This window comes from Apus apus, chromosome 7, assembly GCF_020740795.1.
Source record: "Apus apus isolate bApuApu2 chromosome 7, bApuApu2.pri.cur, whole genome shotgun sequence".
Taxonomy (NCBI): Eukaryota; Metazoa; Chordata; class Aves; order Apodiformes; family Apodidae; genus Apus; species Apus apus.
Window position 1 is genome coordinate 10,891,482 of NC_067288.1, and position 144,179 is coordinate 11,035,660.

Consider the following 144,179-nt stretch of genomic DNA (forward strand, 5'->3'; position numbering starts at 1 on the left):
GAACGTTATCAAATTTTGAACATATAAAATAAAATGTCATTGTGCATTATCCCCAGTTTTTCATTTTTGGTAAAATATTTCCGTAGAGTCTATGATATCAAAGCAGACATCCGTGAACTTTTGTGGGTTTGTCTTTGTAGATATGTTAACAGCTTCTTCCAGTTACTCCATTTGGATCATCAGATGAATGCAGCTATAGGAGAAAAAAGGAGAGGTAGTATTTGGGTAAATATCAATGAAGAAAAGGGACAGGAAGAATTACATCTGAATTTCTAATCAGAATGTTATTTTGAAGCTGATCTTAAAATAACATAAATCCAAAATGTAAAGACATTACTAGTATTAACAGTAAAATGTTGCCAGTGTTGATGGTGCCATGGTAGTTTTGTACAAACTGAGAAGGAACTTATTTCTGTTTTTTAAGGGAATGTAATTTGAACAGGAACTTATTTTTGCTTACTGCCTGAATTAAAATTTATGTGGGATATAAAATCAGTTGGTTACCATTGAGGATTTTTAAGCTTATAACTAAATAAACCCTCTTTGGACTGTTCTATTTCAGTAACTGTATATCAGCTACTTCTCTGAAACAAACTCCATGGTTTTAAAGAAAAGGCTGGGGAAATGCATGTCAATACTCTAAAGAACGGTGGCTGTTTTTCTTCTTTCTGATCTCTTTTTATCTTCTATCCCCTCACTTTTGTTTTCTTTTTCCTCTCAGGCTACAGATACAGTGCAGAATAGCGATGAGGCAAAATTCAGCATAAATTAAGGCAGTAATTTGCGGATAGCTGCTTTGGTCTCTAATCAGCCAGAGAGAGTTTATTTTCAGTAGATTAAATTGATTCTGTTTCATTTTCTCTAGATTCCGTATGGGCCAGTATCTGTTCTTCCCCTTCCCCTTTCCTTTTCGCATGTCTTGGTGTTACCTTGTTGCCCAGCACTAGAGAGAACCAGTATAGCTTCTCTTGTTTCTAGCTTTCTGCCTTTTCTGTTAACTATGTTTAGTGCCAGTTTAAGGAATCGGGACAGCTACTAAAACTGCAAAGATCATGCCTAAGCTTTACATTTGCCTTCAATCCACGTTTTGCAGATATAAAATAGTTCAGATTATGAAGTGGAGCTCTGCTTTCATCTGTTACGGAATACAGGCCAGTTTTGAAGTCTAGTTTTAGCACCAAATATTTGAATCAAGTTAACTGCAGAAACAGATCTTTATGGTAATGAGATTTCTTTTCCCCTAGTGTACTGGCAAAAACCTTAATAGGATTCAAACAGAAGTGGATTGAAAGCCCATTAGTAGCCGCTTGTCCTGAAATCAGTAAGAAAACCCATTCAACTAGTTTCATCAATCCATCCTGACAAATTTCATGGCCTGCATTTGTTGTGATGAGTTTCTCCTATATTATCCCTCATGTGTAGTCAATTTGACCAGGCCAGGTTATGTTGACTTTACTGTGCAAATGCAGATGGGTTGCATGCTCTAAGTGATGTGTTGGATTTGCTGTACACAAATAGCAGATCTGATGAGGACATTGGACTTACCATCAGACTTGCTAGTGTGTAAGGCTTACATTTTAAAATTAATTTCTTTATCATAAGAACCCAGACCAAATTAAAGGAAAACTAGCTTCTGCTAAAGGGTAATATGGCTCACACTTGAGGGCATTGTGACTGGAAGCAGCAGGAGGAGTAAAGGGGAAATTAGGAAAAGGAACAAAAATAACTAGGTATTTTTCTTTGTATCTCAGACCTGCTGAATCTTGCTTTACTGTCAGGAAAATACCCTGGCTGGTCTGGTTTTCTACCTGCCTAGAGGCCTTTGCTTTCCCTTGATTTTCCCTTCTTTTTTTATATATATATATGTACAGAATGAGGATTGAAGATAATTTCTCTGTGATATAACTCATCTTCTCTGTGCATTTCTACAGTGTCAAGCACAGCAGAGTTCCTATCTCAGTTGAGGCCTCTGTGTGTTACTGTCATCTACAAGTTTTAAATCATCCTTTAAGTGACTCCCTAAAAAAACATCCTGTCCTCTAGTGCAGATAAAAATATTGATAATATTTTGATGTATTAGCATAATTTTTTCCTCTTCCTGATCTGTATTTTAGTGTAAGTGCTGTGAAAAAGTATAAACTTGCAGATTTCATCCTATATCCTGAGTTATGTTCAATAAAAAAACCCATACAAACAATTGGATGTTCTTTCATGAGATAACTCAATCTGTCACCACAAGAGAAAAATATGAATTGTAATCTAGTGCTCTAAATCTGTGATGAACAGCAGGACAGACATAGTTAACTACAGTTGACATATACTCAATTATTAAAGTAGTTTGAATGCTTTTGTGGTGTACACTAACAGGTTTACAGTTACTTGATGAGATAAATAAAAACAGCAGTTTTAGCAGTCAAGATTTCATGCTACAGGATTTATAAGCTTTACAGGTAATGACTACATCTACTTGTCAGCGATGGTGAGAGAGACCCTTAGTTCTTGTAGCCAGGATGAAGGCAATTTTCCTTTTACTGTTGGTTTTGGTTTTTTTTTTCCTTCAGTAAGCTTTCTTCTAACTAGTAGCAGAGTGTTCCAGCTAGGAATGATAACAAATGGTGGAATGTTTTTGTAACTGCTGGGTCTTCGAGGTCACACCTTTACTCTGCCGGCCCAGATACTACAGGGAGATCTGTGAACCCCCCGTAGGAGGCTGAGTTAGACAGACAGCAAAATTGCCCAGAGATATTCCATTCCATAGATCTACATAAGCCCAGAGGAAGGTCAGAGATCACAGAAGACAACTTCCTTCCTGCTTCTTCTTCCCTTCTCTTCCATCCATCACTGTCGACCCCCAGGCTCGAGCTCTCCTGACCCTCATCATTCTCCACTTTCTCTGGCAGCAGTCTGGAATTTTTTGGGACTGTTCACAGCTGAGAGTGCAGTGGGAGTTGTATATATAATTGTATGTATTTTATATTTCTTATATCATTAGTCTTTAATTAAAGTTGTGTAGTTTAGTTTTCAATCCAGTAAAGTCTCTCTCTTTTTCTCTGTCTCCTTCCCTACCTGGATGGGAGGGAAAGGGGATCGAGAGCATTGTTGTCAAACCTGAGTCAAACGGTGACACTGCCTGTTAAGTACTGGAAAACTGTGATGTGTTCCCCCCTAAGCCTTCTTTTCTCCAGGGTGAAAAGATATAACTCTTTAGTGTTTCCTCACATAACAGATTCTGCAGCCCTCTTTCAGTTTTATGGCCTTTGGACCCTATCCAGTGTTTTTTTGAATTGTGGGGACCAGAAATGGACATAGTACTCAAGGTGCAGGCTGATAAGAGCTTAGTAGAGAGCTCAGCTGGCTATATTTTCATTGTTGACCTGCTGTGTTGTTGTCATGTGCCTATGATGAGACGTGAGTGAGAAATATGCTTACAATTATCGTTATGAGAAAAAAGTTTATTACCTTAGTTCTCAATGTGACTCTATCTACCTTGCTTTCCAAAACCCGGACTATTTTCATTTATGAAACACATATTAATTCTGCACTATAAGTGGGTCATACATGCATGTGAGAGGGAAATAATGTGGTAAGTGTAAAAATAAATGTATATCACCTAGTTTGTGTGGTGACTGCTGCTCCATAAATATCTCAACAAAAGTTAGTGTATTTCTGGTGTAAGTAGAAATATATCTGAAAATGAAGGAAGGTAACAGAATAAAAGTGAAGGAGCCTACTTAATCAGAAAATACTGGAGAGGGTAGAAGCTGCATGCGTTCACAAGCCCATGTCCCAGCGCAGTTAGGAAAGTAAATAAAAGAGGAGTTATCACAATGGTCTACATTGATCTTTGTTGTAAGACCCATTTCTAGTGCCATGGAGTGGTCTTGTATTCTAGCAGCACTGGGGCAATCCACCAGCATTACTGATAGATCAGGCAGCAAGGTTAGTTTCCTTTGTGATGGTCTGTTTGCACCTATAGGCAAAAATGTTACAAACTTTTTCTTCTGCAAAATCATACTTTATTGCTAAATCAAGCATTTGAGTTTGAATTTCTTAGTTGAGTAGAATTACTTGAACCCCTTCAATATTTCACTCTGGAAGAATGTGAAACATTGTAAGATATAAACAATGGGTTTCTGATACTTAAGGATGATTTTATAAGCTCATAAGCAAATGAAATTGCCAAAAAAATAGCTGTCTAGGCTGGCACCCATTAAGACTTCGTTGATATTTAGCACCAAAGCAATAATAGAGAAAAGGAACACTGACAAGAAAAGAGATAAAATGAGAGTTGTGAGAATTTTTTTTTTTTTTTAATGGGAAAAAGAGAAAACTTTCAGAATTTAGTTTAGGAGAATAAAATTTAGAGATCATTTTAAGAACCTAAGTTTTGCCACCATGTATTATTCCTTAACAGGATGCAGGATTAACATTATGTGGCACTTTGGATTGTATCGTCTGAGTTTTTATTTTAATGTGCATGCAAAAAGAATCCTACAATGAATCCACAGCTTTTCATTTTTAAGTAGTAAATGACAGGTCAAATATGAGACATGCTTGTTTATGAGCTTGGTTTGTTTTTTTTTTTTTTCCTTGAATTGGAAAGATTACATTTGTGTCTGACTCATACAATATTAATATTATTATTAATGCTACTGCATGTGTGTATTGGGCACCACCTCAGTGGCCTAAGTGTGTGTGTGTATGTGTATATATATATAGGATATTTTTCTAGGAGATTTTGCTTCTCTCTTGGATAAATTTTCTCTTTCTTTTCAGATAGACCTAATACTCTAGGTAGCAAATATAACTCATTTGCTGTTTGATAAAGTTGCCTGTTTCGTATATTCAGTACTGTTTAGCTAGTCAGTGAGTTGAAATCTTTCTCCTTTATTCCTCCTCAAAACAAATAATCTGCTGACAGAAGCTTAGTAATTGATCTGAAGTTAGATGGACAGACTCATCCATACCCAAATGCTACATGTTTAGTTCCTGTCAGCTTTTGATTTTCATGTAATCGATATACCAGTATACAGGATGAAGTAGTCATGACTGCACTGGCCAGTCTACAACAGTTCCATATAAGGAATTTTTTTAATTGAGAATTTATTTTTGTGCCAGTGTGGAATATTTAAAATAAATTATTTAAAAGGTTGAGCTGCACTGTCACTAAATCACTGTCTGATTTAGATACTATTATCCATATTCAGACCAGGTTTTTTTTCCTCCCAGATTCTAGTGGGGAAGTTAAACACAAGGACAGCTTTAACTTTAGAGAATGCTCAAGACAGTGGTGTGAAGAGATGTTTTTGTTGTCTTTGTTTCAAGAGTATATTTCATATGACTGAAAGTATCCTACCTGAGTCCAACAATGATTTTTAATTTTTAGCATCAGGAGAAGTATTAAATATTTGAAAAATGTATTGCTTTCTAATGTATTAGTCCAGACATACAAGTGAAAAGAAAGTCACAGAATGTCAGGAATTTTCTGTGACCCTCCCTTTTTAAAATTCTATCTAAATATTTTATTTTACAAAGTTATAGTTGCAAAGTCAGCTCAAAGAACAAACTTATTTGCAATAGTTTTTTTAATTGTAAAAATGCCTAGAATAAGCTGCTGGTTTTTATTTGTTTTTATATTGTTTAATGCATGTTTTGTCTTCAAATACTTGGTAAAATATTTAAATGTAACTAAAAACTTTCCCAATTAACTAATACAAAATTCTGCTTTTCACATGCAAATTTTATGTTTGTTCAGTAACTTTGTATCCATCAGGAAATGGAAAAAACAAACTAAATGGTCCCAAAGCATCTTGCACTCCCAAGCTGAATCTGAGAACATCAGAAGTACTCATTCGGAGTGCAGGGCTCAGTTAAGCTCTTGTGTTTCTTGAGTTCCAAGATTTGTCCTCAGGGATTCAATTGTATAGTTTCAGTTAAACCATATGAAGAAGGTGCTAAAATAGGTGCTGGTTTTGTCCAGGAGACTGAGTGCTGCTTTATTTCTAGTCTAATGGACAGATCACGTCTGAAATATTGTTTCTATTTAAAAGAATTATTTAAAGCTTTAAAAGAATGAATAATGATCCATGTACATAGAAGAACAGTGTTAATCTTTTAAACAGGAAATTATAAAGTTGGCAATGTAGCCTTTTATTCCCCCCAAGCATAAAATAATTTTTTAATTGTATCCTACTAATGCTGCCCTTAATATAGAACTACAAAAACACGTGAGCCAGGAGTTTGAAGTTTGTATTTTGCTTTTGGGTTTTTTAGAGGGGTTCTGGATTATTTTCTTGTTGTTGTTGTTGTTGGCTTTGTTTGGTTGGGTTTGTTTGGGGTTTTTTGTTGTTGTGTTGTTTTGTTTTTTATGTGAGCAACTAAAGGTCACTGTAGCAATGAGGTTTGTTCCTATGGAACAATTAAAACAGCTGCTTCCTTGCCTCCCTCCTTTCGTTCTGTATGGTCTGCAGTGTTTCAGCACAGCCTGGAGTCAAACAAAAATGGTCACTACTTGGGTTACTTGTGCTTTAGTGCACCATGCAGTAGGTCTGCCTGCTGAATTACATTGTCTAAGTTAGTCTTTCTATTGACAAGTATATTGATTTCCTGATTAATGTACCTCTGTTTTATTGGCGTTTACTACAGGAGACATAATTTTAATGTTTGTATGATCAATAGCTCCATCAACACCAAGAATTCCTACTGTTAGCCTGCACAGCTCTAACTATGTGGAGTTGAATATTTCTTGATAAATACTACAGTGAAGTTGTAAACATTAGAAAAGCAAAGAAAATTGATGTTTTCTGTAGATTCCTATTGTATTTTACCTCTAGAAGAGAATGGAAAGACTTTCAAGTAATTCTCTTATTAGAGAGGCAACCAGCAGGTACCAGCTCTCTGGGCTGGAATATAAATGTATGGGAAGTAATTACTTTTAGAATTCCCACTGTGTAGTCACTTCATCTCAAATGTGTAAATATCCATAAGAGAAATTATGGCTTTTATTCAGTTCTAGATTAAGAAATAAGATTTTAAATACTCTTAATTAATGAATGGAATTGTGTGGCTGTCATAGATAATTCTAGACTTTCAGCTGTCCATAAATTACACAAGGTACCTGAAGGCATCTACTTAAAATGTAGCTGAAGTAGTTTTTGTTCTTGGAATTATAATGGGCTTTACATTTCCTGCTTTTAGCCAATTAGTTATTACAGAGACAGGAAGATGACGGCGATTTCTCAGGTGATTTATGCATTATGTAGCTTACGTAACTTTCTCTCAATCAGGGATAAGAACAAAGGCTATGTATCTTGAGAGACCAAGTACTTGCCATTAGTTAAGAAAAACAAATGACGAAGTAAAAGCAATTGCAAATTCCCCATCTGTTGAAAAGCAGGTACTGTTCCCTAAACTTTTTTGTGAATAAGGAATAGAATTGTACTAAAAACATCCAAGAGTTTGCAAGCATACAAGTGGTTTTGGTACAAATTCCAGACACTGGAGTGCTTATGACCTATTGCCAACATTGACATATCCCAATGGATGAACCTCTAAAGAGAAAATAATTCTAGTGGTATGATTAAATCCACTAACATTAGAGCTAAGATGATCAAACATAAGGTGCTGGTCATAGGTAGCTAAATCCTCTGGTATACAGAACTAGATAGTAAGGAAGGTTTAGTTACTCATATTTGTCCATGGAACTGTTGCAAATATGCCCATACTCCTGAAATTATTTGCCAAAGTGATGTCATAAAAATATAGAGGTATTTGTGGCTCTGAAAGTTCATGTAGTAGTAGTGAATGTTTGGCTAAAACAGTAATAGAATATTATAAGTAAATGCTGGGTCTGATAGCTGTCTTTATGGTTGGTTTCAATAACGTGTTAATTATTGCACTTGCAGCAAGCCAGCTAGTTTGAGTCATAGCTTTCAAGTGATTGTTTTAACTGTTGGAAATTCTGTAAAGCCACAAGGTTCCCTGAGGGGATGCTGATGCTGCCTTTTATGTCAGTGACTTAGGGTCTTAACTGGCTGTTCTCAGTTTTTACTAATGTAGTTTGAATGTTGTGGGTACTTTCAGTTCTTCTCAAGAGGCCATCAGAGGGTTGAAGCCATCTACCTTCTGGGCCATAGCAGGACAAATGGAGTTAGAGAGGGATATGTCTGTTGATGAAGTATTATCTAGGTAAGCTCTGCACTATCCTCCAGCTTCAGCTGTTTACGTTGACTGAGGGAAACACCTGTGTGACAACTTAAGCTTTAAACTAAAGGATTGTAAGGCTTTAAATGCTGGCTTTGATTAAGTATTTAGTATTAATTGTGTGCTTACTCTAGAAATTGCATGAGTGTATTCACTACCCAATAAACTGAAATACACATATTTGTGTACATCCACTTTTTTGGTAAGTAAAGGATTTATATATAAAAATCTTAATCTGAAACTGTAATGCGAAGTGATTGAAGTCAGGTTTCAGGAAGCAATGACCCTTTTTTGCCTTAGCCTTCATATTTATCTTCCTTATGATTTGTATTAATTTTGTGGGGGGTTTTCCCATTTGGTCCTGGAAGAGGAAACCTGGGTGGGAAAGTACCAAATTAATTTTATAGACTCTTTTTCTCTGATTCACCTTGCCCCTTGTTTATGATCCCCTCCAACAGAGGTACCAATCAGAAAGATTTAATAGAAGAAACGAGCTGCTGTTTTTTGTTTGGTTTGTGGGGGTTTTTTTTGTGTTGTTTTTTGGGTTTTTTTTTTGTGGGGTTTTTGTGTTTTTTGTTTTGTTTTTCTTTAAGTAATGGAGAGTATAGTCCCTTACAAACAGTTCTAGCTGAATTCAGGAAAAATGGTACTTAAGCTTCATTCTCAGGATTGGTCATTTATCCATCTTTTAGCCTCAGGGTTCTCCACAATTCAGCATTCACTTTTTCTCTTTTTTAAGCAATCACTATAGCAACCAAGTGTTATCTGATGAGCAGTGCACACAGAGGACAGAGACCCATACATGCAGCTAAGATTAAGAACAAAAAAAGCAAACACCCAGAGAACCAGGCAAAGCAGTGAGGCAGTATATTAGCCTGTCACACAGAAGATACAAGCCCAAGCTGCAGTTCATCAGTAGGGACAAATTTTGAGATCTTATCCACCTTAGCAGAGATTTCAACTTGAATGGTGGTTTCTCCCATAAGCAAGTATCTGGCTGAAATAGCAGTGTAGCTAGTGGATTCTGTGGCACTGAGTTGTATTAAAAATTGACCAGGTTTTAAACACTGTTTGTTTTCTTTTATTTGTGAGTAATCCAGTGACACAGGTATCATAGGGGTAAAATTCTGTATCTCTTGGCAGCTGTGCTTAGCCAAGGAAAGATGTGTGGGGACAATATGAAAAGAGGAAGGGTAGGCTTCAGATAAGTTTTAGGTAAAGGCCTGGATTTGAAATTAACTAAAAAGCTCCACAGGCTCTGACAGACTGTGTCAACCTTTGAAACTTGCAGTACCCTAATACATGAATTTCAGTGACTCAGTTTTTCAGTATCTGTTCCTCTTGATTAGTTGTTGACTAATATTAACAAAAAGACTGTATTGGAATGGAGTAACATCCAAAGAGCAAAGCAGTGCTGTACTTCTCAGCCCCAGATCTGCAGAATTAATGAAGACATAACAGGGTGTTGTATGAATGAATCACTTCAACAAAAGGTGCATCTAATTCACCCACTAGGTACTCCTTTGTTATCATGTCTGCTCAGGAGGAATGTAGTGAGTGTTTTAATCACTTACTTTTCTCCTTACTTAATCCTCCTGCTGGACAATAGAGAACCTACCTGAATGTCCCAGGTTTGTTCTTACAACTCTGTACTGATCAGCCTACTTTTTATATGGTTTGTGCCAGTAGGAGCAACACAAAGAGCAGAGAAAGGTCAGCACTCAGCTAGTCAGCACTTCAATGCATATTTTGTTATAGTTAAGGATTTTGGTTTCTCATGTCATACTAGTTGTAAAAGAAACACCTGAAAACTTCTAGATAATATGTGAAAAGAAAGAGGATTGTTAATGTGCTGTCTCTGCTGTTCTGGACTAGTACAGACCCCCTGTCACTGTGGTGCCAATTTTCTGTGTCATAGGAAAAGTGTGAAGAACATATTTTTCACTTCTTATGGTGCAAGAGGAGACATGTTTTAAATAGTACTTTTCAAGAAATGCCTTTTACTTGCTTTCATGATGTGTGCCAGAACTCTGCCTGTAAAGCATGCCCCAATTGCAAACTAAGGTTAATTGCACTTCATCCTTTGCCTTCTGAATAGATCTTATTTAACATTGAATTATACTGGTATTTTTACTGATGTAGATCATTGTATTCTTCAGCTCATCAGGTGTCAATTTACTTTTTCTATCCACACTCTAGGCTCTTAAAGGGTTAGGCAACTTAATGGACTTCCAGTTTTCTGGAGTGGCAATGATGCATCTACTATTGGGCCTCATTATCAGGGTAATGTCTGAGTTGGATACTTGCCTTATGGTTCATCAGGTGGATGTGTGCATCCAAGTTGGGCCATACAGATGATCTGGAGGAGAGGATCTCCTTCCTTTTGGAGGATGTGAGGCCCTGCTAGGTGCTTTCCCTACAGTACACAAATGTGATGGCTCCCACTCCAAGTGTGCAGCATGGGTGACTGGCACATGGATCAGGAAGAAAAGCTGGTAGGTATTTCACTATTAATGCTTTAGCAAGTGGCAGGGTGGAGGAAACAAATGAGTGAGACTTGAAAGGTCGATTATTGACAAATTTGGACACTGTTGTTATTCTTACCTTAGCTGTGTGTTCTCCTGCCATGTGTCTCAGCTCTCAAGACTCATGACGTGCTTAAACCCTGAGCTTTTTTCCCCAGTTTTGTCATGTAGACCTCTAAGGAGAGAAGTTGATCCCTGAGCTCTGGTGACAAAAATTGTAGAGTAAGAAGCAACTTTGGAAAAGCATTTGCAGGGTGGAGATATTAGGAATGCCTTTGTTGTACCAGAGGGGTTGGGGGAGAGAGGGGGCGGGTGGGAAAAGTGTTATGTACCCAAAAAATCCTTGTATTTCACAAAAGGGGGAAGTCATGGTGGACGGATCAAAAAATGTAGGGAATTGGCATGACTGTATCAGCTCCTGTTTTACATGGACATAAACAGCTAATTGAAAACAGACATCAATTTACATTAATATGAAGAAGCTGCGTTCACAGCTGTAGCTACTAGAAGTTTTGTAGTATGCAGAATTTAAAAGAGGACAGTCTCACCCAATTTTGTAGGAAGTAGAAAATGAAGCTACAAATTTGGCCATTGCAAAATAAATTCTATCTTTATCTTTAAAACTGTTTAAACCTTACGTAAGAATGGGAAGGTTATAAAAATAAAAAATTTCTCTTCCAATTCTAAGGAAATTCGTAAGACTTTAATTTCTTTTAATGCTTCTTTATCCTAAATCACAGGGGGATTTTGAACTGCTGGGAATAGCCTGTTGTATTTGAAAGTATTTTTGTACTTCTCGATTTAAAAACAATGTAACAAGCTCCTGGGTCTCTGCTTTCAACACAGTTATTGTATACTTTTAGCTGAATATATGAAATCCATATCAATTTAGCAGAGATCCAAGGATCTATAACCTAAACAGTAGGTGTCTGATGTGAGCAGTAGGCATTTGATGAATAACCTTTTAAGGGTAGGTACCCAAAGTTCAAATGTTTTTAAAACAGAATGCAACAAGCTATCAATGCTCCTGAGAAAGGTGGAGAGAGAAAGGGGTGCTGATTCAGTGGCTGGGTCTGCTTAGATTGCTTTTTCTGCTGAACTTTGGTCCCCAGTCTTTCACCCTTGCAACTGTAATTGCTATGGAAATTTATAAGGACAAACAATGTTGAAACTTTCAAGCATGATTTAGTGTTTCCAAGGTAACAGATTGTAATTAATTTTAAGCACCAGCTGGCTTGTGATGAGCCTTAAGCCTGACAAAGACTCTTGAGTTTCCCATTTCTTAGTAATAAGAATATGAGAAATTTCTTTAAACAAAGCATCTGCAACCAAAAAAATCAAGTCACATTGGTCGGTTAAAAAGGAATCATTTCCATATGTATATACTAGCAGAAATGTGCAGCAAAAGATCGGGAATTGGGAACTTGATAGGCCAGTGAGATTGACCTTATTATTTTTTTTTTCCTTTCATGCCGTAGCACTAGAAAAGTTTTCTTTCATTGCTAACTTTTTGTGACTCAATGCTATGATTATTGCATAACTCCTGGACTGCATCATCTAACATTTTGGACAATCATAGTGAATAACCAAAAACTTAGCAACATAAATAAATTCTCTTCAAAATAATAAAGCATAAAAAAGAATAAGAGCATGCCCAAATATTTATAAACTGAGCTAAGTTACTGACATGACTTGATCATTTTGCTTTCTGAATGTCAGCTTTTGTTTGGAGAGCTGGAGTTATTCTCTGTGGTGGGGTAATACAATGTGAAAGCAATCTCAAGTGGAGTGTTTTTTTCTTCATTTTTAAAAGGTAAGGTATTCTAAACCAAAAGGTTGCCAATACTTTATTTGAAAATAAATATCCTATCTTAAATTAAGAAGTTATTGTACTCAAGTAAGTAAAAAAGCACTCATTTTTTCATTTGGTTTTGATGCTGATCTCCTTAATCACAACTGAAAGCTTAAGATTAGTGAAAGCTAAAACATTACTTTTGCTCAAAAGAAATGTCTTTTAAAAACAAATTAATTTCCCAATCCTACAAATGCAAGTAGTGTTGTACTGGGTATAAATATCCAAGTCAAAATTCAGAGTTTCAAGTAAGTCATAGTGAATAAGCATCATTACTACTTCAGACTTGTACAAGATACATTATAATCTGTTTAGGATGACTGTGATTCTAAACTCATTTATGCTGGACTATATCCACAGGAAACTAATTAATGATATTAATACTATGGAAGTCAGTGAAATTATGGCTAAATTATTCCTGAATAAATGAGATAAAAATCTGTCCCATGTATAGTTTCACTTGGCACAATATGTCCCTAATAAGCCACATCTCTCCTGTCTTTAGTTTTGTTTGGGAGTTCTTTGATAGTGGAAAGTTAATTTACACAAAAATATTATGTTCTTAAAGAGGCAATTGCAAACATTCCACAGGCAAGGACACAGCCAGAAGAATAAGTAGGACTAGAGGCAGCTGGTTACTGCTTATCAGCTGATTCAGAGCATTCTCTGAGACATCAAGTGCTATGGACATCCAGTGGCTCACATTCAGGGCCAGAATTGGATGTCTCCGGCAGGTTCTAGATGGTGTCAGGCTGTTCTGCACAAGCCTGTCCTTTAACTGTTGTCTCTGGCCACTTACATGCCTGTCTTCTTTCATGTGTTTCTTCTCATTATTGTGAGAAGGGGATGCTCCTTATTTAAAACATTTTATCCTCACAGAATATTTATATCTATATGTCAGTTGTCCTATGCTCTTGGTAGTTTTTCAGAGCAGCAGCATGGAACTCATAATTCTTAAGGGTTTTACTTCCACAGAGGGTTCTGAAAGGCAGTAGTAAAATGGATCCATCTTGCTGATTTCATTTTGCTATTTTATAGAAATGTAAAAGCAACACCAGAACACTTATTATTAATCTTCAGTATTACAGATCCTTCTCCAAACCTGCATGACAAATAGTATTCTGGTTTTAAATTCACTGAAGTTTGGGAATTTTCTGTTGGTGCAGGTCACAAGAAGAAGTCCACACTAAGGGCATGACAACACGTAACTCAGAAACAGAATGCACAATACAAAGAAAAGCTGCAGCCTTTTTATTTGCTTGTTTCATTTTGCCTGTAAGGGTTTTTTTGTGTGTGTGTGTGTGTTTTTTTGTTGGTGGTTGGGGTTTATTTTATTTTATTTTTTGGTCCAGCTATAAATCAAGCCCGCTTTCAAAACATGTTTCTAAATCTAAGTCTGTAGTGTCTGTTAGCAAATTATGCTTTCAGAGCATGAAAATTTTGAAAATAAATATTTAGTTTGAAAAGTGTTGTTCTCAACAGTAGTTGATCTGTCTTCTAATTAATTCATTTTGCAGTTCTCACATGTTTTTGCTGTGAATTGAGAGATATCTGAAATGTTCTATCCAAAATAGAATAATGCATGTACGGGCAGATAACTGTTGCCAGAATACAGGTGACTTCTGTTTTGCCCTTAATACCCAATAGTTCTTATATTCAAAAGTATCTCTTCCCTGCCTTTCTTGAAACTTGTGTTATTTTTCTTATTCATCTCTAGTCATTTAAGGGAAAATGCAGAAAATCCAGTGGAACTCTGCTTTTTAATTTATTTGTCCACAATTACAAGGAGAAATGGGATAATTCAATGTTGAATTTATTTTTTTTTTTAAGTCAATCAAGTGATGTTTATGCACTCATTGAGAAACTGGCCTACAATGCCCATTGGCAAAATGAACACCTCTAGTTTAACCATGAAATACAGTCAGCATGATACAGGTAATTTTTGTAGTGAATTATTTATGGCAGATGGATTTTTAATTATTATCAGTGCTGGGTTGTGTGAAATTTGTGTGTGAGACTACATGTGATAGCTAAACAAAGAATCGAGAAACTTCTAAAAACTTTGAAGGATAATGTTTGAGGACTGAGAGCATTTGCAGCCTCAGGCTGTGCCATGAAGCAGCCACAGCATTACTTAGCCTCAAAATCCATAGCAGTTCTAAAGAATCATTGTGGGAGTATTCAAGGGAGCAGGAGGGAAGGCTTAGACATGTTTGACTTCTAGTATTTCTGCATATACATAGGATAAAGAGCATTAGATTATTACCATATGCAAGCCAGTTTCATTTTTCTGTTAAAAGTCTCTTTGGATTTTAGTAGAAGAAACAGGATTGAAAATACTGAGACTGGGATGGTGGGTAGAAAGAACCTTCCAGTTTTCATATTAAATATCATAAGAGCAGGATTGTTTAGTAATGGTTTTTAAGTTTAGTAGCATGTCCACATGTAGTAATGAAGTCTCTAATAGGTTACTAAGAAGCTTAATGACATATTGTAAATAAAATCACACACGCATAAATTGGAATATTAAGTTTCATTATCCAGATTTTTATTTCTGTATTTCTAATTGATGCAGCTGAGTTGCATTTTCTCCACATTTGTTTCTGTTCACTTTTAAACTGAATCCTGGCAACACAGTCTCTGTCACCAATGAGGCTTACTCTGAATGATTTGTTTCTCAATAGCCCTCACGTTGAAATTGTTTACTGCCAGCAGTTGAAATTAAGGGCAGTGCCTGGCAGCCAAAGAGACACAAAATTTCCAAATTAGAGTCTCATCACTTTTCATTTCTCAGGGAGTCTTTATATCAAATGCCCTCAGAAAGCCAATAGAAGGCATCTTAGGAATTTCAATCTTGGTAAATGATTTTAAGTTATTTGTTTACTAAATCAGGTTTAATAGTAAAATACTGCTTAAAATCAGTTAGGATTTTGATGTGTATCTGGAACAGAAGCATGAATGAGAGAAGATGCTGGGCAAAGATGCCTAGGTGGATTTTCTGCTTCTTTGCTCTACCCTACAGTGCCACTGTTATTCCTGTCCACTGCTGTTTCTGAAAGAAGAGGTCCCTCTATTTGTGTACTAGTTGAGGCTAGGAACAAATTCTCGCTCGCTATGTTAGAAAACAAGTTGCTCTGATGTTTGCAGTTTTTCTAGCCCTTCGCCTACATTCAAATTGTTTTCCTTAGGCTGTGGTTTCATGATGTGTGTAATCCCCCCACATTCATCTCCAGCAGGTTCTTCCTGGTCTTGCAACCTTTTCCTTTGTTTCGGATCAAATGACAAGGTGACTGTGTGGAACTGGATCAGCTGGACTGAAGTTTGAATAGGTCAGGTGGCCCAGCATCTAGTGTAGTTTAACAGTTCTAGGGGTGTTTGGTACTCTCTGACTGAGATCAGGGAAGCCATGGCCATCTAACTCGATTGTGAGAATTCTTTTTAGGAAATAGAGTCTGCTCTCCTCATAAAAGGAGACAGCAACATTGATTTCAAGGACACAGAATCTTGCTTATTCTACTAGGGGAAAAGATGTGTGGATTAACTTTGTAGTATGTGAGAGATGTTAGAAAACCTGTGGGTCCAAGAGAAGTGGGAACTGAGTACTAGAGAAAAGGATATGAAAACATTTTTCTGCCTCCCTTTCACTCCTCTGAAATGTGTACTTAGCATGGAAGAAGTGTGTCTTGTGTTTGTAGGCTATTTACAAAGAAACAAAGGTGATGGTGTTTCTTTGCCCTCTGCAAGGTACATTGTTTCCATCTGGTGAACTCAGTGCACAGTGTTCTGTGTTAAAGAGCTGCATTTTTGATCTCTAAATACCTGTTTTTCCTTGTTAAAGGGATGTATTGTGCACTGTGTTGATAATGTAACTGACAGAAATTAATCAGGAGAGATGAATAAGAGAAGTTCTTAATGCTTCTAAAAAATGACAGACCCTTCATTGACCACATCTTTATTGTCTGATATTTTCTTGCCACTTTCTAGCTGTTTTGCTCTGAAGGACAGAGGAGCTAGGATTCCTTGGCACAATTCCAATAAACCTTCTTGTAGTAGGCTGATTCTTCTTGTATTGAATATGACTGTTGCTGGCTTTATATTTCCTGGCTGTTGGTTTGGGGTGGGGGATTGGGGTTGGGTTTTTTGTAGTGTTGGGGTTTTTTGTTGTTATTTTGTTTATATGTCTTAATAAGGTGTCACACAGATTTTTATGAACTTCTAAAATCCAAGTCCCTTGTGAGTCACAGAATGCTACACTGCATGTATTTATCATCCCAGAGGAAAAAACCTAAGCTCCTTCCCAGCACAAAACTCGAGTTTCTTGAACTGGTGACTCAAACTAGGGGAATTTTACAATGTGAAGCTGCTTTAGAAGTGAGAGAGTAACTGGACTTTAGAAAGATACTGTTTTCTTTTCATGCTTAACAAAGTAATGCACCTTGAGATTTATTTCTCATCTCTAATGCAGTTTTGACAGAATAACAGTACAGAATGTACCCGCTCTTTTGCTTTTATCAGTTTCTTTGGAGCAAAGCACAAGAACAGTCTGAAACAAATACAAGTGGTGGAACAACCCTCAGAATTTTAATTTTTTTCCTTCTATATAAAGCAGACCTTACCAGCCACACACACTTTAAAAGTATTTATTGTAGAGGGGAATTCTTTTAAGTACCTTAGAAGAGTTGGAAGGCAAAGATCTGTGGTAACACTTCAGAATAGGTGACCTGGGTAAATGGCGTGGCTTTGCGATTTGATCCAGAACAGAGTGGGAGAGGCAAAATCCCTGCCTTTTTTTCACTCTTTTACATCCTGGAAATAATTCAAAGGTAAGGCCATGAAAGTGGCCTTATTATTAAGTGTGGACTTTCTCAAATTCTGACACTCTTCCCATCCTGTCTCAATCAGGATTAATGACTGTGCGGATCATTATGGGTTTGGTGACAGTCTCTACCTCTGTGTTTGTAAAGAAAACTGTTCATAGGTGTAAGCATCACGATGTTCATGTCTGGGCTTTCTGACAAAGATTTCTGTTGGCTTGGAAATCTTTATGGTCCCCTTATGTCACTGTGGCTTGGAGCTCTGTGATGGTGAGGGAAGGTGGTGGGCCTTCCTGTAAGGTTTTTTTAAAATTCTGGTGTAAACTGTTCTACTGTGGAGAGCTGCAAGGTCCACATTCATCACAGAATCAAGAAGAGGGCAAGTTAATAGTGACTGAAGCGATACAAATGTGTGTGTGTATGTGATAGCAGTAGAAATAACACTACACTGGGTTTAGACAAACCCCTGTTGAGGGAAATGAGCTTTCAGGGGTGAGACAGGGCATTTAAAATGTCCCATAATACGTGCTTAAAAATAGAGTAGAATGAGCACTGAAAACAGAGGAAGTGTAAATATCGCAAGAAGAGGCGGCTGAGTTAAATACAGAAATAGTGGTAGGAAACAGGGATGGGAGAAAAGAAAATTTCTTTTTAGTATGTATTTTTCCCTGAAATAAATGGGTGGTGTATCTGTTAAAAACAAATTCATTTATACTCCAGGGATTGCTGCTAAGTGATACCATCTACACACAATGTTGCTAATCTATCTCCAACATCTTCCTTTTGTAGAGCAAGAACTGTAATTCATTTTTTTTACTGTATTTACTTGACACTTTGGAGTATATTTTAGATAATGAGTTGTAAACAAAGATTGCTCAGTATGTTAAAGACTATGAAGTTTTAGGTCAGCCACTCATCAGAAAAAGTTTTATTTTGCATTTGCCATGACTATTTCTTGCCATAAACAGGTGCTACAAGATGTCTACAAATAGTCTCAAAATAATGAGAAACTGGTAATATGCAGTTGAATGAAAATCTTTGTGTGTGGACAGTGTGTTTTCCATGTGTCATGACAAGTTTTTCTCCTAAGGTCACTATTTTGGAGAGAATGATTGACCTCTACTGCTGATGGCAGGTTTTAAATGTAAGTCAGTTGTATATGCTACTTTTTCTGTACCAATTCTAGTTGAAATAATTCTTTCTTGAAGACAATTGATGAGCGTGATATTTATCAATCCAGAGAACATTTTATACATTTATATAATTTTTTATTGGTTGGTGCATCCTGAGGTCATATTAGATTATCTCGCAGCTGTATCGCATTAACAGGTCATAATCTTTTTATGAACAGTTTGTCTTTCCTCTACATCCTTTCTTCAGATGCTTTCTATGCATGAATTCCAAGTTATCCAAGACTTTCTTTATATGCTATTGAATTTTGGTGCTTCTACGGCAGTCCTCAAGATTTCCATGTCTGATAACTTCATCTTTGTCTTTATTAATGTCACTTGCTCACTCTTATTCGTGTCAATGCCATTGATGAGCGTACTAAATCAAATACTACAGGAGAATAATCCTTGAGAAATTCAAAATGACCTGTTACCAGGTGCATTTCCTTTCACTGTTGCCATTTTACTGTCCTCTTCAACTCCTTTATTCCTTGCATGTTTTAAATACTGCTGCTAATCTTCACTTTCTGACTTTACTACTAGCTCTCATGTGACACTATCTTTAATGCTTTCCTGAAATCCTGTTAGATAAGATTTTCTTTGTACCTCACATTGTATTGAAGAAAAGCTGTCAGGTTAGCCTACTGTGATCCATAGCTGGCAAAATCACACTGTGGTACTCTTGTTTTCCAGGTTCAAATAGGTTTTTAATATTTTTTTCCATGCATAATTGGTTCCAGGCTTTTGCCTGCTCTTGAATATAGTCTGTTGCAAAGGGGATCGTGTGTGTGTGTGCATGTGGGGTTTTTATCTCTCTTTGAGTGTGTACTTTCAAAGGGGCAGTAGCATTAATGAGAGTTAGCTCCAAGAATAAAAGCAATGCAGACTGCAAGGCTCCTGAGTACTAAAGTTAATTGGTGTTCAAAATTAGTTTTTAGACTACTAATAACAATACTAAACTGCTTAAGTATATCTAAATAAACTTGAGATTTACTCATATTAAATAATACTGGACCAGAGTTTTTTCCTGTGTGTAGTACTAGTGACTCAAATGAAATTAGACAGATATAACTGAAAAGGCAAAATTTTATCTGCTTAATTTTCTTCTGAGCCGTAGGACACTACAAGGAGAGCACTCTGGAGAATTCAAAATTTTGCTGAAGGTCAAGGAGCTTTTGGCATCCCTAGAACACTTCTACTCTATGTAGTGAAAGTCATACTAGTAACATTAAGAAAATCTGAAAGTCACACTTTTTGTTTCAAAATCCATGCAGTTGAAGGGTGATGTTGAAATTTTTAGTGGAATTTTGCTTCTTGCCAACTTCCTAGCATCCTTTAGGGTTTTTTTCAGCTGTAAGTAGTTAGAATCTCTTCCTTTTTAGTTGTCTGACACTGTTACTATTCTGATGTAGCATTGTTTCATACGCAAGATCTGAATTTTTCTTCAAATAGCCACTAAGTCATTGATATATTAAAATGTTTCATTTACCTCTAAATGCATTAGTTGATAGTGTCTCATGAGGAGTCACGTAATTTTGTTATGTTTGAAATAAAAAGGCCATAAAAAAGTGATACTGTTTTATACTCTATTGTTAGAGATCATTAAATGTACATCTGTGGTGAGAATATTGTAGTGTGATTTTAAGTGTTGCTTCTGAGTCACATGCATGAGATAGACTGATTTTAAGCCTCTACTGAACCTTGTGGCTGCTTTGTTACACTTCGTTTTTTTTAGAAGGCACTGAGTAGGATTAACTTTGCATGTGTGGTTTCACCTGTTTCTGAAGGAGACTTGGGAGGTTAAATCGTGTTGCTCTTTTAATTCCTTGCTAGTGATTTCTAAACCTATTTAACAGGTCCATCCGATGTCAAAGGATGAACTAAAATCCTAGACACATGAAATGGCTACATTTTTAACAAAAAAAATGTAGTTTATTGATTTGGGGTTTGTTTTTGTTTTGTGGTTTTTTTGCCTCCTACATCTAGCAGGTAGTCTCTATTGTGGTGTGTATAGCATTTGCATTTCTTAGATTTTCAGTGGTTGTTGAAGCACAGTTTTCTAAAACTATATGTTTTTCATTATTTCATGTGTCAGTTTTGCTCTTTGCTGCTGCACAGGCAGAGTTGTGAAACTGGAAAGCAGAACATGCACTAGAAAGCTTTGATTTTTAAAATTGCTCTCATGCTTCACCTTTTGATACCATGTGAGCTGTCTTTGCTGTTATTTGCTATGGTATCTAGATGATTTAAGAAATGTGGAGTGACGAACATCAACACATTTTTTTCTATAGTAAAAGGAAGAAACTTGTACTTTCTGTTGATCATGCACGCACAAAAAAATCAACTGTGAATTAAATTTATTGTAAGTGGATATGATTTGCATTTTCTACTATGTATCTTTGAAAGACTGTTCTTGTGAAATAGTGCATGTAACTCTGCAGGGATGAATATGTCTATTGTAAAAGCATAAGGTGTAGCAGCATTTCCTAATGAAGCTGAGCTATAAGGATTGCTTCTGTGTAGGTTGGCAATGGTGAGCATTGAGACTGTAGACTTGCAAGACTGATATCCCAGAGTACTGATTGGTATCCAGTGAATGGCAATGAAGGTTAAATAATGGTAGGTCACTGCTATGTCCTTTCTGTTTTGGGAAAGCTGATTTTAAAAGGTCATTCTGTCCTGCTTTGTGTGACAAGATGGAGGGCTTACCTTTTGTAATGGCTATGACATCTAGCTTAGCCAGAAATATCAAGAATTGAAATGTTTCTCATGAGCTCTTGTAGGCTTTGAATTTGCATTCTGGTGATGTGCTTAAACAATTTGGTAACAGCTGAAGACTTCAGTTTTAGTGTCTTTTGGTGAAATGCCATTTCAGGTTGTAAAACTTGGAGAAGTTTTTATGATAAAGTCAAATTTATCTACCAAATATCCTGCCTTCTTTCATTTTGATTCAGAAACATAATAAAATACAATTAATTTTTATGTAGGAAAAGAATATTTTTCTGTAGTCTTTTTTTTTCTAATATATTTCAATGAAATATCTTTATAAATTAGGATTGTTGGATACCTTCACTGTAGTAAATAATTTGTTAAAGATCATGTTTGCAGCACTTATGCAAAAAATTTGGAATAAATATCATAATAAATACAAATGGGGTTTAGAAGCCTCTTTTGTTGTAAGACAGTACATTTTCACCTTAGATTGCAATTCCAGATTATTTAGTGGAACTCAGTTTTCTCTCCATATAAAAGTTATTGTAAACTGAAACTTTCTGTACCTTTCAGACTTTTATAGCTCCTTGATACAAATTTGTTCTTTTCCTGCTGCATCACGAGGATGCATAACCAAAGGAAGCTGTCTGGATTCTTGAGGAACTATTCTTGACCTAACTTTGCCATACTTAGAAACTTTTGACAGGATGTTCCTTTACTGTTTTCCCCCTTTGTCTTTCCAAAGAAAAACTGTCAAATATTCCTAAAAAGAAAAAAAAAATAGAAAGACAACATCCATGACACCTCTTTCTCTAAAAATACCTTTTTAAATCTGGATCTGTGTGAAGTTATGTGTCTTTTTGAGAATTTTCTTTCAGAAGTTCAGTATGCAGTAGGAAGGACACTGTATTTGCAGGTATGTAGTCTTTAAAGAAATGCTAAAAATGTGACAGAAATGAGGAGTTGCATGAGAGAGAAATCTCCATCAGGGTATTCAGGTCCTTGCTGAAAATCATTGGATACTGTACCTATAGAAGAATCAAGGAGAAAAATAGGAAAGATAGTAACTAGAAAATCATATACTACAATCATGCTCTGCACTTGAGTTCAAAGGGACCACTCTAAATGAGATTGCCAACAGTCACAACCTTCTACAGAGAAACACCACTACTTCTTGATATACCTTTTATGTGTAAAAGTCTCCATTTTCTTATGTATACTTGTACTTTTTTATATATGATTCAATGGTAGTTACTGATGAATAAAAAGTGTTATCTAGACTTAACAGAAAGTTAAGGGCTAGCCTTTGACTTGAAGCAAGCAGCTTGGATCTGGGCTTTTTGTTTAGGAACTTTAGGAGAAAACTCTTCCTATTTTTCCCCTACACTTCTTTCAGCTATGCCTCCCGGAAGTTAAATGATTTGACATTCTAGTTTTAGCTCATATCTGTGTGACTGAAGCAGTACTAGTTTCTTCATTAAGTAGCTATGCTCCAACATGGCTACTGTTACGGAACTTGAAATGTACGCAGGTTGAACGTTGCCTGTTCTTTTCTGACAATTTTTGAAGTATAAAAATTTTGTAGGGACACAATCGATAGGGTCTGGGGAAAAAAAAAAACAACAAAAAACCAAAAAAACCCCCACAAAAAAACCAACCAAACAACAGAATGAAGAAAATAATATTTTGAGGATCTCTGTATTTTCAGACACTGTTTCCAAAATTGATACATTCATTTCTGGAGTCCAGGCAACTATAGAGCAAGTCTGTACTGGAGAAGTGCCACTCAAAGCAAGGTAGTAATCTAATAGAGGAACCAACTTGCTAGAGAGACACAGAGGCAGATGTTGAGCGGCTTGTTGTCATCTTCTTTTTCCCTAGTGTTGTGCTAATAGGGTGATACTTTGCGTATGTGCAAGATGGATTCCTGTTTCCTGCTGACTTCAGAAGTCAGCAGGGCTCAAACATTTGCCAGTGGCTCCCGGGGAGTTGCAATTGGCACATTTAACCTCCAGCTGCAGCATTTCCCAAGTTTCTTGATTGCCTGCTGCATTAATTTTCAACGTTCTTTTGACAAGTAGTTTATTTCATGTGGAGTTGCACTGTTAAAATAATAAGTCAATTCACTAACTTCAGCTCCCCAGGTGATGGCCAAGAAGGACAAAATATGATCTGGCTCCTGTGAGAGCACACTTTTTCTAAGGAAGCATGTTTTTGTTGTTAATTTTGGGAAAGAGGAGAGGGAAGATCCAAGGAACAGACAGACCACAGTTAGCAGTCCTGCTTAAAAATAGAAAGTAAAACCAGCAAGAAAAACCTATTTTTGTCTCCTTTCTGTTCCAAATGTTATTTGTCCCAGTGCATTTTCACCACAGATAATGGACATTTATTGGTGGAGGCAATGTTGTCAGCATGAATGCTACTAATGGATTTTCTTCCCAGACCTGTTTGATACCAGTATTAGTACATCAGGATATCAAGAGCATGAAGGGTTCCACCTGTTGCCAGAGCACTTACAAATTATCTTGTGACCAGTGGGTTGGGAAGGTTTTGGACTTAGGTACAGCTCAATCACAGCTGGTTTTCTTGAATCTACAGTCTTGTTAGATGGACCACATGTGTGAATAGATTTGATAGCTAAAGCAGTGTGAAAATTGGATCATGGCAATATTGGTTGAAACCAATTTAAAAATCCAGCTCAACTCTTGATGGAAATCTGGTTTTGATTCACGTGGTTGAGAGGCTACTAGTGTTTTAAGTTGTTGTATGCAAGTGCTTGTGGCAGTAATTCTGAGAAGACTGATGGTAGGAACACAAACTTTTCATGTGACTTCATCATCAGTAGTAACAAAATGATATTTTCCTGTTCATCCCCAGAATTCCTGTAAGTGTTGACTATGTTAGATGCTCAGTTTTGTCTTTCTGTGCATGCATGTTGGTATATACCTATGCACACCTGTGGTAAGAGTGCACAGGTATGCATGCATACTTTACATGTACATTCCAGTACCCAAGGGAATTAAGTAATCATAATTGTGAAGAATTTCATGGCTATTAACCATCCAACAAGCAGAAAGCAGAGCTCAGTCAGCAGAGACTGGAACTGGACAAATATGAACTGCAGTGAAACTTGAACAAAACCTCTGCAAATCGCTATGCCAGGATGTGCATAACTTGAGCTTGAGCCAGGGCACAAACCTGGATTTCAGACTGTAAAAGTGCTAAGCCATTGTTGATGATTCGTATTATTTGTCTTTCAGATGTCAAATGTTTCTACTGTGGATGGGTTCAAGCTAATGTCCGTGCTGCTTTGTGCTCTCCTATGCAGAGTGTAGCTGAACAGCTCCTGAATAAGGTCTGTAAAAATATCCAGCCTAGGGCCAATAATTTGGTGATAATGTTTCTACCTGAACAATCTTATGCCTTTTTTTTTTCCTCAGGCTTAGGAAAGGTAATACTCACTGTCTTCTATACCTACTGAAATGTAGGTCTAAAGTTGAAAAGTGTAGGGATGTGCATGAGGTGTAATCATTACATGTGTGCGTGTGCACCTTATTGTAATGGCATGCAATGAGCATTTACCATTGGACTGGATTAACTACTAGTAAAAGGTAGCCATCTCAACATCTACTAAGATTTGGTGCAAGATTTTCTTCTCTTTCAAACTAATTTCCAAAATAAGCAACTCATATTCTTTTTTTGGTCAGTCTTTTTTGAGGTTTTTGTTTACTGTATGAGAGATTAAATTGTGCAAAGGGGAACCTGTAAAGAAATTTTACACTAATTACCATCTGGATGCAGCTATAATTATGACTCAGTATTTCTCACATGCTGAACACGGCAGAGTATGGTCCTCTTTCCAATAATTTATCTTCTTTGATACTAAAATTACTCCCGAAGATAGTCAGGAACTGTTTTCATAGATACCTTTGGCAGAGATATTTTCAGTTTTGATTATCTTTGCTGAGTGGAAAGTTAATGCTGAAAGAACCCTTTCAGTCTTAAAAAGGTTGCTCTCTAGTAGTTGTATTATTTGTGGTTTTATATGTGCTGAGTATATTGACTTGTTGATGTGGTGGAGCTTTAAAAGAGGAGTTTTAAGCTGATAGAGAGGTATGTGATTTTTTTTCTCGTATGGGAATGATAATGTTTTGTTTCCTGCAAGAACAAATGGTAGATGAGGACGGTAAACCTGCAGTATATAATCCAGCCACTGCTGAAAGAGAGTCAATAGTGGATGAACACCCTGCTGAGACCTGAAATAATACATATTTGAAAAGGAAATTATGTTAAACTCTGTATTTTCTGTATTCTTATGTGCTGTAAATGACAATAATAAAAATAAGGCTTTGTATCAAGTTACATACAGCTCAAATAGGCAAGCAAGGTTTAATGGGAAAATTGTAATGGCTTGGGAATATGCTTGGTACTTTTTTCAGCTTGTCTACAATTTAAGAAATGTGTACAGAATCTGCTTTGAAAAGTTAAAGCAGCATTCCCTAAGAACACAAACAGTCATCTCTGAACATCCTGGGATATTCCAAGTCATTCCATTTATCTGCAGTACATGGCTCATAGTTTTCAGTTACATAAAAATAAATAAATATATCAGTATTACTGTAGAAGATTCGTTTAGTTCAGATTTCTGCTTTATTTAGATTTTTTTGTGGAGATAATATTGCAGGGTGGGGATGCAATTCAAACACTGAAACTGCTGAAATCTCAAATTTAGTATAGTTTGATTATTCTGTGTTTACTTAAAACAGCTTGATCTTTCCATTTGACTTGCTCTTGTAGAATTCTCTCCATCTGTTGTCTGTGACCTGTTCCTGTCGCTAAATTTCACTATTCTCTTTACCTTGGAGCTTCTGAAAAGTTTTTGCTGAGTATGTTCAACATACCACTCCTCTTTTACATCTTCACTCCTCAGGGCTGCAGTTCTGTTCTGAACTCTCTTTCCATATTAATATTTGATTTGTATAATTGGCTTTACACCACTGTTGCTAACTGTTGCAGAAATCTCAGTATATGGGGTTATTCTAAAATAATTCCAGCAGTTTTCACAGAAAAGAAAATAAAACAAACAACAAAACAAAATAAAAAAGCAAGCCAAAACCCAAGCAAGCTAAAGCAGTACTTCACCGTGATGCATTCAGAAGGTCACAAGATTCAACTGAAACAGGTAACAGAGGAAGCTCTTTAATTTATTTTTCCTGGGCTTACAGCATGCATGAGGAAAATCCTAGCTTCCATTTACCAAGCTTGCTTTTTCTCTGTAAACTTTGCTGAGTAGAATTGCATGGCTTTGAACTCAAAACTTCTCGGATAATAGGGAAAGGGGGAAAATCCTGCAAATTTCTTCCTGAAGTTCTAACAAAATTTCAGGTTGGACTGAAACTGGACATTCAGCTTGTTTTGGTTTGGATTGTTTTCTTTTCTTTCTCTGCTACGAGGGTCAGCTATATGATCAGTCTAGCCCAGCCTGTGCCAATGGTAACAGGTGATGCTGTTTTGGGAAGACATGCCAGCTGGGCTCCTTTTGTTGTCTCATCTACTTCTAATCAGCTCCCTACCTCCTGCTGTAATGATCATATTGGGGGACACAGTGGAGACAAAACAGTAGAAATTACAGATTCAGCTGTCTAATGTTCATTCAAAAAACATAAGATTAGATGTTATGTGCTATTTCTAATGCTCTAGTAATATTAAACAAAGTTATCTCTATTGAAACATGACTGAAATGTGTCCAAATGCCATTACTAAGGTGTTACTGAAATTAGCAGATACTAGTGTCTCTCAGTCAATAAGGATAATTTCTTCACAGAGCATGTGTTTTCAGAGAACACTTTTGGATCCTTATGCAAAACTAGGTATCTGCAGCCAAACTAGGTCTTACAGTTACTCTTGGTTAAGTAATAACAAGTCTTTGCTAGCAGTTCTTTAATGCTTCAGTTACTCTGATTCAATTACATTTTCATTTCTAATGCTGATTATGTACTAAAAAGGGATCCAGGATTTATCATAGAATTATCCTTGTTGGGAGGGACCTTGAAGATCATCAAGTGAAACCATAGCCTAAATCCCCTGACCATAACCTGATTCACCTGTTCAGTGCTTAAATCATGTCCCTAAGCACTATATCTACATTTCTTTTAAACACTTCCAGGGATGGTGACTCCACCACCTCCCTGGGCAGCCTGTTTCAGTGTCCAAACACTCTTTCAGTCAAGAAATCCTTTCTAATATCTAGTCTAAACCTCCTGTGGTGCAACTTCAGGCCAATTCGTCTCTCATCCTGTCATTATTCACTTGAGAGAAGAGGCCAACTCCCACCTCCCTACAAACTCCTTTCAGGTAGTTGTAGGCAGCAATGAGGTCTCCCCTCAGCCTCCTCTTGTTCAAACTAAACAATCTCAGTTTCCTCAGCCTCTCCTCATAGGATTTGTTCTCCAGACCTTTCACCAGCTTGGTAGCTTTCTGTCACTTTCTCATTGCTAGGTAGAAATCAGCTGTGTCCCTCTGACAAGGACTGTGAGAGGCTGATGGAAGAACTGGAAGCAGAATATCTGCTGCTTGTGTTTCTCTTTTTTAATAAATAATTATCAAGTTTACAAAAAAATTTAAGCCCATATTTCAAGTCTTTTCCACTTGGCCCTTAATATGCTTCTTAAGTCCCAGTAATGTGAGTGTGAATGGAGGAAACCATGTTATTCTCTTCAATTCTCATCTTGTGTACATGCTTAGTAATAAATTTAGTTGAAATCTGAAACTCATAGGTCCTATTCAGTTATCTCATTTGATAAGATTTTTAGCAAACTCTGTCTTCTGGTGGCTACTCTCTAGCAGTTTTCTGAAGGAAAAAACATGCAACAGATAGGTTTCAACTTCAGGTCCTGCACTAGTATCTTCAATAGGTCTGTAAAAACAGACTGGTGAATAATGTCAAGGGAGTTGGCAAGGAGTCGCACAGTACTGTTCACAACCATCAGGCAGAATGTTTTCTCATAAATCTCAGCCAAGAGAGAAAGGGCTGCTATTTTAATGCCATAGAAACATTTTTAATGGGATGGCATTTTATAAATCTTTTTTTCTTACCATAATATACTGATACTTATTAGGGAAACAATTTTGCTTACAAATATTCTGAAATACTGCAGTCTAGAACTTTTTTTGTTTAAATGTTATCTTCTCAATGACTTTGAGATTTTTCATCCTCCACATTTTATCTTAAATGGGATCTGTAACTGATACCTAATTTGCTTCTCACACAAAGTTCAGACTGAACTAGTTCTGTAAAAAGTCTTGTGTCTTTGAACTTTGTTGGTAAACTTCCCACAAGTTGTTACATTACCTGATGTGCAAGCATTGCAAAAATGGTGTGGTAATTTCAGAAGGTGCTTATTATGTGGAATAAAGAATAAAATAATTTTAGATGTTAGAGCCCTTTTTCTGGGCAATTTACTGTTGTCTATGTTCTTCTTATGCAGGCTAAGAATTTATTATTTTAAAAAAAACAAAAAAAACCCCACAACAAACCACAACCAAAAAACCCAACAACAAACAAACAAACCCACAACAACAAACAAAACCCAACAAAACTTCCGGGTTTTTTTGGAAATAACAGGAAACATCTGTTGTAGTGGAAATAATCTGCCTGGCTTTTCGAGCAGTGCTATTTATCTGTGTCTTACAACATGTCACCAGCATAGGTTTGCACACTGAAGGAGATGCTGTCTAGTTTTATGCTCCCTTACACAAGATAGTTTTGTAGTTGCATGTGTGTACTGTACCCTCATGGTATCTGTGATTCTACTTAGCATATGTCATTGCAAGTTTTCTGGAAGACTCTCTTCTGCATCTTCAAGTAGTAATATAAGAAGGAGAATTTTCCTCCTAAAGTAAATACTATGTTTAGTCAGTGAGCTTTCCTCTGTGTTTCCTTCAGTATTGCCTTCCAAACTAACGGGGAAGTGTACCTCTCCTGTCAGCTGCTCTAAACCTGCATTTAATCACATGGATATTTAAGCTCCAGCACTCTAAATTGTACCTGTGAGATGGACATAAACAGAACCTTCATGTTATCTCTTTAGGGAGCCTGCATAAAGATCAGCTGTTCTGAAGGCCCATGGTATCAGAGAATCAACTATATCTCTAGAATATATTTCACTCCAAAAAAAGGCAAAGGGAAGACAAATCTTCCCTTTCTGAAAGAAAGGACTGGTGTGCCTTTTTCAGTGTCTTTGTTTTGGAGTCTGTCATCTTACATAGACATGGGTGAATTTCTTGTTTGTTTTTTGGGGCTTTTTGTGGGTTTGTTTTGTTTTTGTTTGTTTTTAATGTATTGCATTTAAAGCAAGTTGGACATGTAATTTTTCTTCTTGAAGAGTTGTCTTGCAGGAGTGAATGCGTTGTATCTTCTTGGAATTAGCAGCTACTGCTTTGGAGTTCATCCAAAGCTGGTGTTCGTTTTGTTTTTGTTTTGTTTTGTTTTTTGTCTTCTGCAATGTGTATTCTGTGATGCCAGGCTGGTGGAAAGTTTAATCTTCTTGATGAAATGTTTTTTTTAGACAAGATGGAGCTTTGCATTATGACTGAGACAGTAGTCAGTGGCTAGAGGATTGCAAAGAGGGTTTATTTATTTATCGCTGTTCTCTAGAATTTCCCTGTTTTTTCAATCAAACAGATGAGTAAAACAGAGATGCATGGAATATAGATGATGAATATCTATTTTGTTCTGACCAATAATGTAATGGAAGACTGTCATGCATAATTTTGGTAAGCTTACAGCTGACTCTATTTACAACTGCTTGCAATTGAGACAGAAAATAATTGCCCAATTAGATTAAAAAAAAAAAAAAAAGAATTTTAATTAATTATTCAGTGCTATGTTGTGGAATGGGAATCTATTCATCTCATGGGTACCTGGAAGTGCTCCCCACTAACACATGATACCAAGAGATCTTGTCACTGAATTCAGCACAGTTGCATCCAAGGAAAATGTGGGATATATCCATTCGCCTCTAAAAAGTGTATTATAACAGCCTACTGTTGTCTGTGTTCTTCCTGTGCACTGGACTGAGTTTTTTTTCATTTCATGCATCATCATTCACAGCTTGCCAGAGTAATTCCATAGTCAGTACATATTCTTAGTACACACAAAAAGAAGAGGGAACAATATATTTTGACTGTTGTTCTTTAAAGTTGGACACACTTGCATAGAGTTAATTTTCCTTTTCACCTCTTGGTGAAGTCTGTTGAAGGGGGGCGGGGGGGAACACTCCCTCTTGTTCTTTTAGAATACTTGTAAGCTTGGAGTCCATTATTGTTACAGTGTTTGGTTTTATGTATTGTTCTTATCACTTCAGTTAATATGGAAAAGAAATCAGACAGAGGGAGAGAGGTATTTTGTAGTCACTGAAATCACTTTGATAGTGTTTCACCTGTTAGAGTTAAGGCATTTACATAATCACTTGTGGTGTAAATGTCCTCTTGACTTTGATCAGATGTGCAGATGGACTTAGTGATTCATATTCTGCTCTGTAACCTTGTCTTAATGCATCACTAGGAGTAAGAATCTGGTTCATTGCTCTTAAGAGTTTTATAGTGTTGGAGTCCCCAGCTGGTAAGGAGTGACTGAATGTCAGGGATGTGAGAAACCCCTGCTCTGAGCGCTTGATCTTGCTAGGCCTTTTACTACCTTGTGGAGTTGAAAACATCAAAAGTACCCTAAACTACGAGCCAATATCAAATCAACTTTTTAAATCTTCATGATGGGAAGTATAATGTCTTGCTCCTGTAGTCAAGCTATGCTGCATGCTGCTCATATGCCAGGCTGTAGGTGGAAACCTTAGGCAGTTTATGTCAAACTAAGGATATCCCACTGATGATTTTCCTTTCTGTCCCTTCCCCAGTCTCTGGCTTTTGTATCTTTGTGATATCCCCTCAGTTGCGCTGCCATGCAGAGAACAGGGCACGAATGAAGAAGCAGCATGCCATGGCAGGGGTGGCAAACAGAAAAAAATTATTCCTTGAGCTGCCTGTATTGCTACCTGTTTCTGAAAACTCAGTATCACTGATTGGAAGATTTGAAAATAAAATGACCAGGGTATCATCAGGAGTAGAGAGGGACATGTTGGTCATGTTATATGTATGCAAGGATATGCATCCACTTCTGTAAAAGGTAGGTGAAAACTAAGAGTTTTGTCCACAATAGTAAGTGCCAGGTTTGAACTAAAGCTGAACTGTATGATCTGAAGACTGAAAATAAACATGTGATTTAGGCACTGATTAAATATTCATGTGTTTGTGAGGGAAAACTATAGGCAGTTCTGAAAGGTAGATAGAGTAATGGGGAATTAACAGCATCAGGATCATGTTTCAAAACAAGATGGAAAAGAAAGTTGCTGGTTTTGAGGCTCATTGATGACTTTAAGAGGCACAGTGTTAGAAGAAGCCTGCTGTTTGGAGTTTCCCTTTCTCTGAGGAAAAATGACCTGATACATTCTCTGTGAATAAAGACAGCTACATCAAAATTACGGTGTGAGATTGGTCTTTCTGATTGTGCATGTGAAAAAAAAAAACAAAAACACTTTTGTTTGGATTTTGGTTTTGTTTTCTTATCTGCTCCCAAAAGTTGGATGTTGTGGGGTTTTTTATAAGCAGTATTTCATACTTCAAGCTTTCCAGGCTCAACTTGATTCACCAGTTAATACTGCTCACTTAGGATAGACAGGATTACTTGTGGAAACTGAGCCCTAGTTTCTATTTCTATAAGTGTGACAATAAGTCATATTTTTTCTGTAGTTTTTTGTTTGTTTTTTTTTTAGAAAATTACTGCTCTGTGGCTTTGAAACAGCATCCAAAACCATAACATATGATCTAAAGTAAGCTTTCACATTAATATTTCTGTAGATTTCTAGGGAATTATTAATAAGCATATGTGTTTGCAGCACCTGGAGTATCTCCCAGCTTGGGCAAATATTCGCTGCATATGCATCCAAGGGATGCATACATCCCTGGATGGTAACGTTTGTTAAAGGTCATGTGGCAGTTCACAGTGGTACGAACTGCAACAAGAAAAGTTCCTTACCCAAAACTGAATTCTGCATCAGATTATGTGGCAAGTTCTGGCAGTAATAGGAATGACTATTTGAGTAAGCTTCAGACACTGTGTCCTGTGCAGAGTGTCCAAGGTGATGTGTGGGTGATGGTCACCATAGTACCTGTGCAGGTGAGACTTGGCATGACCTTTGTCACATCCCATGAAAAGTGATAATTTTAAGTCAAGGCACCTTATGTGTACTTTGAGCTTTTGGAAATAATATGTATGTAGCTGTATTGGTATCCTGACAGAAAAGCGAATTTGCTTGTTTTTAACTGAGTGATTTTAATCTCAGCCTTTTTTCTAAGATCAGTTCAAGTATAAAGGAAAATGTGAGTATATAATATTTTTGCCATTTCTGACTGGGTCTATATTGTATATTAACATTCTGAGCTGTCCACAAATATTTTTCTAAGAGAAGAAATTAAACCCTTGTTTTCTAGTTTCAGCAATATTGCTTGACTAACATGCCATGTACAATTTGGACTCTGCTCACTTCAGCAATCCAGCATTGCAAGAAATGATCATGTACTGGTTTGGGTACTTTGTAGGAAGCTCAGTGTTGCATTAAGTAGAATAGTCTGAGAAAGTTTTGCAGGGATCCAAGAGCAGGGACCAAAAATATACCATAAATTGCAAGCGTAGCCTTTCTTCAGCACTAACAATTCCTTCACTAGGTCCCCAGCTAAAAATAAACTATCTGGCCTGCTGTGGCAGGTTAGTGCCAGTGACGGTGATTGGTGCAGAGCAAGGTGCTCTATGCTGAGGCAGTGTCATGAGAAGAGTGAGTAGTATGTGGCCATTGAACCAACCAATATATCTTTAAGAAAGATAGAGCTTGAAGGTGGTGGATCACGTAATTTTTCAACATCTGCTAGTTTGTGTATGTGACCAATACTAAAAAATTTAACCTTAGGTATTGGTCCTTCTTTTCTTTTTTATCTTTTGTAAGATTGTTTGAACTATACTGTGGACAGAGTTTTGAGAGCGAGTGAGGATGTGGGACATGGTATCTTGCTAGGGAAACAGCCACTCTATGCCCTTGAGCAGCCTCCCAGACTGTCACTTTCCAGTCGTGGGCAGTACCAGGATCCTGATTCCCAAGACATACTCAGTAGGTTAAATTGAAACAAACTGAATATCTGACTGGGAAGTACTAATGACTTTGTTTCCTAAAGGTTGCAAATGGATAGGAGATATTGCTTATACTATATTTTTATTTAAGCTACCATAGTCGAGGTCAGGAGTACCTGCCCTAGACTTGCAACATTGTGAAATGAGACATGCCTTGACTCTGCCTCCTCAGAAGATGAGCTTTTTCCACAAAAATCCCAGCCCATAACTGGAAACTGTATTTGAAGTTATCCTATATCAGAAAGATCTTTTTCTTAGTGATAGTAGATAGCTTATAAAATGACAGTAATAAAATATTATTTTTTAAAAGTAAGTATTGCATTTCACAAGTTCAAAGTTGAACATGCTAAAATTAGTTCTATAACATGAAATCCTAGGTAGCTAGAACTTTATTTTGTTAACTAAGCTTCAATTCACTTAACAATATGACACTATGTGATTTTTAGTTTCCATGGGAAAAAAAAAATAATGAAATATTTGTGATACATTTTTAAACATCAAAAATATCTCATTACTTTACTTTAAAGGATGATCAGTTTGTGTTAGTAGGCATAGGATCAGGCTCAAGGAAGTGAAACCAAGTACTATCGTTAAATTGCAGTGAGAAATTACCCCTCTAAATGTTGCTTCTCTTTTTTTGGACATACAGTATTTCTCAAGTGTGAACATGAATAAAATATACAATAATAATTTAATACTTTCAGAGGAATGCAACAGTAAAATTCTGTAACAAAACTCAAAGAATTTCAATCACTACTGTGTAATAGAAATAATTTAATAACAGCTTATGCTCAGTTATATTGAGACATGATCACAAAACAAAGTCCAAATCCAGACCTTAACTAACACCACCATAAATCTACAGTAAATTCACTGAACACCGGCATCACTGAAAATAGAACAGAGTGTCAGTGTAAATCAAAATACTGTGCTCTTCTCACTCATTTAACACTGTTCCATTGATTTAATAATGTAAAGCTAATTGTCCAACCCTAAGTTAACACATTATCTTGGTCTGTAGCTCTTAATTAACAGAGCTGAGCTTTTGAGTCATTTGGAAATACACAAGGAATTTAGGATGTATTAGATAAGAGATAACACCACACATCAGTTATTATGACAACTTAATTCCGTATTCCTTAATACTTGGTTTGGCAGCACAATTCACCATTGCCTAGTACATAAACAGCTCTCATGTGTCAGGTGATACCTGCAAACCTTCTCCTCCCTGGCTATAAGGGCAGCTCCTTAAAGAAGTGCTTGGAGGGTGGCTGGGCAGTTGCCAGCTGACCTACTCTGGATTAAAATAAGAAACTAATCTCCTCTGTCCTACCTCCCCCAAAGGTGACTGGCACTCCCACATTAAAATCTGACAAATCATTGGAGTGTCAAAACAAGCAGCATAAATTTAGAGTAATTATGTCACATTTGTAAAATTCAGTTGCTGTATTTTATGGGTAAAAGCAATTTAAGATTAACTGTCTTTGCAGTCATAACAGTGCAGCTGTCAAAAGCCTGATAAGACAGTATTATTTCAATGAAAATTAATTGTTGTAATCCTTTCCTACAGTGTTACCAGAGCATTTCAACACTCAGTAGTAATAAGGCACCATGTTATCATAATGGCACAATGATACAAATGCTATTGTGTTCAGCATATGAGATTAATTTTATTGCCATATCTTCTGAAAAATAAGTCATTTATATCATTTTAACATATTAGGATGCCAGGTATGCCATAATTCTTTTAATATGGTAAGCTAATAACAGTCTACAGATACAGAAACTTCTATGTCAGATGTGTCTTAGCATCTGGTACAGTGATGAGAAGACATTAGGTCCACATACCTTGCATTGAAAGGGTGAGGTCCTCTTGCAAAATCAGAACACCACTAGCTCTGGTCAATCTTTTTGTGATTTTGGACAGCATCTCTTTCAAGCCAGTATAGTGTTGTGTTACAGAAGCATTTTAAAAACACTTGGAATTTTGAGGTTGCCCTAGTTGATTGTTAAGATGGCACACTCCACCAGTGACATCTCTGCGTAACTTAGGGCACTTAAGACTCTGTTTTTCTCTGCAATAACTTTTCAATATAAAACAAGTTGAAGTGCAAAGGTATACTGTAGATTTTCCCCTCACTTTTCCTTATGCTTCATGTTCTTTGAACAGAAAATAAGAGTCTGAATACAGACCAGACATGTAAACTGAAACTCACTTATTTTCCTTTCTTTTCCCAGGAAGCATGGGAAAATCAAGCAAAAAATTTCTTACCTTGCTTTCTTTGGTTTCCCAATGCAAGAATCTACATCTCCAAAGTGATGTATTCTTTTAAAAATGTATAATGTGCATTAGGGAGGGTGGAGGTCCTTTTTAAGTCTTGGCTATGTGTCTTTATCAATTTCTTATCACCCTTTGCCTTTCCCATGGAAAGCAGCCTGGCAGCTTGCCCATGTGCCTGCCTCAGCTGACACCAGGCTGTGGGTTGTAACATCTCTGTCCCACCCTGTAGTCAACAGACAAAAAGCAATGTGTTTGTACTACAGAGGATATATACATCAGATGATGTTAAGTATTGAGATAATTTGATTCAAAACACAATTACAGAGGAAGATGGGTATTTCTTAGAAATAATGATCTTAGACTGATCTTGTGGCAGCACAGTTGGAACTAACAATATTGATTTAGAAAAGGTATGTTGGTGTTCAGCATGAAGTCCAGTTCTGACTGAGGAAGATAAGAAAATTATGCTGGAACTTGTGATGGATATGAAGAGGCATGGTGTTTTCTGATTGAAATAATTCTGAAGGAATTCAGTCTTGCAGTGTTAGGTTGGCATTTGGTATGCTAGAGCTGTAACAGCATGCCTAGAAAAGTTAATGTAAATTCAGTGTGACGGTCCTTAAGGTGGCACTAAATAGAAATTAGCAATTTGTAAAAGTTCTTTCCAGAGTTTTATCAAAGGAGTAGAAGATACATGGGACAAAAAGTTAAGTTTCAGGAAATGTGCTCCAATTAGACTTTAGAAATATGGTTGTTTTGATTCAGGCAGGAATTACAAATAAGAGCTACCATAGCATGAGACTTGATAAAAATCTCAAACTGAAGTAGCACTGTTCTCTCCAAGTATTCAGCACACTAAATTTTTTTTACAATAGTTTCATATTGTAACTTTTCAAATCCATTTTTTAAAATGTGCTTTCTTGCCCTTACATAAAAATGTAATTAAAGAATTATTAAAGATCTGTACAGAAGTTTTAAAGTGTCAATTATTTTTCTTTTTTATTGGAAAGATAGGTGTTTAAAAATCAAAGTCTAGTCATATCTCTGAAACCCAAATGGTATAATTTTGCTCTGTGAGTTGTATATTAAAATTCCTTGATGTTATTGGTAAATTGAATATAAATCAAAAAGAATCTAGTGAGATGCTAAGTTTTCAGCTTCTTCAGTTACTGTTTCTCTTTGCTACTTCTTGTGTGCTAATGCTTGTGTTCCCTCTTGAGGGTTTTTTTAGTTAAGTTTTATTTAAACTCAGCCTTTTTTGGATGCAGATCAATGAAGGTTAACTATATTTTATATCTATCTGTAAACTGAAGGAGAAGAAAAAGGATGCTGGTGCTTGTCTTTGTAATTTCTCTTATTAATTTTGTAATAATTCTTAGTCAACCTACAGTCTTGAGATGATCAGTGTAAAAAAATTGTGCATAGTGAGATTGTACTTTGGGAAAAAAAAACAAGCAGTTGTGTTTCAAGTCAACTCAAGTGGGAGTTGCAGATGGTAGTCTTAAAGTATTTTCTGCTCTGATTCACCAGTCCTTGTAGCTTCTCAATTTCATTAATATAAAAATTAATGGAGAAAAAAAAAAGCTACAAACTCTGCTTCTTTCTAGGAGTTACTAATAAGGCTCATGAACTTCCTTTCCTACCTGATAAATTTGGTATATTATTGCTTACATTACATGTGAGAAAAGGCTGCTTGGGATCTGCCTATTTAAAGTAGAATTCATGACGGAAAATTTCAGCTGTTCAGTGACCCCAAATAATAAAAAGGGATAAAGCTTTTAGATTGTGTGTAAAAAAAAAAACAAACCAAAAAAACAAACTAACAAACAAAAAACCCCACCAACACAACTCTCCCTCCCCCCAGCAAAACCAACCAAAAAAAAAGCAAAACAAGAAAACAATCAAACAACCCACAAACCCTTCAAAAAAATAAACCCTTTTTGAGGCTTTCAGTTACTTTCAATCACATACTTTTGGAAGTTGTTTTTATCAGTACAAGAGCTAGTTCTGCTGTATTGAATTACCATCCTAATTTGATAGAAGGAAGCAGTAAGAAAAAGATGGATAAGTGCAGAGATTGTGTTCCCGTTATTTCAAAGAAAGGTTTTAATCGAAGTTATGAAGGTTCTTCTGATTAAAGGTTGTATCAGCTCATCATGATTTGCTTGTACTTTAAAAAGATGCACATTGGTAAGGGAATTTGCTAGTGAAGTACTTTTAGTTCTTAACTTCTAATATCTGTGAGCAGGATGACCTTGATTCTTACCCTTTCCAAATGAAATGTATGGTTCTTTTACTGATATTTCTTTCAGTAAAAAGTGTGATCTTAAAGTAGTTCAATGTTTTTGCTGAATGATAATCTCCTTGAAAACAGTGGGGAGCTGAGTGAAAAATCAGTCCTCAAGTGTCATACCTATGTGTAAGAAGTGAGTGTCCCAAGCTGAATTTCTACTTTTCATGTTTTGGCTTTACACTTACACTTACAACCATCCTCAAATGAGCTACAGTTTGTTTTTTAAATAGGAGTAATTACTGTACTTATAAATAAACTTATGGTTTCTCACTATTACTTAAGGTCTAACATTTTAAATTACATTAAATTAATTACATTAATATATATGTCAAGTAATTACAGTATTTAATGTAACTTTCTGGTTTGGATGATATCAAGTGACTGCAAAGCCAACTAATTACTTTTTATATGATTTTTATTATGTTTTTAGTTCACTTTTCTACTCAGAATTCAGCTTTAAACGGAAAACATGTTTAAAAATATTTCATAGACCAATTGAAAAACCTAAAATCTTACTTGCTCCTCAAGACATAGTAGTCCTATCCCACTCTCAGCTCTTGATTACTGTAAATTTATTTCATTTTTTTGTTACAATTTGGGACATCAGTGTAGATAAAGACCAATTTTCCTAATGCATTATTGCTTATCAGCAATTAATTGAGTTATTGCATAGAAGACTTAAGCCCCAGTAGATCACATAAAAGCAATCCTCATTGAATTTCATTGAAAAATCCACAGAACTAGCAAATTCAAGTTGATACTGTTCTTGGTACATGAAATACAAGGTAGATTTTGATGATGTTGCATCTTAGTAGTTTTTACATATAAAGGATGGTGGATAGCAGAGTGGTTAGTGAATGTTTTGAATTCCTGAGCTTTTCTCTTAGCACATGTATACAGAGGAACAGAGCCGTTACTTCTGTGTTTAACTTGGGCTAAGTAATGCCATATTCTATCATTCTGTGCAGGTGGTTCATTTTTTCAGTATGGGCTTCTTGAGAACTAAGCATGCCAGAAATTAGTGTTTTAAGCATGATGATTTTTTTTAGCCACGGGATTTTTAAATTTTATTTTATTTTTAATTTGTCATCAGAAGAATAACTTGAGGGGGTAGGAGGAGATGTGTCCTGCTGAAAACCTTTCCAGCCTTGCTGAATATATAAGATGCAAGTTAAATGTTACATGCTTGCTAGCTGCAATATCAAGAGCAAATATTAACATGAAGATAATAATACTGAATTTTATCTGTAAGTGGATTATGCAGCCAACCAAAGTAGCAGAAATCCTGAATTAAAATTCCTTAAACACAATAAATTGTCAAGTTTCCTATGAAAAGAAATCTACTGACATAGAACTATGAACATGCAGACAAAAAAAACCTATATGCTGAGCCAGGGCTGCATGTTTTTATTGCTGTCCTTTGGATAACAGCAACCACTGCTTCACCAGCTCGGAGCACCATACAGACGAGATTATTACTTTGGGAGCACTGCACTTTCATACTCAAGGGCATAAAAATTCATTGTAAATTTTTAGGAGCATCAAGAGAGAAACTGAGAATTGAGAGCTTTAATTAAGGGGCTGGAGGCCAGGGTGACATAGCCTTTAAAAGGAAAGCAAGCATGTGACTGTAGGTATTCAGGGCTATGGCATCACTGGAATTACAGAACCAAAATATCTCGCGTGTCTGAGCACTCTGTTAAACGACTTCAGAACACTTTTAAGAAGGACAGGAAAGATGAGAAAGGGGCTTGTGCTGTAACATATGGAAGGTAGCAGGTGATAGGCTTGTTGAGAGCTTATGAGTCAAGGTGAGATTTGTAACAAAGTATTTCTTCAAATAAAAGCACAATTGGGTGTTTTCAGGTAATGGTGTCCTTTGTACTGACTTGCTTCTGAATAAAGTGGAGGCTGTTGTGTATTATCGTCTAGTGGGAGTAGAATCTCCAGGTGCTGTACCATCTGCTTGGGAAATATTGCCCTGTACCTGACTTTTAATTTTGCAAATTAAGACTAATGCTCTGTATTTGGGGATTGATTAGAAGAGGAAACATGTTTTTAAATACCAATTAATATCTCTCCTCTCTGGAAAGAAGCCTTTTTTATTTTGTTTAAATAAAAAATTGTGCTAGAAGGTCAAATATTTTCAGTTGTCTTCTCCAAGAGCAGATGAAGAGAAGCCTAGATGTTTCCTGTACATGTAAATCAAGGAAACTATAACCATGAGTTCTTTAGTTAAATTAGTATGAAACTCTGTTCTGTACTTGGGCTGGACACTGGAGTTAATTAGAAATGGTAGTACTTTGTTTATGCAGGGTGGTTAGGAATTGCTGGTGTAGGTTTTTATCTTGTATCTTCTATACTTTGCATTTCTTCTCCCCCGAGCCTATTATTTTTCTGTGTTACAGGAGTACGTGCAGCCTCTCAGTAGAGATTAGAACTTTGTCCTACTGAGTACTGCACATGCATACAGTAAGAGATTATCCTACTCCCATCTTAAAGGGCAAGACAGATAAATCTGGTATTTCAGGTGATGGTTCTATCCTCATTTGAGTTAGGAACAGAGTTGCTCTTTTCTGCATTTTCATCTCTAGAAGTCTTTTACTTAAGGCTCAAGTTGAGTTACATTAGGGGTGAGGTAACATTTTAATGGGACATTGACAAAATTAACAGATAATTTTGGGATTACAGGGGAGGTTTGTGGCCAAGCTCAGCAATGAATCCTAAATTACTCCAATTTTGTCTAGAAATTTGAATTCTATTGTCATCTTTCCTTTGTATAGGAGTCTGTGTGCTGCACTGTTCTTTAAGACAATAAGATGCCAGGTTATTCTGTTAGAGTAGCTCTGTACCTATGTGTCCTAGCATGTTTCTCTCCATCTGCTTGTGGTTCTATAGGTAACTAAAAGTGGGAGACACCAGAGATGTAATGAATGAGTGGGTTTTTTTCTTCAGCTAGAATTTTCTTCAGTCATTTCTGGGAGTAGCTGCAGAAGCTGAAATAGACTTCTTCGCTAGGTAAGATGCTACTGATAGTTCTTATTAATATATGCAACTTAAATAATTTCAATGCAATTATGGGTCACTATGTAGTATGGAGTGAGCCATCTGATACAGACAGTCAATTCTTTGGATCTGCTATTTACGTCTTCCATTTTAATATGCTTTTTCATGCCAAAGCTAATACAAGACTAAAGTCGTAAGGCAGTGTTCTTTAGTGGTTCAGCTACTCTCAGACCTCAATGCAAGTTGAGTCAGGTCTAATGCAACTGCTAAACTCATTTCAGAAACAATACCAAAGAACATCTTACTGTGATCACATTGCCATCAAGCACTTTTCTGCTCCAAGACTTCTAAAAATACTTAAAAGGCAGTACAGTATACAGGACTGTAAAAATATCTGAATGGAAATGCATTTAAACAACATCTTTGTAGCATTAAGTCATTGCTACCATCATATCTCTCACTGATAAATATGCTAACCTTAATGGTTTGTCTAAATTATTTACATTTTTACAATCTGAGAGGGACTATAGGCTAGACTAATCTTTAATTTCTTCATAATGCATATTTCAGTAATGCTAGTTTAAATTTTGTCCAAATTAAAGCTGAATAAAAGTCTGAAGCCGTATTTTACACAGAATAGAAAAGAATGAGGCCACATGATGAACATATACTTCTCAATGTGTTTAGATTTAGTTAAATGCATTTTTGGTCTTGACCTTGGTTCATTTGCAAATTAAATTGTGTTTAGAACTCCAGTGGAACCAGAATTCAGCTCGGCAAACAACAGTTTGTTGTTGCTGACAGTTTTTAAAAGATCTTTTTAATTGTGTAAACAGTTCAATGACAATGCAGGTTATTAATTGTAAAAAATATGTTCTGTTTTTACAGTACTTTTTCTTCAGTGCCACCGAGAACAAGGGTAGTGATTTTTCTCTGCGTTATAGGAACATAATATATGGACCTTATTATAAACAAGTACAATCTAATGAACACTGAACTGCTTATAAATGCATTTTTATAAGAGTATTAAAATTCTCTCCAAGTTTTAAAAACTGATGAGGAGTTGGAAGCACAGAAAAAACTTGTAGAGTCTCAGTGTGAAAACCTAAATGTCTTTTTTCTAAAAGTATAGCCTTTATTTCTAGTTTGTTAGATTTATACTACACAAGAGCACTGGAACTATTAACGCCAGACATGATTGGTTTCCAGCTTTTTCCACCTAGATGTATGATGACATGTTTCATTTCCTTTAATTATAGCACAATTATTTGCTACTCACACTATTTCTATTATAAACTGAGTTACCCTCTTGGCCTTTTTTGTTACTAATCTGTCTTTTGCCTCTCAAAGTGTGCTTTCCAAAGTCTGAAATACCTAGAATTTAACAGCACTATTATCTTAGTAAATCTGCAAAATGAAATATGATATGGGAATACCATCAGCAACATTAGACTTTTAGCCAAATCCTTTTAACCAGTCCAAGCTTATGATAAAATCTTGAGATAAGTGCTATATTTCATTAGACAACACAAATGGAATAGATGGGTGCAGTAAGCCATTTACAACATCGTGCAGAGATACTTTTAGACACTGCAGCTGTGATTCATCCAAGTGTGTCTATCATCATCTTCCTCTTCCTGTTTAAATCACTGACCCGTACATTGCTGTGGTATCAAACCCCCGTAGATTGACAATTATATTTACACTTGAACAATTCAGATAAAATCATAACTAATAGAGATGTTTCATTGTAAATACAAATGCAGCTCTAAACTTCTGGCTTGCCATGAAGGACCACTTGAAGTTTAACCTTTCAAAGTACTTTTGTTTTATCTTCCATTGCAGGCAAAAGTATAATGGACTAATTAAAAATTAATAGAACACTTGGCACAATAAAGGGGTTTGCTTCCATGTCAGACTGCTTTAAATAATATCAAGAATCTTAGTGCTGATTTTCGAGAGGCCAAAAACTACAGTATCAGATTATTTTTACATCTCCTTGGAGGGATTGTGAAGAGTATACTGCACCAGAAAGGCTTTTAATGAGATGAGTCCCTGAAGGGAACAAGTAAATAAGCAAAATTATTTCACTTTTTGTTGCAGAATTCAGTGATTTGAGCACAACATTAAGAAAAAAGACCCATTTAAATCAAATGGGAAGACAGCTGAATATCATTTTACATTAAATGGTGTATACATAACCAAGGTTTTATTTTGTCGCTAGTGCATGAGCTGATGCACAAAGAATGGAAATAAAAGGACGTGATCTAATATCCAAGGTGCAGAGCTTTCCTGAAATGGTGTAGGCTTCCTATTATTCATGATTTGCAGCAGTCCTCTGAGAACATTAGTAACAACCTTTCAGAACTACTGATTGCAGAGGGAGATGTTGTGCATATTAACAGCTGTTCTTTACCCAAGAGAATCTGCAACCCGACTGACAAAAGCAAAAAAATAGAAGCAAGCCAAGGATAAAAAGTAAGGCAACTGGGTTAGAGCAAAATGATAAAGATGCACTTTAATTAAAACAAGTTAGGTAGATAACATTGCAATGGAAGAAGAGAACAAGTAGAGTAATTTAAAGCACCTCTCATCTAAGAGATTACTTTAATAACCTTGCAAACAGTAAAAGTGGGAAGTTAGTAGGTTATGTTGTGTAGGGGTATGCACACTAAAAGACATTCGAATTTTATTTCATTTCAAGGAGCATGCATGAGATTTGTCCTCTGCTTGTTTGCTCTCTTCTAGTTCAGCTTCTTTCAAGTCAATGGAGTTCTATGTATTTACACCACAAAAAATAGGTAAAAACACCTACCAACTTAGATTGCTTCAACAATAAGTAAGACTACGTTTCTTATTTGGAAATTAATGCAAATATTTCTGTAGTTCTGATTTTAAAACTTTTTTTTTTTTTTTTTCCCAGTGAGAAGGTAGCCAGCAATGTGCATTTTGAAAGGTTCATAAATTTATCATTTTACTTAAAGGAATGGCATTGTATTACAGTGTCTGAACTGATTTGGGATGAAATAAAATCTAGGATTTCCTAATAAAAGCATTTTATCATTTTTCTCACAAGTAAAAATACTAAGAGACAGTTTTAAAACAGTGTTTGAAAACGATGGCAGTAAGTTACAGTGCTGGAACTACTTTAATTGGGCATTTAGTTAACTATATGTTTAGTTTATAAATCTGTCTGCTGCAAGAAGATTATGAATATCAATCATTATGAGCAGGTTTATGCAAAAAGACATCTGAAACATATTTTATATGTAAACCTGGGAGAGTGTTACAGCAGTGGCTTTTCATGCTGGTAGAAGTACTTTCTGTTTATTTCTGCAGATTGTTAATCTTTTTGAATTGCAGCTGAAAGCATTTTATTAAGCATAGTTCTGCTTATTATTCTTTCAGATCTTGTTAGTGCCAGCTTAAATAATTATTAACTAAGAGAAAGCAGACAGTTGTTTAAATTTTTGAATGATCAGTTCCAGGTGACATTAATTATTCTGAAAAGCATTTAACAGCTTAATAAGACAAGGGTTTGACCATAAATGTCATTTTCATTTTTTTGTTATTCAAGACTGTTGTAATCGGCTGCTTAATGGTCTGTGTCATGCAGGTGTATTATTAGCTGTCATTGACACATTTTACTCAGTTGTCATTAATGGCACAGAGTGGCTTTCCCATCATTTTCATTTCTCAGAATCCCAGATAGAAAGCAAGATTTGTGTCAGTTTTATCAGCGAGTTAAATTAAGCTGCTCTTTGCCACTCATGAATCAATGTATTTTCATCTCAGACATGTCCCTACTCTGTATATGTCGGTGCGACTCTACTGTCTCACTTGCCAAATTAATAACAGAGTTCTCATGAAATTAATGCTGTGAGGTTTTGCACTGGATTACCTGCAATATCTTCATTTTGCTCTTTTGATTTTATTGAAAAATGGTTTTCAAGTACCAAAGAATAAATAATGACAGTTAAATAAGAACTAAAGAAAATAAAATGGTATTTGAGTTATAAAATCAGTCATGGTTCTTGACTGAAAACTCAGCAGTAATGGGGAGGTTAGAGGCAGTGAAGCGTGTTATTTCAGCTTTGAGACCTACAGTGTGGTCACTTGTCATTTTCTTGGTACTAAGTAAAACAGTAGGGAGAGGGGAAGAAAGCAACAGCTGCTGATTTCCTCTCTTCTTGGACAGGTCGGCACCTGACAGGTTTATAGTAGGAAAAATCAAGGTATATCTTATGTATCTACTAGCTTTAAGTGAATTAATTTTAATTTGCTGACTAAAGAAAGGCAAAGCACCTAAATATTTTTTGCAGTCAATTAGCATTACCAATGAACAAAGAAATCGTTAGAAGATAAGTGAAGGAAGGTGAGCTTGTAAAAAGTGTATGTTATGACATGAAAGTGGGTGAGTTAGAAGGATAAGTGGGAGAGATGGCTCTGAAAAGACTAAAGGCTTTTGAAATCAGGTGATTTCCTGAATTGCAAATTATTTTTTATGCAAAGGAGCAACAGGACCAATAAGATTGCAAAAAACAGGATTCTAGAGTTATTGTGGGTTTAGGCTTTGTTTAAATTAATTAACTAAATTAATAGTACTAACATCTACAGCGTAGAGAGTATCTTTTGTGTGGGGAAGCTGGTGCCTTGAAAGTTAAGGATCTGATCTAGAATTGCTAAAAGGAGCAGGATCAAGAGCATATTCTCTCTCTGGGTGATTTCAGCATTCCTCAGGACTTATTCACAAGTATGTGACTAGTTATTATGCTTTGCTATTCTGATCAAGATTGACATATCTTTTCCTTGTTGTACACATTGTAGTTTATTGAAGAACCTACTATTTCAAAAATAAAATTAAATCAAACTCAAATGAAACCACTCCCAAAGAAAATGTGGAAAGCAGTGATTAGTTTCAGGCAATTCAAAAGAAATAAGAATTGTAGATATTTTCTCATTTGGAGAAAATGAAGGACCATGCTTCAAATTCCTTCCTTTAATTTTAAGGACTACTAATATTTTTATGCAAGGGTCTGCTAAGGGAAGGAGATGAGGCCATTTTCTTACCCTTCTCTGCAGCAACCAGCAAATATATCTCCTTTCTCTTACAGATGTTTTACTCTGCAGGACATGAGAGTCCTGCTGTCCTTCCCAGTGTAATACGCATCATTGTCAGCTTTCTGCACTCCCCCTTTTATAGGGAGTTGTAGCACAGTCCCAGCTCTTCAGTTGCCTTATGCTTTCTGAATTGGGCAGGAGAATGCACTGAGGGAAAGCAGGTTCTGAGAGAGCCCAGAGTATAAAGACTGATTTTGTGGATAGTGGGCATGTGGAAGGAATGTTTCAAGTTGTGTGCTGACCATACTCTTGTGAACATTATCTCATAGTAGACTTGTACGTGTTACTAGGTTACCATCAGAAAAATTGTTTGCATTATCCTGCTGAACTTTCAATCAAACGTTCAATCAAAATAAAGGTGGGAGACTTTGTTTATCTTTCCAAATAGTCAGTTGTCCATTTCCTGTGTCTCTTCCCAGTGTCAGTCAAACCATTAAATTAACTGATTTCTATGCACTATAATATCTGACATTTGCAACAAGTAAATGGCAAGGTAAAGATCAATATAGGAAACTGCAATAACAGCATATTGAAATTAAGTTCATAAAGCTATTTTTTTAATGTGAATTTAATACTTCAGTTTTTCACATGTATGATTTCACAATTGGCTTTTATCAGTGTCTTTTTCAGGCTGTTTTGGGTTTTTTTGTGGGATTTTTTTGTGGTGGTGTTTTTTTTTCTGTAGTGCTAGAAAATTGTAAAATGCATAGTTAAAAATAAAGGAAAATCATTGAAATTAGAATTCTTCTTTGTATGAGGCAACATTCCAATTAGCTCATACACTGTAACAGGTTGCCCAGAGGTAATGTGATATCTCCATCCTTGTAGATTTAAAACACTTGCCTGAGTAAGGCTATGAGCAACCCCTATCACGCTTTGAAGATACTTTGAACAGGCCTTCAGATGTGCCTTCTAATTTAAACTTTTATACTTATTTGAAGCATAAAATATGGCTTCAAAATTTTGAACAGGACTTCCTTTCAGTGTTGCTGATATGCTGGAATCTTTGTAGAAGCATCTCAGAAATGGGGTTGTTACGTTAAAGCTATCATTGCACAGGTCTCAGTTAAACAGATAAATGACAAGTTGTATCATCAAAGGAACACTTGTTTTTGTGTATATTAATGGGCACTAAAAAAGTATGAAAAAGCTTTATTACAAGCCTGTACTACATATTTAACAATACTATTTTTTTTCTGCAGGACATATATTGGCATGATTTACATGTGTAAAGAAGCAATATAAACTTATTATTTGCTTTCTATCATAAAATATTTCTTCCTTATCTTTCTTAAGATACATCTTGCTGTTCACAGTTTGATGCAGACTAAAATGCAAGGGTGAATTTTTCCCTGTTTTCATTTAAAAAGTGGTAGCCTTCCTAGAAGGCAATATAGAAAAGTAATAAATCTGTTTTGTCATTGAGATGGAAATTTGTTCCTCATTTTATTCAATCCTAATTGGCTTCCAATTTAAAATAATAATATAAACATTTAAATTATATATTTTTAAACATGTTGGCATACCCAGTGTTAGCTCTGAAGTTTTCTATGGCATGTCAAGAATGCTGATAGGTGAGTTACTTTTTGGAATATCTTTCTGGAGACTTCATATCATTAATTTGTAACTGTATTGTGTCACATCAGCCTTCATGTTAAAAATAATATTCATATTGGTTAACAGAACAAGGAATGACCCTTGAGATATTTATTTTGCTATAAATTTTCTTGGTCAGTATTAATATGCTGACATTTCTGCTGAGAGAACTTGTTGAAATCTTGTGAATTTGACGTATCCTTGAGAATCACTCCTGGGAAAAGTACATACCACTGCAGAAAATATTGGAGTTCTGGTGTGATGATGTCATGCTAACTTCATTAGAAGTACACAGAAATTGAAAGTTTGTTACAAAGAATTCTATTTTCCAATTATTTTCCTTTATTTATTTATATATAGAGAGACAGTAAATTATCCATGAGCCAGCAGTGTGCCCTTGCTGCCAAGAAGGCCAATGGAATCCTAGGTTGCATAAAGAAGAGTGTGGCCAGTAGGTTGAAGAAGGTCGTTCTCCCCCTTTACTCTGCCCTGGTGAGGCCATAGCTGGAATACTGCATCTAGTTCTGGGCTCCACAGTTTAAGAGATACAGGGAGCTACTGGAGAGAGTCTAGAGGGCAATGAAGCCAATAGAGGAATTGGAGCATCTCTCTTACGAGGAAGGACTGAAAGAGCTGGGACTCTATAACCTGGAGATGAGAAGGCTGAGGGGAGTTATCAATGTATATAAGTATCTAAGGGGTGAGTGCAAGGAAGATGGAGCCAGGCTCTTCTTAGTAGTTCCCAGTGTCAGAACAAGGAGCAATGGGTGCAAGTTGGAACACAGGAAGTTCCATTTAAATATGAGGAAAAACTCATTTTCAGTGAAGGTGTTGGAGCACTGGAACAGGCTGCCCAGGGAGGTTGTGGAGTCTCCATTTCTGGAAGTATTCAAAACCCATCTGGATACAGTCCTGGGTAAAGTGTTCTCGGTTATCCTACTTCAGTGGGAGAGTTGGACTAGATGATGTCTAGAGGTCCCTTCCAACTCCAGTGATTCTGTGATTTATTACTACATATTTTACAATATTCTAGCACTACTGAGAAAAGATGCTTGATAAGAGGATGAAGTATGAACCTCTGTGCTAGAGAGGAGAGAGATGAGTAGAAGGGGAAGTGAAAAAGTATTTGTTCTTGACTGTTTTCTGCCCTCCTTGGGCTTATGCTGTCAGTACAGATAGAGAAGACCAGTGAGTCATCTTTATTTCTGTTCCTCATTTTGGAACAATCTGAATCCTCTTCAGTTTCTACCAAGTATTTTATTATGATTTAACTTCACAGTATTTGTTGTTAGTTTTTCACTTGGTTTTCAATTTTAATAATCCCAACAATAAAAAGGAGAGCTACAGAGTTTCTAGAAATAAAATTATTTGTTCAAACTGTACCTTAATGGTCCCTCTGTACATGAGTGCTGTATTCCCAAAATCTCAGGTGTCTTTAGGTGAGCAAGTAGGACCCATCTGTCTAAGCAAAGACATCTGTGCATCAGTTTTAATCTCCTATGCAGATTATTCCTCCTACCAAAATTAGAGGTTTAACACAGGTCAACTGTTTCTCTCAGTTAGGTATTAGGGAATGATAAGCATGAATAATAGCTCTCAGAAGTTAGGCAAGGTAGGTTCTTTTCCTGCCCTTTACAGGTGGGAAACTAAGGTAATGCTCATCTGAAGAACTCATCAGGATAAGCAGAAACCTGAAGCTAAGTTAAGCAAAAGTGGTTTTTAAATGTTGGCTTGAGGTCAAAACTTCATTCCAAGATACAACAAAAGGGTTCACAGATTCAGACTCAGTTGTGAGAGCCCTGAGCCCTTGTAGGACTCTGTTCCTGGCCTCCTTATTTAAATAGTCCTGTGATACAAGCTATGCCTCAGTGTCCCAGCCACCAAACTGTTTTTCATTACAGAATGTTCTAGCATTAAGCCTAGCATTTTCTAAACCACTGATAGCATTTCAGATTGTCTTTTTAAAGGGGAAATAATGAAAGATAGAGAGCTCTCTTTCAGTGACATGGCTACATCCAGAACCTTTGTTGAAACTTGCTGGAAGTCTGAGCCAGACAAGATGCCATCACCTTTTCAGGGCTCTGACACCTGGCAGATACATTGTAAAATGTACAGAATATGCTCTCAGTTGTAAGTCCTATGTGAAAAAGATTGTTGTTACTTTATTATTTTTATTTTATTTTAAGAATTTTTATTACCAACAATAAAGTAATACAATTTCAGAGTATACTATGGAAAAGCATTAAGGTTTTTTTAACAAGACTAAAAACTGTTTTAATTATTAGTTACTAAATTACTTGTCATTGTTGGTTTTGTTGTTGTTTTTTTTTCTTTAGCGTTTCCAGGATTTATTTATTCCTTTGTTTTTTTCATGTTTTATACCTGTTCCCTGTTTTTGGTTTGCTTATTTTTTCAATATTAGATTACACTTTATATTAGTCTGTTTTCAACAAAAAGAAGAAAAGAGGAAAAGAGAAAAAGAAAGGCGGCTCAAACAGTGCCTCTTTGCAGTGAGACAAAAGAAAAGCAAAAACTAAGACTAAGTCATCCCTCCCAACTGTGTTTATCAGTCTCTGTAAATGTTAATCTTTGCTAAAACTGTGTAATTTTGACATCTACCTAATGTAGACCCATTGGAGGAGTCAGAAGTTTCATAAAGATTTAATGAAACTAAGGTAAAAGTGAGAGAAATGAGCTGGCTAACTGTGGCCTTCTGTGTTTTGTTTTTTTCTTCTGTGCAGCTACTTGGGTTCAAGCAGCATACAAACAAAATACTTCATAATTGTGTGTCAGAGGCATAGGCTCAGATATTAGAATGCTTCTTCCAGTAACCTTCTTATAGAAGCTGTGAACTGAAATGAAAGAAGAGGTTAAACATGTTTCTTTGTTGCTTTTTTTTTTAGCTGGGCACACTGCAAAATCAAAAATTTCCAGTAAAAGTTCAAGGTGCCATTGGGGAAGAGATACTTAAGAGTTTAATTGTTTTTTATTCTTGATGAAAAACCTACAACAAGGTTTGAAATTATTTTAAAAGAAAAAAGAAAAAAAAAATACTGTTGAGTTTTGAAGCCTGCAATAATGTGTTAGTTACCCTTTCTGAGACCTGATCTATTGTGCCTTGGGTATCTCCAAGGAGATTTAGACATGGTTCTACGTTTCTTCTTTTTCCTTTGTAAAGTGATGTATTTAATAGCTCTCAAGTGTAAATTATTAACAGTGGCCTGTCCTTTTTGAAGACTTGTAATACTTAACTTTTTCAAATGTAAGACAGAAGAAGTATCTAGTGAGGCACCCAAGATTGCTGAAATCTTTTAAGGAAGGCAACAATTCTACCATTGTGAATACTGCTTTTTAAAAATGCAGCTGTTAAACTGTTTGCTACAGTACATTTCATGCTGTATTACTGAGAGGCCTCCTTTTTCATTCCATTTTTTATTTCAGAAATAACCACTATCTGAAATTCATTTCATGACTACTATTTGTCATAAATATATTTAATTCCCTATGATTGCTACAATTCATTTATAGGGTATTTTAATTTATTTGTTATTGAAAATTGCTCTTGACGTTGAAGTACTTGAGATTTTTCAGTTCCATTCAGTGCATCATAGTTTTTCTCTGAGTCTTTATTCCACTGAGGAGAACACACTAAATTCTAGGCAGAGTAGCAGTAAATGATAAAGGGAATAAAGCACTTTCTGTTGAAAAAACAAAACAAAACAACAAAAAACAACACACACTTTTTGATACTGGAACAAACAGTGCAGTGAGTTTACTGCCGTGATACCAGCACAGTATTTGGTGCTGAGAGACTGGGTACATCTGTTGAAAATGCTAAAAAATTACAGTCTGAGTCTTCCTTCAAACAATAAGCAGGAAACTTCATTGCAATGAAAAACCTTGCACATTGAATATTTGGTCTCCTCCCCCAGAAACTGCAACTTGAGGAGAATGAACTTGTTTTACTTCTAGTATCTTGTTCTGATGTTTGTATGTGCTTTAGAGAAGAGAATAGTTCAGTTTGGATAAATAAGGATCCTTAATATCCTGTCAATATCCAGCGTCCAAAAGTTGCCCAGTTGAACTTCAATTGCTTCTGGGCCTCAGGTGCCAGTTACCTGGGCTCATGTGCTAGTTCTCTTATGGGGGGCACTGCATTGTACTCTCAGTTCTCAGTAAATACTGTCCATGGTGCTGTGTGTCAGAGCAGAAGTGGTAAGGTAATGAAGGTGGCACTTGGACTGAAGGAAGGGCCACTGACACTTTTTCAGAAAAGATAAAAAAATGCCCCTAAGTGAATTATACGTGACTTCCTCTATATTATGCAATATGAAGAAATGCAATTTTTAATTTTTTTTCTCCCCTCCTCCCCCCCAGAATATATCACTGAACAGATCAACCAAGCATCACATCCATTTAAAAAATGTGCTACAATCAAATAAAGTTGCCTTCTTGGGGAGGAGTTGAATCTTGGCCATCTATAAAACAAAACATTACAGAGGTCAGAAAGGTTATATGTAGGGGTATTTCAAGTGGTCTCACATAAATATGAAACAATATAAACACTGTGCATTCAAAAATGGAACTCTGAATCTGCATGCTGTCTCAGGGAGAATAGACTATAATTAACCTTTTGTTACTGTACAATGAATTTGTAAAATAAAACAAAAGCATCTCTCTGCTGATTGTAGTATACTTAAATTGTAGAGAACGTATTTGTGAAAAATATTTATTTGGGTTTTTCAAGAGGGAGTCAAATGATTCGTTTTTTTCAGTTCAGTTCTGATTCAGATTCAACTATACTAGAAATTATTAAGGTTCAGCACCAGTCCAGGCCATTTCCAGTTTTATCTGGACACTTTCAAGTTGCTGCTGTGTAATCAGTCTGCATTAGAAAATATAACATCTGAGATGGACAAAGCTGTGAAGCTGCAGATTTAGTCCCTACTTCCAAATTTGTCACTGGAGTCTAGTCAGCACTGTCAGTTCATCTCTCTGTAACCTTGTCTGGTAAGATAATGGATTTGGAGACAAGTTGCAAAATCATACTTTACCTGAAACAAATGGTATTATATAATGGTAAGAAAAAGGGAGATGGTACCATTTGGGGTGACAGTAAAGAAATGGGTTGTTTGGGATACTTCACCACCACAAACTGCTGTGTATATACAGATGTATAGAAATATGCATATACATACACAAGCACATGTCCAGTCGCTAAAGTATACAAATGACAGAAGGGAATGAGAGGACACCAAAAGGCAGTACTGGCTGCAGGCTCCACTAAAGTTGGCTGTTACTTGGCTTAGCAAAATGGTCACAGCCTCACTTGCCAGAAATCTGTAAAGTGAGTGTGCAGAATAGCGCCTGCTGTGGCAAGAGGCAGTTTTTCTTGTCAGCATTGCTCACGCTAGTGTAAGCCAGAGCAACAAATCCAGGTGTTCGAGGATCTCCCTGGCCTGCTTTCCCCCCTTCATGGGAGAAGCAGCAAAATCCAAGCTGGAACACAGGCTTTTTCAATATTTGATTCAGCTTAGACAAAGAATGACTTGATTTGGTTCTATTGCATTTGGGTTGGTTTTGATTCTTTAATTTTAGTGTGCATATTCATGTTGTGTCTTAAAGCATTTATGATATGTAGAGAAGAAGAAAAGACATTATGAGGAAACATCTCCCTGTATGTCTAATTATTCCTAATTGGACGAACAGTCTCCTTCTGAACTGTGGGCTGTTGACTGCTGCCATTTTGCTACCTGGAATGTTGGCCTGATAAGTTAGCTACATAGGTGCATTTCTGCGTAAATCCAAATGTTAGTCCCATTAATATCAACTTCTATGTGAAAATCTATATGCAGATAATATTTTGTCATCTGTGAGACTCTTGGAACCTCTAATTTAGTTCCATTGTTGCAAGAGGACATATTAATGCATATGATCAAATATGTTACAAACTTGGCTGAGCCAAGTCAGACAGATAAACCTATTGGCCACTGTTCATTAGACCAAACTTTCAACAGTACTTTTGGCAGTTTGTTATACACAAAGCTTTTGATTATGCAGCTCCTATCTTCTTTTAAGCTGTTTAGAACATTCCCAAATGATTACAATTACATACAGTCAAGCTTTTTGTCATTGAAGATAACTGGAATTATGCTTTTGATGGCGAACTTTTTTCTCCTTAGCTGAGAATATCTAAGGAAGAACTTCTTATGAAGTTTGTTGAGATTAGGAATTACCAAAAATAAAAGATAGTTTCTTCAAAGAAGAACTCAATTTCGTCTAATCTTTGTGTTTTTCCTGTTGTTCATGGTGTGAAACTTAGTGCCAGGGTATGTCAATCTTTTTCGGAGGTTTTTTTGGGAACTGAATTTGACACACAGTTTTATTTAGAGAAGGTGCTGTGAGATGGCATTTGATGTACTTGTGCATGTTGATATAATTTTTATGAAAAAGTTAATAGTCATTAGCTGGAGAAATATTTTACTCAAACATAGAATGTCTATTATCCTTTCTTAGCACAGGCATGGTCTGATAATGTTGAAGGTTTTAAAGGTTTGAAATTGGGTGTTGAGATACTGTGATGGGATGTAAGCATACATATTATGCTTCTATAACTCCTCAGACTTCTGGCCTACACGTTTTTTTGCTTAGCCTTTTTCAGAGCTGAGATTTTTACTTCTGAGAGTTTGAGAAAAATATTTCATCCTTTTAAATTATGCTGGAAAATAAGGGTTTCCTGATTTAATGCAGCTGCTTGTGTGGATATTAGTGTGGAACCAACCTCAGGACTAAAATCTTAGTCTGAGTAAAATAGGAGAAGATTTAAGTAAGGTATGATTCTTAACATTACATAAGACTAAGTGAAAGCTGCAGTTCAGAAACCCATTGGACTGATTTTAAGATTATTATAGTTTCTACTGTAGTACCATATAAATGACACAAAAGTCATTCTTTTTCTAGGTATAGAAATAGCAGACTTTGCTCCATTTTATTTGCCTCAGGAAGTTTCCAGAGACCAGGTCTTCTGAGGGATCTTTTTTCTGTTGATGAGATAATGTTATATGTAAACAATCCAGACTGGAAAAAAGGCCAGTCCTATCTTACTAAAGACACCTCAGCATGCACTGCATCATTTCTACACAACTGCATCCCTCTCCGTTACCACCAAGATGAGTTAAAATGCACTCTAGTCTTTTTCTCCTGTGTTTTCTGCTGGAGAAATAGTAATACCAGTCAAGTCTTGTTTCCTTACTGGTTGTGTCATCATTATGTCTGATAACTATCAACAAGAGAATAAATAATTTGTTTTGTATATTGTAGGCTGTTAACATCCTTTGCTTGTCAAATTCTATAATACTGCAGACAGGGCTGTCACTCTGTGTTATTAATTTGTCCCTTAGCAAAACAAAGGTACATGGTGTATGAAGTGTGAAGCTGAAGTGACAGTGTCCTTTATGTGACTAAAATAAATACATAGCTGTCATTTTGAAAACAGCAGAGTTCTCTGGCATTATTTTACAGGTGCTAGTGAAGGTTAAAAGAGGAAGTGAGAGTGAGCAAGCTCATTGACTTTCCTTGCATATGTATGTTTCTATACTGGTTATAACCTTGCCCATAAAAGGTCAAGCATAAAATTATTTCCTCAGAGCAGCTGTCTTCAGAGGTTTGAATTAAAATAGATGGAGAGTGCCATAGGAAAAAAAAGTTCATTTTACCCTAATTGGATTAAGATAAGTCTCACACATAGTGCAAGGGTGAGGTTTCACTAGACTGCAAACTGCTGGGTTGACAGAAAGGGATTAATTTATGTGCCTCTTGTCAGGTTGTTGACTAATAACATATTGATCGTATCTGGAAGATATGCAGGGTGTCTGTCAGAAAGAAAGGCACTCTGGAATTGAAAATTGCTAGTATATTTGACATGATCAAAGCTAGATTAATACTATTAAGCAACAATCAGTAGGCTGCAGCATATATCAGATGCAGAATTTTTTGTCAAATGTCTCAAAGCAGACATCATAACCAGGCATAAACCCAACCTCAGCAATGACTGACAAATGTCTGTAGTTGCTGAAATTTTTTTCCTGCTTTTTTTAATGTGTTCCTGAAGACATATTGAACTACTACCATGGTTTAATCCCGGAGGAACCTGCAGGTGGTATTGTCCTTGCTTTGAGGAGTTATTAAACTCTTAAGGTCACCATAAAAAAAGGTTCCCTTAAATTGAGTTAATAAAAACATTGGGCAAAGGTTTGCTAAGAGTGCAGGTGTCAAAGCATTGGGACTTGGACTGTCTCTTATAATGTTGAGCTAAAATAATATTTTAAAACACATAACAATATGAAGATGCTATGAATACTGCTTCTGTGAAGTTTGGTAGACTTGTGCTTTGAGACACTTGTGTTTTGCTGAAGGAAATGTCCTCTTGAATATTCATATATTTTCAGAAGAGATGGGCTCTAGCAATTTCAGTGATGAAAGCTTTAAACTTTCTACCAATACTGACTCTTTCTTCTGTTGTTGTCTTCACATCTGCATGCATAGAGAGACACAAAGATAAATAGGTGTACATAAAAATGTAGATTAGCTATATAGATCCATGGGTGATCTGTTGTTAACCCCTGGTTTGTACTTAACAAGGGCAACTGAGCCTCCTGTTTTTCGAATAATACTACGATATGCTGAATAGTTTTTACCCAGTGAAGTTCCTGCAGAACAGGTTATAAAACCATTTAAAGCCAATTTCTTTAACGGACTCTGGGATGAGGCCTCTGATGAGAAAAAGAACCATAATTTGGATTTTTTTTTAATAAGTTATGACTGATGGCTTTAAAAAAAATAACATGAGATTCCAGCTGCACTGACATAAATTTACTTCAGTACAACACAGATTTCAACACAAAAACATTCATGTAGTTTTGCTGAAATATTTCATTGTGGCTTTAAAATGAATAGCTGATGTTATTTTCAACTCCAAAATATTATTATAAGATTAATTAAAAACTGTTTGTTGCTTTTATTGGGCAGGAAATGAAGTTTTCCTTTTTTTTTTTTTTGTAATGACTTTTTTTTGTAATGACATTTTTTGTTTTTAAGCTGAAGTATTTAAGCACGTATTATATGTGGGAATCTTTTGTAGGTTTGTTTTGTAAGCTATATTGATTTGCCTGTTTGCTCGTTAGAGATTGAGGCATTTCAAACATTAGGTGTAACATTGATAGAATTTCTGCCCACAAATAGAACCTTCAAATTTCATGCATCCCTATATAGCCTGTTGCAACATGTGAATGCGTAGCAGTGTAAACTCTATTGTTTAATGACTGAATATTGTGGGACTTGGCTCACGGGGTGTTAATGAAAGGGGATATAAATTAAATAGTAGTAAAGAAAACACAACTCAGAAATGTGGAATTCAACCCAATCAGACAGTCTTGATCTGGCAATCCCCATGACAGCTCAACACATAAGAGTTTTCCTAATTTTTAATATACATTTTTAAAAGGATTATTTTTCATCTGGTGTCTGCTTTTTCATGGAAATGTGTCAGTTTAGCCCTTGTCTCTAGGTATAACCTCATATTAATTCAGACTGATTAAGACTGTAAAAATGTTTTGACATTCTGTCCGCATTTCCAGTCCCAAGTGCATATATCTTGGAAGCTTCCACAAGTTAATAAATTCTCTTACTATATTCAGAAAAAAAAGTAGCAATTATTAAAGAGAGCATATGGCAGGTGCCTTAAAGCTTCAGGGTGACACTAAGGCTCATTATAAGTACTTTCTAGGTTCTTCTTAATTGCTCTAGTAATTAAAATTCACAAAAAATTGTGAAAATGCCAAATAATTGCATAATACGTTTCTATTGCATGTGTTGCAGTATTGCATGTAATAAAAAGATGCATTTTTAAAAATTCTAATTAATTTACTTAATAATCTCTGTGGCTTCAGGGAAGACTTTGGGAAGACTTACTCAATCTGATATTCCAGCAAAGCCACTGATATTAAACTTCAGGATCAAAAAGTGAGGAGTATGTTACAGGCAGAGTTTCAAACAGCTTTGACTGAAATGTGAAGACTGGATTTGTAATAAACCATATATATTTTTGTATATGAAATTGGATTCTTAAATACAAACCTTTAAATGTTGAGTGGTATTAGAGGCTGGGTAATACCCATGAGGAAACAGTTATTTAAAAAATATAATCTGAAATGCATGGCAGCATAGTTATTGCAAATTGCATTTCAAGAGAAAATGTTATGTGTTTAATCAATCCTAGCTGTAAGGAAACAAAGGGAATAGTGTAAACAGAAGAATACAGTTTTTTCTTAAAGGCAAAAAGAGAAAATTACAAATAATTGAGCTTTTAAGAGGTTTTAAAAAAAAAATGCCCTTTGTGGGAGTTGTGATGAAAGGAGGAGAAAGTGATTGTCTATGAGCAGTATTTTATTACAGCCAAAAAGACCTCTAGCCCTTCAATTGAACAGAAAAATTAAAAATTGCATTATGGACCTAAACACTCCATCTAGAATGATTGTACATTTAGCCCTGATAGGGTTTGCTGGGCAGCTAGAGAATGAGGAGACTGTAATTAGTTGAGGACAAATGGTTTAATATAATATCTGCTTAGTTTAACCATGCAACTATGTTTTCCAGGGTACTACTGAGGTGCTGCAAGCCTGAGACTGTAATTTCACTTCCTCATCTACTGTGTAATTTGTGAAGCTCTGAATGTATTTTCACCTCCACTTTATCTTTAATGAGAATTTTTACTCCTCAAAAGATAAAAAAAATCATCTTGAGGGAGAAACCTAAGAAGCAGAGATGAAAAGTTTTGTAGACAACTCTGTGGAGCAGTGGGTGTTCTCTGGACTCCTCCTTTGCTACCTTCTGGATTTTACACTCCTGCGGCATTCCTCTAATTCCTGTATTTATGTTCTTGTCTCCTCATAGTCATTTGGACTCTAATTTTATGCTTCTTCCCTTAAACCTGTAGTAGCAGACATTTAATTGATCTTCCACCATGTTCTGTAGTAGAAAGTCTTGTCATATCTTCTGTGAGATACGACTTGGGTCACTGTGAAATGCACACCATGTCTGGGGAAAATAAGGTATGGAATTGTATAATTTAGAGACTGTTTAGGAAAACGTGCTATCAGAGACAAGGGAAGGCTCAGGGACAGCCACTGTTGTGGTGTTTCCTAAAGTGTGCATGCTCAATTTTATAAGCTTATGGCTCCTTCAGCAGCTGCCACCTTGGAGCAGCTGCACATTTCAGACCTATGGATCCATAGCTCAGGGTTGTATTGTTCAGCTGGGGAAAAAGATTGGTACTAAGTATGTAGTAAATAGATCAGAATCACATATAGTTATTCCTAGTTTGCAAATGATACTACTGCAGTTTCACATTTCATAAACTCTCGTGAGGTATTTTCTTTTCAGATTTTTCTTCTTCTAGAAATAGTAATTACTCAGAGCAGAATGCTAAGGTGAAAACATGCTAAACTTTCAGTTATGCTTAAAAGCATATTTACTAGATGATTAAGTCAGAATTACGATAAAACACCTGTTTTCTACTTAGTTTAGCAGCCGGACTAATCTGTCATTTATACAGCTGCTTATCAGTATAGAATTGCTATCAAGCAAGTCTAGAGCTCTTTGGTCACAGCTGTTGAAAGGAAAAAAAAAAAAGAGGAAGCAAGTTGTCCATATGCAAGTTTGCATCCATTTGCTTGGTTTCTTCATGGCATGTAAGAGTCTTACTCAAGGTCTCTGTTTCCTCCATTTGCATCCTAGCTGCACTTACCTGGCATGGTACATTCCCCGCTCTTGCTACCGATTCAAGGAGGAAACCCTCTACCTGTGGCACATACGCCACTTGAGTGGCATTTCTTCATGAGTAGGTACAAAAAGAAACAGAGAAATCTGAGAGAGATGGTAGGTAGTGTTGGTAGGTAGGATGGTGTTTTGTGCTAGATTTACATGAAGTGACACTGAGGAAGTTAGTATAGCTTGTACATGCCAGAAATTCAGGACGAGTTAAGGAAAATATTAATCAACAGTATAAACTGTCCTGTACTCTACTGTTTTGGCTTAAAAAATAATAATAAAAAATTAACCAAAAAGAACCTGAAGAATACTGTAATTCTAGTCTCATTTCTGTAAGAGTTTTGTGGAAAGGTATTACAGCAGAATGGAGAATTGCACTTAATGTGTTTTTGCTTCACACAGAATAGAGCAGTGTTCTACAATTTGCCTCAAATCAGTGAGCAAAGTGCAGGATTTTTGCAATGCCATCTAGGTTTAGATACAAATTTGGGTTTGGCAGCTGTTGTCCACTACCTCAAACCCACTTCAAGATGAGAAGATCACATTGAAATATTGTCAGGAGAAACTGTGGGTGATTTTGAGTGGTAGTTGGCACTCTTACTGTTGCCTAAAAAGTATAGGTTGTCACTTGCAGATGTTTGCTTAATGAATGTCTGAGCTTAAGGTATCTAGGGATTTGCAGTTATAAAAAAAAAAAACAAAAACAAAAACTAAAACAAAAACACAAAACAACCACCAAACAGAAATAAGGCTAGAGAAGCAGAGATACAATTTAGGAATAGTGAGGAAGCAGGAGATGGTAGAATGCTCAATAGGAAAACAATAGAGCTTAAGATAAGATTATAATGGATTTATAGCTAAAGCTGAAATGACACAAAGTGAACGACAGTCAAAGGACAGACCTATGTGTTTGGAGTATTCTTTCATTCTTCAGCAGCTGCACTATGATCTGTTTAATGTTTCCCATTCTTCAGATGGTGATGAACATAGATATATCATCTCTCCTTACAGATAACCTTTCTGATCTATGATGAAGAGCAAATTAGGAACCGTTAGGACAGCATCTAACCATTTCATGCCATTTCATTCAATGATTTGATTCAAAGACTTGCTGTAACAAATATAAGTAACTGCTGGGTGTCACTGGGTAAGCAGACCATGAATAACTACTGAAAGATGAGGCAAGCATTCTGCTTGGAGCACAGCAGAAGCAATTGAATCCACACCTAGTTAATCATAAACTAACATAAAAACAGGTTATTGTGGGGAAGAGCTTTTTGGAATTAGAATACCTGAAAAATACCTGCTCAAATTTCCTGAAGTATATAATAAGTAATATTGCTTTTCTGTAGGAACTTTAGATTTTTTCCAGAGGGGAAATAGCAGATGAGAAATCTCTGCCCATCAGTAGACATTCTGATAAAAACTGTAGTTTTGAGAACATCAATGTAATTAATATCAATGTAACATAAACAATGAACATTCAGTGTTCAACTGACACATCTGAAAAGACCCAGAGTAAAAGCATTATCTAGTTACACTGCCTCTGGAAGTGTAGCTTAACCCTAAAGGGGACATGGGAGATTCTTCTGTGTCTGTGAACAAGATTTAAAAAAAAAAAAAAAAAGTGCAAGGAATTTAAATCCTCCTCAGGTTTCTGTGCAGATGTGTAATGCAAATTGTTATGCATTCATATCCCCTTCAGTGCCAATCAGCTACAGTTACCTGCTGTTATATTTAACTCTTTAAGACATGTTTTGACTTTTTCTTCTCTGTGGCTCCTCTGCTGCATCTTGGTTTCAGCTGGGATGCTGGTCATTGCGAGTGGCAGTCACCATTTGCATGAATTGAGTTTTCAGTTAATTTAGGGCTTAATGGCTGTGGTTAAAAATAATTTTAAATGGATGGATTAATGTAGAAAATTGAAGTCTTGAGAAGAAGGAATTAATCTTAGCAGAAAACTGTGCATTTGTTAAAGTATTTCAATCAGAATATTATTTTTAAATACATTTGAGCTGTAGACCTTTAATAAAGACCCGTATGAATGTGTCAGTCAAACTTGAGGCCAATTAGAAGTCAAATGTTTGATGATTGTACTTTTTTTCCTTAATTTAAAGGAAAGTTATGTAAACTACTACTGTTTATCTGAGGGTTTTTTAATGTCCTCCTAAACAGCAGTAAATCTTTATTTTTTCATGCATACCTCACAGTTATGCCAAATCCACAGAATCACAGAATTTTAGGGGTTGGAAGGGACCTCTGGAGATCATTGAGTCCAACCCTACCTGCCAGAGCAGGATCACCACAGGATCCTCCACATGTGGTCTCATCCATATGCAATAATTTTTGTACTGTTCCTAAGTACTCAAGGAACTTGTGCACTTTTAACAATGTATTCTCTAATTTTACACTTTTATCACATAAAATACCTGTACACTCTCCAAAAATGAATGTAGTGAATTTCCTAGTGTTTCTGGGGCAATCACTGAATTTCTCAAAGCAGTCGTAGGTACCAACGTTATGAAAAAAAGAGAGATTTTGTGAATGTCATTAACTTTTGACTAGTACATGAGATCATGTGCATGAGGAGGATTTTCAGGCTGCCATACAGCAGAATTGAATTGTAACCCAAAAAATCAGTAGAGTTTATTACACATAACACAGTTTTGTGCACATTCCTACTTAGAAGTCGTGAACCAGGGTGGGTGGTTTCTTACTATCCATCTACTTTTCTTTACCATGAATTAAATGAGACATTTCTTCTGAATAGAGAAAGGTGATCTGAAATACGGGCACTTACTTTTCCTAAACCATGGACAAACACTTCAGCAGGACATTTGTTAAAGAAGTTGTCCTGCTCTCTTTTTCTCTTTGGTTATCTCTGGTCTTTATTTGGACCACCTCTGAATTTTCATTTCACTCTGTTATTTTATTAAGGCTACCCTCTTACAAATGCAACTATTGTTAACTTATTTTCTGTAATTTTTTATATTCATGTATATATGTTTATGGAAAAAGAACTAGCCAAAGTGAGTATTTATAGTAATCTTTGAATATGCTATGGTAGAATCTTGAATCTTGCTCACTTGATTTAAGAGTGATGGGTCTCATTTTCTGCATCTTCTCAACTTCCTAATCTTTGTAGTTGCCTCCTCAGTATTAATTGTGTATATTGTACCAACATACTTTCATGAGCTCAGATTCTCTAGCAGGCTTTTTGGTGGTGTGCTTACAACTAATGGCATAATTTATTTGTCTCTTGACAGCTCCTTGCTTTTATTTAATGACAAAAGCTTTGTTATCAGAATAAGAGATAAAACTGCTTAAAAAAAAAAAACTTTATTTGCCAAATACACAAATTTCAAAAGTCTTGCCACAGATATCTTTCAGTCAAGGAGCAGGATTAGCTGAATAATGAAAGACACAAATGAAACCTGGAAGCATGAATATTAACCTTCTGTAATTGTTGAAAAATTCAATTATATTCATATTCTGTGCTGTGGTTCATGTTTGGCCCATATATATTAAAAGGACAATGAGGGGAAAACTCCCCCTGAATTATGGGGTCAGACAACAGGGGGGGAGAAGGAGCGTGGTTGAATGTAAAAAACACTTCAGACTGCCCCTCTATGGCTTCAGAGTTCTTTCAAAATTCTAATGGTCCCCTGAGAGCTTATTGCCTTGCAGAAAGTAGTAAATGCCAGAGGTGTCATCAGCTGCCAGCAAGTCTGTTAGATACACTTTACTCATGTCCCAACCAGTAAAATGTCTAATCTGACACATACCTTGGCAGTTCTGGATGTCTGGCCTTTTCTTACCCTGTAATTCTGCTTGCAAGGTTTGCTGTACAAAGTATTGACACATGCCACAGAAGTGGAATGACTCTATCGGAGTGATGAAAGCAGTCACCTGTGGTAACATGGAAATGGACTTGATCCAGGAGAATCGTTTTCATATCCTGTGCTTTCCTCTTAGTAGATGGGATTCTGGCTTCAGCTTAGTATATGCTCATCAGCAATCTAACAACTTGTTAGAAGGTAAAATACAGACTGCTTGCAACAATGTTAAATTAGAGCCTGTGCAAAAATGGGCCAGTTCAGATGGCCAAGAGCCAAATTCTTCCTTTGCTGACTACACTGTTCCTCCCTGCATGAGCCCCATCACTGACTGCACCCATATCTACCTCCCCTCAGTGTTTTTTTTTTTCCCTTTCCACCCCCTTACTTTATTCCTTGACCATGCAAACATCTAGTGTTTGTTGAAATTCAGGTCTTTGCCTCTTGCAGTCCTACAAACCGTGAGCAGAACTAGCTAGGGGACAAGGCAGCCCGTGAAGCTGGATGCTATTTGCCACCTCTTTCTTGCTAGTCCCATCATTCTTGGTATTTGCAGAGTGTGAGTGTCTCAAGTGCAATAAAATTTCTGGCTCTCCTCAGGAGGGACCAGACCCCTCCTCCTTATGGACTGGGTCACACCTTGCACATTTGAATATCTATTTATTTATGTATTTATTTATTTATTCTGCTTTGAAACTCTATGTCCTGGATGGAAGAATTTTTCCTAATCTGTGGTGGAGATGTGTAGGGAGTCACAGAACAGGATGAAAGCTTTGGTACTGCAGTGGAATTCCAAGTGAATCTCCTTGTTCAGAGAAAATGCATTGGAATGCACATGCCCGGGCCACAGTCTGGTTATCAGTCATGTTCCTCAAGTGTTTCCTTTGGTCTTTTTAGAATGAGATGCATAAAAACACGCACAAGAGAGATGAGAATGTTACTGGCTCTCTAACTGCTCTTCACCTGTTTTAGAGCCACTATTTTTTATTTGATCTTTGCCAAATTATACTCTTGTTCCTTTTGTCTTTGTGCAGTGTCCTCCTGTGCTTGCCTTAGGCTCATCTTAGATGCAGCTCCATATGGCTAACCTGTTTTAATGTATTTTGCCAACACAGCCTTTCCTTTTAGGTTTCTCTTCAAAATACTCACATCTCAGAAGGTGTGTGTAAAAAAAGTACTTAATTGCACTGACATGGCAATCACTTGGACAGCTGCAAGGTATAAACCACAGGAGCTCTGTGGTGAGTTGAGCCTGTCTGGCAGCTAAGACCCCTCCTGGTTGCTCATTTAACCCTCCATGCCTCCCCCCTGCCCAGCAGGTTGGGGAGGGAATCAACAAGGCAAAAAATGATAAAGACATGAAGATAAAGACATGTTAATGAAAACAAAAAAAATGAACAAACCCCACAAAACAACACCAAAATCCCCAAGTGACGCAAAGGCACTCACCACCTTGTACCAAGAGACTCAATAACACACCATGTAATACATAAACACAAAAATTACAAAAGTGGCTTCCCCAGCTCCAGGTTCACTTATGTCTTTTGCTTGTGCATTGTCCCTCAGTTTATAGAAATATCTCTTTCACTTTGGCAAAGCAAGGGGGAAAAATACTGCTGTTTTGTAGTTTTTAATAGCTAATGTTTTATGAAGTTTTCTGTGCCATGCTAATGCTGATATTTCTATCATCCACTATTAACAGAAGATGTATCTTTGCCGTTTTTCTTGACTATGTAAAAGCTTGGTTATGGGGCAGATAATTATTGAACATTTGGGGAAGTTTGCTTAAATATATAGTTCATTAATGTGTCTAGGCTAAGTATGAGCCAATGCTGAATTCAGATGTAGTTCCACTTATTCCTAAAGTTACTGCTTTGTATTATTAGAGTTTGTATTACAAGACTTCTAAAGGTCTTCAGCACTGCTTGCTGCTAGGTTTCGTCCATAGAACCTACGCTCAATGGGTAACAATTTATTTGCATGTTAAGTAATGTATACACATATACTGACAACGTAAGACATTTTAATCCTTAATATTGTAATTCATTATTTAAAATAGTCAATTATATAGCCTTTAAAAATTTCTTCTGAAATCAAACTTGCATTAGCTAGTTAACTTTGGGCATTAATATTTGAATAATCTGGCCTAATGAGTTGGTCAAAGTGTCCCCACTCTGACTAAACTTGGGGACTCTGACTGGATTCTTCTACCCATGAGAAGTTGCTGTGTCTTTTTTTTTGTTCTAACTCAAATAAAGCTCTTGTAGGCAAGCTTCATTTCAGAAAATATTCATGTCTATGCACTTTATTTTGCTTTGAGGTATCATGCACAGCACCCCAATTTTCAATTAATATAGTTTGCTGTGATAGCTTGGTGATCTTTGGAGAAGACTGATTTTCTTTCCCCCTAAAAATAGTAATAAAAAAAATCTTCTAGCTCTGTGGTTCTTGGGTTACTTTTTTGGAAAGGGAAATGGAATATCTGGTAGCCAATAATATTGGTTTTTCAGGGCAAGTGATTAATGCAGTTTTTTATTTCAGATTTAATAATAATTTATATTTTGCTTCTCAACACCATTGTAAAGTCCCAGAAGACCTTTCCTGAAACAGAAATTAAGCAAGATAGCAGGTGTTATTAAAAGAACATGTCTGTTGCTTTTGCAAAATGCCAGAAGTTGATTGCAGACCAACTGGGGAAGACCTATGAGATCCAGTGTACACTAAAGGAATGAGCCTATAATTAAATTACAGTTAAACACAGATGGTTATTTTACAGCAGGTGCTCAACTTTGAAAGTGTACCTCTGGACTATTTTTGTTCCAACATGGTGTTTGGTCCCTGTTGGGTTTCTGGCATCATTTTATGATTAGATGAAAATATTCCTTTATATACTTTTTTTTTTTTTTTTCCAGAATACAAAGCTGCTGTATTTTAAATGAAAGCTAGAAGAAAAACATGAAGTAGAGACTGAACACAGCACAGTGAAAAATAAATATTAGATTATAAAAAGGATATCTGCATTCCTTTTTATGAGATCTAGAGGACTAGCGTACAATTACATATAGAGCTCAGAATTTGTAGTTATCCAAGTTGAAATAATCACTAGGCAAGTATTATAACTAAATGCATATTTATTGGAATGCTGAAGAAGATTATACTAGATTGATACTGAGTGAAATTTTAGTGTAATTTTAGTGAACCTATTCTTACTGTAAAATTGTATATTGAATTATACCTTATAAGGTTTGTTTGTCAAGATATTGCTGAGGTTAATAGTTCAGCTTGAGCATACTGATGAATATCCGGAAGGTATTTGATTTGCTGTAACCAATCAGGTCAGCCCATATAAATAAACCAGTAACAGCAATGCAGGAGCTACAGAATCGTTTTAAGAGCAGCTTAGGTAAGCTTTGCAGTTCTCTTATTGTTCAGCTCATGTTTTTAATGTGCATCTCCACCTTCAAGCACAGAGTTAGTTTCTGCAGCCCTAAGGCTGGAGAAATCTCATGAGATGTCCAAAGAGTGAGAGGAATTTTGATGCCTTTACTAGCTCAAGTGCTGCTTAACAGAAGGAGTCCACATTTTATTGGATAGGAAAGTGGCTCCTTTCTGCAGTTGATGAGTTTACTATTTCTGGATCTCTAAATATATCTTTTTTTTACATGGAGTCTGTTTAATATCTTATTTCCTAAGTTATAGAAATTCACAGAAGGACATTTTATAGTAATATCCCCTTTGAATTATTTGCTCAGCTAAATATTGAAGATATTAGTATAAGAAAAAGTAATTTGCTTACAGTGGACAGATCATCACTGGTAAATGGCCAGCCTGTTTCTTTTTCAAGAAAAACCCAGGAATTTTTACTAAGATCAATTGCGCAAGATGAGGAAAAATATTCTACTCTAAATCAATGTAATAATTATCTGAATGCTTCCCATTCATCTTCGCTGGAATTTCTCTTCTTCTTTACCTTAGTAATATCAGTCTTATCTTTGTCGATTACTCTTCTTATTTTTCCTCTTATCCTTTCTTTAACTCTGACATAGCAGTACAGATCACTCTGCTCCCCAGTGGTGCAGACAAAATGTTTTATTTGTACTGACACATCCATTAATCTCATTCTTCATTTTGCAAGTTTTATTTTTTTTGTCTGAGTTCCACCATTCTAGTTCTTGCCCTCTCTTCTGTAGTGATTCTCAACACTGACCTTCCTAATATATCTGAAATCTGTTGACTTCATTCCTAGGATATTCTTCATAGATTTGGATGCTTTGCAACTGTGTTGCCTTCCTTTTTGTGCTGCTGCTTTTGAAATGTTTGTTCTATCATAGAATCAGCATTGGTCTGAACTAGTCAGTACCAGATGGGTACTGTGAATCCATGGTAAGAAGCAGTCATTGTCTTGTAGAGTCTGAAATGTAAAGTATTGCTGGCTAACAAAGCCCATCCACTGCTGTCTCACTTTTGTCCTCTCCTGTTTTTCCTTCTCTCCATATGCTCTCATTTAGAAGGGAGAAGTGGAGAAGTACACAGGCACTTTCTTTCACATTTCACCATAACGTATGACTCTCCTTTCATGGTATTCCTGGACCCTGATCCGACATGTAAACTCCTCTGCCGCTGCATCACTGTGCTGTGCTTTCTGCCCCATGAGAGCTAAAACATTCCTCAGGCATCTCCAGTGTTGGACCACCACTCCTGGGTGACACCCTTTAGACACCCAGAGTAGCACTGGCTCTGGCTTTTCTCACTGTCACAGCTCAAACCCCAGACTGAATTTTAGGTAAGACACCCCTGCTCTTTCCAAGACCAAGTATTGCTCAGAGGGGAAAACCTTTGGCTCCCAAATTTGGGGCTTCAACCCTAAATCTCTATGATACATTTTTAAAACTCTGAAAATATGGAAATTCTCTTATATTCATATGCATTGTTTAGAAAAATCTTATTTTGCAAATAGAGCAAAGAATTTTTTAATGTTTGTCATTGAGTTTTTTCCTTTAACCAGTTTCTGTTGTGACTACTACTACTATTTTAGTTACAACTTGGACTGATTTATCCCCTGCAGTCATAAACTGACATTTCTAATAAAACCCAGTGTGTTTACAATTTAAATTGGTAACTTTCACAGACATTTATTACTGAGCTTTAATCCTTAGAAGGGACATCTTAAAACTTTGAAAAATATGCAAAAACAGAGAAATACCAACTGCATTATGTTTTAAGGCACCATTTATTTATTTATTTATTTTAATCCTGTATCAGCATTTCCTAGTTGTTATTTTCGGCATACATTCTTAATTTTTAAACTGATCTGTAATACTGAAACAATGAGACATTTGAGACAATTTCCTTTTTACACTTGAAATGCAACAATTTTACTTGAGCATTAATAACACAAAATTCCGTGCTTATTTTGAGATTTAGGATGAGTGGCAGAATTTATTCCATTAGAGTTATGTGAAAGGACAATAGTGTTTTGAATTACTGTTATGCAATGTTGGCTAGCTGTGAATTGTTTCTGCCTCAGATTCAGCTTAATGGTTTTAAAATTAACCTTATTGGGGCAAACATAGTTTTATCATAGGTCAATAAACTAGAATAGAAAATGTAATGTTAGCATGGCAGAAAAGCTATTTATAGCATAATAAAATACAAAGCTTTTTTTTTTCTTTCAGATCAATTCACATTCTTTGCTAATATTTAATCCGTCATACTGACACAGTGATTTACTTGGCATTACCTCTGATGCATTCCACTGAGGCTCTGATTCTTAAATTATTTGTCTTTGAACCCACCGTGACCTATATTCAGTCTTCTGTGGCTGATGAAAATTACTCCTTTACCTTTCACTGCTGATGAGTAAACCACAAAAAAAAAAAAAAAAAAAAAAGCATTGACACTATTAATAGCTGCATTAAGTTAGTTTTGAAGTATTAATGTATGAGAACTTTTTCATCTTGTATACATAATGTTTCTCTAGTTAGGAGCAGGTCACACAGGTATGTGTGAGTTCTGGGTGGTGTTGCAGGTGCAGCTGCCATGTGCTTTCCAGCTCTGGTAGCTAGGAGAACAGAGATGTTGGGGTTTGAAAAAGTGATCTCCATCTAACAATGGTCTCTGTGGGAAACTGTCAGGAACAAAGAGAGCAAACCAAGTGTGTCACAACAGCACTGTGATAGACACAATCCAATTACTGTAATATTATGCAAGATAAATTGAACTGTTAACACTAATTTGGATTCTTGAACTTTCTAGTCTGTTATTTCCCCTTTGTAATTTTGTTTTTTTCCATTTAGCTAACAGACATTCTTTCTATTACACGGGAGGACTTTTTTCCTCTCTCCATTTGCTTTTTGCTGCCAACTGCTGCATCTCATAGCTGGGAAAGAACAGGTGTGTGAAAAATACTGATTTTGGCAAATACTCAGTTTAATCACAGATTTGTATAATTTTGAATTAATTACCATATTTGCTGGTATCCAAGGCAGACATTTTGCACAGATGTAAAGAAATAGACAAACAGAAATTAAGGCACAATCTGTATCTTGGAGCTGCTTTCTCTAAGGTGGCCTTTGCCATGATGGATGGCATGGTGGTAGTGATGGAGGTGATGCCTGACAAGCTTTTTGATGTGGTACCGTGTCTTATGCATAGAAGGCGTAACAGCCTGCAATGAGAAATAAGAGGCAAGGAAATATGGGGACACTATTCATCCTCTTAGTATTTATAGTGTATACAATCACTCTTGTAGAAATGCTAGTTCTTATGGATTTCCTCTCTCCAAATCTTGGTTCTGGAAATCCCATGCATGTCTCCCCAGGTACACACAATCAGGTGTTAGTCATAGTGTATGGGTTTGTGATGCATCTGCAAACCTGTGTGTTCCCCACCCAAAGAGCACTGTATCCTGTTGGCTACCTGCCTGTGGCACCATGCAGTTTGGCAATGACAGCTAGTGTGTTAGAGGGCCCTTTCACAAAGGCATCTGGTAAACAAGCCTCCAGCAGCCCAGGGAACTTTATTGTTGATAATTGTATCTCAGAACTAAGCTAGCCTAAATGGTTGTCCTTTAAGCCTTCCTTGTTTCTCTTTTTTTGTGCATCATTGCCAAACCTTCCACTTAGAAACTGGACCTGTCTCAGAGAAATTATTTCCTGAGTTATTTTTAAAGGAACAGTATACATAGCCTCATTGCTCTCAGCTGTAGTTACACAGAAGGAATATATACATTAAGGGCCAAGTACCTTTCCTCATTGCCAAAAATCTTGTCTTCTGGCTGACATTGCAGCCAAAAGACAGGAACTCTCAACAGATTGATGTTATCAAAAGATTTCTTGTTCTGTCATACCACTAATGAATCTCACACTCTTCTTAGATGGAAAGGCAGTTTGTTTGCTTCCTTTTCCTTCCTATGTATATCCATAGTACGAAAGTGTAAAGACACTTTACAAGTTGGGTCCTTCAACATTTCAGCATGAACCTCTGGGACTGCTACTCTAGAGTAATTTGTAAAATGTAAAATGGTTGCAGTGCTTTATAGATGAGATGCTTGACAATCTCTGCCTTTGTGTCTGACTCTCATGAAATGTTAAGCTCACTTTATTATTATATATTCTCCATTGTTGCCTTTAATTAAATTGTAAAGATGTCGTCTGTGTATTTGGTTCCCAAAGGGGGAATTATAGCTAGACAAACTGTTACTGACAATATTGTCAGAAGAGTGATGTGGAGATATTATGCTCGTGATAATAATAGAAAAGGAATTCCCAAAGCTGACTTTTAATGTGTGTGCCATTCCCATTCAGACTGCAGGGGCCATAGCTCAATTCTTGTTTTGGGTAAAGAGAATGACAGTACAAGTCGATTTGGTCAGGTTTCTCAGCAGCATGAAACTTTCTCTAAATCAGCTCTATGGAAAATACAAATCCTCTGCATCCTTCACTCTGGGGCCATGGGGAGGCTTTACTGTGTACAGGACCTACCACTGCTTCTGGTAACTGCTTGTCACCTGAAACAGTCCACATTTTTCATAAGGGAAGAATGCTAAATATTTTATTTAAAGAAACTGACTTTTTAATAAAAAGTAAAACAAAGCTTTAGAAATCCAATTCCTTGGTTGTATCCCTAGATTTGGGAAAATTAGACCTAGCTTTGCTATAGTTTTGCTTGTCTGCTGAAGAAAATGGTATTTTGAGAGAGGGCATCAGGGAGCTGAATAACTTCTGTCTGGTTAGTATGCTTGTAGGAAACTGCCTGGGTGCTCTGACGAAGCAGCGATTTCCAAGTAGATTCTGGGAAAACATGGAGTTATTTGTATGCAATATATTGAAATTCAGCACATGAAAACAGGATAGAACAAATATGCTCTCCACATCTATGTACTCCTGTGCTCAAAGTCTTGTTTTGGGCAAAAAGGGGAACACATCAGGTGTATGAAGCCAAGAATTTATTGTTAGTATGACCAAAATTTAAAAAGTCAGGGTGGGGGGTAAGGCTAACTGGGGGCATGCTGGGGGACTTCTGCTCTCTCGGCACAGCTTATGGGCTCCAGTGAGGGCTGTCCTGGGTGATGGGGGGCTGGCAGGAATTTGAGAACAAGCTGGAAGTTACTAGTATTGTGTCCCTGTCCTAAGTAGGGGAGTTGTAACTAGATGATCTTTAAGGTTCCACCCAACCCAAACCATTCTATGAGAATAAAACTGTGATTACGGGTTTGGTTACAATGATACTGTGCACGGCATTATGTTAACTAGATACTTTTGTTACATTTAAAGGAAAAAAAACCACTGTGAATTATTGAACCTTTTTGCTTTTTGGTGTTATGCTCAACCTGCTGCTGTTCTTCTAGGTCCAGAGGCAATCTCGGGATCACAACGCGTTGCCCCCAGTCTGCGGAGGCCCTCTGGGGAAGGACATCTTCCTCCTCTTCTCTGCTGGGAGAATCATGCTGATCTTTCCTCTCCAAATGTTTGGTCATTTTTTTTTTGAAACATTCTATACCTCCTCGTGCTTCATTGCACTGCCGCTCCACATTCTACTTGGTTTTACTACGTGTATGATACATTTTCAATATGCTCAAGTTTTTCCATGCCCTTTCTTGTACCCCTCAAAATGGTTTTGTCCAGCTGCAAACAGTGCGTTTTTACCAGTAACTGACTGCTGCTGAGTAGTTCGCAGCTGCAAGTCTCATCCTTTGGCTGCTGCATCCCTAAGGCCTTTGCCTCCACCACAGGCCCGAGGTTCTTAATGCTGCAGTGTTACTTTAGTGTCTGATGTAGTTCATTATACTGAGGACAATTCCTTATTATTCTTATCTGTATCAGAATTATTAACAATGTGTCTATTACTATATGCAATCATACAATACTATATGCAATCATACAAGGCTAAGTAAAATGAGGATGAATTAGGCAATAGCAACCTGCTCAGCAGAAGCTTGTCATTACAGCTAAAGCCAAAACAAAGCTCTCAACAAGCCAAGCCTGGCAATTTTTGAGGGCTCTGCTCTTAGCTAATCACAAAGCTTGTGGCAATGGTGTACTATATGAGGCTATAGTATCATTCCAAATTATGATAGAGGTCTGAGTAATTTTCATTCATCCCTGTTAACAGTCCCAAGCTCACAGATGAGATTCAACAGCACAAGGTAGGATTGTCCTGCCTGGGGAAAGCTGTGGGCTGCACCCTGACAGAGTGGGACTTTCTTTCCTACCACACTGCAAACAGAAGTGTGTGGCATCAATTGAGAAACAGCTAGTTTTGAGAACATAAACCAAATAAAGACTGAACATGAGCCAATATAACTTTTAGTGCAATACTTGATATTCCATCAAGTAAGAAATTCATGAATTATCCACATGTAATTCAGTCATGCAGAGAACTACTATATGAGTTAAAAGCTTATTTTTCTGCAAAATCTCCAATTGTTTGAGCACCTAGAGGCTATTAAGATTTTTATTAATGTGGAAATAGTAATTCCCCACAAAGTTGGGGATAGTGCCATAACCAAATTTAGAAATTTATTCCAGAAGAATGGTCAGACAAAATAATAGAAAACTCAGATTGTGTTGTCATGGTTAGATGTCCTAGTGCTTTTAACCAGCATGTATTTAGGTGAGTAGTTTGAAGAATAGCAATAAAATATGTCTCTTCTTTTGAGATATATTCTGAAAGACATTCACCAGCGGATGATGTGTTTTCAAATTAATGTCTGCAATTAATTCAAAAAAGTTTCGAGTGTGTTACCTTTAATCAAGAATTTTCACATGTAAAGAAAAATAATGCACAGATAAGAGCTGTGTTTTGAAATAATTTCTTCTAAATCTAAATGAAGAACCTATATTAATGCATGAATGATTATTTTTAAGCCAGTTGCTTGCTGTATTTCATCGCTTTATGGCATTGCAAAATAAGCATATGAAAAGTATGATTTTATAGAATACAGTACATCAATTTCAATTTGCTTGAATTCAGTATTGTAAATCACTCTTTTGTAGCTTAAGTAACAAACTTATTATCAGAGACTTTTTAAATGCATTTACATCAATAGTGGTATTTTCGCAATATTACAACTTGCAGCAGCTTTTAATTACTGTGCTTGGGGGTGTGTTTGCCTGAATACAATAGATCCCTATAATATCCATAGTAAGTTGTCTAATACTTGGACTGTTGGTTGAATCACTGATGAAGGGCATAGCATGTTCTCTAAGGTAATTGGTTGATGAATCTGCAGTCTAAATTTATACAATTTGATTAGTTCCACTGGCAGATAATTGGTAATTAGATGGTACACAAAATGTCATTTTCTTCCATGCTTCATCTTTCAATCGTATTTCCTAAATAGCATTTGTTGGAATATAAAATCATAGGCTAACATGAAAGCAGCTTTATATCCTAGACAATGCTATGGAAACAAGCATTTGGATTGATTGATATAGTTTTTTATACTGATGGTAATAATGAATTTATTCCTATTAAAGAAAATGTTACTTCATTTTATTTTTCACCATAACATTTTAAAGACAGATCTTCTAAAATGCAAACCTTTCATCTTGCAGGAATAAAGCATGCGATGATACTGCCTGTGTTGTTTGTAATGTTCCATTTTTATTATTTTTTGTTGTTGTTAAAAACTGTTATCTCCTTAAGGCTTTCACAATGGATTATTTTGACTTAAATGAAAATCCTATTGAAAGTTTGAAATGTCTATTACTTGTTAGTTATAAGACAAATGACTGTAAAATTTGCTTATCAGCATTACAGGGCAGCGGTGTATGACCCATTATTTCCACAGGATAAGGCAGCAGTTTCATTAATTGGGAGACCAATAGCAACTAGACAAGCCAAAAGTTTTCTTTAGACTGTTTAGCTTCTTGGTTTCTTAGGGAATGTTGCTTTAAACTGTGGCTTCTGTTCAAGGTTTCAAACCAAGGAATGGAAACATTGCTTAGGACGTGAGACAGTAAAACCCTAGATACTGAGCCTAGCTTCAGAAGCATGTTAGTGAGCAATTCATTCCCAGAAAAACAAAGCAGAGTGGTAAAATAGATAGGAAATAATCTGATAGAGAAAAGACTAGAGTGAAACCAGTGTGGAAAAGTTATGTGATTTGGTCTGTACCCAAATTTAAAAAGCAACAAAGCCCAAGTACAGGGGAAGTTATACTAAGTACCTGAATTCCTGAGTGTTTCCTTGGCAATGTATACTTGACTAGATTTATTTAAACTCTGCCTCCACTTCACTCATAATTAAATAGCAACAAAAGGAAACAAAGGGTTTGAGTCTGCAAGTTTTTACACTGCACATATTCACCTGCGTGCTAACATTTCATAAATCATTACCCCATGAGGATGGTAGTACTCTAAACCCATTTGGAGCAGACATAAATTACTTTGCAAAGTTAAAGTCAGTGGAGAAACAGGCTATATTAAGCTTATATATTTTTTCTGGTTCAGTTAATGTTTTTGAAGTTCAAACCTGAGGAAAAGCTCCAGTAAGGTTCTGCATGTCATTATATTGATGGTGAATAAACCTGTTTACGAAGCATAGTGATTGCCATAAAGATCATATGGCATCCTGCTCTTCTGTAGCTTTTGCTGGGACAGATCAGAAGTAGTTCTGACTTCCTCTAAATAACTAAGGAATGAGAAGCTGGGTAAAGTGAGAAGCAAGTTTGCAGCCTAACCTAGAGCAATACATGAATTCAAGAATAAACCAAAAGTGTGTGACATTAGCTCTGATTTGAGTACATGATTCAAAGCACTTGCGGTATACATAGTATTTAGATTAAAATCTACTTTGTAGTTTAATGCATAACCTCAATGGGTTCTAAATTGTGCTAGTTCCTGTTGAGTGCTTGCCTAGCCAGGGAGGCTTTACTGCCTCAGGGTGTATCCCCTGCTTCTGCCACAGTTTCCTCTCCTTTGCCTCATTTCTGGCAGACATTGCACCTCTTTAGTTCACTAATCTGGCAAATGGTTTTCTGCTTGCTTACTGACTCCAAGAGAGGTGAAATGAGTGTTAGAGAGAGCAGTTTGCCCAAAGAGAATCTGGTTTGCACAGAATGAAGGAGATGGGAGCCCCGAAAGGGGGTGGTTCCCACAGATAAGCAAAGAGAAAGGGAGAAAAAGAGCAGACTCGGCTGGGCCTTTCATGGTTGGAATGGAGAAGGGCAGAGCAAAGTCTTACGGCATGGCCAGCAGGAGTAGGGAGGTGATCTTACTCCTTTACGTGGCACTGGTGAGGCTGCACATTGAATACTGTGTTCAGTTTTGGGCCCCTCTCAAGAAGGACATTGAGGTGCTGGAGAGAGTCTGGAGAAGGTCAATGAAGCTGGTGCAGAGGCTCAAGCACAAGTCTTACTAGGAATGCCTGAGGGAACTGTGGTTCTTTAGCCTGGAGAAAAAGAGGTTGAGGGAAGACATTATTGCTCTCTACAACTTCCTGAAAGAAGTTGTGTGGGTGTCAGTACTTCTCCCAAGTAACAAGTGATAGGACAAGAAGAAATGGCTTCAAGTTGTGCCAGGGGAGGTTTAGATTGTGTATCAGGAAAAATTTCATCAGTGAAAAAGGGCTGTCAGACACTGGAACTGGCTGCCCAGGTTACTGATGGAGTCACCATCCCTGGAGGTTTTTAAAAGATGTGTAGATATGGTGCTTAGGGACATGTTTTAGTGGTGGTTTTGGCAGTGCTAGGTCAACAGCTGTACTTGATGATCTTAAAGCTCTTTTCCAACCAAAATGATTCTGTGATTCTGACTCCGTTGTTATTTCTGCAAATCAGAAGCAGTTTTGCTCTAAAATATCTGTTGGTATATACTTGTCTCTCCCTCTGGAAGTGGTTGCTGCATCACAGCTCGGTTTTCTGTTTCACACCATCTCCAGCCCATTTGGGGAGTACGGTGCTTTAGCGTCAAGAAACATAGGAAAGAATAACTCTTGTTTGATTGTACTGTTACATACTAGACTCTCAAAACATGTACAGTATTCAATAAATTCTTCAACGTATTGGTATTTTATTGATTAAAGCCAAAGTACTGCACTTCACAAAATAAAGCATGTAGTTTTAAAATGTGTCAGTCTTTAAATAAAAAAATTGTAACATCCAACAGCAAATCCAATAGCTGAAAGCACACTTAAATGCCTGGATTCTATTTCATTTAAATTAAAAAAAAATAATAATAACATTCACTATCATTGTGGGAATCTTCTAAGAGTAAATTGATGTGAATCACTAACCTAATTACTGTAATGTCACAGCACTGTTTAAATGCATATCAATTTTTATTTTCCCCTTCTAGCTAGTTCTCTAATGATTACTGAAATTTGACAATGCTTATTGTGTAAGCACTGACCACAAATTACAGGTAGACCAAATGTCTTTGGAAGATTGAGGCAGGGCCTTGGACACTTAACACTTAGGATTCTGCTGTCATGTTTGTGTGTCAAGTCAGTGGCAAGGTGAGAAGAGAGTGGGAGCTTAACACTGCCCGGGCTGGCAGGCGGCTGGGGCAGGTTGCGGGCTTCTCGCCCCCTGCCCACCCAGGCGCGCCGCAGCCCCTGAGCACCAGTGACATCTGCCGGCAGCCGCAAGCAGCCACTAACACTGTAGGTCTCCCTGGGTTTCAATACTCAAGCCTACTCTTCATCTAACAACGGCCAAGCGGGTGATGAAAGTCACTGAGCAAAGCGCCGTGACAGGTGCTCGTTAACTCTTCAGTCACTATCAAATAACTGTAGCCATGTAGCTGGCTTTGTAGCAGGAGGGCTCTACCGCAATTTAACATCAATATACCAATGTCTGACCTGTGCAGATCAGCCCAGCTTCTTAACTTCTCTTCAGTACTCAGCATCACTGGAATTCTAGCCATTACTCTGCCTGGCATCTTTTATCAGTCTAAATTAAGGCATTCTGTTTTTAAAATTATCTTTATAGTAAGCTGATAATGAAGAGGCTACTAAGTGTTATGAGTCTATCCTGAAATCTGCTGAAATCTGCTATCTGTGGAGTTGTAGATACCCTGATTTTATCAGGTGGGATTTTCACTTAAAGGAAAACATAGCTTTAGTGCTGTTCTTTGAAACTGTAACTGTTTTCATGGGATTCAAGAGCATTATAGATCTCTGTTGTATGCATCAGTACTTTCAATATCATGCATTCAGTCTTCAGGTTGGTAGTGTCTATCCTTTGGGACTTAAAACTTCAAATATTATGTTACAGCATTCACATGTTTGTCTCTCCTCATATACAGAAGTTTTTACTAACTTTTGAGTGCTCAGTTGTCTAATAATTGTCCAATAAAAGCAGTTTCATATATAAAGCATTTCAAAGTGGACTGGTTACAATCACCAGGTCTGGTAATGTTTTACAGTAGTAATGTGGAATTTTATTTTTAATAATGTATGTGACCTTTAACTGTAACTTGCTTTTTTTTTTTTTCTTCCTCATAATAATTGTAAGTTATCATTGGTTAGAAACTTGCAATACATAAATTCTCAGTTGATTATTGCACTTCAACAGAACAGAACTTCTTGCTACCTAGGAGACTGCACTACTATGGTTTTCATCTTTTTAAGCAATTTTCCCTTTATATATGGTTTATTTTTCTGCTATTTGCTGTTGGTGGAAGTCTTGTTTAATTTCCCTTTTATTGGAATTTGAATAGAAAATAAGATGGAATTATTTTGTGCTTATTTGATTAGTTAGAAGAGTTTAGATGTGTACACAGAATGAAGTTTAATGAAATTTAACATATTTATGCTGAGACTAATTTGTTATGCAGGAGTTGTACTGCATAGTTAAAATGCTGAGCTACTCACATAAGAGCTACAGAACTAGTAGGTCTCAGCTAAACTTTCTGTACCTTCTGGAGGGACAGGTTTTTTAAAGACAACTTTCAGGATTAAGTTTGCAAGTTTCCGGTTCTCACCATTGTTTCTAAATGTAGGTGGTTTTGAATATTAGAACATGATTGTAGAAGTTTTCAGTTTCTGGTGTTACATGAATACATTTCAATATCAATACATTGTGTAGAAAAAAACTGAGAATTCTCTATATGCTTGGAAACCCGAAGTTGCTCTTAATAGTTAGAAACAAAAAGAAACCTAGAGGATTGTGTTTGTAAAAAATCACTGGTTTATCTTATTCTTCCAGTTTTAAGGAGCCTGTTTTTAATTTGTTTGTTTTTATGCATACTTCACGATAGCAGAACTATACTGCAACAAGAGTCTGGAAAGAAGTGCTAAAAATACATGCGGGGGTTTGGTAACAGACTAACATATCTATGCTGACCAAACCCAGGGAGGAGAAGAAAAGTCTTTCTCATAGAGAAACTGATCTTCTAACACAGGTTTCGTCCTTGTCCCCTGCTTTCCACTTCTCTGTCCTGCCTCCTGTTAAGATACCTAATGCTAATGCTGCAAATTCCAAAAGTGTTATAACTTGCCATAAAATATAGGAGAGTTTTCATAATAGAAAAGCAGAGTCAATATGGATAGATGGAAAGTAGTTGTTCACTTTACAGGAATGACGTGTTTTCTCCTTTTTAGAACTATATTAAAAATATTGAGTTATATAAAAAATACAAACACAAAGTGTTTACGTATATTATTCTAGCTATACTTTGGGATATGTTGTTTATAGCAAGTTCATGTTTAGAAAGATTCAACTTACATTGCCAAACACGTGTTCTTGCCTAGTATTTCTATACTGGAAGGTGGTGTTGGTTGAAAAGACTAAAGGTTGCAAATACTTCAGTGTATTTACTCAAAAGCTTATAATTTGCTTCTCTTAATTTTTGACATTATTACTCTGAGTTACGTGAGGAGGGATCTGGGGGTGTTTTTTTGTCTTTTGAGTCTCTAGTTTAAAGACATTATTGCTTCAGATTTTCAGCGTATGCTGGAATAATGATAGTGTGTTTGGATGTGTATTTATCCAGTTCTTTTATCACCAAGCAATTTTCAGTGGCACAGCCCAAACTCTGGAAAGTAGTTTTTGAAATAGCTGCATTGTCTCATTCACTCACATTCCCAAGATTGCACAAGGCAAATAAATAGTAATGGTTGGAGTTATGTAGCTCTAGAGGTTATAATTGAACCAGATAAACATGTTAGAGCTCACTATTTTAACAAAAGTTTGCAGAATCTTATTAAATGGATTGAGTGATGTAGTACCTGTAAGAACTGGGACAGAAGTGACTCAGGAGACATCAGTTTGACGCTAAAAGGTATATCTGATTTTAGTTTTTTAGGATAAGGATGTGTGTCTTTAATATGAAGAGTACATTCCTGCCTTTCCTTCCTCTCCATTATCCACCTGCCTTCTTTAATTTTGTCTTACTCGTGGTCCTACTAACGGAGGAGGAGCAAGGCTTTCCATTTCTTTGCTCATGGATTGAACCAGTTCTGCAAGTTGGCCAAACTCTCGCATTTCTGCTGCTCATGGTTTTCAAATGCAAATGTTTCATATGTAAAAGTATCTTTGCAAATACAAAACAGTCAGAAAGACACTTGTATTGCTCTCTGTGGATTCATGGGTTAATATATATGCTTTGCAACAGAAACAGTATGTAGCCCATTTTTTTTAGAATATCATCCCCTTCCTGATCTACCTCAGTCTGATTATAAAACTTAGAAACATCTTTCTTTCTGAATTTTTGTAAGAAGATGCTCATGTGTTTTTTCTTTTTGCTGGTTAGGTTTATTGTTAAGCTTTTCTCCTTTGATCATCATAATAGTCATCCTTATCTTCACAAAATTGTTTGTTTCCTGATCAGTAGGTTTTCTTGTAACCTATATAAAGATACTTTACTTTTTTTTCCCTCTTCACTGTAATTGTTGCTACCAAAGAACGACATGTCTCCAGGTGGCCTTTGCTAGATCTCTTGGCTTAACTCACTCCCAGGGTAAGATCCCAAATGAAACCATGCATTATGAATGCACTGTGGAGATAAGCTGTATTTTGAAAAGCAACCTCTAGATGCCTTAATGTGCCTTAAAATGAACCATAGCTAAGCAAGTTACTTAACAAACCACTATCTTCACAAGCCCAGATGCCTCTTTTTGTGTGTGTTTTGTTTTTTTGTTTGGTTTTTTTTGTTCCAATGAGGCCACTCAGCATTAAGAGTTTAATTATGCAAAACAGGTACTGTCTTTATGGTCCATAAATAGAAAAGAGAGGAGAAGCAGGGATACCTAAGACTTTTGCTGTTCTTCATATAGAAAAATGTATTTTTGATTCAGACCTAACATAATTTTATGTTTCAAATGGCAAAGTCAACATGGCATAGACTGCATGGAGCAACTGCAAATCACAGGTTATGTTTTTTCAGTTTTGGAGGGAAGGAGTAGTGAATGGTAGAAGTGGAAGGACACGGTGCAAATTTCCAGTCTGACATCTCAAAACAACGCAAATGTCTCAAGACTGAAGCTGTTTGTGTCCCATGAGTTACTGCAGGAATCATGTCTGGCTTCATTTCATTTCCCTTCAGGGCCATACAGAAAGAGTTTACTTCAGTTAGTGTCCTAAACTTTGGTAATGGTGTCTGAAGAAGAGGAGGATAAAGAAGGGAGTAAATAGTTTTTGGCTGTCTAACTTAAACTTTTAGATTCCATCCCAGAAAAAGCTGCAGTTGTATAAAAAAAGAGCTTGGAATACCTCTGAAATGTAGACTAACTACAGCAGCCAACAGGTCATTACAAACATTGCAAACAGTGTATTCACGTCCCGGTTTAGGCTCAAGTTAGGGAAAATCTTTTAGCCAGAATATTGAAGGAAAATGTCTTTGAAAAGACTCTTTTATCATCACTGTACTTTTGTAATAGGTAATTAAAGATCTCATTTAAATTTTTCATTTTTCCCTCTTAGCCTTTTGATATTTTATCCTTTAAATTATCCTTTTAATTTTTATGTGTGCAAAAGTTTGTGTGCCCTTAAGCCAAACTGCAGTGATTTTTGTTGGAGGCAAATCCTGGATCCCTTAAATTTTCAGAGTCATGAATTATAAATTAGTTTTGCTTAGCCTAGCATGTCAGAAGTCACACCAGAAGCATGGGACTTGCTGTTTCAACTCACATGGCATGTTCACAGTGTCTGCTACTCCAAAGGCAATAGCACATCATTCTCTACCACTGTAGGAGCTGGTGTGGCTGCTGCAGCTGCCTGCATGTCTGTGCAATGTAGGACTCACTAGGCAATGTGAGCCTAAGTATTATAATGGGGAAGTTTACTAGGAATGCATCATGTGGTTTGCAGTCCCCTTACTGTTCACTTCTTTTACCGTAAGTATTTGGAAGAAGTCACATTTCTGGCAGTGCACAGATGTTACTTGGGATCTTGCTTCTATGATGAGAAGGGTTTCTGCTATTCTCTTTCAATATATACTATGCAATAGTATGTGATACATGCTGTTTGAATGCAGGTATTCTAGTGAGTGGCTTGTTATTTCAGGGAAGCAGTTTTCTCATTTATTAAGTCAGGGAAGGACATGATGTGTCATTTGTGTAATGAGTTGAACTGTTCTGTCATCAACTGTGTTAAATTATTTGGGAGTTGAGAATATCACGTGGCTGGTATATATAGTGCCTGGTAGGTCCACCAGCCTTTGCCCGAAGGGTTGGGTGATGGGTATGTAGGGAGCTGTACTTGCTATTCATATTCTTTATACTGTTTCCATTGAGTCAATTCAGTATATTTTACTGGTATGAGAAAAAAGGTTTTGTTTTTTTTTCTAAATGTTGCTGCAACCCCCACCCCCAAAAAAAAAAAAAAAAGTTGGTTTGAGTGTTTTATTAATTATTCCTTCCCTTTGAACTATTTTAAAGTATAAGAAGATTTGTTAGTCTTTGTCTTGGCACAAAAGGGTTATTTTAAACAAATTGAGCTGCACCCCTACATACCTTTAAGTCAAAATTAGGAAGGGAGTCATTCCTCAGGCCTCTCAATATTTGAGGCCTCTGGCTCTTTGAGTATTTAATGTTCAGGACTTTCCTAGGAAAACTGTTTCAGTGCTGAATGTCATCAAAAGAAAAGTGCAAGAATTCAATCTGTGTTGTGGTAGCTAGAGACTGTGGAAAAATCCTAAATCTTCTGTTGCAGAACTATGAGCTTGTTTTTATTAAGCCAAAGGAAATTAGCTCTCAGTAGAATTTCTCTAAAACTATTTGAAAAGTCCAGTTTCAGAGAGCCTCTTAGAAATGATCTATCCTGATCAAGAGAGTGAAGCATTTAAGTCATAAATTTTGTAATAATTTTGTAATAAACCTGAAGTATGGTTGATTTCCTTTCCCTCGGTTTTCTTTCCTTTGGCTTAGTGCATAAAAATAAGGACTGTAATTCTCAGGTGTGGTCACAGCCTTGAAGTTGTGCAAAGATTGTAACAGGGAAATCTGAGCTCCACAACTAGGTTATCCTTTGTTACAGATCTTTCCTAACTTCCCTATGAGCTTGCTCATATTTCACTTCCTTCTGTTAAGAAGTGTACATACAGCAGGTAAAAGTCACCTTGAATTATATACTTGCTGCATGAGTCTCTCTCCCTTCTTTTGGAAGGGAAATTGAGACATCTTTCAAACAAAGCTATATACATCACAGCTCTAGCTGGAGGTACAATTTGTGCCATCCTGTTTTTAATAAGGTTTCAGTTTAAAATGAAAGCATCTTGCTTGATCTCAAGTGCAGAACATTTAAGTGAGCAAGATTCCTTTCAACCTGCATGGAGGGGTGAGCTGATGCAGGACAGATACCTTTTATGTCGAAGTGTTACAGCACTCTCTCTCTGTGAAAGCATTATTTTAGGCAGTAGCTTTAAAATTTTAGCAGTGGGTGTTGACTGCATCTCTTGCATTTTTCAAAAAGACTGCTAGCCAGCAAATGACAAGACAAAAAAAGGCAGCTGCTGAGGGCGTCCTGCTGTTTCAGCACTTGAAGCTGCAGGAACTGATCTTCTTAGACAGTTTTCAGAGGGACACCCTAGGATGTTGTCTCTGAAACAGCTTCTCTTTTTATTAATTTAGTGCTTTAGAAAATAAGAAAATTGTAGGGTTTCTTCCCCCATCCCAGACTAAACCTTGTCTAACACAGGCTCACAAGCAAGTCTTGTCTGAGCGGTGTCTTTGGTACAGCACTGTTACTGGCATTTCTGGCAGTGACTCTTGCCTTTACGTAGACTCCTGGTAGAGCTGGTGCATAGTGGGCAAAAGGACCGTTGGTACATAGTTGTAAAACTGGAATTCCACAAAACAAGGAAAGCCTTGGTTCTGTTAAATAGGAAATGTTCCTGTCACTGTTTGTAGACGTTTCAGTTCTCCCATCAGCCAAGACAGGTGTGGCAAAGGGCAAAAAGACACACTCTATGGTAAAGTCCAGTCCTGTGGAGACAGGTGATAGGTAAATTGACCCATTCTTCCATTACTAATGCCAGTTTTATCCAAATGCAATTCATTGTATTTGTTTCTTATAGAGTAAGTGATCAGATCTCAGTGCAGAAAGTGGTGCAGCTGGCCCTTGCATGCATACTCAGAAAATGGGCAAGAGTATACCAGCTATAATACATATAAATTGCATCTATCTAAAACCTTTTGGGACTCAAGTTGTCAGATTTTTAAGAATTGTTTTTCTTGCTAGATAGAGGTGGAGTAAAAATGAAGGAAAGTTTTTTCTGGGAGTGTAATTCTTTAACTATTTTGTCTTGCCATCTTTCTGTTCTTATGACCAGAATATATTGGGCTCCAAAGGATGTAGGAAACGGTTCAATCTGAGATCTAATTAGAAGTAAGGCAGAATAAGTACTTAAAGGTGTATGCTTTTTGTTTTATTGCTTTACAGCAGGAATATACAGAAATAGATGGTGACTATTCAAGTTCATGGAAGAAAAATCCACTGAGGCACACAAAGATACAACTTGTGCCTCAAGAACTTTTTCAGAACTGCATTGCTAAAAGCCAAGATAATGTGAAAGAAACATCACTGCACACATGCCTTTTCTGATAATTCCCCTTTTGGCCACAGCCAGAGGAAGCATACAGGCTTTATGGAGCTCTGTTCTGATCCAGCACAGCTGGTCTTATGTTCTTATTTAATTTCATTTCATGCTATATGCTGTCAAAAAGATTGTGGACTTTTTCAGAATATAACTCTCAAGAGCTCCTCACAGGAAGATTTTCTTGTTTATGAAATATCATCATATACAGATAGTTGTTTGTTCGTTTCCAGGGCTTCAAGTATTTTAGCAACTTTTTAAGAATTTTAATCAGAGTAACATATTGATGACTTCAAAAATCTTGAATAATTTTAATGTATCTTAACAATGAAGTGTACTAGCTAATTACATAGAAGAGGAATAAGGTCATGGTATATAATGGAAATAGTCTGCTGGATAATGGTTATGTGGTTGGAGTTTGGGATTAATCTTAGATATAATTAGATATATTTACATAATAAAAATTTGAGGAAGCAGTGTCGTGTGTGGTGAAAAAGACTTATTCTGGAATGGATGAATGGAACCTGAGCTATGTCTTGCAAAGCACACTATGGTGGTATTTGCAAACACAGTACTGTGTGATTTGTAGTACCTTCATATTTCTTCTCACATAATAATCACACCAATAAGAAAACACTAAAACACTATCATGCAGATTTAGAGCTTAATATTAGTCTCATTGTTTTTATTACCACTTTGAAAGTAATTAGTTCTTACTGGAAAGGTACAGTATCTTCTTAACTTGACTGAATTTGAGTGTATTCAGAAATAAAAAGTAATCCTTCTGCTCCACTCAATATTAATAAAGCCTCTGTTGGAGTCCTGTTGCCACTTTTTAACATCAGCTTCAAGAAACGTAAAGATGAGTTGTGGAAGATAGTGTGAGGCAGAGAAGGAAAAGTCCGAAGTCTAGAAAATGAAAATCAAACTTTATAACAAAGAAACGGATGGTTATTGTGGGTGTTAAGAATAGAGAGGACTTGAAGCATGGTAGGTTTTCAAATACCTTAAAGAAAACTGACGAGAAAAGCAAGAAAGTTCCCCACCCCCCAAGGACATTTGAGCTTCTGTTGCAGGAAATGAGATTTCTATAAAGCCTTAATACAAGCTTCCCAAAGTGTAAGGACAGTGGAAGATATTCTGTTGTATAAGCTTCATAGAATTGAATGAAATAGCCATCACTAAGGTCTTTTATGAACAAGATATACTATAATCTGTCAGAAATGGGTTAGATATTTTTAATCTTTTGTTGTGGTATGAGTCTGAGAGTAGAGGACTGCTTAAAGTCTCTTCTAACTATTTTTTCTGTGATTTTCTGCAAGTACTGCCCATACAACAACAAAACACTTAGGACTAAGAATTTTTCTCTCTGAAAAGGTATAGATTTCTTTTTTATATACACTTTTTGGCAATGATGAAGAAAACATGAGTTCCTCTATCGAATATGATGTACAGTTTGCAAAAAAACTTTTGCCTTGCAGAAGGACAATGCAATTTAGACTTCTACCACAAACATGTTTTTGTGGATTTTCCATTTAGTGATATATATATATATATATATGTTAAAAGCTATACAAATTAAATATGTTTAATCAGTATTCATAGAATCCTTGCCCAGGTTGAAGCGTACTACTCAGTCCTACCATGCTACAGGTGCGATCCTTGAGTTGAGAAGAGAAGCAATAAACAATTTGACATGTTTTTTAAAATACTCTTGAAACTAGCAGGTTTTATGCTTAAAAATATGCTTCTGTAAATCTGCAAATACTATTAAGATAGATTCTTGAGCATGTGTGTTAGCAGCAGGATTTACATCTTCCCATATAAGGAGGCAAAAAAAAGTGTGGAGGGGCTGAAATTCAGTGCAGGCGTAGACTTAGAAAGCATTACAATATGTACTCTGCAAGACCTAGAGGCAGCATTAAAATGGCAGTTAAAACTGTTAACGTTCTTGTCATGGAATGAATGTGTGTCAGGTCACTTTGACATTTTTGCAAATGATGGCACTGGGCATAAATACAGGTTGTTACAGTCATGCTTTTCCACTGCAAACCAACTAAAAGTTTGATGAAAGCAGAAGAAAAACAAAGTAGACAAATATTCTCTCCATCCCCTCCAACTGTTTACTAGGGCCTAAAGAAAGTGATCCAGTGAGAAAATATGCCCTCCAAATCACCAAATATGAGATTTTCTTTTCAATTATTGTTTTAAGGTTTATCACAGACAGTGAAAAGCATGATCTGTCTTGATGTCCTGCTGTCATTTTTGTGCTTTTTCATAAAGTTTGGAATATGTTTTCATACTAACTTGAATTTGTGTCTCTATGTACATTATACATCTATGTACATCTATACACTGAGGAGTAAGAATCTGTTAGGCACAATGCTTGTACAGAACGTTTACCTGAATCTGCAGTAGTTTAAGCATTTTGTTCATTGAGCTGTTTCCAGTGTTGGCACAAGCTACTCTTGAGGGAAAAATCTAAGCTTCAACAAAATGTGTTTCTAGTTAGATACTAAAACCTTGGTGGAGTTGATCAGTTGGTAGTCTTCCAAGGCAGAATCTGACATACACCTGCTTCATTTATTTGTCTTGTGCAGCTTCTCATTTAACATACTGTAATGTTCAGGGAAAGCAATCAGGTTCCACTAATCAGATCGCTAATGGTTTCTTTATTTAGTTCAAGAAAATGCAGACAGTAATGCCAGGCTGCAGGTACAATGCAGGGACTCTCTCCAGAGGATTGGAATATAATTAGAAACATGCCAAATTTTTTTGATAGAAATTCTCTAAAAAAGAAGCCTGTAGGCACTATGTGCTTTTGATAGCTGAAATTGCTCTATGGAGATGGATGAATATTAAAATACAGCAGAGTTGAGATATTTAAAGACAAATAGACCTACTACAACTTCAGTTTGATTTTTCATGTTATTCACATGGGTAAGCATTAAAAGATATTGAAAACCCAAACTTCAAAATATACAGAAAAGTCAGGCTTAAAAATGAAATATGTTTTTTAGACTTATCTTCTTCATCTGACATTTCTCCTGAAATCTTTTATCATATAATAATGTTCCAGGAGTCCTTCTAGTAATTCTTATTGAACCCATTATTGTATGTGTTGTTATTGGGGCTTGAATCAACATAATATTGCTAAAAAAACCCCCATTATCTCAGAAATTACGAAAATCTGTTCATACTCAGTGTAATAATGTATGTTATATTATTAAAGAAAATAATAAAACGATAGAACTTTACAGGATGGCTAATGAATTAGTGCAGCATTTCTTTCTACTCCTGACTCTTCCTAGAACTCTCAACTGAATCTGTCTAGTAATGGCAGTTGAAATCATGGTTGAATTCCATTTCACTTACTGGCAAGGGTTTCTGGTAATAGCTTTTATGTGTGTAGGTAGGTATCTCTAATATACATGGAAGTACTTATCTGTATATCAAATTCCTAATTATCATGACGATCTGGGTATATTGCTGAAGATACTGGTTGCTTAAATTTGTCATTTTTACAAGTTTGATTTATTTATCTCTGAAGGTAGCTGAAGAAGTATTCTGTCCTGCTTCTAATTTCAGTTAATTTATCTTTCTAATTAACCTTTGTTCCCTGCTTCATAGCCACACTTTTTGATTGTCTAATTGCCTGTAAAGCAGTGACATTTTTGACTTAGCATTCAACTGCATCCCAAAATATGTTGTTGAGTTCGGAGCTCAGGGCAGGAATTCAGAAGTGCTTTTCTGTGTAGCACAGTTTGAACTGCAGCTGCCTGCCTGCTGATAGGCACGGAAGTCACTGTCAACAAGATTTAAAGTTGCTGTCATGTTTACACAGCCACACAGAAAAGGTTGAGAGAGGATTGTGATTTTCTTGAAAATAAGTTCCAGCAGTTACTGGACCATAGCAGTGTGTATTGGTTATGATTAATGTTTGACATATGCATCTTTTTGAGATATTCTAACCACCTTTTGTTTGTTTGTTTGTTTCTTTTGTCAGATGAAGAGTGCACTTCAATATGTTTCTAGTCATGGAGGGTTTTTTTCAGTGTGCTGAGACTTCTAGCATTGAGACTGAGCTATTAAAGTAATGTAAGTACTTAGTTCTCAACCCTTGGAAGGATTTTCAAATGCATCTGTGCAGCTGAGAATTATATCTTTCGGTGTTAAAAGTCCCACTAGAATAAACAAAATTTTAAACTATTCAGTACTCTCCCTTGGCTCTCTCTGTGCATTCTCTTTCAGTCCCCTGGTAACTACTTCCACTGTAGATATCTTAAAGGAATTGTTTGCCTTGACATATGAAAATTGCTAGCAAAATTGAGAAATGTTTCAGAAACGTAAAGGCTTTGATGTGTGTTTTTTTGCTTCTGATGGATATTGAGATACTAGGACCAAAGATTTGAAAATTTAAATACAATTTTGGACAAAGTTTACATAGATTTTATTAAAAGTTTGAGAATGAAAAAGGGCAAAGCCAGTGTGATTCTACAGGGACTTTTTATCTTTAGTTTTATCTTTAAAATACTTTGCTGTTTTCTGAAATTTGTGAGATTTCTTTCAAAACCTAGCCCTACTTTTGCTGTTTATCTTTTAGACAATTTTATCTTGGTGCATATGTCCAATATGGCCAACTCATACATGAAAAGTTTAACAAAGCTATCTTTCAATGAAGTTTAATCACAAATATTAAAAATACTGGTTGTGTCCCTTAAAAAAACATTCCCAAAAAACCTCAAAAAAAACCAGTGGCTTGGCTGAAGAGGTCCTATTCAATGCTGTGGCTGTGTTACCTGGGCTCCTTCAGGGTCCAGGATAGTTCCTTCACACAGTAACACGAAGAGCGAGTCCAAGCAACATGCACTAAGGTAACCCAGCAATGCTCTTCTGTGCTCCACTGCACTGTATAGAAATATATAGAAATTTTTTATGGAGCTGGTTTGATGGATACTATCCCCATGGTAGTTAGTTGGAGAATAAGATTAGGTATGTGCATGGAACTGGATCAAATGCTTAGCTGATGGTTTTGGCAGTCTTTAACCAAAATAAAAGTATGTAAGTTTGTCAAATCAAGATTTCTGGAGTACAGTGTGCTGTATTAGTAAGGCACTGGTTTGTCAGGGAAGCAAAAAAACACAAACCCAACCCTACCACAACTCTTAATTGTATCTTTCTTATTAAAACTAGCAATATCAATGTACGCTAAGTTGAGTAATTGTATGTACATCAGGCTGTTGATGTTTCCTTTCTTCAAACTTCAACAGATATTAAGAGAAAGAAAGGAGCATACAAAGATAACAAAAAGGTCAGCCATAAAGAATACCATCTTAAGCATCCTGTAAACCACTTAAGTTATAGAAAATAGGAGATTTCTTATTCAGGAAGTGGCTTTACCTTGTAAGAAAATGCAATTACCACTGCCAAATGAAATAAGTAATTTTCCTTTTACTTTTGGTAAAATCATCTTTGGAGAACTGCCTGACGACTGTGAAAAGTTGAGATTCTGTTATGTAAAACCACAAGTTCACAGTTCAAACTAATGTATCTCAGGCTGATCTGAAACTACATGGAATGACTAATTTACCACTGCTAATTTAATCATTTTAATGCCCATTAGTAAATAACAGACATTCCTTGAAGCAGTTGCCAAAAAGCTTCTTTTGATACTATTTAAAGCTTCCTCCTTCAGATAAGCTGTTAATAATGACAGGAAATTAGGACCTCAACCCTTCATTTTATATCTGTGAGAAGTAGATAAATCCTACACTCTATTTTAGAGATTTCCTATGGAAACAAACAACACTGGACCTCCATGAGATGATGATCATGCTTTTTTTGCCAAGATTTTTGAAATATCTTAAAGTAGGACAGGATTTGGGTAGAAATCCAACCAAATATACTCTGGAAGGTTCACAGCACAATCTGTTCAGATGGTGGTTTTTATATTGTCAGGTTTTGAAGTATTAACAGAAGCAGTTGTTGGTTTTGCTTCTCTCAGATTCTCCAAGAGAACACATGAGGATCATCAGAAAGCAAGCAGAAGATTCACAGTCACAGTCATTCTGGTTTTTGTACTGAAAATTTTAGACTTGGTTGAGGCCAGTTGTATCTTTTTAGATCCTCCACTGTATCTTCTTGTCTCAGGAAGAGTACATGTTTTACTTTCTCCAGAGGAACTTGCTAACCTGCATTTGCATTGCAAGAAATAGTTTAAAAACTGTCCCTTTCAAACAGCAATGCAAGTCTGGGATCAGAGGAGGAGAAACTGTCCAATGTGGCAGTTACCATCACTCACAATATAGTAGTGGTGGTACCTTGCTTTCATGGTAAAAACAGAATAGAAATAAATATTTTTCATATAGCTTTGTGACTTTCCCATTTTGTGATGAATTTGTATTTCTTTCAGTCATTGGGAAAATACGCCTAGAAACCCATGCATCTGTCCTGTGGAGGTAGTTCTGTGTCTCAGAGCTGCAATCCTATGTGCTCCTCTCTGGGACGCCTTCTGTTTTGTTGTTTGGGGTTTTTTTAATGTGTTTTAATTGGTGCTGGCACCACAACAGGTTTTTGTTGTTGTTTCCTGCTTCTAAGAAGTGTGTTTGCTATGTACATACTTAGGTAATGCTGATTGTGTTTGATGATGGCTGCCATATTCACTGAAGGAGGATCGAACGTGCCTTGCTACAGTATCAAGAAAACAGACACCTTTTCCTATGCTCTGACTTTGTCAGAAATGTGTAAATCTCTTACGCCTCTTTTGAAATACAGTGCAGATGTCTGTATTACTAGAATTGGGTTTTCTTACTTTGCTGTGCAATCCTGCCCTGAGTTATGATCCTCTGAAGGTGGACGTTGCCCCTACTGACTGCTGTTTCCAAATGTGACCTGACATCAGCTGTAATACTGCAAGTTGTGGCCCCTCACAGCAATGTGTGTGACAGGCTGGACACTTTAAACATCTTGCTTTTTTTCCCCATGTTTTCAGCATGCATTGAGATGACTGAATCAAAAGGCATATATTAAAATCCCTCTGATATTAGGAATAGTTTGAAATTCAGGTCCAAATTTTGGAATTAGTGATTGAAACAGAAATTTCTATCCTGAATATATATTGATCTGAAATACAGATTTTTATATATATTTGATATTTCTGCATACATCCAATTTTGATATAATATGAACTTGCTTCTCTGCCAGGACTGTCCTGTTAGTTCTTGTGCATTTTCTTCTATGGTAGAAACCTAGGAAAGAATTAACAGGAAGTCAGAAAACACTCTCTGTATAGATTCCATTGTTCTCATTTAATGAAGCATCTTGGTGCCTGCAGTTTTCATCTCCTGTGAATATTACGTTTTAGTCACTTAGTAAATTTAAAATTTACCTCTGTGCCTTACTAGGTGTCATAATCTGTTACCAGGTTAATCATCTGTAGTACACATCACTACCAATGAGTAATACTTGAGGATTACATATCTAGAGCTGATGACTGTGCTCAGGAGGTACATTCTGGCAGGGGGAAAATTTGTCGCCTTTACAGTCTTAGTGATTTTGCTGCTGCTTTGTCTACTTTGACTTATATTTCACTCCCCTCTATGTGATATGATACTGATGCTGGATGGCCAAACATGGTTTTTACTTAGGTCATAAAAGATTCTCTTCTAAATTACTAGAAAAATATAAATTATTTACAATAATTGTTTTCACAGTGAAGTAATTATAACTCAACCTTCGTTTATGTGTCAATTAAAATGATATATATTAGTTACAGTAATATTAACACTGCTTTGCTTGCAGGGTTGTTTCTGTTTCCTGCAGTGTGATTTGTGTATGGATGATGTGCCAAGGGAGATATGCTTTGAAGGTATGTTGTTTGTACCTTAGTGTTATGCAAAGCATTAAACAATAAATTAAAAATCTGCTTCAACATTATAGTTCATAACCTTATGACAAAGACAAAAAAGTCTTAACATGTGAAATGTTAGAAGGGCTAGAAGATTCACAAACACAAAGGTAAAATATGAAAACTGGTAAAATAGTTGTGAACTAGCCACTGTCTTGGGACACAGACAGCAAGGACCAATGTTAAGCACTTCATCATTCCTGCCCTCCAGTGTCTGATGTTTCTGATTTCTTCTTTATTGATTTCAACTAAAGAAAATATAGAAGAGTATAGAGGTGACTCATTTTGTTGACAGATACATGTGTTAGTCTTGTACTCCCAGCAAATAGTTTATACGTCGAGGATAATGGCTCATAGGTAAGAGATAAGCACAATTTCCTGTGATTTTTCAAATACAGTGAATCACCAGGCAGAACTTAAAGACACAGTCTGCTTTCATAGTTTCAGTTGCTTATCTTTTATTCAACAGACTGAAAATTTAACAGGATATGGGACTGTAAAAAAAAACAGAACAGAACAAAAAAAAACACAACACAGAAACCCCAAACAACTAACTAACCAAACAAAAAGCCACAAAAAGCACGCCTACAATACTAAAATTATAGAATTTTGGTTGCTTTGGGAACATATTCTATACTGTTAACAAAACCAGTGACAAAATACCGCTCTTCAACCTTGTGTGATTTTATAAGCCTGATCGTTTTGTGAGTTTGATGTAACTGATGTCCTGCAAAATATGCAATTATTTTATAAAAATTAAAAACTGGCACAAAATGTTAGTATTTAGATATGCTAGTATATTACATCTGCTGTTCCTTGGTTTGTTTGTGTCCAAGGCTGTGGTGAATGTCAGCCAAGGACTGGTAACATTCCATATACAGTAAGTATCATGTCTTTCCACACTGAGGTTACAAAATGTCAGTGGCAGTTATTTGGAGTCTATGTGCAATGTTGCCCATCAGGGAAATAATTCTTACATTAGTGTACCTGCAACTTAATGAACTGCACTGAGCACTTTGCACATGTTGTTCCACAGCCTGACCAGTTGCCATCCCAATCCTTGAAGGCCAGATGCTGTTGATACGGGAATACACGCATGAGTTGTGGCAAGTGTAGCTATTAGCATTAAAAAAAAAAGAAAAAAAAGCTGTACACACAGGGGAGTTCCTAAATAATGTGAATGAACTGGATTTTCACGTATCTACTTACATTTCAGTGTACGTCCATTTCTTATGCATTCAGATGGTTAACTGGCCTGCTTGTGTGCATCTACTGCAGGTTATTTTGTGCAGGTTTATGGCTTACGTTTTTCCTCTAATCCAAATGGAAGCCTTTGCTATTCCTGAGAGGAAAGGCATTTCCCTGTGTAAGACAAACAATATTTTGACTTGTCTAGCAGTTTCTAATCTGCCAAAAAAGTTGCAATGGGATGCCAGTTGCCCCAGGAAAGTTTTATATACCTTTTATTTGTTGTAGAATTAGAAACAAGATGCAAGTAACATAAAGTTAAGGCAAAAAGCATTTGTCATCTCACCAGCATCCCTTCAGCTAAGGACCTGGTAAGCAAACAGCCATTAAACTTTCCACAAACATTTTTTTTAAAATTCCTTTTGCAGAATACTTACCAAAACATATGGTGAAATTTTTCCCTGATAAAAACTGTTTATAACAAAGAAAATAGGCTTTCTATTGATGTAATGCTGTTTAATTGTTTTCATTTCAGTGTATATTCACCTTTGATTTGCCTATGTCAAAATTATCTGTAATCTTGAAATTAATTCATGATCTATAAGATACTGCATAGTCCAGTCTTACATATTTCTCTTGCTGGTTTTTATTGAAACTGGAATGAAAAGTTATTACATGCAGAGATCTGAATCTAGAATTATACTTATCTTTCTGGTAATTAAAAGGGAAAAAAAATAGAAAATACTGCATTTTTGTGTGTTTATGAGCACAATATTAGCCTGGATGTTCTGAGTCAAACTTACAAAATTACGAACTTTTTTTTTTTAAAAAAAAAGGATAAAAAGATTGGAAATGCAAAGTTATCCAAATAAGTTGAATGGAGACACTGTCCCCTTTTAATTCTTTGATAGTTGTGATATTTTTCTTGTGAGTTAAAGCTTTTTATAAATGGTGATTTTTGTGTGTGTGTGTTTTGTTTTTTTAAAAAATAATGACTAAGACTGAAATTTCTTCATGTTACAGTTCTCAAACTGAAAATAAGAAGACTTGGATTTTTTTATATGTGAATAAATCCAGTAATAAACTTTATTTAGCATTTCTATGTTATTTAATTAGCACTACATTCTAAAAAAGAGGCTGGAAGCTGACATTAAAATAGTGGATAAAGATGTAGGTTAAAATTGTGTCTATATCTACAGGTCTTTAAATGACACTGCAGGAAGCCAAACACCTTCTGCTACTATTGAGCTGCAGTATGTTAGTGCAGGGTAATTTTTTAAAAAGACATTATTCTTTAGTTAACCTTAGTAAACCAGCTAATGAGTGAACCATAATGTGTACACATGGAAATTAACAAATTAAAACCCCAGGAAAAACTACATGGAGCTAAAGGAAAAATCTTATAGGACCTGACCAGACTATTTCTTTAAGCTTTTTATGCAGGGATGAAAGGTCATTTATACCCTCTCGATCCCACATGTACTTATCAAAAGATTACTTTTTGTCTTTAGCTTCACAATTTCTGGTGGGAAGTTCTCATTTATAAATATAATGATGCTGTAGTTCAGTAGGTAATAACTCCAGGAAAATTGTTTGAAGAAATATTAGTAATTTGTGGACTGCAGATGATCTAGAAGCCCTATTAATTGAGATGTATGTCAAAACTCTACATTATTTCAGTGAAGCTGAGAATTAGCTGTTTGTTTTTAAAATCTTGTGTGTCCCTTGCCTAACTTTTCTTTTTTCTGAGTTTTGTTCCTTGGTTTTTCAGCAGTGATTGACTGGACACTGATTTTTGTATTTTCTTCCTTTTTTCTCATAGATGCATTTTCAGCCTCATTTTTTTTTTTTTCCATGTATATGGAATAGCTGCTCTGAATATTATAAGCCTTCCATTATAATCATACAAGGTCCATCTGTAGAGTATGACATCTAGTTCAATTATAAGAGAATAAAGATTGTAGGAATTAACTGTATTCAAGAACATTTGTGCCTTCATAATTCATGGATCATTGACCAGTTTCTTACAAAGAGTGAACTCTTCTAGGTTTTGAAGACTTAATGACAGAATTTTACTGAAAAACTTCTCTTCTGTTGGCTGCAGATCAATTGTTATGCCCAAAATCAGATGAATAAAATTAAATATTTTACAACTTCTATAGTGTGAAGAAATATAGATAACTTTTTTTCAACATGTATTTTCTGTAGCTGCCTTTCTTATTGAAACTGTTTTTCATAAGCAGGACCCAAATCACCTCAACAAAACCACTCCTTAAGAAATAATTTCTCTATCAAGACATTTGTTGTCTTTTTTCCCAGAAGTTAAACATTTGAAGATATTTTAAGCACCTTTCAGAGAAACAGATGAAAAGCTCAGAGTGGACAGTAAGTAAATTGTTGAAAGTCTTGGTGTTTATTGGATAATGCTGGAGTTTTTCTCCTTGTGTGGTCTGTAGCAATAGAACTCCAAAAATTTCTTCAGATTCAACTTTGCTCTGGATGACACTAAAGACATAAAATTATTAATGAATTATGTGAGATTTTCTATGCTGGACTGTATGACTATGTCTGCATTAGTGACTTGCAGGACCTCAACAAAGGAGATCTGTGTGAACTCCTGTTAGTCTGTAGAGCTGACCAGATGGGTCAGAACCTGACATCACACTGTGTCATTTTAGAGATTTTTGCTTTGGTCTTGCTTAGTCTGTTATTGTGGACTGAATGCCAGGTAGCAGTTGGAGCCCTTTTGTCATGTTAATTTGATCAAAGGACACCAATTCATAATGCAAAAGAAGTAGCATAGCAAGTAGGGGCACTTTAAAAATGGTCTCCTGACCCTGATGAAATTCCCAATATAGTTGCACCCTTTAAGTCTGTTAGCTAAAGAAAAGGTATCAGGAAAACAACCTCTCTGGATCTTACTGATGAACACTCAGAAATAGCTATGGTGCTTGAAGACATGGTTGGGAAACTTCATCTGTTGATAGGGGGACAAAAGAGTAACTTTTTTTCTCTTTGCCAGAGAAAATATTTAAAATTTCCAAAGCCTTCTAGGAAAAGGAAACGGAACTTAGTGTCAGGGACTAATTTGGATCTGTATAGTGGACATAGTTCTGCCAAGTAACTGAAGCTCAGTTATCGTTGCATGTAGTAGCCTTATTCATGGGATGTGAATATTTAACTTTGCTAAGTAGTGGTCAAGAATGAAAATCCAGTAACTGAAAACTTGGATGGAAGGAATCTCACAGGATGGTGGAAAGGAGGTCTTGTACTGTTGCAGGTTTACTCTTCTGTTTGCTTTCTGCAGAAAATATGTTTGCAGTGTTGGCATGAGCAAAATACTCTTGCTCCAGATTTCAGCCCTTTCTAATCCTGGAGTTATATTTGGTTGAAGACTGTTGCATCTAATCATAAATTGGTGGAAGTTGCAAAAATAATTACTGGAGACTAGGAGTGTCTAAGTCCTAGTACTTTCAGGAACTCACCATAGGCCTATCCAATTAGATGCTGTACTTTCAGCTGCTCTGCAAATAAGCTAAAAATTAAAGACCTTAGAGAATAAAGTTGATTACTTTCTTGTGATCATTTGCATGAAATAATTTCTAAATATCTCCAAGCTATCTGTTTCTCACAATTGGTGCATGCAAAGCATAACATGCCACTTACCCAGCAGGCTCATGGTGATAATATCTTTGCCATGGCTGATGATAATTCCAGCCAGTGAATACAATATTCCCATTCTTTTCATGCTTTTTTTGCTCCTTTGCTTTTTTTCTTCAGTGGTTGTTTCTAGAATGAATATGATTGCTGTTCTTTGAGTTCTGGCAGCATTCTGCTGGAAAATATACATTTATTCGTTCCCTCAGTAAGTGATAGTAATGCATCTCTATGTTCAGATATTTTTTCCTGTATTTTACATATATTTGTAATTTTATCTGTGAAGTCTGAGGAACATTGCTCATTATATTTTGTGTGCCATTGTAGATCAGAGTAATTTCTACATGAGCAAGCTTTTAATTAAGCAGTGAGTGACTGACTGACAAAGAACAGAAGAATGTATTAATTTATTTATTTATTTAATGAAAGAGTTGTGAATCATCTATAAGCTATCAAAGTATTATTTACAAAAGTATTAAAAGAGTTTTTTCCGCTCTTTTTATCATCCCATGCACTACTCCGTACCCATCTGCTAGATTTTTAGTGTATGTTTAGCTATTACAGATTTGAAGTATGAACAAGGCTTTCAGAAGGGAGTGCTCACCACTGCTGTTATTGTTTCCCCTTACTAATACTTTAAGATCACCTATGCAGTGATTTATTTGTGCAGCTGATGTCCCTCCTCATGTATTATATTTTACACTTATGCTCATTTTTTACCCCAATTTATGCCAACCACTAAATTTCAAAGATAATGTGGAATTCTACCATATACTTGCAGTCCTCCCCAACCTCATGCCATCCTCAGGTCTGGCAAGTACACACTTAGCTAAGTCATTAGTAATACTAATGAAAATTCTGGAAAAATCCAAACCAGGGGGGGTTTCTGCCAGGTAAGCTTCCTCTGCTTTTGGTAATGACCTAGGAAAAACTAGTTTTGGGCTATGGTTATTACTGAACCAGTTTCTGCAAATGTTGTTTTGCTGGTTTACCTGGCCAGTGTGCTTGTCAAGTCCTGATGAGGATGTCAAGTGAAATTCTGTCAAGACTTTCCTAAAATCAGGATGCAGGAGCATTTATTTCCTGTCTCTTAAACACAGAAGATCCGCTAGGCTGTTAGAAAAGGAAATTAAATTGCTTTGACTTTTTTGTTTCTATGCAATTTTTCTGTAGTACCTTCTAGATGATTACAAGTAGGAGGGTAATTTATTGCAGAAATGTTAGGGAAACTGAAGTTAACTGTCTGGCCTATTTTTTTTTTTTCTTTGCTTTCTCTCATTTTTTGCTTCCTCCAGGGTTTTTTTGTGTTTTTTTTCTTTTAAGACAGGCACTCTATTCTCCCATTTTCTGTCTTCTGGCAATCTTGTGAGTCCTCAGAGATAACTAGACAGAACTCAGAAATCACTTTGGCCAATTCTTTAAGTATTCTGAATAAAACTGAGCATATTCTAGTAATCTGGAAACAAGTTGCTTTTCAGACAGCTTCCTACACTGTTTATTTTAAGGATGCACACTATACTTCAAATTTAATTTCTGCTGACTTTTTAGTATTTAACATTCAAAAAAGCCACATTTTCTAATATTTTGAAAGTCTGAGGTGTTCCTGGGTTGACTTAGTTTTAGTTACATTTGTATGAGCATTGCAATGACTCATAAGGAGGAGACAGTAAGAAGTAAGACATAAACTAGTTTTCACTCAAGAAGTTAGGAAAAAATGCAACTAATAATTCAGTATTGGATTTTATTTGGCTGTAGGAAATAATTTTAAATAGGCAAATTTATACTCTAGCTTCTTTATTGATAATTAGTTATTTAGTTTTAAGCAGCATTTTGCTATTTATAAGGCTTATCTGACCATTAACGTGTACCTCTTAATATCTGCAGGACATACACTTAAGTGGAAAGTGTCATTGATGCAACTGTTTTCTCCAGGTATAAAATCTAGAGATTGGAGAAAATTATTAGTCCCAGTGACAGCGTGAACATTTGGGAATCACTTTTCTATGCATATCATTAAAAAAAATCAGTAAGATGAATATACAGAGGCCAATAGTATTTACTGAAGAAGAACAAGATAAAATTGAACAGCCTTACTTTGCATTACTTAGATTTTGTACTGTGATATAGTCCTTTTGTGTGATGAAACTTTGAAGGGCTGTAATAAAGGCCGCCTTTGCTATTCACTGTTTGTTCTATTCATAGTCCTAGTGCACATCCATGCATCATGCAGAAGGACAGTTACATGGTTTAGTTTTAAAATCACACATTTGCCTTCATAAATTGTATTCAAAAAATGAAATTATTCTGTGTGTTCTTTACCAGACTGACTTTTACACCTCAAAACTGTGTTTATTGTACTTTATTGTGGATGACTTGAAGAATATAATTCTCCTGTTCCATGCTGATCTATGACTTAACATATAGATAAATCTGAAAAAAAATTTCACTCCAAATCTATTAACTCTTCATCCTGCATTGTGTATGGGAGATTATAATTCAGTAGCACCTCCCCAAAGGACAGACTACAATGGCTGGTGTTATGCTTAAGTAAAACAGGCATATTACAAACATGGAGAGATAAAATACACCTACTTATATCCAGGTATTTCTGTTTTGACCAAGGCTTCCAATGTACCCAATATGCTTCCAGAAAAATCCAAGATCTGGATGTGTGACACAGACACATTATCTTCAGCCATGCAAACCTGCACACACATTTGCATGTAATTTAATCTGCGTGTAAAGATTTAGTAGGCTTTGATGAAAGATCCCTTTAGGGTTACTAATACTGACTACTCCTGCAAACCAATTGTGCTAATGTTTTTGTAATGTGCAATGTAATGTGTTGTTAATAATATCTATAGCTATTGCTTTTTTTGAAGAAACATCTTTGTTTGACATTAGAATACTAGCACTGTTACAGGTAATGAAAAAGCATAGCATGTGAGAAAGTAGCTAATGCATGTGATAAGAATAGAATATGGAAAAAGAAAATCTGCAAAAATGTTTTTAAATGGTGAAGGCTGTTTCTGACCAAGAGCAATCAAGTGTTTTCACAATATGGCTCTTTAAATTTTTCAAGACTTCGGTGCTGTTGGCAAGATCTTTCATCTCTGTAGAAGGATACGGTGGACGTCTGCTTTGGTGCAGTGTGCTGAAATCTATACCTATTCTCACTGCATATGCTATAACTTCAAAGCCATGTCCATAACTACTATGAATGCTGTAGGAATAGACTCAAGTCAATTACTAAATATTTTTCTGTGAGATTTAACATTTGTATGAGTTGCTTAGGCTATAAATCCCATTCTCTCTTCAGAATGTTAATATAATGCTTTTTTCTCCTCCTGCAGTATTTTTGCTACAGTAATATGGGAAGAAAGCCTTTCCAGGCTCTTCTCTGTCCTAAGTGAGGAAATGAACTACAAATGGCTTCCAAAGGCATCACTTCTCGTGAAGCATTCTGCGCTACTGTGAGTACTGATGTCTACTGGTAAGTTCTGTTTGTGTGTTTATTAAGAATTGAGGTATAAAGCTAAAAAAAGAGGGGCAGACAACAGGAAGTCCTTAGTATCGAGTACTGAAGCTCAGCTCACTATTAACTATAGCTGTAGCAACCTTACTGCTGTCTGTACTGCTATTTGCTGTAGCATGGGATTCACAGACTCTTCTGGCAGGCACAGTCACTGACTGTGGTGGTAGGTTGTGCTACTGGAAATGGCAGCTTCCATCTCTGATAGATCATGCAGCCTTTTTGTCTTTCACATTAGATTTGTAGTCTTCAATATTAAATCCTCCCCTGCAATAGGATTCTTTCAGGCATGGAGCAGTGGGTGCTTTTTTATTGTCCTCCCTTTTCTTTAAAAAATGCTAAAATTCCTTTGTGGAACTGGCTCAGCAATTGAACATCACTGTTGTACAGATAACATTTACTGTCCAAGTATACGGAAATATATATCTACATGATCTTTAAGAAATAAAATTCTATTCATGATGCCTTTAGTGGCTATCAGAAAACAGTAGGAAATGCCTTACTTTTCTATGACTGCTTTACAAACGTACTGAGCCAGCAGACCTCCTTGAAATCACAAAAAATATCTTGTAAAAATGACACAGGTTCAGATGAAATTCTTAAACCTTTATAAATGAAATGTAGAACTTTAAGTCTAGATTTCTTTTCAGTCTCTAATGAGAGCTCATCTCATTAAAAATTAACACCTTTTTATTATACCTAATTTACTTATAAAGCCTATTGCCACCCCTTATCAACTTTCATGGACATCTCAATCAACCTTATGATTAAGTCTATTTTATTCAGGCTATTCTTTTCCTCCTGATTTTAATTTTATCTTAATGACTTTATTTTTTTCTTTGAAAATTCATTCAGCTTTGGATACTTTCTCGTTATTTCATGTGTCACTATTTTCATACCTTTAAACTTGACTCTATTGTAGCTTCCACCTGGGTCTTTTTATTTCAAGTATGCTTTGTTAGTTCAGAAAAGAAAAAAATCTCCTAACTGTATAAATATCATTCATTAATGTGTTTTTCATAACAGGCTTTTTCTTACTTCCCAGCAGAATTTAAATACAAACAATGAGAGCTGCATTTTACATCTCACTTCCATGTTTTTGCTTAGTGGTGACTAATCACTGAACATCAAGCCTGTCATGTGGCAGGGTATTAAACTTTATAATCCTTACCAGTTTGGAAGACCAGAGGCAAGAAAAAGAGTTCATCTATTTCCCAATGTTCTGGTGTGCCAGAAAATTATTAGAATTGGGTGCTAGAAGGTCTCATATGGAATATGAAAATGAAGTTTACCTCCTGCTCCCTGACACATCCTGTGCACTAAGAGCTAATAATAGACTATATAGCAATTTTAAGCTGAAAGAGGCTAGATTTATTTTAGACATTAGGGAGAAATTCTTCACTAGGAGGGTGGTGAGACACTGAGACAGGTTGCTCAGCAAAGCTTTGGATGCCCCATCCCTGGACGTGTTCAAGGCCAGGTTGGATTTGGTTTGGAGCAACCTAGTCTAGCAGGACGTGTTCCTGCCCATGCAAGGGGGTTGGAACTAGATGATCTTTAAGGTCCCTTCCAACCCAAACCGTTTTATGATTCTCTGTAATAGAATTCATCCTTATTCTACAGGGGTTCATGTGGTGTAGTATGTCTCTGTACTTCCTAGGACAAGTTGTTTCTCATTGTCAGGCAAATTAATTGGTAGGGGCTTCCCCTTGTCCTGTTTACATATTCCACTCTACTTTGTTATGTTCTTGACAGTGTGAATTTCAGCCTTTTAAAGTGAGTGAAGCATTGTTTCTTCCAAAAGAAAAGATGGTGCCAATTATTTCCCTTTGTTTCAGTGATATAAACCAAAATACCTCAGTATATCTCTGTGCATTTCTTCTTATTGAATGGGAATTCAATGTGAAATTTGCCCCACTGAGTGTACTTGCAGGAATATAGAGCACTATTGGCAAGACAAAATCTCAGTAAAGGCAAATACCTTGTGTGTTTTCATAGATGTCTGTTCTAAGAAATTATCATCAGTTGTTCCACTGAGAGCTACAACAAAAGTAAAGCATAACAAGGACACTGTTTTTAAAAGGGTTAAGGAAACAATAGTAAAATGTGTTGCTGCTCTTAATGTATTTCAATAAACTCATACTAAAGGATGTTTTTTCTCTTTATTTGACATAGGGTGCTTTAGTCTTAGGAGCACTTTAGGTAAGTATTTTTGAGAATATGTAGACAATGTAGACATTTGCTTAAGTTTTGTTCAGAACATCTGAACTTTAAATAAAGCCTTTTTTTTTTTTTTTTTTTTTAAATCCGGTAATGACTCCTGGCAGTCATGACAAATGATAGTTACTTGTTTGTTTAAGATTTTGCTGGTTTTGTCTGCACAGTAGAGAACTAGCTATAGAGAACTATTTTAAGGGGAAATGCTATATTATGCTGTCATTCATTCATACTGCTCCCATGGCACGATACTGTTCCTTTATGCTCTGTTGTTGTTAGTTGGCCAACTTGGATGAGATAATAATCAGATAATAATCGTAACACAAGTTTTCTGTAAAAAGCCTACAAACCTTGAAGTCCCTATTGTATGTTACTTGGAGAAATAGTTTTAATATGTGTGTCTCTCAGCTTGCATGAGCAATATCACATTATTTGAAATTGTGTTTTCCTACAATGATTCCCAAAGGTAAGGACTCTCTCTGCAGCTTCAAGATTGTAGGTTTTGCTGCAGGAGTTGGTAAAATGCATGAAATAATGGAAAGTATTATTTGGTCTTGTATGCAAAATTTTCCTCAGTTCTGCCTCTCTAGATCCTGTCTTACTGCTTCTGACCTTTACAGACAGAGGGCGGCTGAGTCCCAAGCCTATGGATTTCACTGTTCAAATAGAAGTGAGGTGAGTAAATAGATATCTTTGCTATCTATGTGACATGAAAGGATATGTTTCTATTACTATTTTCATTTGAAAGTGAACTAAAATTAAAATGCTTTGAATTTAACAAAGATCCCTGCTCAAAATACTTATCTGCTGACCCATGGGTCCTTGCTGTCTTGACTACTTCAGGCTGCTCCTGTGATTTAATGTATAGACCTTTTTAAGTGTTGCCTCTCTCTTTTGTCTAATAAAGGAATTTTGTTATTCTCTGGGAGGAATTGAAGTTGTTAGTTTTATCCCTTCTGCTTTTAGATGGATGGTTTCTACCTAATAATTCTATTTCTTTTTGAATGAGTCTTTCATTCAAATGAGGCTTCAGAGAATTTCCTGATAGCTTTCTTGAGCAGTATTTTTCACCAAGGTCAATAAAATATAATAAAGTAGAACTCCTAGCATTTTGTTTTCTAGGGGAGCAGTCTCTTCTGCAGTATGTTTTGAGGTTATGCAAGGAAGAATCTGAGCAGGACAACTCCAAAATGCTGTATATTCAGGAGTACTATGGACTTACACCCATAATAGTTCCCTGAACTCAGACCCTCTTGAATATCAGTGGTCTTTACCTGAGAGGCCTGGTTGCCAACCAGACAAAATATGTTATGCCACTGCATTGGAATGTATTGGTTGACTGGGTAGAATGTCACTAGTTAGTCTTCAAACACTGCACAACCCCAGTAAAAGCAAACTGAAGCATTTTAGACATGGTTTCTAATCTTCTAACAAGTCACACAGTGCAAGATTTGCCCATTATATTACACTGAGAGTGCACATGTAAAAATTTATTTAAAATACTGTTCAAATTTATAGAGATTTTGGAAGCAAAATCATAGAATGCCAGGTTGGAATGGACCTCAAAGATCAGCTGGTCCAGGTTTTCTAGGTACTACTATAGTTTATATGAGATGGCTCAACATCCTGTCAAGCTGAGAATTAAAACTGTCCAACGTGTGGGAATCTACAGCTTCCTTTGGGAGATTATTCCAATGTTTTATTGTCCTCATGGTGAAAAATTTACCTGTTGTGTCCAATCGGAATCTCCCCAGGAGCAACTTGTGCCCATTACTCCTTGTCTTTTCCATGTGACTCCTTGTAAACAGGGAGTCTCCATCTTCTTGGTAGCCACCCTTCAACTACTGGAACATAGTAATAAGGTCTCCCCAAGGTCTTCTTTCTCGAGGCTGAACAATCCCAGTTTTCACAACCTCTCCTCATATGGCCGGTTCTCCAGTCCTCTGATCATCCTTGTGGCTTTTCTCTGGACCGTTTCCAGCCTGTCTCCTTCCTTTTTGTAGAGGGGGGATATGTTACTCCAGGTGTGGTGAGACAAGCACCAAGCAGAGTGGAATGGTGACTTCTTTAACTCTGCTGGTCAAACCTTCAACCCTTGTTGATGCAGCCCAGCATCCTGGTGGCTTTCTTTGCTGCTACAGCACACTGCTCACTCATGTTGAGCCTGTTATCCACTAAGACCCCCAGGTCCCTTTCCACAGGGCTGCTCTCCAGCCAGGTGGATTCCAGTCTGAACTGCACTCCTGGGTCATGTGTTTCCAGCTGCAAGACCTTACACTTCTTCCCATTCGTAAGGTTCCCGCTGGCCCAGTCCTCCAGCCTGAGGGTGGCTTCTGGAGTGTCAACCTCTCCACTCATCTTGGTGTTGTCAGCAAACTTCATCAGGTCCCAGCATCCAGGTCACTTATGAAGATGTTAAACAGCATTGGGCCCAGTATCAATCCCTGGGGGACCCCACTTGTGACTGGTTGCCAGATTGAGGAGGAGCTATTTACTATCACCCTCTGGGTATGATCTGTCAGCCAGTTCCCTACCCACCACACAGACCACTTAACGAGTCAGTTTCTCCAGGAGGAGGCTATGGAGGACCATATCAAAAGCATTGGAGAAGTCCAGGTAGATGATGTCCACCTCTGACCCTGCATCAACTGAGCAGTTTACTTTGTCATAGAGGGTGATCAGGTTTGTCAACCATGATTTGCCGCTTGTAAATCCATGTTGGCTTTTTCCAATCACATGCTTCAACTGACTTATGACTGTCCCCAGGAGGATTTGCTCCATGACCTTTCCAGGGACTGAAGTGAGGCTAATGGGTCTGTATTTACCTTGGTCCTGCTTTGAAAATCTTCTTATAGGTGGGGATGACATTATCCTTCTTCTAGTCTTCAGAGACGTCTCCTGATCTCCAGGACTTCTCAAAGATCATGGAGAGCAGCTTTGCAATAACATCAACCAGCTGCCTCAGCACCCGTGGGTGGATGGCATCCAGGCCCATCAATGTGTATGGGTCAAGCTCCTGTAATAGTTGACACACCAACTCTGTCATAATTTAAGCATCTTATCCTGAGGCAATTATGTGATTTTTAGTTTGATAATGGCATACTGTATATGCAGTACCTCTAGCATGTACGTTTAAACAAAACTTTAAAACTTAGTTGTGTTCATAATACAGTAGTGACATTGACATTAAATAAGTTTACTGTGATGCTCTAATCATATAATTAGCATTTATTCAGAAGTGTAATTCTCTGAGATGGCTTGATTGTATTCATTATCACCACTTAGAGACTTATTAATGCTTTTATCCACCTGATTGAAAATGCTAAATTGGAGTACAGGTGTTAGCATTTGGTCCTAAATCAGCCAGAAGTTTAATATTTTTTTGTATTTTAAGTGTTTCTGAACTTAATTCCTATCTTGAATCTTGTTTTGAAAACCTCTTGCCCTCTAAAGTTACCTGTGTCAACAAAACTAGATGAGCTTATTAATACAATTGTGAATTGCTTTACTGCCATGAATACCCTGAAACAGCCCCCATCTCTCAATTTACCACTACAGGAATTGGCTAGTGACTCATCAGGCCCTTAAAAACCTTAGTGGCAGAAGTTAAAATTAAGTGTTGGTAGGTAACAGAAAATTAGCAGTAAATGCCTCCTGGTGGCCAATGAAATAAACATTTTACTGTGGATTAAGAGAAGCTGAGTGGTAAATTTGCTGTTAGTTCTTCCAGTCAGAGCATCTCTATAATGCTAGCTAAATATCCTTATACCCTTTGAACTTTGAGGTAAATAATAACTTAGCCTTTGAGACATCCTTGACAAGCACCAACTACTTTATAACACTGCAGAATGACATTTATCCAGCAGTTACAGATAATTAGCTGTGCTTCTTATTATTGGAAAAAGAAAGGTAAAGTGGTGTTTCTTTCTTGTGGTGGTAAGGTTAGTGTTTGGAGAGAATGAATTGTTCCCTAGACCACATCTGGTTAAGCTTCAAATGAAAAGAGAACCAGTTTCTTCTCTGTTTCTTTTAAGGCCAATCTGTGAAGCAAAAGCAGCTGCATGGTGTGAGGATAACTGGGCGGCCCTTTTGAAAAATGTAAGTCTGCTTGTAAGTCTGCTTTTTTTTTTTAGGAGTGAAAGGGTCGTGTAGACAAATGGCTAGTCACTGAACTGCAACTACTGATGTCATAGAAAATATCAGAAGCAAACATTTCTTGATCTTTTTTTGTCCTCTTGTTTCACATACATGATTCCAGATTTTCAAGACTTTGAACATTGATTCACATCTGATTGCAAGAGTAGTGTTTATTAAAAAAAAAAAAATAAAAAATACAGAAAGACCTGTAATGGTTTTCAAATAAATCCTAGCACTTATTGTAAACTCTGACTTTACAATTCAGAAATGCATGGAGAGGGTTGTAGTTTGACTTTTACATTATTTGGGGTTTTAAAAAAATAAAATTATATGCTTTCCTAGTAAAATATGGTAGAATGTACGAAAGCATTCAGTTAAAATGAATAGAAATATCCAAAATAAGCATAAGAATTCACCCTTTTATTTTTAGGACTGTTATTATATGCTCACTGGGGGCACATTCATTAAAATAGTAATAGCCATTATTTACTCTCTTTCACAGGGAGAGCAAAGTGACCGTGCAAAAAAGAACTGCCAAACTGATAATCCAGCTGTTTCTTGCTGCTTTTACCGTAAGCATTGCAAAATTCATAGCTACATTAAGCAGTAGGAAAATATTTATAAAGATAGAACTGCATCCTGGGGATAGAGGGAAGCTTGTGTAAAACCATAAATTAGTAACTTTGTAAGGCCAGGGACAATGAGAGAGTCCTCATACAGCAAAAGTGTCTTTTGAGATGATCTTAGCATAGTTTAGAAAAAAATAGGATTTATTCTTATATTGCTAGTGCTTTCTTTTGTCCTGGTAGAGCAGGGCCCTGGGAGCTCTCTGGGCTGATGCTGGCCTGAGGGGCTGTTTTGCCATGTCCAGCAGCCTCATGCAAGTGCCAGAGCTGGGAAAGGAATGGCAGCCCCAGGAGGCCAGTGCATCAAAGCCCATGGCCTGCAGACTCATGAAATGCTAACCTGCTGATGGGCAATTAAAACTGAGACTGCAGTGGTCAGATGTAGAAACTAGAATGAAAGAGATTGAACATTTATGGCAGAGAATGGTAGTAGAATGATCTTGGATTGTACACAGGGGGAAGCAACATTACTACATGAAACTACCCTCAGACATTTTTCCAAATAAAAACCAGCTTGTGACATAATGCTGATTTAGAAACTTGTGGAGCCATTGTTTAGTCAGGATATTGAAGTCCTTCTTAGGATAGTGGAGACATTAGGAAACAATGTGGGAACTGAAGGTCAAGAAAATCAAAGGGAAAAAACTGAAATTCCAAGATATGAAACACGACCATGCCCAAGCTGGCACAAGATTGTAACTAAGGATTAGTGTATACAGGGGCACAGGTAAGAGGAGAGAAAAGAAGTGTGGAAAATGGAGCAGATCCTTAGCCCATGGGAAGCTGCATAGTTCCAAGTAGACTTCATTTTCACAGACAAGAAATGTACCCTATTAATATTTAAAAAAAAAAAAAAAAAAAAAAAAAGGGGAGGTGGGGGAAAGACTCCACAAAATCTGTATTTCAGAAAATATGGGGGTTTTTAGAAAAAAAATAATATTTGTGTTGTTTGGGTGTATCCCCTATGGGGATTACCTCTGATTCTTGAGTTAACATTTCAGTTCACAAGCAAGAGAAGAGGCTGGGCAATGTGCAGAGTGCACTATGGTTTCTGGGCTTTTTCCAAAATTAGCTTCATGGTTAATCTGTATATAGTCCGTTCTGTATGTAAAAAGTTCATCTTTTTAAATTTAAGCTCTTATTTTTTCTAACTATCTGACAGCCCACATACATTCACAACTGCTTTTATGGTGCTTTTTCCATTATTTTTTGTTGCTTGCTAATTACTTTTCTTGCCCAATTTCATTTGCAGTTTGAATAAATAAACTGTTTCTGCCTTCAGGTTATTGTAGAAATAGTCAATATGCAGCTACAATAAAAACATAAATTTATTTGAACAGGCAATTTGAAACATATCCTTTCATGGGGTTTTGAAGTTCTATTACTGTAGAAGCAAGTTGCTTGGGAGCTGCAAAGTTTCAATGCTAATTTCTGAAGTTTGAAATAAAATAAAATCATCCATAACTTTATACTCTGTACCGACAGCTTAAATATTTGTGTGGCAAGTTAGGTGAAAGTTACTCTGTTGTATACTGGAATGCAGAACACTGAAAAAATGTATCCCCTTTTTGTCTGAATTTAGGGAAGTTTTAAGCCTCAATCAATGTGCTTTGAGGAATCAGACAGTATGCTGACTGCATAATGGAAAAGATTTCACCCTTTTCACCCTAGGTAAGATTTTATATTAATGGATCCTTTTCCATGATGCTACTTTTTTAACTGCTACTCTAGTTGATCATGCTAAATGTTATTATTCCTTTTCACCCTCCTCCTCTTCAAACCACCCGAGATTATCTTTATTACTTGGACAAAATTTATTTCCAGGTGCACTTAAAAATCTGTAAAGGAGAATCACAGCTAAAATGTCTCATAAATTGCATGTTAACATTAAGGAGAGGCAGATTCTTTAGAAGTAGGACTCATTTTCCCACTTTTGTCAGTGTGGCAGCAAAGTTAGGTCCTGTTGGGTGTGGGGGCAGTCAAGGGAGAACGGTGGTGGCACAGGAGCTTGACTTAGTTATTCCAATAACAATGCAAAATGGGTTCAGTTACATGGCAGATACACTGCTTTCCTGGGATTCTTGTTTCATTTGTAGTTATAGATTTTTTTATCATTTCTGCACTTTGTGGTGACTATTAACCTGAGTGTTTTAGACTTGATGATCTTTATTCCTGCAGTCCAGTGAATTCATGACTAACCCTGGAAAGTGTATATCCCGTTTTCTCAAATACTTTGTTCCCTCTCTGTATCCCTCATGGCTTTGTAATTAGGTCATAGGAAAGAAAATGACAGATCCAAATAGCTTTGCATGTATTAGCTTGAAAATAATAAGGCATGAATTTCATTTTGTCTAGTATTTATATCAACACAAATACATTTGCATTTGTAACACAAAGCAGTGGGCATAGATTAGCCAGGATTTGCTGTATTAAAACACCAAGAGAGATCATTAACAACACTCTAAGTGCTAAAAATTACTTAGGTATATCTAAGCAGTTACAGAGATAATTGCTTTTTATCTGCCACACAGCTATTTATTATTATTTAGAGGTCAGTTTCCTATACCATATGTATTAGTACATTGTGCAAAGGCAGTTTGTAGGAGCTGTGAATAACAGAAATGTATGAAAGACCTTATAATATATAATTGTTAATAGGCCACTAGTGGCTAATGCCTCCAGAATAAAAATTAGGATGTCTCATGAAGAATAATACACATCTGGTTGATGTTCTGTGGATGCAGCATGACCTTGATCTCTGGAATACTAAATAGTAGTGGCCAAAAAATTACTTCTGCTTGGTTAGCCTGTATTAGTGGCAATGGATGAGGTAATTTTTCAGACCACAGCTGAGTTCAGTGACTAAAATTCCCTTTCTTCCTCCTCTTTCCTCAAAGTAACAGAGGGCTAGTAGGAACTTTATCTGTTCCATCTAGGGGAGATTTATATTCATTATTGTGTGCTGCTTGTGCAATGAATTTTGGGAATGACTTTGGGAATAGTCCAGGTACGTTCTTTCATACTTGCTATAAGTAAAATATTTTGGCAAATACTGAATTAATGGATGTTATATCAGCGTGGGAGAGTTTTTTTGAGGTTGGGGTCAGATCTAGACTTCATATTCAGCCAAAAAATTCCTTTTTGTCTCTTTGTTTTAAGGCAAACACTTAAATGTATGTTTCCAATACTTCAGTAAAAGATATGTCAAATAACCAGCATCTTACAATATGATGGAGCAAAACTCTTAAAGGTCGAAAGCTTGAACTTGTTTTGAACCCAATGAGTGGTGCTGTGGTCTGTAATACTGTAGGAGTTCTGGACCTGGAAATACTGATGTTTTCTATGCTGCTACCTTATGAACGATGAAAAGATGTAAAATGTCTATCATCAGCCTTTTAAACCTCTCTAAGGTGAGAGAGGGAAGCAGGAAGTTTAATAGCTTACAGCATGCTTTTGTACATTTTATGTGTAAATGATGTCTCTGCTGCTAAACATTCCACATCTGGAGGCTGTGAATCTTTGTAGTTGGTATATAAGCAAAACATGGTATTTATCCCAGCTACTGTGTGTCAATGTGTATCATGGCAAGGTAGGCATTAGAAGATGCAGCTAGGTTTCTGCCTTCATTTTCTCTTTTACAATGTGCAATTTTGTGTTTTGAATGCAAAAACTGCACTACTGTGCTTAAGAATCGTGACATACAGGACATTCTAGGTCTCCAAATGGCTTTTTTTTTTTTTTTCTGTTCCTTCCAGATAGCAATTTTAAAATGAAGACCAAGGTCAAACTGAAATAACAAGCAAAGAGTTGGTCACTGTTTGTTTCCTTGCTAAGGTGCATTGTGCAACTTTTCCACCCATGTATTAGAAAGTATCCAACATGCAGACAAAGGATGCAAGATGGAAAGAATGTGGCAGAAGGGCCAGATGTCTAGAATACAATGACTGTTAGAATGGGCAGTTCACTCAGATGCCTGAGGGCTCTAGAAAGCAGACTCTGGTAGATCTGGTTGGGTCAGAAAAAGAAGTTATAGCCCTCACCAGACTGGCCTTGCCTCTTGCATCCCATATATTTATATGTGTGTATGTGTATTGGTATAACTGAAAAACAGGCTGAAGCCATTGTTGGCTGAATGCAGAATTGTCTTCTTACAGGAAATTACAAAGGGAATGCTCTCCACTCAGTAAAATGTTCAAACACAAGGCTAGACCCACAGAAGTGACTTTCACTAGGTCTCCAAGTTCTCAGTGAGATCTAAGTAATATCTTAGATTTATGGTTACAAAACATCTTGGAGGCCTTCTCAGCCCTCGTGGGAGGGAGACAGATATCAAGAGGAGGTTCAGGGATGCTTTGACTTTCACATTTTAGGCATAAAATTCAAATGTAGCTTGTGTTACTCTTAGTAAGTTAGTATCACTGCCTCTTGGCACAGCCACAATAAACTGGCCTGAATTTACTAAGAGTTATGATGGTATAATATTATACTACTGGATATTGAAGTTCATCTTCTTAACTAGCATCAGTTAGGATTTAATAATAATAGTCAAGATTTGGTAAATTCTTCTATTAATGAGTAATGTCCATTAAAATATTTCTCTGTATTATATTGTTATTTGAAATATGACACTCCATTTTTTATTAGAGGTACTATTTTCCATTAATAAATACTTATTAATAGATGTGAAATATCTAGTCTTCTAAATGCAATAATGCTTATTAAATGGAGAGTAAGCAGTAAATCAAAAAATGTAACCAATCTAGACCATTAGAATGTATTTACATAATAACAAAGTCAGAGAGTAATCCAAAATATACTGCAGATTCTTTAGTGAAACTAGCTATTATAAATACTAAATTACTTAACTGTGAGAACAGACTTAGGTCTGTGCTTCAGTTTGTGCAGAACTGAAGAACAGTAGTTTTTTGAATTGACTTAATAGGAAAAATTGTCATCAATTCTAGAAAAAGAATATTCTGTTCAGTGATGTTGTATTGCTTAAGTCAAATAATTTCCTGTAAGAGTCTTACTTCTTAGGTTCATCCATCCTTGAGAAACACTGAGTGGCTGTTTTAACATATTAGATTGTTTTAAACACCACCCCCTGTAAGAGTAATGAGAATAATACTCTTAATTTAGAAGAAATCCTCATTACACCCCATAGGAAGATACTTCATCATTTGGTTTAATAGTTATTTGCTATTTAATGTCAGTCTGCTTTATGAACATTGTTCCTTGCTTTTAGTGGCCCCTCTGAGCCACTTGTTCATGCTCCTATCTTTGCCTGTGTGATCAGTCCCTTTATATTGATTATGACTGAACTTTCGAACTGAGCGTTTATTTTATCAATAGCCCCAGATTTATTTTTCTCTAAACGTGACAGTTTTCCTTATTATCTTCTTTCTTTAGTGATTAACACATGAGTTGAGTCACCTTCCCACAGGAACTTTTTCATTCCTGGTAGACTTTGACATTTAAAGTGTAAGGCTTCTAACAACAGCATAGGACAAAAACTCTAGGAGACAGTTTAAATTTTAAAAAAAAAAAAAAAAAGAAAAAAAAAAAGATGCCACTGAAAGTATAAATAGGTAAAATTGCTTCTGCTTGTGAACTGTGACTAACCCAAGTGGAGGCAGTTTTTCCTGTAGTTGGGCTTGAAAAATATTTTGTAATTTAACTCTCTCAGGTGTCACTGTTAGATAAAGAATCCTATTCAGCATGCTGTAGTGTGTCCCTGGTCAGTGTGAAAACCTGAGCCTGATGTAATTTCTGATAGGCTAAAGGTCCAGTGCAGAAGCCTGATTCTAATACTTTTTTCCTTTTGGCTACAAGGCTTAGTAATTATTTTAAGATTGTACGTCTTTTACCTTAGAGTCATATACATTTTAAAATACTGAAGTCAAGTGTAAAGTCATTCATAGGTAAAACTTTAAACCCTCTTGGTTCTGACAGAAGTTATTTTCTCTAAAGCAAGGTAGCTGACAATATAAAAAATTGGAATATGCTTTCGAGATTTCTGAAATTACTGTCTACTTCTAAAGAGAAGAAAAGCAGCCTGACTATATCCATTTAATTCTTGGGGAAGCCCATTATACCTTATGAGACTGACAGAAGATCCTGGAAAATGCTGATGGGTATAAGCTCCCTTGGCACTATCCTGCCAGGAGTTGGTGTGTGTCCTAGGAGGGTATATAAATGTTTAGCAAGAAAAAGAATTTCCACCTTCCCATTTTGCTGAGCTGACTCCAGCAGCACCTCTTGTCTCATTTTTAAATTGAGAGAAAATGCAGAGGAAATGTCTAAGAAAATTCCTGAAATCAAAGACAGCATAGCAATTTCCACAGTTGAAACTTTCTTTCTGTCTAAGAGCTGATGACTGACATGATGAAGCCTCCCAGCTGTCCCCTCTGTGGGCAGGGAGATGCTGATACCTTGAGAGGAGCAGTGTTCACAAACCTCAGCATCAGCACTTTTTCTTCTCAGGGGCATAAGTACCAATGCAACAGCTGCACCTGGTCAAGGGCCAGCAAAACAGTCTCATGTTTTATTGAAAGTGGCTAAATCCACCATGAAAATGACAGATGACAAAACTGGAAATAAAGTTAAGCCTTCCGTAAACCAAGAGAGCTGTAATAGCTTACTGTGTCTATATATATATATATAAAAAATTATTTTTTTCTTTTCCTTTCTCTTACTCAGCTTTTATAGTAGCTATATTTTCCTTTAAGCGGTTCTTTTCTGTAATTTTTAATCTTCAATTGTTTATAGTTTTTTCCCTTCTAAAATACTCTCTCAATCTTTGATACATTTTAGTTTTCCTAACTAAAAGGAAAAAAAAAGCTTTTATTTATCAATTAATTGATATTGCTTTTTTAAGGATGCCCTTCACTTGGGTATTCAACTGCCATTCCTCAGGATTGAGCATAAAATCCTATCCTGACAAGAAGAGTTTTTAAATTATTGCTGACTTTATTGTTACTACTATTTAGGCAAATACATAAAAAGAGGGTGATGTTGTGATCAAATAGTTATTTCAGGAGATCTAAATTAGTCTTGGAATTTGTGTTAGCTAATCCTATATATACTTAACCTTTTGTATTTAGCAAGTAGACAAACTTCTGTCTTTCTGTAAGATTCCATGTAAAGAAACTCCTTTCCCCTACATCAGGAGCTTCTCATTATGGCAGGTCAAGAGGTAATTCTGTCCTCTGATTCCATCTCCAGTATGTATTTGTTCATTCTCTTCTGCCTGTGTTTATTTTCCCTGTTCTCTTTGAATTTTATGGGTACAGACTCTGGAACTTAACTCTTCACAGTGCTGATACATCACTGGGTAGCAAAATTAAAACAAAAAGCAATTCTGGATTTATACAAGATACTGCAATTGGAAACCAAGCAGGGCACATACCAGGCAGTGGTACGAGATGCATAAATATATTATAAATCACAGTTCCTGCCTGGGTTTTAAAGCTAAAAGCTGGCAAGGCAGAGAAGATGGCTGGGGTAGAAAGACTGGGTTAGTTGTGAAAACTAGATGTGTTCAGTTCTTGGCCATCCAGCAGCAGTCATACTTCTCACCCTGGTGAACAGATTCCTGTTTGCATTTTGGAAGAGGTGAGAGGAGAGCGACATGAAAGAGGATAAAGGGAAAAGAAACTCCTCTTTTGTAAAGCTTTAAACTATTAGGTATAAAAGAATTTTGAAGATATTTCTCAGAGAAGCAGAAAGTAACAGATCATGCATCTTTAGTATCACTGCATTAAAGGTTGTTCTAGAAACAATAACAGAGGATCAGCTTGGAGAGGCCATGTAACAAGGGCCAGAAACATTTATTTTATACAGTGGATAAACAGAGATCGAGTGGGATGTAAACTGTGTTATCTAGTCCAATAAACAAACAAGATTATGAACTTCAAAATAGTGTCTTGAGCAAATTTTAAAAGACAATGTTTCAGATGCCATGACCACAGACTGGAGATAACAGTGATTTCAGTTTGAGAAGAAGAGGGATGGATATGGTCGTTAATAATCTGGGTAGGGTGGAAAGGTTAATTCTATAGGGCTTTTGCAGGAAGAAGCATCATGACTTCTATTCAGCCTATGCAGATCAGTGAAGAGCAACAAAAGGTAAAAGTTGGAGTTAAAATTAGAAGTAAAAGCAGCAGAAAGAGCTGGTGGTGAGTTTGCTACAGTAATTCATGAGAGGAGCTGAAAGGACACAGAGTAGTATATGACAGAAAAATAAAAATCGCTGAACATAAGGCGAGACTATTCTAAATGCCAGGCAACAGCTATATTTATGTAAATAACTGTAATTGAACCATACTCTGATGACAGAGTAGCATTCAAATGAAATTAGCCAGCAGTTGTAGCGATAGACTAGTCTAGACTAGAACTTGCAGTATTGATCTGTCCCTTGGCATAATATTTATTCGGAAAACATAGAGGTAATAGAGATATGTAGAGATAAAAATTTTAAACAAAAATATATATGTATGCTCCTAAAATCTCCTTATGCCATAGTCAAATTTAACTTTTTCTTCTTCATCTATAGCATATGTAAGTAATATTAGAGATGTTTGTGCCTGATAAAGTTTTCAATAAGGATTTCTAATGGCTCTACGTTCATAAGCTCAGAAATTGTCATACAGATTTTCCTCATTTCACCCTTACTTTCTCTTTGCTGCTTGTCAGCTGTTTTCTAGATTGATTTCACTGTGAACAGATAGAATTTCTAACCTAATATTAAACCATTGCTCGAGTGCTAATTACTACAAAACAGAGTCACAGTTCCAGCTCCTGACAGTGTAAGCCTCTCCCCTTGCATGTCTTCACTGGCCTGCAGTCACTCGCTGGGCTTGTAATCAAACCCTCCAGTCGAACTGTAAAAGTACCAAATAATAAAATTTTATTAAATACATTTAAAAATAGCATAAGCATAGTTCAGCACACCACAAATTATTTTTTTTTAGCATCAAACCAAACAGAATTTATTCTGCTGTAACAGAAGCATTGTTGTGCCACAGTACAGGAAGATTGTGCTCCCTGGGTGAAACAACTTTTATGTAGTAAAGGCATAGAGAATGATGTCTAACATGATGAAGTTCATCACAATACACAGTGAGACTTGTGATCAAAATAACGAAGTATTTTTGAAGTAAAAACTTGTAGAAAGCTGACAAAAGCCAAGAGTCTATACAGCCTTTCTGCTTTCCCTGTAGGAAAAAGTCAGAAAATAAAATCACTCTCCACTTTCCAGCATTTTTTGATATTTGATGCAAATGTACTATCTAAATGTAGCATATCCAGTCCTGGTCTGTTGACCCAACCTACCTGAAAAAGTAAGGAACTCAAACTATGCACAGCTTTTCCTCAGTTGACTTCAGGCACAAGGGTGTAATCACAAAAGGCAGCATTAACCAAGAAGCAGAAGACAGCACTGAACTCAGGAAACATACTAATTCATTCTTATTCCACAGGCTACACCTAATAGTGTCTAAGATTTTTTGCTATGATTTTATTTAAAATTATTTTATCTCTTCATGGTAACTGTTACTTTGAGGTGATTCCCATTCTCTAGTCATAAAAGGACACATAAAAGTTTATAGGAGTGCATAGAGGTGATTGAAATCAGCTGTATTTATTCAGAATAGACATACTCATGCATACTCAGAAAGAGAAGATGTTTATGCTAGCAAAAATGTAATGAACTACAAATGTTTCCAAAGCAGAAATAAAGTTGAAGTGTTAAAATGCAATGTGACTGTAATTTGGTGATACGTAACTCCAGTATCACTGTAAAATATAGGATGTAAAACTATCAAATAGTCTCTCTAGACTTAATCTCAAAAACAGAAATTTGAGTATATTGTCTTATTTATTTTCATCTTCTAACCTGTCAGAATAGCATGATGGCCTTTGGAAGATGTAGTTCTTGAGTAAGAGTCAATATAAACCCAACTGTGTTGGATTATATATCTTCAGCTAAATGGATGCAATATGATACAGAACATTAACTCTAAACACCTCACGCATTCATCTTTGCAACATAAATATTGAGGTTGCTGGATGAGAAATGTTATTGAGGGTATAGACCATTTTTAACAATGATAGAAGAATAAAATGTTTTTAAAATAAGAAGTTTCTGTGAATGTTTTTTTTGTTTAAATAACATTTGCTAAATATACCCCTTCTTACAAACTGTTAGTATATATCACTCTGAAATATTAAATGAGGGTACATTTACTTTGAAGTGCTGGAAAAGCAGAGAGTAGTGTGTTGTTTTATTTCCTGATACGTTATACATTACATTGTTCTTTTTATCTTCCCCCAAAGAGGACTCATGTAATACAAGGAAGCAGTTCTCTGGTATATTACTAACTTACCTAATCATGGTAAGTTACAGTGTGTCATTACTGTTACTTACAATTCATATTAAGATAAATTTCAGGCAAGGAAAGCCCATATTTATAGGTTTCTAAAGGCATATTTCTCGTAGCAGAACACATCCCAGCACTTTAAAATATAGATTTACAAGTGTGGTGTACTGTTAAAATTTAGTACAGCTTTTAGGTATAAGTACTTCACAGTTGTATTTTATAATAGAAAGCATAATCTACACTTAGAGATTACCCTGTGGACTTTACACTCTCTGTACAAATTTATTCAGGCTTCTTGTCTGGACTGTAAAAGTATTTGTTCCTCTCTAGCTAAGGTTAAATAAATGCAGTGTAAAATAAATGAAACAGAAAACAGCTGACAAGCTATTAAGGTCAGTGAAATAATACAAAATATTAGACTAGATGAAATCAAGAAGGAGAGAAGCTGTAAGATGTGTTCTTTTTAATAATAATAATTAAAAAAACACTGTAAGATGGAGTCACAAAAAGAGAACATGGTTTCAAATATGATTCATGGGGGAAAATGGTGGCTGCTATGTCAGGAGTTTATTGGAAAACTAGCAACTGGATTTAAAATCAATGTTATTATTGAATCTTTTGTTTGAGGTTACATTGTAAGGATCATTTTCAGCAGTGGAATTGACAGTTTCTCAGCAGTATCAGGGAGAGCGATGATTGATCCAAAATATATACAATTGCTGGTCTTCCAGTTGTTCTCAATAAAATACTAGCCATAACCATGTGGAGATTTCCTTTTAAACCCTTTTCACACTAACAGCTGTTGCCCACAGATATTTTTTGGTACTTTGTAGTGTAGTGTAGTTCGTATAACCTGTTCAAATGTCCATGATATTTAAGCAATATGTTTACCTGCTAATGATAGCTGAGTGTTAAGATTTCAGAATTAATTAAAGTTTTTTACTGTAACTCCATTACATTTGTTGGGTTTTTTTTGTTTGTTTTGGTTTTTTGGTCAAGGCAAAGATTGAAAATTTATCTCCTCTTGGTATGGAATTTTATAGCCTAAAAAATCTGTCTCCTTTTGTCTCTTACCATTCACATCTGCCAAATCTGGACCTGTCAGTGTCAGATTGAGCTGTTTGGCCCTTGTTGCCCCCCTCTTCCCTTGGCATGACACCAGTATTTTATGTATTTGAAGAGAAGCCTTTCAACTCCTTTTGCTATTATTTCTGCTGAAGACTCACAGGAACATATTTCCTGTATTTATTCCTTTTATACTTTCTCACAGGTAACACTGAACTACCTGCCTGAATGTGAGAAGGGTTGGTTAAGAGACCTACTGGACTCAGCCCCCTCCTGTCTGTAAGTACTGGCAACAGTGTGTCAGAGGGTGGGGAAGGCCAGGAATAAGAGATAGAAGATGGGTGTGAGGAAAACAACAGGGGAGTGGGAAGGTTTATTTTTAATCTCTGTAACTTCAGTGAGGCACAGTGTCTCACGAACTGCCAGATCAAGACAGTGAATATTGTCACAGTGGTGGGAGCAAATATTCTCAATATGCAATACATTTTGAAACTATATGTCATATGTTACCAAATGCATCTTGAATCCCTAGCCCATAATGCCGTATGGGACAAGGATTCATGAAATTGCATTGCATATGAAGATGGTACAATGCATAGCACCAAGTGAAGTTAAAATCTGTTGTTGAATAATGGATACCTGTCTAAACCCTGTTTATTTCTCTTCCAACTGCATGTAACTGCAGTTTATATTTTACATTATTGCTCATAAAGAATACTGTAAAAGAAAAAACAAGACATATGTCTTAAACTTCAATGGAAATCTTCAGATATACCCAAACCAGCATATATAGACTTTCTGGTTAGTTTCCAAGTGTCAATCATTTGCTGCCCGTATTAGAAATGCTAGGTCTTATCCAGAGTAGCCTTTGTAATGCTTTATGTAATCACTGTCTGGCTGCTTTTAAGCATGTATTCCCAAAACAGTCAAGCACTGAGTACATCTCATTTGTAGGAAACCTCTAAAAGTTGTTTGTGATTTGAATCCAGGAGAGCAATAATTAAAATAACTGCACAAGGTTTCTTCAGTGTTGGTTTGTAGATTATTGTATTATCGTTTGTCTGTCATGTTTACAGGCTGTATATTTGCAAAATGAAATCCCTCTTTAATATAGTCTTTGCTTTTCAAAGAACCTATTGGATTTCCCTTGTGCAAGAATTTAATAACAACAAGAGTGATGGTCAGGATTACAAAAATGCCTTTTCTTCCCTCAAAGCATCTCTTCCCAGTGGCAGATAGCAGAAAATAATAATTGCACCTAATGGCAGAGAACAGGTAAACCTTCAGCCCCTGTGGCTCTATTGTATTCCCTCATAACATCCTCTACTAAAATTAAATTCTTTCAAAAATCTTTTGACTAGCTCTTTTTCCTCCTCTAATCTTTACTTTCCTAACTCTTTTCATGCCTTTTGATACAGTTAAGAAGCTTAAACAGACTTAGGAGCAAAATGTCTTTCTTTCTTTTTTTCCTTTTTTTTTTTTTTCTTCTTTTAAACACAGGAATCCTTCAGTGTGTCTTTTAAGAACAAGCAGTTTTCTGAAATTACAGTGACTGTGTCAGCAGTCTGTACAGCCATGTGGTACCCAGCTCCTAATGCAAAATTCATTTAATCTGAAGGAGTCATTCTCTTGACTTCACTGGGGTTGGGACCAGGCCTGCTTCATCCATCACTCCCCACATTTCAGCATTTCTTAATTAAATGGAATAAAAGTTGTCCAATTACCGGTGCCACAAAAAACTGAATTTCTGACAAAGATATGTAAAAGGAACATCTGTTCAGTCCGTCATTACACGTGAGGCTCCCAACATATGGTATTTGTACCACACTGGCACATCAAAACGATGTGCTGCCTTCCTCACAGAGGCTGGCCATGAAACTTTTGAGCTGGCCAAGGTGTGTGACACACAGGAGAGCTGCTTGCAAAGGAGCCACTGGTGGCTCCTCCATCATATGCAGAAAATTGCCTGGGCAACAGCTACAAGAAAGAAAAGGAGTTTAAAAAGCTTGATTCCCTTGATTTTGCCTCCAGGCTACAACAGCTTGGGCAATGAATGCTGCCTGCCTTAACACCTGCAGTTGGCACAGAGCTGTGCCAGGAGGAGCTGCAGCAGGCTCTGTTTAGGAGTCTCTGAATTACAGCTTCTAAAAAGTGTTGTTCCCTCATGTGTGCTACATTTTGTTGAGTTATCCCATGCTCCATATACTTCTATGACACAAGAAAGCAAGGCAATAATAAAATTAGAAAAAAAAAAAATCTGTCTTGTAGCAGAGAATGATGAAAGAATGACTGTTGAGAGGCAACAGCCCTGTCGTTTCAGGATTTCATTTTGGAGTTCAAGAGTTTCCCTCTGACCTTAGCCAAACCTAGTTCCTTTGCTTTTCATCTTCAGAGAAGAATGGAAAATCCCAGAGGTAATCTGTAAGTAAAATCTGTTAATAATTATGAGATAATTTTGAGATGAGAATGAGAAAGATATTATTACATTATGAGATAATTATTATGCAAACAAAATGCCTAAAAGTGTTTAGATAGATAATATGCTTCTAATAAATAATAAGTTCAGGGGTTCCTTTTGGTTTTTATTATGGTTTGCCCATAATGAGACTCAAAAGTGTAGAAATGTCAGTTATCTGCCTGCTGTCAACATTGGCTTCAAATGTTCCATGGAAGGTCTGAGGTAAGTTTTATGTCTAAGTGGTTCTGTAGGATAGCAGTCCTTACCAAGTTGTTTTGTAGGAACAGATTAATCCTTATGATGCAACTGCAAGCCTATTGCCTGAAATTTCTAAGTGGTGCAGGGGGCCTAGCTCCCTGAAATTAGGTGATTTAAAATTTAATTGGGCTCCCTATCAAAAATGGTTGGATTTTCAGTTTGTTTAGCACCCACAGCTCCTACTAAATTAAACTTTATTAACTTCTCAAAAGACAAAGCAGGAACATCAACACCAGTAAGAGAACTAAGGGCAGCCAGACAACATGGCATTCATGCCACTGTTCTCTATTGTAGTGAAGCCTGTTTAAGCTGGAAAAGATCAGCATACACAGTGAAGAACATAAGCATAAATAATGACCAGAAAATGAAAATTTGGATTGACTGAAGTCAGTGGCATATTCACCATTATTCAGCTAGGGTTTAGTTTAACCCTTTGGGCATGATTCCCATGTGCAATGGGTATTTACATGTCCTTGACAGTAAATAATGAAAATGTATTAAAATATTTTTCAAGTTGCTAGAATGATACAAAGTAACCTTAGAAGAGAATCGGGTCCCTCTAAGGAAGGCTGGATAGGATAAAGCTAGTGTTCCCTGTGGAAAGTTACTGGATAAAGAAATTTAAATCCTACTACAGGAGAATGTTCCTGCACCCGAAGAAAAGATGTAGTAGCAGGAAAATGAAAGAGGGAGAGTGTTACTAAGTGATAATGTACAGTAGTAACTGGAAAGGAAATCTGCAATATCCCACAGGAGGGCAGTAATCAGGCAGTTTAAAAAAAATGAACTTGAAGTATTTTTATTTTTGCAGTATGCAAAAAAGTGAGAAATTAGTTTAGAGTGATCTGAACACATTTTGCAAAGGACAACACTAGTGGAGGGGAGGGGAATACCAATGGTTCACAAATGCTACTCAGATTTATAATATTCAAGCTGATGAGAAGTTGTCTACAGTGTACACATGCTATTAGAATATCATCAGTTTTAGAGGGCACAACATGCTAAGATTAAATGTATAGACTGTTCAGACATTGTGATTTTGTTTTAATGTTGCTAATCATAGATCTTTCAAACCAACATGATTAGTTAGACTGTATGTTACATATTTAAATCACCACAACTTCTCTGTTTCACAGTAACTAAAAGCTCTGGGCAATAATAAAATGTGATTAATGTCCCTTTTCATTTCACCACTGTAAACAAGAGGTAGAAATGCTCACTGTTTATGAGAAAATTGTGATTGGTGGAATGAAAAAGTAGTAGTGATTCTGCATTAAGTAAACAAAGGAAACTAGCATATATTAATGCATTCTCCATTTTATTACAGCTCAGTCAGATACTCTAATCAACTGTGATAGGAGTAGAATGAACTGGCTGCACCCAAAGGTGCTGTTTATTAGTTTATCTTAACAAATAATGATGGTGTGTCAAAGTAAATTATGTTGCTTCATATGTTGCATATCTTTGTATTGAAATACCAACAGTGAAAGAGATTTGTTCAGTTGCCCTTTTCAGTCAGAAGTGTTAAGCTATCCATGTGTTGTCAGCTTTTATGCTTCCCTTTTCCCTATAATTCAGATTACTCTTAGGGAACTGCATAGGCAGACAAAAAATAGACACCCAAGCATGTGCACGTTTTCCCAAACTCCCAGTTTCCATATCCCTTTGCTTCTACACTGAGATGGTTGAATTCTGTGGAGATTATTTATTCTCTCTTTTTGAAGTCAAATATCCAAATTCAGAGCTGATGGAAGGAAAAGCAATTTTACTGATTTCAACTGTATTGAACTGATTCCTGTTCCTTGATGAAAAGTTACATGATCAAATGACCACTTTGGTGCCTATTTTTTCACATTTTTCAAGTGCAAACTTTGAATCATTGAATTTGTATTAAATAGGAATGAAATTTGATCCTGAATAGATAAGATTTTTCTAGCAAAGATGAAATAAGGGGGAAAATATGCGTATATGTGTAATGTGAATATTAGTGCCTTGAATTTTCCAAACAAAATGCAGTTTACTGCCAGATACAAAAATGTGTTTCTAATACTGTCCTTTTAGCAAGTCAGAAAAATTGTTGTATTAGCTGTTTTGCTGTTCACAGATTGTTACAGTACATTCCTGCAATGCACACAATTTAAAATAGTTGTGAAGAGACACATTTGAATATCCACTCTTTTCAGTGTATGAACTTGTTAATGTTATTATATGGCACTAAATGTTCATAGTAACAGTCATTGAAGATTTAAAAATCAACAGAATACTCAACGATATATGCAAAAAACCTGCACAATGTACTACTTTGGAGAAGAAAATGCTAGGGGATTGCATCTGTGAGTAAGCCTAGTGACAGAATCTGCAGAATGTTCCCATTGCCACCAAAATCCTGCTATAAATCCTGATTTCCCCCTTGTCTAACAGTCAGTGCAACTGCTTTACTACAAACATGTCCACAGATTTGTCTGGAGTAAAGACCTGTTTCTGATGGTCACTGCCATCACAGCTAGGACCTCAGGGTTTTCCTAAACTAAGGATCTGCTTTCTGTGGCATTAGTGGTAGAAAGCAGTGGTATCCCTGGGCAGGTGATGCTTGGTCAGGCAACATCATTTCAGATGAGTGTTTTCAACTTTGGTTGGAAGTAAATAATATTAATGGAAAATCTTTTTTTTCTTTTCTTTTTTTTTTCACTCAAAATATACAGAATAAAGTGACTATTTCTGAGTTATATGAACATCAGTATGCCACTATACAACATGATTAAGGAAAATTAATCCAGTGAATTGGAAGGAAAAATATATTTCCAGAACATTTGGCTACTTCTGAAAATTCTGTGTGTAATTCTGCAAACTGCTACATGTATATTTGTAGAAAATATTATTGATATACGCTTGTAGAAAAATCCTAAAACTGGCATAAAGCAACTAATATTTGAGTTAATTTGCATTTTGTACCATATATATATATGCCCTTATAAGAATTTCAATATTGTTAGTAAAAGAAAATATTAATGCTTCAAAATAGAGTGGAACAAATATTTAGTTACAATATCCTTGTTATGTAGAATGATTTTGGTATTTTTTTAAACCTGCAATAACATGGGGAAAACTGTTAGCGCAAACATGCTTCATCTGGGTAACTCACTGCAGGGTGATTCTGATAGCAAGCTTCAAGAAGTTTGTCAGAAAGGCCTCCTTTATGAAATATATATATCTAAGAAAACTTAGGAGACTCTAATCAAAACATGTAAGCGCTTTATAAAAGCTGATCAGAAATTCCTTGTCTTGACTGAAAGTGCCCCAATGAGCAGGTTTATTTTCGTCTTTCAACCAATATGTGTATAATTTACAATGCTTAGAAAATTACCCCTAGAATTACATTTCTCAGAAAAAAAGGAGTTTCAACCTTCACTGAATTGCAGTGTATAGAAAATCATGATGGTAACATTTTGACTACACAGAGAGGAAAGCAGAGAAAAACAATAATGCAATTGTTTGAAAGGCTGAATAGGTTCAGATTATTGCTTCTCCCTGTTTATTATTTCAGATATATTAATTTTTCAGTTGGTAGACATAATAATAGAATTTCTCTAAAGAATGAGTAGGAACTCTATACATGAGGTCGAAAGTCTCATTGAAATTATTTCTGGTTTAGATGTCTAAGCAAAATGTAGCTGTAGGATTGGATTTAATAGCAGGTCATTGCAACCACTAGGCAAGTCAGCACTGCTGACATTAAGAGCCACTCAAATGTGCCTGTTTGCTGTGCTCTGAAGTCCACTTCTTTATTGACTCATTTAAAAAGATATTTCAGTGTTTCAAATAGCATTGCATGTCCAAAATCATCTGGTTTGAAAGTTCCCATTATTTTCTTTACATTTTAGGATTAGGGATATGAGCACAATCTGTCTGAGGTGAGCTAATCTGGTCTGCTGAGAGAGAACATTCTTTAACTGCAATTTAAGTAATTACATTTGGGCTTTAAGATGTTTAAGAAAATTAAAAGGACCTAAGGTATTTTTTCTGTATCTATTATTTCTGACAATTCATCAACTTTTCAACTGTGACAACTCAGGTTTACTGCCATGAACCTTCATCTATCTACTTAATAAATATTTCAGGGGGTATAAACTTGAGCTACACATATTCAGAACCATAACAATATATTTTATTTCTTATGATATTTTATATTCAAAAAATTCACCATATTTATATATTTTTACAAAATTTTTGAGTCTTTTGCATCTATATAGAGGGCAATTTTTGTTGAGGTTTTTATAGTGCTGTGACATCAGTAGCTTATGCTAGAGACTGCTGTTTCCCTGTGATTCTTCAAATATAATGCTTTTAATAATGTTGGGTAGGTTTAAACTGGATGTCCTTCTAAAGGCTTAAGATTGATTTAAACCTTAAATTATTCTTTTACCAGAGAATGGTCAACAACTGAATATTAGTAGAAATTACCTCCAATTAATAATCTAAACTGTCTGATATTTAAATGTAATCGAGGCCTCAAGAGATACTTTTTTGCATAATTAACATTCTTATTTATATTAAAATATACATGTCTGGTGTGTTCAGAAATTATTTGTATTTTTTCAGTCTTCAGCTCTTTCTTCTTCAGATCCAAAGTACTTAGTGCAGTATTTTCAAGAAATCTTGATTAGCTTCCTCAAGAATTTCAGGAAAGATTGGGGTAAACAAAACAGAAGAAAACAGGAGGTAATACAATTTGCTTCTTTTACTGGCATGTTATGAGTCACCTGTATGTTTATTTTATATATGCTTACATACATACACACACACAGATGTTTGCAGGTCTTACAAAATTAAGATTGTTAGTACAGCAGGTGTTCACGTAGTTACAAAAAGTGGGTGACTTAATTGGGAACTAGACAAAAGAGAAAAGTTTAAGAATGAGGAGAATTGTCTGCATCTGATGTAAGCATTGGTGTGTTTTACTGTCATGAGGCAGCCTGACTGTATTATGACTAAAAACTGATTTCATATTTCAATTGTAATTGAGCTTTCAATGTAAATTCTGTGGACATGTGTCTGAGTTTAATAACTTTCAAATACATGTTCAGAATGAATGACCGAGTCAATTATTTCTTCAAAAGAGCTTATTAGGATTGTGTTGGAGGCATACAAATAGCAAAGGAAACATAATAATGAATATGCCACTTGTTTCCAAATTAATTTCTCTCAAACTTGGCAGCGTGCTTTTGTTAAATAATTATTTCTATATTTGAGGTGTTCTTGTAGTATTAGAGCAAATGTTGCAACACTCTATGTATTTGCTGAATAAATGAGCTTACAGTTAATGTGCTATCTTAGTCACTGCTATATTCTCAAACATGGTGAATGTGGCTTAACTGGGTAGTGAACAATGGAACTGTGCTGTCATTGTGGTGTTCAGTCACTCGGTATGTTGTGGTTTCTCCCAGACAATATTTACCAGTATTAGCTAGGGAAATCTGGTATATAGTAGTTGCAGGTGGGAAAAGGGCAGAGAGAGCATTTATATGTTGCTGGACAACTACTGTCATAGCACTAAGGTTTTTTTTTCTCAAACTCTTTGCAAAAGCAAATACCATATTTATATTTTTTTCAAAAGTATTGAACAGTCATAGTTCCATTTGCACTGACCTTTGAAATGCACTACTGCTGAAATGGTTTACTTTGTTATCAGTCACATTTTTAATGAGCAACAAGGTAAGGCACTTTGTGGAAGAAAAAAAAAGTTTTCGTTATTAGTGCATGTTCCTGTGTCAGCTACATGAAAGCAAACTGTGCTATGTTCAGAAGCACTATTTCTTGCACTGGCTAATTTAGTAAATTTTGTCATGGAGAAAAGCATAATTTCATCATAATGTGTTTCCTTGGTCCACTTAATCTGCATGTCATGAGAACACTTGGCCTTCAGTCCTTCCTTCTACTCTATTAATCTTCTAGCCTTTTTATCTCAGCCCTTGCAATGAATAATGCCATAAACTAGAAAACCAGAGGATGACACCAAAGAGAAACAAAGAACTATTACTGAATAAGATAAATGTAGTGCCACTTCTACTTATTCTAACTTACTTAGAATTTAGTGAGGATTCTTCTGTCACATCATCCATCACAGACAGATGTTAGGGTGGGAGAGAAGTAAGCAATTAAAAACATGTTCTTCATTTCAGGTATTTTGTGATTTCTTACTCAGTTAGGTTCCATTAACTGTTTTTCTCTTCCTGCCAAGTATAAAATAATTTGTCAGTCTTTGAGATTAAATTTAATGTTCATGAAAGGACTTGCATTGACAGTTACAGAGGCTGTGGTATAAATATATTTTACTTCTAGATCAGGTGCTACATTAAAAATGACAGTTGAAACTTCCCCAGGCTTTCCCATTATCATGGGCTTCCACCTTGACCAGTGTTGTAAACTCTCGATGATGAAATACTAATAGTTTGACATTTGGATCAGTGGACCTTCGTGTAGCACAGTCCACCTGTAGCACTCCCTGCCTGAGGAAGATACCAAGTGCTGTGTGGGATCTCTAACAAGATTTAAGTATTTTATATGTAGTAAGGAGAGTCAGAGCTATGCAAGCTAAGATAATAAGTGTAATCAAATTTCATACTCCAAGGAATACACTGATTGCCTCAGGGATCAGGAAAAATTTAGCTCTATATCTTCACCTTTCTTGCTGCTTCATGCAAGCAGAGCAAATGTACCAGGGCAGAGAGTCCTCCAAGGCATTGATTGTCCACTTTTTCTGGTAGGGTACCAAATTGTATACGCCAGTAGTTCAACAAACTAGAACCTCTAGAAGAGAGAAAATCTTTTGTACTGTTCAATAAATGGAAATTTGGAATAAAATATTTTCTACATTGGAGCAGTTTAAATTAGGAAATTGTTTACTTCAGACTCCTGTCTGATTTGTTTCACATCACAATGATAAATACTGCAATTCCACTCTTCTAGTTAGTATTTTTGTGTGTAAATCTGTTGGCATCAGTTAAGTATTCCCACAGCCAGATCCTGGCTCTTGCAAACCCTTCATCACACCAGTGAAATCAGGGAGTTAAAGCACTTTATACCAAGTTAACTTCTTGCCCTTAATTATAAAATTCCTTTGTTTCTTGATTTGTGTGACAGAACAACTCTCAGTACTTCGAGCAGGCTCTAGGCTAATTTTTGAGCACAAGTAAAGCCACCCCCACATTTCTCTGCTCCTGTGACAGCCCCCCTGGTTCACGGTGGGGGCAGTGGGAAGCCTGCTTACCTCACCCCAGCAAGGCCGCTTCAGCTGTCCTGGTGCATAGGGTCAATTTAGAAGGTGCAGTGTGTAACTGCTGTCTTTGGCATGCATTTTAGACTAAGGAGATGGTTTACTTTAGGGCTACCCAATTTCTGGTATTCCTTTTTGCCATAAATAAAGACAAAGTTGTAAGATATCAGCAAGCTCCCTGGTTAAGAGCACTAGGGGGGATGTAATGCAAGATTTTGTGCTTTGAAATGTTGCTGAAATCGACCTGCTTGTTTGTAACTGGTGCAACCCCACCTGGTGAAGCAGGCGCCATTTTGTGAGGGTGCTGTGGGCCCCAGCTGTGGCTAATGATCCTGATCAGCCCCAGCTGAGCCCAGGCCCTATTAAAGTCAGGCTGGGGCCTCCATTTTCTTGCTGGCAGTGCAACAGGCAGCAGCTCTCCAGATCTCCTGGACTTTCCTCTGGATTTCAGAATGTGGCTTTGAACCCAGCCCAGCTTGATGGACCTCCCGGGAGCCTGTCACCATTGTGAGCCCTGCAGGTACGTGGGCTGGTGAGGTCCCTGCCTCGCCAGTGTTGTCCCTGCTTCCCCTCCCTCACACTGCAGCCCTGCTCCCAGACCTCTCTCACACAGTGACCCAAAGGTGGTGGGATCAGCTCCTCAAACAAGCATCTGCCTGGTTTCATAACCTGGTTTTAAAAGTCTGGGGTTTGTAATGTTAGTTTTTGCATCTTTTATCTCATCAGAAGGTGATCTGAGGCTCTCTGAAGTCTTGAGAGAGCAATAATCTTCCCTGGGGAACATGGGCATTGAGGCCTGTGTTTGTCCTGTTTGGTTTTGTGGGACTTTGCTGGTCTGTTTTAACTTGATGTCCTGAGGCACAAAATTTCCAGAAGAACTTTGTGGCTCCTTCCTAGTTTGCTGTTTTCCAAAAAAAACCCAACACACAGCTTAGCTGTTTTTTCATTTGTTTGTCTATAAAAGCGTGGGGGTTTAGGTGATGTGCGTTAGAGCTAAGATTTTTGGCCTTTCTTACGTGTTATTAAATCAAGGATAACTTGCTTAAGTCAGTGATGTTATACCAGTACAAACATAATTTCTAATCAAGAAATTGTCTGGTAACTCTTGGTTACATTTTTGCATTTTTCCCCTTCTATTATCTTTGATAAGTCATCTTTGAAATTTTGGTCTTTGTTAATTCTAAAAGAAGATGCAGTTACTAGCAAGAGCATTTTTGGAGGTGCAGGTAAAGTCCTTGAAAGGTGGGGTAGTGGAAAGGTCAGACTGGGAAATGATACTTGGGCCTCAGAGAAAAATGGAGCAGTTTTTGGGCAGAAGAGAAGGGAGGGAAGGGGGTGATGTGGGGAGGACAGTTGCTACTGCCTGATCGCTGCCAGCAGAGGCCAGGATGGAAGGAGAAGTGCTGTGAATGTGTATACCACAGCAGATAAAGTCAAGGAAGGTGTCCTGGTAATGGAAATAAATTATGTGCTGTGGATTTGCAGAGGAAAACACAGTGACGGTAAAACATATAATAAGATGTTAACTGCACTGGACTTGGAACTGTAACTTGGATATTGAGCTGAAAAGAACAAGGCAGAAGTAAAATTAGCTGATTTAAGAAGCAGGACATGATGCTGAAAGTAAAAAACAAGACTGCCTGTTGATAGAAAATGGTAGCTTAAAGGAACTGCGGCTTTCTTTGCCGTGGCCCTGTAGTTACCTATCCAAATGTCTAAAGAGCATGACAAGGCAGGTCTTCACTAGAAGAAACATATCCTGCAGGTATGAAAGCACTGTATCCAAAAGATAAATAAGACTGAACCTGTTCTAAGTATTACTGTTGATAACCCTGTCGTGTACTTCAAGGGTAGCTTTGTCCCTGGTTTTGTGATAGTACACAATGGCAGCATGCTGAACACTTGCTCCCAGTGCTTTTTCTCTGGGCTTCCGGTCTCTCTCATGTGTCACTTGGTAGGTCGGGGATGTCAGCTTCCAGGATGTTGTTTATATTATTCATGTGTGACTGGGGAGCAGAAAGAAGAGTTAGCTGGTGCAGCTTCTTTCAGAGTGGTTGCAGTTTGTGCTGGCTGGGCTGCCCTAGATCTGCTGTTAAAACCAGCCTCTTAATCTTTGTACTGCACAGCTTCTGTACAGAGAATCAAATCACCTGGGCAGCTGCTGCTAGTTTAATAGTATAATTGAGTAGTCTAAGCAGCATCTTAGCAGCTGCTCCAAGAGGCTTTAACCCCAGTGTATACACATTTCCTAGGATTTTGTTTTACAAAGGGAGGGATTATTGTCATATTTGTTGTAATCACTCTGAGTACTGAAGGCCTGAATCCTAGCTTATGCCATCATTTATGACTGTCAAAAAGGACTACAAAATGTGTTGACACTAGAATGGTTGCTATCCTACTACATTTGCAGACACATAAATTATTGTATATTGTATATGGCAGTGGAGAACCAAGATGTATAGAATGAGTAGAAGGTCAGTACAAGTATTAAGTAATTGCTCAGGTGTGAGCACAAGGTAGAAAAAGGCAGGGAAAGGAAAAAAAGGCAGTGGAGACTTTATACTGTAATTTTAATTCAGGTTTTTATTCAAATCTGTCTTCATGTCTTCTGAAGTGCTTGGACTTGCTGGTAGTTTTATTGTTCCTCGAGACAGTCGTTACTCTGAACAGTGGTCTGTGCTGTATTTTTTAGTTTAGTTTTTTTTTTTTTCCAGAACTTATTCAGCAGGTGTCTGTAGTCTGCTGTGCCAGGAGTGGGCCAAGTGTTGGGAACAATAATGATTTTAAGTAAACATTAAAGGAGAATCTGAATCTGGGGTTGCAACTAAAATGCAACTTAATTGTACTTTTTTAAAAAGTTAACAATAGGATTTTGGTAGCTATGTCAAAGCTTGCATTAAGCTTGCAGAACCCCAAAGTCTGAGGTAGTTATGGCTATGCTGTTTTGGTGGCCAAGTCTGAATGGCAGAATTTCTCTGCCCCGTCATCCAGCTCTCTTCAGACAGGGCAGAGTACAAAGAGTACAGACACCCAGAGGTTCAGGCTGACAACAAACCTGAGCTGACAAGACAGCCCTTGGCTTGTGTTTAGAACAAATCTCCATTTGCCTGTGTGTATCTGATCAACCAGGATGTTCTAGCTGTATTTCCATTCAAGTTGTAAATAGGTATATATCCTTACCAGTGCCAGGGAAAAAGAGTTGAATCATCTCTTAGGGGCAGCTTTTATGTCACTGTACATGAGTCCACTAGGCACTAAATGTCTCAGTCATAAAATGCCAAATATTAAATATGATAATCCTAAGTTATGGTAGCATGTATTAAAAGGAAGATGGAAAATGCTTTTCAGAGATTTAGTGGGACTCGTACTTAATTTCTGTATGAAGAAATCACTTCATCATTATTATTATTATTTGGAGGTGCTGTATTTCCAAGGTTATGCTGCTGTTAAGACAAAAGGTTCCATACTGCATTTCCAACCAAACCTGACTGATTAAGGGTGTTTGGAAAAATGTTTTCCTTCCAGAATCTTAATTAGGTTGACTTTACCTCACGACAGGAGACTCTGCCAGCTGTCAGCTGCTGCTTGGATCTCTTACTAATTAAAACTCCGAGGAAGCCTATTAAAGGTGTTCAAAAAGCCAACTCTTCCTTTAAAACATCTCTGGCACTGAAACAGAGTGTGTGACAGTGATATGTCAGCATGGATAACTTGTCTTTTGCTTTTCATCTTGAAAATATGCCAGTTACGTTACCGGGTATATAGACTCTTCTTTCAGAGCACTTGTCACCTTCCTGTGAATGGACTAAAAGGAATTTGAGGTGAAATTTTGCTGGTGTTCAGTTTTCATATATCTGACATTCAGATAAATTAATATAGCTGATACCCAAATATTTTCCTTGAGTTTTATTTTCTGAGGTAGCAGTGTCCTGTAAATATTTTGAGTGTTGAAACTGATGATGATATTATTTATAATTAACAGCATTGTTGTGTCACACTTTCTATTGTTAATTAGAGGCTGCAAACAGGGCATACCTGTGCTTCAGAACTTGTCCAATGTATCCATTTCAAAGTCAGATTTAAAAAAAGAAAAAAATTATCCTTACATACCAATTCCTTTTTTTAGGCCAACAAAATCTGAAGCAGAATACAAATATACTGCCAAAAATAATCTTTTGGCTGTATCTTTTTCTCCACTGGGGATCCAGCAAAATAACTCTAGCTTTTGTAGGCTGTCTGCAAAGGCAAAAATTTGCTTTTATAGCTGTATTATATCTTCTCAGGTGTAGACATAAAACTGAAAAGATTTTGCAGAAAGAAAAGAGTTACTGGAACAGCAAGAAATTTCAGGTGGCAGGCATATTGAACAGATTGGAAACAACATTTAGTTTTTCAGAAGGTCACCAAGTTTAGAACTTCACTCAAATTGTTGTAATTCAGTTCAGACATGGGTTTTTAAGCAAGTTTCTGGCTTCCTGGTAAGGAAGTTGGGGGCTATGAGAAACACTTTTGTGACAGATAAGGGAGCCTTTAGGTGAAGTTACTCTCAGTAGATGTCTGCTAAGAAAATTAACTAGCCATAATAAGTTCTCCCTGCATGTTCTGGCAGGTGGCATGTGGCAAGATTTCTGATTTGTGGAAGAGAAAGCTTTGAGCTGCCAAGATTTAAGGTAACCTGGGATTGCTTAGAAGTGAGATGTGGAATTTTTCCAGAAGGGAAGTTACAGTACCTCTATCTTCATGTATGACCTTTCTCTGCTCCTTCAGTCGTTTGTGCTGGCAGGTGGTGCTGCTGCTTCTGTTGTCCTGGCACCTCACGAAATGTTAAGAAAGCTTCCGATGTTCCTTCTAGGCATTTAGTCCCACACCACGTGTAATTTTATTGATGCTCAAGCCCCAATGATTAACCTCTCTGGTGCTCCTTTTTTCCAGCCAGGAGAGTGTCTAGCAGTACCTGTCCATGTCAGTGGATATATGGTGGGTGCACCTGGCTCAGCTGTGCAATGGTTAAAGCTATAGGCATACACTGATCTCCTTCTTCACTGACCTCTTCTATTCCTGTTCCTTTATCTCCCTGGAAATATCGGTGGGGTTTTTTTTTCTTTTTCTTTTTTGCTATTAGTTGACTAATGTTCATGCTGTGATCCAGGACTAGGATCCAGGACAATCTTCTATAGTCACTAGACACTTAGTTGCAGAATAAGAATTGTTATTGTTATTTCCAATGTTGCATTGTTCATTTACGTATTCCTATCCAGGAATAGACTTCTTTGAGTCAGTATTGCATTGATTATTTTCTCCACTATTTCTTTAATTAAGCATGATATCAGTGCCACCAGTATGTAATGTGATTTTATATTACGTAGCCATAGTTTTTACAAGGTGCTAAAGCAATTCTTCAAGCATTTAATAACTTAATAGGTTAATTAAAGGGTAGATTTTATTAATTGAATTTCAGATAGTGAGTTCCATCAAGTATTTATGAAAAGATAACATGATCATTGACACCCCAACACCTAATTTGCTTGGGTGTGCTCATCACTGGGAAGAAGAATGAAAGTTATAGCAAAAGAGTGCCACAACAAGCACTCCTGGGTCATGCTATTCTGTTCTTTAAATAAAGAATGGAAACAAATATAATAATGAAATTATAGAATACCCCCTGCCCCTTCCCCCAAGCCTCCAAGTAATATGATTTTGGAAAAAAACAAACAAACCAAAACAAACATCTTCCTTTTCTCCTCTAAAGGAAAGTTCATAGCTTCTGTCCTGGCTTTTGTAATAGATCATCTAGTTTTTCTGGAATGAAGATGCACATTTATTTCATAGGCAGTTGATTCATCTGGGCACATTTGTGTATCAGCTAGTTTTGTGTTAAAGTTAATTTGAAAAGCATCTCTTCTTTCTGTGCAGTTTAATTTAAAAAAAGGAAGGATGAAATATTGTTATTGGTAAAAGCTTCCTTTGAAAGGCACTAAATAATCATTTGTATATTAGACTTTTGTCACCTACGGGATACTAAACTATTCTAACACTAATATAGCTCTGGCTGTGTCTTAGTGATGTAGAGCTATTTTTAGGTATTATAATGTGGTCCTTTGGTAACATTTCATTGGATAGGAAGTAAAATAGATAATAAAATTATCAGTGCATCCATACCAAGTTCACGTATCAAGTGCTCACCTTTAGAGTCCAGAGTGTTACAGCTGGTAGCTCTAGAAATGTGTGCATCTAATTAAAACTGTGGTTAGAACCTCAGAATGACCATTGAATGTTGTGCCTTCACTTATATCTACCAGAAAAAAACTTTGTAATCATGTTTATGTATATATCTATACATACACAGGTAAAATCTGTGGGTTTACATGGATTAGTGTGAAATCTGAAGTTATCAGATTTTCTTCCCATGTCCAGCTAGAGCTATGTGCTACTCCAGTCCCTTTTGGCACCATATTTCCCTGTTTTCACATCAAGAAAGGGACTTGTTTATCTCACTAATAGATAAGTTGCAGCTAGGATATTTTATCCTTTTACCTGTGATAGTAATACGAGGTGTTATAAAAAAATCCCCCAAATGTAAAATCCACCAAGGTGCTCTGATAGGATATAAACTTTTTTCCCAACTGATGTGAAGACAAATAAAATCAAAGTACAGAGGATGTTTATCTCTTTTATATGTAAAATGTTTTAAGTTATTTAAGCGCTAGGCTTGAATCACTATGTTTTACATAACTTGATCTGAGGTTGTTACCACTTTGAACTAACAGCAGGCTTAGAAAGTTAACAGGGTGTCAGCTCTAAGCTCTGCTCTAAAAAACATGTAAATTTAAATTAGAAATGTATTATACAGCAGAAGGGTAGCTTTGCTTTTTCTGCCTCTGTGAAAGCCTTCATGACTCAGGCTAGTGACTGCCCTGGGAATGGGCTGGAAATGTGTGTGTGCATCAGCAACTACTGCAGTGGGGAGACTCCCTGTCCCAAGCCTGACTCTCCTGGACATCTGCCTCCTTTTGGTTCCTGGCCTGTCTCATGGTACTGTCTCATCTTGGTCCTCCATTGTCACTGTGATGCCCTCCCTTTATCTACTACCATTTGGGCTTACCTGCCAACCTTCTTGTCAAGGATTTAATTTCTGTCAATGTCAAGTATAGAGGTACAAGTTGGCAGCATGTGGGTTTTATTTGCTTCTTCCAGGTATTGCAGACTATCCTTGCTTCTGTGATCTGAATGCATACTCAGATGCAAGACAACTTTTCCTCTGTGCTGTACTGAAAACTTATTGCTCTTATCTTGAGAGTAATATTTCAAAACTCAGTTAAGGCAGTACTGATAGGCAGCCTTTTCTAGCTTCCAGCAGCAGGTGCACTAAGTAAAAGAAAGCAGGAAAACCCATGTCAGAGTAATACCTGGCTCATCATGAACAGGCAGTGTCATCCTTATGTTGAATTACCTCCATTTGGACTCACAGTTCCTTTTCTGTTTTATGAGAAAGACTTATCCCTCCTATTTTGCACTGTTTGACAGGTAGGTATTTAGAGATCTGTGCAAGAAAGGTTTTCTGGCTGCAAAACTAATTTGCTTTATTGTGCACGTAAGGCATGCTAATATGCCAGCAAAGGAGACCATGGTAACATTTAGACAAAGATTAATTGTTAAACAAAAATGTAATACTTCTGCTATAGAACTGTTAGGTGTGTTTTTCATCTTGATTCAACTCTTCAGGTACAACGCAGCCCTTAAGGTAGTTCACCTTGTTGCAGAGGAAAAATTAAACCCAATAGCAGTCATCTTGGTTTCTTGAAAAATTAACTACTTATAGGCAATATAGGACAATGAAAACCAGGAAGCATCACACAGTGTTGGTATATGGGGTAGTCTTGTATTCTAATGATGAGTGCCATAAGAAAATTGTGTGCCAGTTTTGTAGGAATGCCTGTGGAGACCTTACCACTTAAATATTTTCAGTAACATTTTAGCAAGACTATGAAAAACAAACAGTGGAGGCCTTTTGTTCTCTTCATAATGTCTTCCATAGCTTTTTCTTACTCTTGACTCTTCAGCTTAAGCAAGTGCTCAAACCACCTTAAAAATGTTAAGGGATGCAGAATGTAAAGAACTTCGATTTTGTCATCTCTTTCATGCTCACGTGTCAAACACCAGGACACAATGACACTTTTCTGAAACTTGCAGCCTTTCTGGAATATTCTAGAACCAAACCCATTGCCATGAGCATCAAAAAAGAACTGGGCTACCACAAGTCTACTAGAATACAACCACAAGTTTGTAGAGCCCAAAGGATGTGCATTTTTGTTCTATAACTGGAGAAAGTGTTATCTGTTAAAGAAGGTATTTCAGGAAAAGTCTATATAGACTGCAACAGGAAACAAATGTCACAAGTTGTGTGTACAGCATTGAACACTTCTAATTAACCTTCACTGTTAATGTGTTATTCCATTAGTGTAATTATTGATGTTATTGAAGAGATAACAAAGTTCTTTGGTTTTATAGAAACTGTAATAAACACTGTTTTTCTATTGAATTATTGCCCAGATGCATCATCTTACTGCTTTTGATTTTTTTAGAACTGTGCTAAAGGAAGAAAGAAAATATGCTTAATATACACTACAATCTTCAGGTGTTACTTTACTCTTTTTATTACGTCACACCAAGCCCCCCCTCAAAAAAACCACAACCAAACAAAAAAACAAACCCAAACAAACCAAACACAACAAAAACAAAAAGAAACAACAACAGAAAAATTCTCTGGCTATTTCTTGTAACATTTGCTTATGTTTAGTATAAATGATTTTATTTTCTTCGAGAACTTCAGTGTCTGGGAAAAAGTCAAACTAGAGAATTAGCTTGTTTCTTGGCAGCTGAGATACAAAATGGGAAGTACTGATATCACTGACTGTGAATGGATTGATGAAGAGTAGGTTATTAATTTAACCTTGCTGCCTAGAGAAGCAAGGTAACTATTTGTTACCATCCTTTCTCATTGTAAAGACATTTAAGTTGAAAAGTGTGAAGAAGACAAAGTAGTGGTTTATGTTCTCTTTGATATTCCATAAGACTTCAGATGGTACTTCCAGTGCTGCTTCCCTTTTGGTAAGCCTCTCATGCAAACACGCGTAGGAATCTGTTGCTTTTTAAACGATGGAGGCTGCAATATAACTGTCAAAATTTTCCACATTTTTCCTGTTAACTTCTCCTTCCGATACCTTTGAATCATCCTTTTTTTCCTGATCCTTACTGTTAGCTTTTTAGGTCTCAAGCACCAGTGCAGAGATTCCCACCTACATTGCCAACTCCAAATGGAAGGGGGCAGAGAACCTCAATGCACCAGTCTGTTACCTACAACTTAGATATTACTAGTAGTGTCATAAAACTGATACACTTTGAGAGGTCAGAAATCCAGAAAGGTGTACATCATAGGGTCATTGAAAGTTAATTTACTTTTTTTTTCCTGCTCAGATTTAATCTAGAGGAATGGGAGGAGACTAAGAGCCGCCTCTTACAAAATAAGCAAAACCTCAGCTTCAAAAAAATAATTCCAGGAAAACCATTCTGAATAGTCACTATGATACTAAGATGCTGTTGTATTCTCATATTGAAATCCTCTGTGCCATTAAAACGGTCAACAGTAGAAAGACACAGTGTGATACAACGATGGCACAGGATCACCTGTTAGTATTCATTTAACCCAAAGTGAGTTCTTGTACACGATGATAATTAAAGTAGCCAGAGCTAGGCCAGTTTGATGCCTTTTTAAACAGGTTTTCATTGACAGAGAGAAGTTGATATGTAACATTATGAGTTTCAGTTATAGAGCAGAGATGATAACAGATTGATTTTTTTAGAATTCCTGTCTGAACAGGAACAAAAGTTCCTGTCTGAATCGGAAACCCAGCAGCATTTTTACTTGTATTTGTCAACTATAAACACAGGCTCTGTCTACATTTGCATGAACAGTATTCTGAGAGAACATGAAGATTGTATTCTGGCATGTAACAGTAGTTCTGGAGCTAATATATATGCTAAAGAAAAAGTAGTACAGAAAACAGCACAAACCCCATTATTTTCAAGGGGAAGATCAATGCATTGTTCCACTTCTTTTAAAAGAGAAAACTACAAAATTGTCAAGCATTCCTGTATTTACACAGACATAACTTAAGTGTTTATACATGAAATCCCAGTTATTAGTCATGATGTTATACAGCTGCTGCAATGTGAAGAGTCTTAATAGTAGCATGTGTGCTCAAATGTGTGTAGAAGAACCCTAAGGCTATTGATTGCTCCAGTCACACCTCCATCTGCTATCCTGTTGGTGCTTCACACCCTCAATTGCATTTGTGTGTTCTGAATGACATTTCCTTCTGGAGGGCAGTGTTTGAGAGATGTGGGTTAATTCTTCAAAAGGAAGGATCCTAATAAAGATATTTGATAACTGCCACAATAGAAATAAAATGAAAACAATGATAAATTAACTTTTCCTGGCCTAAGATGATGTATTAAGCAGTACATGGTTAGCAGTTCTTTAGATAGCAGTCTGGTAAAACTGATTTCTCTCTTGATTTAGAGCTAGAAAAAGAAATGGTTTTGTGTATGAACCATTTTGAATTAAAAACATAATGATTGAAATTGCTCTGTTTGTTATCTGTATAACTGGTACATATCTAATATTGCACATATGGCTTTGAGGGAACAAATGATAACATAAATGAAATGTCAGTAAACAACATGGACAACAGTATATATTCTGGGCATAATGCAGTGTGCTCTTCAGGTGTGCCTAAGAGATGAGCAACTAATATGTTTTGGTATTACAAATACTATAAAGTAAGATGTTGCTTAACACAATATGAGCTCAGTATTGCATTAGAACCTCTCAATGGGAAATCAAAATCACATCTTGTTACCATGAAGTATGATTTTCTGTTACTTTTTTTTTTGGCTGGTTAAACCTTCTCTTTAGCAGGATCTGTTGCACTGATGTAAACCTCATGTTTCCCCCTGGAATTTCTGAACATTATGTAGCATTAAGGTCTAATAGCGTACGTTGCTACTTTGCTCTTGCTGAGCACAAGACAGATGTTTTTATTATGTTAAATTCTATTTGACTTGCAGAGACTTTTTATGGTTTTGGTACAAGTGAGCAGTGACGATATTCTCAATGTAACACACATTACCAGGGGTCCTGTGATTAGACACAGGTCACATTCACCACTGGTGCAACTCTGCAGCTATATCTGGGATGAATTTGAAACTTAATGAGCATATGGAAAGATGTTGCTAGCAATCACAAAAGGCATTTAGGACTCAGAAATGCTGCATGTTATTCCAAGCTGCTAAAAAATAATAGGGGGCTGGGGAGGGAGGGAGCATTCATATTGTTCAACATAATATGGCTTGGGCTACTTTTTCTAAATTTTTTCTTCTTTATCCACCAACAGTTGGCATGAAACACTAACAATAATTTGTAAGCTGCTAAAGTTAAGGCTTCTAAAATGTCTGCTGTAAACTCTTGGCTGCTGCTGTAAAAAGTTAACATTGCACAGATTTTCCTTCAAGGAATCCTTTCATGAGAGCTTTAATTTTTATTGAGGTAGTGACAAAGCTGGAAAATCACACTTTCTCTACCAAACTCCTTTACTGTTGATGCTGACATTTTTTGCTCTGTGTTCTTAATAAAGGCAAACGTAGTCTGGTTATTCTAAGATTTTTTTGCTTACTGTGTCATTGGTGAAATGTACACAGAATGAGAAATTATACTTATGTGATTCAATATTTGCTAGTGTTTTAAAAGCACTTTGTAACGTATTTCTCTGGCTAAGATTGATGAAATTGTGTATCCTTGGTGCTTTGTATTTTCAACCAGCATATTAAATGTTTATTTTCTGGTCAATGAATTTACAATCATATTTTATCACCCTATTTTTCTGTGGATTAAAAGTGTGCACCTGAGTACGTAGCCCAGGTCTGCTGTTGTCTTATTACTCTATAAAGCTGTAAGTAAAGTAGTTGTGTATTTGAACCTGTTAGAGGCAAGGTAATTTAAATTATGTCTATACAATACATACTGTTCTTGAAATTCTTTTGTGCAGAGACTGAATATTGAAGTTTCATATTAGTAGCAGCTGAACAAGCCTTATATTGACCCTTTGAACAGGGATGAACTTTGCCTAAGGAAAAAAGGGTAGTAAAATGTCAAAGTGTCGCATATTCTGACTACATTAACTTCACATGAAATGTTGAATCAGAATATGTTCAATCTGTCCTCTGAGGAGGAGGAAAAGAACAATTGCTTAAAAAAGTGAAATGAGATTATAAATAGAAATCAGTGCTAAAATGGTAGTGCAACGCTTTTCTTTTTCACAGAATCACAGAAATTGTCAGAGTTGGAAGAGACCTAGAGATCATCTAGTCCAACTCCCCTGCTAAAGCAGGATTGCCTAGAGCACATTACTCAGGACTGCATGCAGGCAGGTCTTGAGTACCTGCAGAGAAGGGAACTCCACAACCTCCCGGGGCAGCCTGTTCCAGAGCTTTGTCACCCTCGTCGTAAAGAAGTTTTTCCTCATATTTAAATGAAACTTTCTGTGTTCCAGCTTGTGTCTGTTGCCCCTCGTCCTGTCACTGGGAACTACTGAAAAGAGTCTAGGTCCATCCTCCTTGTACCCACCCTTTAGATACATGTAGGCATTAATAAGGTCTCCCCTCAGCCTTCTCCAGGCTGAAGAGTCCTGGCTCTCAGCCTTTCCTCAAAAGGGAGATGCTCCAATGCCCCAATCATCTTTGTCACCCTCCGCTAGACTCTCTCTGGTAGTTCGCAGTCTCTCTTGAACTGGGGAGTCCAGAACTGGATACAGTATTCCAGATGTGACCTCACCACAGCAGAGCAGAGCGGGAGGATGACCTCTCTCCTCCTAATGGCCACACTCTTCCTTATGCAACCCAGGATTCCATTGGCCACCTTGGTGACAAGGGCACATTGCTAGTTCATGGATAATTTACTACTATCAGTACTCCCAGATCCTTCTACTCAGAACTGCTTTCCAGCAGGACCACCCTTAATCTTTATTTGTGCATGGCATTCTTCATCCCCAGGTGCAGGACCCTACACTTCCCCTTGTTGAAACAATTAGGTTCTTCTCTGCTCAGCTCTCTAGCCTGTCCAGGTCATGCTAGATGCAGCACAGTCCTCTGGAGTGTCAGCCACCCCTTTTCTTTAAGATGTGTGTCAATGTTAAGCAGCAATAATGTTTAAAGTGTTCATTTCTGTCATATGTGAGCACAATATTTTGATAAAGTACAGTGAAAGCAAAATGGTGGTGGACATCAGACAGTCTTGCTAAAACCCAGTGCTCATTCCCAGTGATGTGAATCAGAGACATGCAGTCACTTAAGCCAGACAGTAAATAGACCTTATGACCATTTTCTATACATGACACTTGCTATTGGCCTGGATGTCTATAGTAGTTTTAGTACTTGAAAATTGGTTTGTCTTACCTTGCCCTCTTTTCCCTGCAACTTCTCTCTTGTCCCACTATCCATATAAAACAACACATCAGTATCCATATTGAGAAAAATTAAAACCAAAGTTGGTCTCTTGATGATTTTCTGTTACTGTAATTAATTTTAATTGTTGGAATGAAAAGAAGATCCGTTCAATTAGGAATACTCAACTTGGCATAAAAGTTAGAAAAACTCATCCTTTCAGTTATTTTGAAGCAAGCGCCAGAAGGAACTACAATCAATACCAAAGGTCACTTCACATTAAAAATATTCCAATGAGCTTAAAAATTCAGGCATTTATATATGATGCAGCTATTGCCGATGAAACATAAGACAAAACTCCATACATGAATGTATGTGAAGGGCTTGCAGCACTCCTCTGGTATTGATAGAATATTCAGGATGCCCAAATTATTAGATACCAACAGGATGTAACAAATAGGGACGTAGCAGTGCTCATTGATACACTTCTAATATATAGTACTATTGAAATAAAATAAACCTCTGCAGATTAATGCTTTTACTGTTCAGTAGAGACAACTTGTAACACGAGTAATTAAGCAATGTCACTGTTATGAATACTACTAATAATAAAGGTGTTGTGCACAGTAAGATGAGGCAGAGGGAAGGTGCTGTCAGGTGCAACTGAGTTGCAACAAGATGAAAACTCTGTTTTCTCTTAAGAAATCTTAAGCTAAGAGTATCCCATATTATCCTGGCTTTTTTTTTTTCCTTCTCTCACCAGTGTACAATACCAATGAAACATTAACAGCTAGGGCTAAATGGAACAGGAGCTTTCAGGAAGGTGAAGAGACCAAATGAAAAACATGATTTAATAATCTATTTAAAAAAACAGGCCTGATCTTGCACTTGGTTTCATTTTGCACTTGTGCTGAGCACCATTTCAGTTTTACATTGCAGGTGGAGATTCTAAACCTATCCATTGTCATGCATACATGCAGCAGCAGCAGAACTCAAACTCATAAATTTTGGTTTCTCTCACGCATCCTTAAAAATGTTT

The 144,179-nt window shown here is 36.5% G+C and overlaps 1 long non-coding RNA gene across 1 annotated transcript; it reads left to right on the plus strand.

Annotated features, from left to right (window-relative positions):
- Positions 1 to 24,549: 24,549 nt before the first annotated feature.
- On the plus strand, positions 24,550 to 94,364 carry LOC127386912 (uncharacterized). The gene is made up of 4 exons (XR_007890014.1): positions 24,550 to 24,629; positions 88,954 to 89,045; positions 92,748 to 92,814; positions 94,330 to 94,364. It is a non-coding gene; the product is annotated as an uncharacterized LOC127386912 (long non-coding RNA).
- The last annotated feature ends 49,815 nt before the right edge of the window (positions 94,365 to 144,179 follow it).